This window comes from Triticum urartu, chromosome 3A (assembly GCF_056163025.1).
Source record: "Triticum urartu cultivar PI428250 chromosome 3A, HENAU_Tu73, whole genome shotgun sequence".
NCBI lineage: Eukaryota > Viridiplantae > Streptophyta > Magnoliopsida > Poales > Poaceae > Triticum > Triticum urartu.
In genome coordinates, this window is record NC_141875.1 from 268,601,552 (window position 1) to 268,745,730 (window position 144,179).

The 144,179-nt window shown below is 45.9% G+C and overlaps 1 protein-coding gene and 2 pseudogenes across 1 annotated transcript; 1 reads left to right on the forward strand and 2 right to left on the reverse strand.

Moving 5' to 3' along the window:
- The first annotated feature begins 9,758 nt into the window (after window positions 1-9,758).
- On the forward strand, window positions 9,759-10,064 carry LOC147979421 (uncharacterized). Its single transcript, XM_087515202.1, has one exon. The coding sequence runs from the start codon at window positions 9,759-9,761 to the stop codon at window positions 10,062-10,064; it is 306 nt and encodes a 101-aa protein (XP_087371328.1).
- A 10,850-nt stretch (window positions 10,065-20,914) lies between these two features.
- LOC147979422 (uncharacterized) lies at window positions 20,915-87,189 on the reverse strand (annotated as a pseudogene).
- A 28,339-nt stretch (window positions 87,190-115,528) lies between these two features.
- On the reverse strand, window positions 115,529-119,953 carry LOC147979423 (uncharacterized; annotated as a pseudogene).
- Window positions 119,954-144,179: the final 24,226 nt, after the last annotated feature.

The following is a 144,179-nucleotide window of genomic DNA, read 5'->3' on the forward strand; positions in this document are numbered from 1 at the left end:
CCCTTGGCCCCCGTTGCTCTATGTCGGTAACCCCTTGAGTATAAAAGGAGGCCCGTGTGCAACGTAGAGGGGGTCGGCCACCTCGAGAGCCCTTGCGAAACTCAGCAACTCCACACACTCACGCTCACTCCCGAGCTAGAAATCAATACCAATCCACAAAGCAGGAGTAGGGTTTTACGCATCCTTGCGGCCCAAACCTGGGTAAATCGCTCGCGTGCTTCACCTCGATTTACCCCTCGCACGACCAACCGCCCGCTTGCTTCGCCTCGATCTGCTCTTTGCGCAACCTCCGCCCCCCGCCGAACCAAAAGGGACCCGGTCCGCCGGTCCCATAGGTGCCCGTGGATCAGAAACCCCGGCATATGGGTCTGAAAATACTTATCTGATATTCAGCCGGTTTGAAGATGTAAAACTTGTCGGTTTAATATTACCAAAATGGCCGGTTTATAAATATTGATGGCACCAGGTAATAATTGTTGTCAACACCGGGTTATGTAATTGATCTTCCTGATTTTCTCAAAACTGATAAAATGAAGATATTCCTCCTTTATATGCATAATACCTGTAGCCCCCAAGTCTTAAGAGGAGAACATAGTGATAACTTAAGACTTGCTCCAATAAGTGTTTCAACCTTGAAGAAATCCGGTTTGTTCATCTCAAAACTGAATACTCCATATATGTAGCCCCCAAGTGCCGGGTTGTCATGCTTGCAGCAACCTGGGACTTGTAATTACTTGATGCTCATAAAAACTTCAACCAGTGTAGCCCCCAAGGGCCGGGTCATTATGCAGTAATGAGCAGGGACTTTGTAAGTATAATCTTGTAAACTTTGAACAGCAACATGTGGCCCCCAAGGGCCGGCTTAGTAAGATAATACTAAACCGGGACTTGATATATATACTTTAATGAAAATAACATATTATAATGTAGCTTCCATCATAGGGCTTGAACCCACGTCCACAAGGTTAAGAGCTTTGTGCTTTACCAACTGAGCAATGCATTCTTCAATATTATGGACGAAAACTTGTGTACCTTGAATTGTTGACAGGAGCAATTGGTAGCCCCCAAGGGCCTGCTCATTATAATATGATGAGTCGGGTCTTCAATAAGACTAGTAAAAATGACTTTGCATTAGCCCCCAAGTGTCATGGTGCATGCTTGCAGCAACATGAGACTTGCATGTAATATCAATTTGAATAATGTAGCCCCCAAGTGCCGGGTTGTAAGCCTGCAGCGACTCGGGACTATTCCGTCCATTGTAGAATAAATCATATCCTTTGATAAAAGAGTAGACGTTGCGCTATAGCGACTTTTGAAAACCTTAATAATAAAAATCCAGCCATGTTAGCTATTCAAGATAATATAATCCGGTATGAAAACCTTATTCATTCAACATCATAATGAAATTTCAGCCAAGTTTGGCTATTTTAATAATATAACCCAATGATTTATAAGCGCATGATTCCAATGGCGCAATCCAAATATATACTGGCAACTTGTTGTCCAAAGCCAGGCCGGTTTAACAAACCTGTTTCTGCATACAACAAGTTTAAAGTGTCCTGGCGGTTTACCGCCGGACGGGTCATAATACCCAACATATAACCCGGGTTTATAACCAAGGCTGTACTTAAGAATAATCAAATATGAAATATATCATACCTGTGACATTGAATCACATCGTTGGTTTTACCAACTTTTTGTAGTAAGGGTGATAACCCAAATCTTTAGTACTGATAACTCCTTCCATATTGTGCCGGTTTATAATAAAACCGTGCCGGGTTGTGATAAACACCGTGTTACTCCATAAGGGGATGTTAATAACAAGGATCAAACCGGGCAAATAGTCTCCGGATTGACGTGAACTGTGTTCCGTCAACTGATTGGTTAAAAAACTTTGTCGGTTTAAAAAACGCAATAAAAAGCAAAAACCCCCCTTCAAAGAAAAGTGTAAATCAAGTGCAATGACAAAACGTTGCAAAAAAGGTTTATTTGAGCAGATCAGATGGTGTTACCATGGCCGAACACGACCAAGCTCCCGTTAGGTGTAACTATGGTTCTAGTCAGCCAGGTCCCCAAATGAAACCATGGCATTTATGCCGATCAAGTGTCATGGTCATGGTTCGGGTTCGACCAAGCCCCCAAGTGATTCTGTGGCCTTAGGCCAATCAAAAGGCATGAGTGGTTCAGACGTGACCAAGTCCCCAAGTGATCTGGTGGCTCTCGCCTCTCAAGAGGTATGGTATTGGTTCGGACACGACCAATCCTCCAAGTGATATAACACAATGCTTTTAAAAAGCAAACACAAGGGGTAAACCGGAGGCCGCTTTAGAACAACTCCGTGTAACCACACATGATGTAAAAGAACAGAGACCCCGCTTTATGAAGCAGAAGCCCCCAAGTGATCTATAATATGTCAGGCCAGTAAGGTGGGATACCCATGTTCGAACCGCGCATCATGGCAGCAGGTCCTCTTTGGCACTTTTTAACTTTTTTGCAAGAGATAAATTCTTGTTGAACCGGGATCTTGAACCGGATATTGAGGGCTTCAAAGCTTTGTGGGAGACATCTTTCCCTTGAACCGGATTTTAAACCGGAATCTTCATTTTCAGCCGGAAATTTTCTGACGGCCTTTAAACTCGAACTTGCGAGAAGTTAATTCCTTTTTGAACCGGAAATTCTTAAACCGGATTTGAGAGCTTCAGAGCTTTGTCGGAGAACAAATTTCCCTTGTACTGGATTGTAAACTGGAATCCTTTTCTGATGACCTGAAACTTCTTTATTGAGCCAGGATTTTGTAACTGTCATATACTTTCTAATCCGGAAATCTTCTGACAGCACGATGTGAATCCGGGATCGGGTTATCTTTCCGTCCAACGTATTGGGGTTCTTGACTTCACTGAAAACCGGCAACGTTTGCTAAGTCATATCATTGTAGCCCCCAAGTCTCAAGGTGACTCGAGGAGTTGGCTTGAGATTCTCCATATTTGACCGTGATATAAACCGGCATAATTTGTATATCATTGATGTTGATAGCGCGATGTGACCCGGCGCGATGTGAATCCACAGAAGGTTGAGGTGGCTGCGGGTTGTAAATGATCCCATATGAGTTGTGTCAGCAACTCGGCCAATGGTTCCTTCCAACCGGCGATTTGAAGTTAATCAAAACTGTAGTGGCGGCGACTTGTGCTCCCAATAAACAGCTCATATAGACAGGTGCGGCCTGGTATGTTGATGTAGACCAGGCCGCGAGAGACGGACGACAAAGACGGCCGCAGCTTCAGAGACGGCACAGCCAGATGAGTCGGCCGCGGCGTAGTAAGTCGGTGCAGACGGGAGAGTCGGCCGCGGGAGTTTGTAAACCGGCGCAGACAGAGAGTCGCCTGCGGGTATTGTGAACCGGCGCTGACGGGGAGTCGCCTGCGGGCATTGTAAGCCGGCGTAGATGGAGAACCGGCCGCGTGTTGACGTAAACCGGACCACAGGCGGTTTGCGTGCCTCCGTTGAGCAGTGCGGAATGGTCAAAAGCCAGTATATAACGACGCCAGTGCGCGCTCCATATGCATGGTGTAACACCAATGTTGTCGCGAATAATTGTCCTACATATAAAAATATGCAAAACCAACGTAATTGTTCTTTTTACGAAAACAATATATGTCAAAAATAGACTTAGATAGATGTCACCTGATTTGTTCGGACGACGGATGATCCGTTTATCGCGACCGAGGCGGCTGAACATGCCCCCGGCGGCTCAAGACCGCAGGGGCGGCTCTGATTTGTTGATATACATATCAGAGTCAACCATGACAAAGCGGACGCGTGAGTCGGCCGTGGCATTGTAAGCCGCGCGGACAGACGGGTCGGCCGTGGGCGCGGACGGTTGAACTGGCGCGGGTATGGTCGAATGAACCGGCTACAGGCGCGGCCTAGTGAGTTGATGTCGACTGGACCGTTGAGGCGGCGATTTGCGCACATCTGATAAGCCATTTGATATAGTGTGGATATAGCTGCGACCTCCAATGACAACGCGCGGGGACCGGATCATACTTTAATCATGAGGTAATTGACCTGTGTATACAATAGCATACCTCGAGAAAATCTTTTGACATTATGTAATTACATCAAAAAAGAGTTTTAGAAAAATAGCACCTGATTGTTACGGCTGCGGCGGCTCTTGTTGGAAGAAGTAAGGCCGGCGACTCAGAGACGGGACGGTGCGCTGAGCCGGTGAGACGAAACCGAGTCCATGTCTATTGCCCTCCCCCGGTCATCGCTTCCCTTTTCTATATTTTTTTCTTTAATCTGGACTCCACGCTTGTTTCAACAAGTAGTAGTAAACCAGATATTTTCCTTGTCCGGTAGCCGATCCAGTTAGTTAATGTTTTTTCCTTCCACACAGCCATGCATGTAGCCTTTCTTTTCATGCGGTGATTTCCTTTGGGACTTGATCTTCTCAGGAGAAGTGGTATCCTTGGATACGTATTATTCTAGCATCCGTTGGTTCCGCTAGCAATGGCGCTCTGGGTGCTATTGCTTGTACGCGAGCCTTCTGCACGTGCGGTTCCTTCTCAGATCCGACCCGATTTGGGTGTCCGGCTCGGGTGTCCTTCCTCCGAAAAAATCCGACAAACTTTATTGCTAGTTACCAGATCGGATTCGACGGATCACTTTTCGTCGGCGGCGCACAGCAAAACTTTGAACCCTAACTTGTCTTCAGACCAAAAACTCATATTGCCAGCTCTAACGTTAATAACAATTCTGATAACAAACGTGGGATTTGCCGGCTCTGCCAAAGACTATTTCCTGCCGAACTTTCTTCATCCAGCCAATTGTGAACTTCTCGAGACTCTGAAAAAGATCCCTCCAAGAACTCAACACCACTGTGCGCGAGCCCCACAGTGGGCGCCAACTATCATGGAATTGTCACGGTAGATGTCCTTAGTGTCAGGACTTAGTCGCGAGGCCAACGCATCTATGTGGTAGCTTGAGAGGGGTTGAGCGGGACGAGAGACGCGAGGTTTTACCCAGGTTCGGCCCGTCACTGTGGAGGTAAAAGCCTACGTCCTGCTTCATTGATATTGATGATGATGATCACGGTTACAAGAGTGCTCTATCTTGAGAGCTATTGTCTAAACCTAATTTGTCTAACTTGTGGAACTTGTGAATCTTGTCCCACTTTGGGGAGCCCTGCCCCTCCTTATATATGTTGGAGGGGCGGGTTATATGTAGAGTCCTATTAGGATTAGGACTAGTCTATCTCCAATACAAACCGGATACAAGTCCAGGTCTTAAATCCTTGTAAGTTAATATTCCTCCTGCCTTCCTCTTAAACCGGCCCACCATTAGACGTGAACCGGCCTTCTGGGTCTTGGGCCTTGTCATCTGTCTGTCCCGCACGCCAGATTACCAGTGAGTCATAATGACCAGGTGGGTTGCTTGTAAACCGCCAGGTCAGGGCGCGTCGCCGGTGACTCGCCAAGTGTCAGCGGGGTCTTTAGATAAAACGCCAAGTCTTGGCCGGGTTAACTTCCGGCCGGTTTACACCGCGGGGTATATCCCCGATAGATAGTGTGATCAAAGCATTTGGTTTTGTACAGACTTCTGGAGAAGCCTGTATTTACATGAAAGTGAGTGGGAGCTTTGTAGCATTTCTGATATTATATGTGGATGACATATTGTTGATTGGAAATGATATAGAATTTCTGGGTAGCATAAAGGGATACTTGAATAAGAGTTTTTCAATGAAAGACCTCGGTGAAGATGCTTATATATTTGGCATCAAGATCTATAGAGATAGATCAAGATGCTTAATTGGATTTTCACAAAGCACATACCTTGACAAAGTTTTGAAGAAGTTCAAAATGGATCAAGCAAAGAAAGGGTTCTTGCCTGTGTTACAAGGTGTGAAGTTGAGTAAGACTCAATGCCCGACCATTGCAGAAGATAGAGAGAAGATGAAAGATGTTCTCTATGCTTCAGCCATAGGCTCTATCATGTATGCAATGCTGTGTACCAGACCTGATGTGTGCCTTGCTATAAGTTTAGCACAGAGGTACCAAAGTAATCCAGGAGTGGATCACTGGACAGCGGTCAAGAACATCCTGAAAAACCTGAAAAGGACTAAGGATATGTTTCTCGTTTATGAAGGTGACAAAGAGCTAGTCGTAAATGGTTACGTCGATGCAAGCTTTGACACTGATCTGGATGATTCTAAATCGCAAACCAGATATGTATTTATATTGAACGATGGAGCTGTCAGTTGGTGCAGTTCTAAACAAAGCGTCATGGCGGGATCTACGTGTGAAGCGGAGTACATAACTGCTTCAGAAGCAGCAAACGATGGAGTCTGGATGAAGGAGTTCATATCCTATCTAGGTGTCAAACCTAGTGCATCAGGTCCAATGAAAATCTTTTATGACAATACTGGTGCAATTGCCTTGGCGAAGGAATCCAGATTTCACAAAAGAACCAAGCACATCAAGAGACGCTTCAATTCCATCCGGGATCTAGTCTAGGTGGGAGACATAGAAATTTGCATGATACATACGGATCTAAATGTAGAAGACCCGCTGACTAAGCCTCTTCCACGAGCAAAACATGATCAGCACCAAGACTCCATGGGTGTTAGAATCATTACTGTGTAGTCTAGATTATTGACTCTAGTGCAAGTGGGAGACTGAAGGAAATATGCCCTAGAGGCAATAATAAAGTTATTATTTATTTCCTTATATCATGATAAATGTTTATTATTCATGCTAGAATTGTATTAACCGGAAACATAATACTTGTGTGAATACATAGACAAACAAAGTGGCACTAGTATGCATCTACTTGACTAGCTCGTTGATCAAAGATGGTTATGTTTCCTAGCCATTGACATGAGTTGTCATTTGATTAACGGGATCACATCATTAGGAGAATGATGTGATTGACTTGACCCATTCCGTTAGCTTAGCACTTGATCCTTTAGTTTGTTGCTATTGCTTTCTTCATGACTTATACATGTTCCTATGACTATGAGATTATGCAACTCCTGTTTACCGTAGGAACACTTTGTGTGCCACCAAATGACACAACATAGCTGGGTGATTATAAAGGTGCTCTACAGGTGTCTCCGAAGGTACTTGTTGGGTTGACGTATTTCAAGATTAGGATTTGTCACTCCGATTGTCGGAGAGGTATCTCTGGGCCCACTCGGTAATGCACATCACTATAAGCCTTGCAAGCATTGCAACTAATGAGTTAGTTACGGGATGGTGTATTAAGGAACAAGTAAAGAGACTTGCCGGTAACGAGATTGAACTAGGTATTGAGATACCGACGATCGAATCTCAGGAAAGTAACATACCGATAACAAAGGGAACAACGTATGTTGTTATGCAGTCTGGCTGATAAAGATCTTCGTAGAATATGTAGGAGCCAATATGGGCATCCAGGTCCCGCTATTGGTTATTGGCCGGAGAGGTGTCTCGGTCATGTCTACATAGTTCTCGAACCCATAGGGTCCGCACGCTTAACGTTCATTGACGATATAGTACTATGAGTTATGTTGTTGGTGACCGAATGTTGTTCGGAGTCTGGGATGAGATCACGGACATGATGAGGAACTCCGAAATGGTCCAGAGATAATGTTTGATATATGGGATAATAGTGTTTGGTCACTGGAAGGGTTCCGGAATTCACCGCAAGGGGTTCCAGATGTTTCCTGAAATGTTTGGGTACGAGAACACTTTATTTGGGACAAAGGAGAAAGCCCACAAGGTTTTTGGAAAGCGCCAAAGGAAGTTTTGCGGTGTCCAGGGGCCAGACACCGGGAACCCTGGCGTCTGGCCCTGGAGTCCGAGAAGGACTCTTGCCTTTCGGGTGAAACCGACTTTGTGGAGGCTTTTACTCCAAGTTTCGACCCGAAGGCTCAACATATAAATAGAGGGGTAGGGCTAGCACCCAAGACACATCAAAAAACACCAAGCCATGTGCCAGCAACCCCGTCCCCTCTAGTTTATCCTCCGTCATAGTTTTCGTAGTGCTTAGGCGAAGCCATGCGAAGACTGTTCTTCACCAACACCATCACCATGCCGTCGTGCTGCCGGAACTCATCTACTACTTCGCCCCTCTTGTTGGATCGAGAAGGCGAGGACGTCACCGAGCCGAACGTGTGCAGAACTCGGAGGTGTCGTGCTTTCGGTACTTGGATCGGTCGGATCGTGAAGACGTACGACTACATCAACCGTGTTGATATAACGCTTCCGTGAACGGTCTACGAGGGTACATAGACAACACTCTCCCCTCTCGTTGCTATGCATCACCATGATCCTGTGTGTGCGTAGGAAAATTTTGAAATTACTACGTTCCCCAACAATGTCGTGCTAGGTAATACGTCGCACGTCTCTCATTGGTTGATTCTTATTCATGTCTACAAAAAAGAAACGTGGTTGGGTTTATTTTGGTATTATTCGATTTTCATAAGATGACTATAACTAGAAATCGCCACAATAATCATAAGATCTGCATCCGATGGTGGCACCTACTAGACGCAAACAGCAATAGAAAAGAATTGCCACAAAACTGTCGCACCATGCCCCACCCCTGAACAAAAGACTACCACACAAGTGTTCACAACTGCGACGTTCGGGTTACGCTTGGCTCTTTGCATCTTCGAGAAGTCGAACAATGATGTTACTACTTGTACAGTATCAAATCAACTGCTGCATATCCAACCACCGCGTGCGGGAGGGATAGCTTGTTGTAGTAAGCAAAATCCTCTCCTGTCTACGAGCCACCGCACGCATGGGCGAGGGAGAGGGCATACTATTAGTAATCAAGCTTTTCCTTGTTGTATGAGTTGGCACGACACATCATAGCACTGGCCCCACATGCTTGCCTCTAAACTTGGCTAAAAACCCGCAGTGTACAATATTTATTGCATCCTCTAACATTTACCCCACCAAAAATTAAAATATATATTCCTCTCTTGACCAGATCAGCATGCAAACTACAATCACCAAGATGACAGGTAGGGCCATAAGATTATTTTAATCAAAAAATTTCTTCGAGAAGGCCTCATAGCATGGAGCCGACTCCAAAGATTTTAAGCTTAGAGCCACAGTACATGCTATCCTAGATTGTATTATACTACCTCCCCTACACATCAAACTATCACACGAGTGTTCGGGTTGAGCTTGGCTCTTTGCCTCTTCGAGAAGTCGAACAATGATGGCACTACTAAAGTGGAGTACTACTAGTATGCTTCTGGCCATCTGACACCGAATAAACTATGGCTTCTCCACCGCATGCGGGAGGGAGAGCGTGTAGCGAAAGGTTCTCCTGGTCCTGCGAGCCACGCTCATGGGAATGGGAGAGGGCGTTATCAAGCTTATCCTTGTTGTATGAGTTGACACGACACATCAAAGTAGTGCACTCGATATATTTCGATAATTTGCATTTCCCGATGCATTAATTACAATGCATGCGTGCATGCCTCACTTTCCTTTTAATACTTGCATGTGTTGATTTAGTGCACCTTGAAGTAGTATGAATATGTGATGGTAAAACTTTCTAATGCCAGGGCCCTAAAGGGAGAGATGGTGGTGCACGAGGAGGGCGATATGATGCCGATGGAACAGGACCCGACAATTTGTGAAGTGCAAGGGAGGGCACATGGCCTGTGCGGACAGGTGCGGTGAGCACCCCGGGTACCAGTGACAGTGCCAGAAGTGCGAGCGCGGAGGACCCGGCGATTTGTGAAGTGCAAGGGAGGGCACATGGCTTGTGCGGACTGTTGCGGTGAGCACCCCGAGAACCATTGGCAATGCCAGAAGTGCGAGCGCGACGGCGGCTTTGACGTGCGGAACACGACCATGGACGTCGTCCTCTCCTCGGTGAGGGTGGAGTGCCCGCACAAAGGCTGTGGGCTCTATGTCACTTACCACAAGCTCACCGATAACCAGAACGCGTGTCCGCTTGCACCCTGCAAATGCCCCGTGCCCGTCTGCGACTACGAAGGCCCGCCGCCGGCGCTCCCCCACCACATCAGCACCGTGCATCCCATGCCCACGCATAGGATCTAGTACGGCAAAGTGCTCCAGCTGTAAGTGCCGGTATCGGAGCCGCAGCGCTTGCTGTTCGCGGAGGAGGACGGGCACACAATGTAATTAAAAGAAGCATGCGCGATGGTAATAATGAGCGCGCATGGTTGATGGCTGACATCGCCTATTTGCCGTGCACCCTATGGTGCAAATGACACGTACGTGGCCGAGAATGCGTGCCCACGTTACGCCATCCGGGAATAGTGTCGCACTTCAAAACTAGAACCGTCAATCAATTTTGAGCTTGCGTCCCGTCGCATTCCAAATTACTGTACCACGCTATATTTTATTGCAAACCTGTTCACACCAATCAAAACCTAAATGGTTTCCCACTTAGGAGTGTATTAGTACTCAATTATAAATACTACCTACTCAAAGATGACTGCACATTCCTCCTCGACTCCTCATCCACAAAAATAAACAAGTCTTTCATCATCGTTCCCTTGCGTCTGACATGGCCCGCATGAGTTCTGGGTCAAGAGATACTACTAGGGAGAGGTGAGCATTGAAGCGGAAGCACGAGAGATGTCCTGCCTCGCTGCAAAAGTAGCCGACATCTCCCGTCACGCTGCCATAGAAGCACAGAGGTCCCGCCGCGTGTAGATGCAGCAGACTGGGCCAGCCACGTCGCGCAAGCAGTAGAGTTGTCCTACGGTACCGTGAGTGCAGCAAAGAGGTCCTCCTATGCTGCGGCGGCCTTGGATAATGTTGCGTGGGCAGGCGATGCCTCTCACAGGCGCACACGCTCTATGCTTGATGGCCTGATGGGTGGGATCTCCATCTGGATGAAGTTGCAGGACGAGATGAATGCCTCGTTTGAAAATGCTAGCAGTGTCATTCGGGGACTAGGGGAGGACAAGGCGAAGCTCCGCACCGAGCGCGACCTGCTAAGGGCGAAGCACGTGTAGGAGACTACTGCCTTATTGAAGAGGATGGGCGTCATAATCAAGAAACTTATGGACAAGAATGCCATGCTCCGCATCGAGGATGAAAGGCTCGTGGAGGAATCCGTGGATGCTTCCAAGTAGCGTATTGAGGACATGAAACTGATGAAAGAGCTCTTCGCCACTCGCCGCGAGAACTAGTCTCTGCGACCTGCAACACATCAAGAAAGTAGAGTTCAGCGAGCCAGATCTTTGTATGCGTCTGCCTTTTTCTTTTGCCCTTCTGTATTCTGGGCGTAGCCGCATGTGTCTTTTTTAATTATCTTCCTAAATATCTAAGACAATTATTATCCACTATTGTCATTCTAATATATTCACCAGTCTTGCTATAAGTCCCAATAGATGATATATCGGTCTCTCGGATATTACATCAAGATCCGTGCAAAATTTTCTTTTCAAATTTTCTTTTTTCTCTCTTAAATCTTAGTCGAGTGATACATAGCCATGCCATTAAACGGGGGCTCGGATGCCATTAATGGAGATCTTGGGAGAGAGGTGGGCGGCAGATGGAGGTCAAAGGGTTGTCCTCCCGATAAGCATGCGCAGGGGTCTAATCGCGTGTCCCCGTACTCAAATAGCTACCCCCATGGTGCGTGCTAGCCAATAAAAAAAGAGGACGCATGGCAACACGTAAATGGTAAGTAGAACGCCCATGGTTTCTTTTTTTGAAAGGAGAGCGCCCATAGTTTCAATAATACTTGTGTTTCCGATTGTAACATGACAACACTTGTTCTAAAATGACTTTGTTATTCGTTAATGTGTGCGCCTTTGCAAATCGGGCAGCAAATTTACCACAACATGTTGATGCCATGTCATGACACCAAGCCAAGTTTCATGATTTTCATGTGTGTTTTTGATTGACAGAATTTAAAAAACCAAGTTTCTCAATGTTTCCGGCCGAGCCACGATGCTCAGATGTTTAAATTTCCTTCCCATTTCTTGGATGAGACCTAGAAATTCACCCTAGGACACACATGTGATTTTTCAACCAACTTGGGTGCACTAGAGGATATGCTTGTAGTTCAAATTTGAATTATGCACATTAAATGACCAGAAACTCAATTAATGTATAAAAAGGCCAAACAAACCCAGAATAATTCCAAAATTTAACACGGTACTCATATAGTTCTATGTTGCCTCTGTAAATAAAATCAAGGGGGAAGGCAGCGTACATCTTTCGCACACAGAGGTGACACGTTCCCTCTCGGAACCACAAATCTTCTTGAGAGAAGATCCGGTTTGCAAGAAGCTTACGCCAAAACTTGTTCCATTTCGCCCAAAAAATTTACCACAGCATGTGAATGCCATGAAAGCATACCAAGTTTCATGATTTTCAGGCGAGGATTGGATTTACAGGAATTTAAAAACCAAGTTTCTCAATGTGCTCGGCCCAGCCACAACGCCCAGATGTTTGAATTTCATTCCCATTTCTTGCATGGGACCTAGAAATTCACCCAAGGACACGCATATGATTTTTCAACCAACTTTGGTGCACTGGAGCATGTGCTTGTAGTTCAAATTGGAATTATGCACATTAAATAACCAGAAACTCAAATAATGTATAAAAAGGGCCAAACGGACCCCGATTAATTCCAAAATTTAACATGACACTCATATAGTTCTATGTTGCCTTTATAAAGAAAATCAGGGGGAGGCGGCGTATATCGTTTCGCACACAAAGGTGACATGTTCCCTCTTGGAAGGACGAGCCTTCTTGAGAGAAGCTCCGGTTTGCAAGAAGCTTATACCAAAACTTGTTCCAATTCGGCCAATTTTTTTACCACATCATGTTAGCACCATGACATGACACCATGCCAAGTTTCATGATTTTCAGGTGAGTTTTGGATTTACAGGAATTTAAAAACCAAGTTTCTCAATGTTCTCGGCGAACCCATGACGCCCAGATGTTTTAATTTCATTCCAATTCTTGCATGGGGCATAGAAATTCACCGAAGGACACACATGTGATTTTTCAACCAACTTTGGTGCACTCGAGCATGTGCTTGTAGTTCAAATATGAATTATGCACATTAAATGACCACGAAATCAATTAATGTATAAAAAGGATGAATGAACCTGGAATAATTCCATAATTTAACACGACACTCATATAGTTCTATGTTGCCTTTGTAAACAAATAAAGGGGGAGGCCGCGTATATCGTTTCGCAAATAAAGGTGACAGGTTCCCTCTCTGAACCAAGAGGCTTCTTGAGAGAAGCTCCAGTTTGCAAGAAGCTTATACCAAAACTTGTCCCAATTCAGCCAAATTTTATACATATGAAAATAGGGTTTATATTATCCCGAACATGTCGCTACCTAGACCAATGTACTGTGATTTGAATTTAACATAAAATGGATACAAATATTTGAATTGCAGATCATATGATACATGTAGTTTATTTTAAAATATGATTACTACTATATGCATGTTTTCTGTTATTAAGATAATATTTAGATGATGGTATAACTTGACAACAATCATATTCAAATAAGGAAAATTGATTCAAATTTAGTCCATATGGTAGATGGCAAAATGTTCATATAAGGCGGAAGATCAAAATGGAGGACTACATCCATTATAAACCGCAAGATCACCTAACAATATATTCAAATTCAACATAATCTGGATTCAAAAATTGAAATTCGAGATCCTGGCATTTGTAATCATATAAAAAGGGACATGACTATTTCTTGTGGTGGGAGTCGATTTGTTTTTTGTTGTTGTTGAGGGAAGTGTGAATTGATTTGGTATTGTACAGGCCGTAGCAGCAGAGAGGTCTCATCGCGCCGCTGAAGTAGCACGGAGGACCCGCCGCGCCATCGATGTAGCAGACTGGTCCGGCCGCGCCGCGGAAGCAGAAGAGATGTCCTGTCGCGCCATGAATGCTGCAGAGATGTCCTCCAGCGCCGCGGTGGCTTGGGAAAGTGTCTCGCGGGCAGGCGACGACTCTTACAGGCGCATGCGTGCCCTCATCCTTAGGCAGATCGATCAGATCTCCAGGTGGGCGAGGTTGCAGGATGACCTGAAAGCCTCGTTTGAACAGTCTACTGACATCATCCGGAAACTAAATGAGAGCAATGCGAAGCTTTGGGCCGAGTGCGACCTGCTAAGGGCGAAGATCGTCGGAAGTGCGGAGCAGCAGGAGCAGACCACTACCTTGTTGAAGAGGATCGGCGTCATCATCGAGAAACTTATGGACGAGAATGCCATGTTGCGCATTGAGCGCAGAAGGCTGGTGGAGGAATCCATGGATTCTCTCAACCAGCATCTTGAGGACAAGAAAGAGCTCGTCGCCCCTGCTGCGCAGACTAGTTCCCGCGGCCTGCAGCAATGCATCAAGGAAGTAGAGATCAGCGAGCCAGATCGTTGTCTTCCTTCTTCTTTTGCCCTTGTGTATATCGGGCATTGCCGCATGTGGCTTTTTTTAATTATGTTTATAAATATGCAAGACAATTATTATCCAATGTCATTGTCCTTATATTCATCATGCTTGCTATAAGTCACAGTCGATGCTATATAGGTCCGTTGAGTCTTACATCAAGATTTGTGCAAATCTTTCTTTTTAGATTTTCATTTTTCTCTCTTAAATCTCAGTCCAGTGAGACATATAGCCATGCCGTAGAACTGGTGCTCGAGTGCCATTAATGGAGATGTTGGGAGGGAGGTGTGCGGCGAGTAGCAGACAAAGGGCTCTCCCCCCGATGAGCATGCGCAGGGGTCTGATCGCACGCCTCCCATACTCAAATAGCTACCCCAGACGGCACCTCATAGCCAATAAAAAAGGGGGGTGTGTGGCCACACGTAATTGGTAAGTCAAACGCCCACGGTTTCAATAATACTTGTGTTTCCGATTTGTAACATGACAACACTTGTTAAAAAATGACTTTGTTGATTGTTAATGTGTGCGCCTTCGCAAATCGGATAGAAAAATTACCACAGCATGTTGGTGCCATGTCATGAGACCATGCCAGGTTTCATGATTTTCAGGCATATTTTGGAATTATAGGAATTAAAAAACCAAGTTTCTCAATCTTTCCGGCTGAGCCACGACGCCCAGATGTTTGAATTTCACTCCCATCTCTTGCATGGGACCTAGAAATTCACCCAAGGACACACATGTGATTTTTCAAACAACTTTGGTGCACTGGAGCATGTGCTTGTAGTTCAAATGTGAATTATGCACATTAACTGCCCAGAAACTCAATTAATGTATAAAAAGGCCAAACGAACCTGGAATAATTCCAAAACATAGCACGCTACATCTATTTGGTCTAATCTGGTTGTGTAAAAAAATTAAGGCGGGAGAAGGCAGTGTACGTCGGTCATTTCGCAAACGGGGGTGACACGTTCCCTCTCGGAACCACGAGCCTTCTTGAGGGATGCTCCGGTTTGCAAGAAACTTACACCAAAGCTTGTATTCGGCTAAAAAAATTATAGCAACATGTTGGTGCCATGTCATGACAACATGCCAAGTTTCATGATTTCCAGGCGTGTTTTGGAATTACAGGTATTAAAAACCAAGTTTCTCAATCTTTCCGGCCGAGCCACGACGCCCAGATGTGTGAATTTCACTCCAATCTCTTGCATGGGACCTAGAAATTCACCCAAGGACACAACATGTGATTTTTCAAACAACTTTCGTGCATTGGAGCCTGTGCTTTAGTTCAAATTTGAATTATGCACATTAAATGCCCAGAAACACAATTAATGTATAAAAAAGGCGAAACGAACCCGAAATAATTCCAAAATTTAGCACGGTACGTCTAATTGGTCTAATTTGGCTGTGTAGAAAATTAAGGCTGTAGAAGGCAGTGTACGTATGTGGTTTCACACATGGAGGTGACACGTCCCCTCTTGGATCCACAAGCCTTCTTGAGAGAAGCTCCAGTTTGCAAGAAGCTTACATCAAAGTGTGTCCCAGTTCGGCCAAAAAAAATACCGTAACATATTGGTGCCATGTCATGAGACCATGCCAAGTTTCATTATTTTCAGGCATGTTTTGGAATTACAGGAATTATAAAAAACCAAGTGTCTCAATCATTCTGGCCGAGCCACGATGCCCAGATGTTTGAATTTCACTCCCATCTCTTGCATGGGACCTAGAAATTCACCCAAGGACACACATGTGATTTTTCAAACAACTTTGTTCCACTTGAGCCTGTGCTTGTAGTTTAAATTTGAATTATGCACATTAAATGCGCAGAAAATCAATTAATTTATAAAAAATCCAAACGAACATGGAATAATTCCAAAATTTAGCACGATACTTCTATTCGGTCTAATCTGCCTGTGTAAAAAAATTTAGGCGGCAGAAGGCAGTGTACGTATGTTGCTTCGCACACGGAGGTGACACATTCCCTCTCGGAACCAGGAGCCTTCTTGAGGGAAGCTCCGGTTTGCAATAAGCCTACACCAAAGCTTGTCCCAATTCGGCCAAAGAAGTTACTACAGCATGTTGGTGCTATGTCATGACACCATCCAAGTTTCATGATTTTCCGGCGTGTTTTGGATTTACAAGAATTAAAAAACCAAGTTTCTCAATCTTTCCGGCAGAGCCACGACGCCTAGATATTTGAATTTCACTCCCATCTCTTGCTTGGGACCTAGAAATTCACCCAAGGACACACATGTGATTTTTCAAACAACTTTGGTGCACTGGAGCATGTGCTTGTAGTTCATATTTGAATTATGCATGTTAAATGCCCAAAAACTCAATTAATGTATAAAAAGGCCAAACAAGCATGGAACAATTCCCAGAAATTTGAATTGTGCTTGTAGTTCAAAATTTAGCACGATACTTCTATTTGGTCTAATCTGCGAGTGTACAAAAATTAAAGCAGGAGAAGGCAGTACACGTATGTAGTTTCGCACACGGAGGTGACACGTTCCCTCTCGGAACCAGGAGCCTTCTTGAGGGAAGCTCTGGATTGCAAGAAGCTTAGACCAAATCTTGTCCCAATTCGACCAAAAAAATTACAACAGCATGTTGGTGCCATGTCATGACACCATGCCAAGTTTTATGAATTTCAGTTGTGTTTTGGATTTACAGGAATTAAAAACCAAGTCTCTCAATCATTCCGGCCGAGCCACAACACCCAGATGTTTGAATGTTATTCCAATTTCTTGCATGGGACCTATAAATTCACCCAAAGACACGTGTGATTTACGCACATTAAATGCCCAAAAACTCAATTAATGCATAAAAATGCCAAACGAACCCGGAATAATTCCAAATTTAAACACAACACTCATGTACTAGTTGCATGTTCACTGTACGTAAATGTTCTAGCAATTCAAACTCCATACTTTCCCTCCGTAACACCATTTTGCCTTTCAAACCATAATGAAAAAGTGAGGTATACCACAAATAGTTTACTAGAAAGAATCGTGTGGGTTGCCATATAAAATATCTGGGCGCACCGTCTTGTCTTGCTTACGTAGGAAGCTTCGTTGTCTACATTCCACCGCCCCCGCTTTAACCACACTTGCGCGCCAGTTTCTCGCGGCACCGAGCGAAAAAAAATTTCCACTGCGGAAAGATCTATCTCCCCGCCCTCTCCCTCCTACCAAAAGCCACATTTCCACTGATCCTCCTTGATTTCCAAGTTCAAACCTTCACTGCTGCTTACTGGTAGCTTAGCCTCCTCGCCGGCAACCCTTCTTCTTGAAGTGCCTCCTCCTTGTCGGCTACCCTTCTTCTTCCAGCGCCGCCTCCTCACCGGTGACCCTTCTTCTTGCAGTGTCACCTCCTCGCCGGCGACCCTTCTTCTTGCTGCGTGGCCTCCTCGCCACCGACCCTTCTTCTTGCTGTGCAGCCTCGTCGATATGGTCAGGTAATCCACGCCCCACCCACACCATCCTCCTCCTTTCCCGTCCCACATGCCCCGACTGACGGAGAAACACCTTCCACCGAAATCACTGCCCCCCTCCACCAATTAACCGCTGCCCATAGCCATTTTACATGCAGTATAACACGGAGCTGAGTAGCATGCGGCCGCACGCACGAACGAGGTCGCTATGGCTGCCATGCGTGTCAACCATCAGATCTTGGAGGAGCACCTCGTTTTCGAGGCCACCGTCGACACCGCCACGCGGTTGTCTACTTTAAAATATTGTTTGTGATGTTTTCTTGAGGCCACCGCCAGTGCCTTCTAGTGATTTGTCCTCTGTAATGTTAATATGCAAACTGATGTTCAGTTAACAGTTTGGTCCTCTAAAATGTAATGTTCATTTAACACTTTGGTCCAACAATTGCTTCATTTCGTAGTACTGTTCTCAAGCATTCTTTGTTTTGTTAACTATCTTATCTTCTAGTACATGTTTCTTTTCTACAATGTCGTGGTCAGTTAACTATTTTGGTTCATTTGGTCTGCTATCCATTTAACTGTTTGGTTCAGTTCTGCAATTTGATTTTCATTTGATGTGGGCACAATTTTGTATTGTTATGCTTGTGACACCAATCGAATTTGGCTGTACTCAACACATATTCTACTAATAGTAAGGCAACTCTCAGTTAACCTGATCAAGATCTTCCTTATGTTTGTTGCAGGGAAATGATGGGAGACACTGCGGCTTACCATCAAGGATTGTTCAAGTAGCGTCCTTTGGCTAATAGCACATTATTGTGCAGTTACAGGAATCATTCTAATATTTAGGTTTCTTAGAATTTGGTCTTGCACATGTAGGTCCTGTTGTCAGAGGCTTAGACCCACTATTCGACCCGTTTTGCATATGGGGAAATGAGATGTCCATGAATACGAGTCAAGTCAAGAAACTCAGTAAGATTGTTAGGATGAAGAAACTTGCGATGAATAACAACAAGATATTTGTTTGCACAATGAAGAATACATCAGTCAACTATAGGATGGTACCAACTCTTTTACCTTGTTTTTACCCCTTGCGCCATTTCAAAATTTACAACAGCTATTTATGCATAGCTTTGTTTTTCAGTACTTTTCAAAGCAGTTCACCGATGATTACCTCTCAAACCACCTGCATGGTCAAGAGGCGAGGAAGGTATTCATTCAACACCCACAGTACAATATTGAAGTCTTGCTGAAGAGAACGAAGGTTAGGCTGGCAATTATCCATAGCCACTGGCCTAAAGTTGCAAGGACATTCAACATCACTGATGGCTCAATATTTGCCTTCCGCTTCTGCAGTTTCCCAGATGAGACTCATCTGTCTATTTACCGTGTATGATGCTACTTTCCAAAGGTTTTTGATGCTGCATGTGAAACTTGGTGCAATTGTGTAATGGCGTAACTGAGTGCTGAAGCTATCTGATGTAGTTCGATTATGAAATCCTAGTTGCTTTTATACGGATATGAAATATCTGGCGTGTTTTATAAGAAATATCAGTTTGATTAGTACATGCAGTATCAATAATAGGCTAATTACCCTGCTTATTGGGGTTTTCTATTACAAACGGTTACCCAGACAACACCGTGGTTGGTGAACTCAAACAACCCGCAAGGTTTCTAGAAAGTAGGCGTGTTCGATCAACTAACAATCACACACGGCTTCCGACAGCGAACTGTTTGCGTTGGGCCACCTTGCACAAACGTTTCCACACAAAGAACTGTGTGGGATGTACATACCTGCGGAAATGATTTTCTGGGATTCACCGTGTGGGATGTACATACCTATGGAAATGATTTCTGGGATTCACCGTCTGGGATGTACATACCTATGGAAATGATTTCTGGGATTCACCATGTGGGATGTACATACCTACGAAAATGATTTCTGGGACTCACCGTGTGGGATGTACACACCTACGGAAATGATTGGGTTTCCATGCCTCGCCTGATCGCACACGGCCCCAGCTTGGGTCCTAGGAGGGCCTATCCCCAACGATTTCTGGGTCATGTGGGAAGGACCCCCACATCGCCCACACTCACTTGGTGACGGTTCCAAATGCCGTCGCGGAAAGGGGTTTTAAACCGTTTGTTTAGGACGTCATTGTACCAATGATAGTAAATGGGGACATGACTCTCTTGTGTCTTGTATGAATTGTCTTTTTTACACGTTAAGTTTGTTCAGCCAAACATGGAATCAGTGCCTTATTATCTCGAAATTTTAAAGCTAAAGTATCTTTTGTCTCTTCTGCTGCGAAACTCCCGCCTCTTCAACCCGCGATGTGCCTTATTATCCCGAAATTTCGACGCACACAAAAACTCCCTCCTCATCTGAAATTGGTCCCTCATCCCAGACATGCAAAATCCCCCTTGTACCCCTCAGACGGAAATGCCGCCTCAATATCGCGTGGTCAAAACCGATGGGGGTACGTTCGTAGCTTACCCCACATTTCAAACAAACGGGTCTCTAAGCCATGGATCCCCCTACCATCCCCTTCATCCCCCATTCGTACACCGAGGCCGCCAAAACCCGCGAAACCCCATGCTCCTCCATCGGCCTCCCGACCGCCGCCCAGCCGGAGCCTCTTCCCTGATGATGTCGTCCATAGCAACAGCTCGACATCCTTCATCCAGCGCAATGGGTGACGATCTGTCATCCCGCCGGATCAACCACACTGTCCTCCACCTCTAAGGAGCTGCTCCGACGTTTGCCTCATTTATCACGCCACCTCCATTCCCACAACGTCATCTTCACTTGCTCCACCGGAACCGCAACACCCTCACCAATTACTCCGATGAAGTTGAGGCCTACTCGGCGCCACCAAGGAGGGTTTGCACTCATCGCTACATTTTATCTTTTATTCGATCTCACGGGGTTGCCGGTGCTCGATAACGAGCAGACATGGCGGGTTTCCATCGACGGCGCCGTCGCCGGCCACTTCCTCTATGGTGTCTCTCCCCCATGACATTGCTTCCTCACAGGCGAATTCCACACCAGCAGTAGTTGCAACTACTCTAGCTCTCGCTCACGCTGCAGCTCTGCCCTTGCTGTCAGACGCGATGCTGCTCTTCTCTTGCTTTCGTTGTTGCTGCTCCTCTTCTCTACTCTTGCTGTTGGTCATGCTGCTGCTCCTCTCTTGCTCTCGTTCATGCTGCTGCTCCGCTCTTGCTCTTGCTCGCGCTGTTGCTACTGGTGCTACACGACCTGCGGCAGCTACAGGAGTTGCTGCTTTAGCACTCACTCATGGTGCTGCTGCACGAGCTGCTCTCTGCTAGTGTGTTCCCTACTCGAGAGGCTGCTGATTTAGATCACTATTTCTCTGCTACCAGTGCTCAAATGCCCTAAACTTCTATTGCAGTGCTCTGCTACTAGTTCAATCAATTTCATCAGTAAAATTCAGTTTCGACAGTAAAATTCAGTTTTGACTTTAAAGTTCAGTTTCTTCAGTTAAGTTCGAAGTCAATAGTATTTATAGCATCTGTCGGAGCGGCCGCGGCGCGGCTGATGCATTTTACATCTAGCACTTTTTGGTGATGTATTTTACATCATCTATTGCAGATGCTATTAGACTCCCAGTTTCTTCACTTAAGTTCGAAGTCAATAGTATTTATAGCATCTGTCGGAGCGGCCGCGGCGCGGCTGATGCATTTTACATCTAGCACTTTCTGGTGATGTATTTTACATCATCTATTGCAGATGCTATTAGACTCCCACTCCAGATTAACGTTGTATGTCTTGTCCTGCTTCAGCCTCGCCATCATACACCTCACCGGAGCTACTCCAACAACGGTATCATCCATCACAGCGGAGCAGTACCCTCAGTTCCGTATCTAGAGGCCTTAGATCTTTTTCCCCGCCTCCGACAATCACACCAGCATCACCATCCTCCACGTCCAATGCAATGATGTTGAGATTGAAAAAGCTATGCCAAAGAAGTTGTACACTCGTCGCATCACTTTGTTACTCTGCATTCATGTCGATCCCCCAGGGATCCTTTGGTTCAAAGCAGTTGCAAATCTAGAAAGAAATGAATCATGGTCACAAAGTTAACAGGGAGAAAACTAAATGCTCTTTTGAACCACAATTTGAATCGGTTTAGCAAGATAGCCATTATATGATATTCTTGCGGACCAAATAAGCTCACAAAATATTTTGAGGGCAGGCTTAAGCCTATTGAAGACTGCCTACTAGAATCGCCACTGGTTCAAAAAAAAGTGCAGGGAAACATAGGAATTGGAAGCTTTACTACGGCACTCCCATTCGTGCATTTGGTTAGAAGGAATGGAGCAAAGCAAAGCTGAAGGGTTTTTTTTTCCTTTGGTGTCTCTTTGAAAGAAAAAACGAAGGAATTTTGATATCCACTTGGACGCCCTTTTCAAATTAATATGCATGAAGAACATGTCTAAGTGCATTACTGGCATAATAAGATTCTTATTTTACATCTTCATGTGGTTTGACTTTAATTTGACCATGTTTCTACATTCCTGTGTTCTTCCAATTCATGTAAACCAAACACCCAGGTTGACAGAAATCATGTGTTTGCAAATGCTCTGTTTTACACGTCCATTCCTGTCATATTCCTATGTTTTTCCTGTCCCTGCGTTTTTAGAATCCTCCAATTCTAAGGAGCCCTTACACATTTACTTCATTTTCAGATAGGTGTGAAAGAAAACTCTGTGTGTTTTGTCCCGCTCCTGCCGTGTCATCATCCACCCCACCTAAGGTACACCATCGGCGGAAGCCTTCACTGCAGCAGAGATCCCCCATGCAGACCTTCTTTTGCCGCCTCAGATCATCTTCCCCGTTGTCAGCAACCATGCCAACTGCATTACCATAATAGACTAAGCAGATGAACCTGAGGACTACACAGTTCCGGAAGAGAGGTCGCACTCTTTCGTGTCTACTTACGTTGTACATCGATTATTATTACCTGCTACTTTATCGTCTTGTTCACCTCTTAGACTCTGAGTCAGGTCCAAACTAATGTTCAAACTTGAATTTTAATATGCTTATGGGGCACATATCAAGGCAGCAATGAATAGTATCTGTCTACTATCATGGTTCATCTCGGGTCTTCTATGTGGTTCTTGTTGGGTGGCCAAGAAACAACAGATGATCCATCGTCTATCTTTGTAAACTTAAGCTATTATCTTCCTACTATCAGTAGTTTTGGATCTATCCACTCGTTTTCTACCATCAGTCTTGATTTCTGCGTGCATCCCTAAGGCCTTACATTATCTAACTATGTTTTTTTATTATGCATGTAAGTTATTATACACAATCATAATAAACATGTAGAGAAAAAGAGAAGACCATTGAGTGGGAATATAATGTCACGCGGACACCACTCCATGGTGGGCGAAGTGGGGGGGCCCTCCCCCCATTCCAGATTGTATTCCAGAGGAAGATAACTATTCAGAGGGGGATTCATAGGGAGCCAACCACTCCTATTTACCCCCCGAGGTGTTTGCTCTAACGTGCCATGCTGATGTTGGTCATATCATGCATATGGCTCTTCGTATTGCTTACTTTATACATATTATATGTCATCAGCTTAGTTTAGATTTGCTTTGTGTGAATGCCACTTGTTTGGTTTCTATATCATATATGTGAATTATGCAATGCCATCTTCTTTAGCCAGGCATCATATACGTAAATCATGCAATGCCATCCTGTTTAGCCTATCATCGCATATGTGACTTGTATCATGCCACACTATTTTTCTCATAATGTATTCCATTTGTCGACAATGTTTTCACATTCATCTACTCTTCCTTTGCATCAGCCATTTGAGTCGGTCATGAGAAAATCTAGAGTGAAAACAAGGTCTTTTAAGTAGTCGGTGCTACCTGTCGAAGCAGATTTCTTGCTGGTACAGATAGCTCCTCAGAGGAGGATTCGGAGAAAGATGACCAGTCATACCCCCCCCAAGGTACATGCTCTAACTTGGCAGGGTTATATTGCTCATATCATGCATATGGTGTCTTGCATTGCCATGCCATCTGCTTAGATTAGACATGCTTTGTGCGAATGCCTCATGTTAGCTTTCTATATCTGATATGTGAATTGTGAAATGCCATGTTTTTAGCCCCTTATCATATATGTGAATTATGCACCGCCATCCTATGTAGCCAAGCATCACATATGTGAATTATCTCATGCCTTCCTTTTTTATTACGTATTCCATTTGTCGACAATCTGTGTATATTGAACTACTCTTCATGTGTATCACCCATTTGAGACGGTTATGGAAAAATTTGGAATGAAAACAAGGTCTTCCGAGCAGGCAATGGTACCTGTTGAAGCATATATCTTGATGGTTACAGGTAGCTCCTTAGAGGAGGATTTAGAGACAGATAACCAGTCCTATATCCCACCTGAGGTGTATGATCTAACTTGCAATGTCTATATTTCTCATATCATGCATATGCTACCTTGCATTGGTTAATTTAGACATCATATACACAATATTCAATGCCATCTTCTTAGTTTAGAGATCATACATGCGAGTGCCAGCAGCTTAGTATATGAATCAATTATGTGAATTATATCATGTCATCATGTATACTTAGAGAACATGTATGTGAATTATTTCATCCCAACCAATTTTAGAAAGACATCATATAGTTATGTCATGTCATCTTGTTTAGATACTCATCATATGTTGAATTATGTCATTATATCCTATTTAGTTATCCATCATATATCTGAAATTGTGTCATGCTATCCTGTTTAGTTAGCCATCATATCACTACTAGGGAAAAGCTTATACACATGATCTTACCAGCAGAAAGTTTTAAAATAAGGTGCTACTGCAATGTAGCAGTAGCGCGCTCCGGCAGTACTCGCTGCTGAAATAGACGTAGCAGCAGCGCGCCTCCTCTAAGTCGCGCTAGTGCTATAATTCCCGCGACCCCGCCGCGAAGCTAGTTCTAGCAGCAGTGCTTTTATTCGGACCACGCTATTGCTAGGTAGTTTAGCAGTAGCGCCTTTGCCTTTAGAGCGCTACTGCTAAAACTAGTTATCTCCAACCCGGCCCCCGCACACTCACACTCACACTCCCTCCCCCTCAAGCCCCCCCCCCCCCCCCCCGTGCGCCGGTCCTCCCCCGCTGGCCGCCGGCGCCCCCGCCAGCCATCGTCGCCTTCCACTCTTCCCTCTATGCCGCCGTCAACTCCTGCTCCTCGCTGGACTCGGTACCGCCCTCCTCCTCCGTCCTCCCTCGACTCGCCTCTGGCCGGCCCCTCCTCGCTCCGCCTTCCTCCTCCGTCCTACTCTCTTCTCCCTCCTCGAGTCGCCCCTCCTTCTCCCTCCTCCCTGCTACATTTTGATTTAGTAGGCTAGTTCATATGCAACATTTTGAATTAGTTGCTATGATTTAGTTGATTTACTAGGCTAGTTGATTTAGAACATTTTGATTTAGTTGATTTAGAACATTTTGTTTTAGTTAATTTACTTGATTTAGAACATTTTGTTTTAGTTGATTTACTTGATTTAGAACATTTTGATTTAGTTGATTTACTAGGCTAGTTGATTTAGTAGATTTAGTAGACTAGTTGATTTAGAACATTTTGATTTAGTTGATTTAGTATGTTAGTGGATTTAGTTGGCTAGTTGATTTAGTATGCACCATTTTATTATTATTTTTTCTATACATGGATAGGTAGATGCTTTTTTGTAATAAGTTATTTTTTGGCAAAGTGTAGGTGCCAATTTAGTTAAATTTGCCACTTGTTTTTTTAATCAATTATCTTAGGTAATAGGGGCCAAAATAGATGAAATGTCTTAGTAGGTGGTACCCTTATTTGGTACCCTTATAATTGTCCATAAAATTGCTTCTCGCGGAAGAACCAAAAATATCACTTGCTAATGTTTTTCTTTCCTATGAAGTGGATCGTTAATCCTTTGCTCATATTGCTTTATGAAAATGGCGCCGCCACCACCACCACTATGTCGACTGTGCAAGTCAAGGTGCGCCAGCAGCCTTGCAACTGGCAAGTTGTTCGGTATCTACTTCCAGCCAAGTTTTCGTCATGCGGCAGTAAGAAATTAGATGAAATGTAACAACTATTTTATTTTTAGTGTTGGCATTACTGCATTGTGTCATTTTGCTTTTTTTACACAGATCGTCCCATGCAATGTGAGGTTGAAATTCAACAAGTTGACAGGAGACACTATGACAATTGAGGCTGCTGGGGGCGTACATGTAATGCCCTCGATGCGGCTATATCTCCCACGTGTCTAAGCACGACTTAGAGGCATAACCACATTGAAAGCAATGTCGCAAGTGAGGTAATCTTCACACAACCCATGTAATACATAAGGGAAAGAGATACATAGTTGGCTTACAATCGCCACTTCACACAATTACAGGAATAAAGCATTACATCATCAAAATACAATCAAGGTCCGACTACGGAACCAAAATAAAAGAAGACTACCCCAAATGCTACACAGATCCCCGATCGACCCCAATTGGGCTCCACTACTGATCAACTGGAAAACGGAACAACATAAAGAACACGATCTTCATCGAGCTCCTCCTTTGAGCTTGGTTGCGTCATCTGCACGGTTCAACGGCCCCTGCAAGCTGGTTTTGGAAGTATCTGTGAGTCACGGGGACTCAGCAATCTCACACCCTCGCGATCAAAACTATTTAAGCTTATGGGAAGGGTAAAAAGGTATGAGGTGGAGCTGCAGCAAGCGACTAGCATATATGGTGGCTAACATACGCAAATGAGAGCGAGAAGAGAAGGCAAAAGCACGGTCGAACAACTATGATCAAGAAGTGATCCGGGAACAACCTATGTCAAGCATTACTCCAACACCGTGTTCACTTCCCGGACTCCGCCGGAAAGAGACCATCATGGTAACACACGCGGTTGGGGCATTTTAATTAAGGTCAACTTCAGGTTTTCTACAACCGGACGTTAACAAATTCCCATCTGCCCATAACCCCGGGCACGGCTTTCGAAAGTTCAAATCCCTGCAGGGGTGTCCCAACTTAGCCCATCACAAGCTCTCACGGTCAACGAAGGATATTCCTTCTAGCGGGAAGACCCGATCAGGCTCGGAATCCCGGTTACAAGACATCCTCGACAATGGTAAAACAAGTCCAGCAAGACCGCCCGATGCGCCGACATCCTGATAGGAGTGCACATATCCCGTTCTCAGGGCAACGCCGGATGAACACTACGTACAGCTAAAACCAGCCCTCAAGTTTCCCCGAGGTGGCGCCGCAAGTGGCTCTAGTTTGGACCAACACTTAGACAAGCACTGGCCCGGGGGGTTAAAATAAAGATGACCCTCGGGATGCGCGACTCCCAAGGGAAAAAGGCTAGGTGGCGAATGGTAAAACCAAGGTTGGGCCTTGCTGGAGGAGTTTTATTCAAGGCGAAATGTCAAGGGGCTCCCATTATAACCCAACCGCGTAAGGAACGCAAAATCCGGGAACATAACACCAATATGACGGAAACTAGGGCGACAAGAGTGGAACAAAACACCAGGCATAAGGCCGAGCCTTCCACCCTTTACCAACTATATAGATGCATTAATTAAATAAGAGATATTGTGATATCCCAACAAAATATATCCATGTACCAACACGGAACAAGCTCCACTCTTCACCTACAACTAACAACGCTATAAGAGGGGCTGAGCAAAGCGGTAACATAGCCAAACAGTGGTTTGCTAGGACAAGGTGGGTTAGAGGCTTGGCTCAACAATATGGGAGGCATGATAAGCAAGTGGTAGGTATCGCGGCATAGGCATAGCAAAATAGCGAGCACCTAGCAAGCAAAGATAGAAGTGATTTCGAGGGTATGGTCATCTTGCCTAAGATCCCGCAAGGAAGAAGAACGAGTCCATGAAGAAGACAAACAGACGTAGTCGAACGAATCCTCACAACACGAAGTTATCGGAACCAACCCGAAGAACCAACACCAGAAATAAAGCAAACAACATGGTAAACAACCACCACATAAGCATGGCATGATGCACAACCAAGTTTGATGCATGTCTGGTTTAAATATGCATGGCATGGCAAAGTGCACAAACAAAACTACAAATTAAGTGGAGCTGAATATGCAACGAGTTGCATATTGATGGACATCACAATAATTATTTAGTTCTCTCTCATTTAGGTACCCAACAATATTAAATGTTGATTAACATGGCAAGAGGTGAGGCATAACAAAACTACACCATCTAAACAATTTAAATGGGGCCGGATATAACAAATAACGAATCCGGTAAATCCCCATATGCATTAGTAATTTAAAAGCAAACAACAATTTAAACATTTTAATTGTTGTTATTATGGTGCGAAAGACATGGACAAGTTTATGCAATTTTTATTAAAATTTGACAAGAGCATTATGAAGCATTTGTCACCATGATGGAAAGGAAAGGGGTGCCACGACAACGATAACGAAAACGGTGCCACGGCAGCGTTCCGGTTCTGGTAACTCGATTGAGATACTGATGCAAAGGAAAAATGTGCGGATGCGTGCAAAAGATGGTGGGGCGCTCCCGGATTCTGGGTGTCCCATGAGACGACGGTAACAAGGCAAAAGAGGGGCAACGTGCATCGACAATTCGAACACGGTTCGAACATGAGCATCTCAAACATCGCAAGCATTCGATTACGGTATACCTTCGAAGCATGCATTATCGGAACGGTTCGGGTCAAGCGGTGTAGTCGTTCATGATCAGCGTGGGAAGTAGTGGTACTCGGCGATGGTAGAGGAAGTAGTTATTCACGGTTCGTTGTGGGAAGTAGTCGTTCTCTTGGCGACGGTAGTCATTCACGTTCTTAGTCTCACAAGTTTCCGTAGATGTTCAGGGGTACAGCGAGAAACTTGACGTCCACGGAGTCTTCGAGGGTCGACGGTAGTGGTACTTGGCAAAATGCACGTCGATGGTAGTTGTTCTCGTATCGTCGTGGTACTTGGCGATTTCGAAGACGGCGGCGGAAGACGAACTTGGCAGTTCTCGTTGACCTAGTACTTGGCGTTATTTCTGGTTCGGTGATTGTTTTAGGCGTCGGGCGTCGAGGTCTCCGGCCGTAGTGGTACTTGGTGAATCCCGAAACGGTCTTGGCGTCTTCGCGCGTAGGGGTACTTGTTCGTTTACTCCACGGTCTTGGCGGATCCACGCGATGGTAGTGGTACTCGCGAAGAGGTACTCGGCGGTCGTCGTGTAGATGTTCACGTGTCTTCGGCGACACCAGGATGCATCTTGGCGGTCTCGTCTCGGTCTTCAATCCAAAATGAAGCAAGGCAAAAACTCGGGGTGGTGGTACTTGACTCGGGCAGGGCAGCGCTGGAGATGACGAGTTGCTGCTGAGCAAGGGAAGTCGACGCGGGGCTGCAGTAGAGGGACTCCGGTGAACTTGCCGGGTCAAGGCCAGGTCGCCGGCAGTAGGGGCTGCGACACGAGCGGCGGCCTCCTGCTGGTCGCGGACGGTGGCGTTGCAGAAGGGGCAGCGGCAGCAGGGCTCGGTTGCGGGCAGGAGGAGAGGAAGACGGCGCGACGATCTCTGGTGACGAGGAAGCATGGCGATGGAAGTGGGGGGCATCGGGAGGAGCGAAGCAGAGGAGACCGAGGCCAACGAGCTCGATGCGGCGCTGGATGAGAAGGCGGCTGGGCGGCGGGATGCAACGGTGCATGCAAATCAGGGGGAGGTTCGGAGGAGGCGCAAGGGAATCCATGGCGAGGAGCTCAGGGGCGGCGCTCGCCCGGGCGGTGGCGGCGGGGCCAGCTTCGAGGAGGACGAGGGGTCGAGGGAGAGAAGATGTTGCGAGGGAGCACTAGGTGATCGGCAAGAGAGCGATCGGGATCGAGGGGATAGATCGGGGGAGAGGGACGAAGGGAGAGGCGGCGGTGCGGGAAGGGGTCGAGGGAGAGATGGGATCGAGAGGGAGATGAATGCGAGGGATCGGGCTAAGGCAGAGCTAGGGTTAGGGGGAGGTGGCCTTGGGGCCGGCCCAGGTGTTGGAGGAGTTAGATGGGCCGGCTGAGCCTAGTAGGCCGGCCTAGGCTAGGCTTCTCTTTTCCCTCTCCAACTCTCTTTTAACAGCAGAAAAGCAAAGAAAGAAAGGGAGAGAAAATAAATGAGTGGACAACAATTTGGGCATGGGGATAATTTTACTGGACTCGCAATAAAGATCTTGATCCAAGAAAAATATAAATGGGCATGTGTACAAAGTTTGGATTGGAACTCGTTTGAATTAAATTCAAATGAGTTCGAAAAAGAAGTGGGCGTTAGAAAGGTCCCAAAATGTTGAGATTTTTGGTAGACCTCCGGAAAAAGATAAAAGAATTTATGGGCGAAGTTTGAGGAGCAAACTCGAAGCAGAAAAGACGTGTGATTATTTGCAAGTGTGTTCATGGGTGATTCCGAAAATGGAATATTCAATATAGCTCCGTAATATCGGGAGGATATGTTATAAAGAGAATCACCATGTGAATTCCCTCGGTTTAAATGGATCAATGATCCATGCCATTTATTTAGTTGAGTTAAGAAAAGAAATGACATGATGCAATGCACATGATGAAAAGATGAAAATGATGAACCAAACAAATCACAGACAAAACCCGGAAACCCTGGAAGGCATCTGCAGCTCCGGTCTTGGGGCGTCACAGTACACTATGGAGGTCGAGAAAGGACGCAATATGTCGCAGATTGGAGGAGATGGATGGGACCGTTTCCTCGCCCACATGCGTCTTACTGGTGGTGAGTTGATCAGCTTCTCCTTGAGAGCAGAAAGACCCAAGCTGGCTGTCATTTATCTCAACCTGGTGGAAGATGATGAAGATGACGAAGATGACGAAGATGATGATGATGACGAAGATGATGAAGATAATGAGGACCCACTCGATGAAGATGATGAGAACCCACTTCATGAAGCCATTGTAGCACAAAGAATGAGGCTGAGCGAAGAGGAGGTGTGCAACCTATGGGACATAATTCCACCACGTGATGACTTTGTTGGGGTGCCATTCATGACCCGCCTGACAAGTAACATGGTCGATCAACATGAAATGGTATGTTATACTGACTGTAGTAATTTGATCATATATATATATATGCTTTATTGTTATACTTACAAATGCAAATTATCCGATGATATGCTTAGTGTAGAGTCCAGTGATATGCTTTGTGGAATCTAGTCGATGATATGCTTTAGTGTAGAGTTGGATCACATGCTTATTAGTGTAGAATCCAAGGAACTATTAATAGTGTGGATAATCCATATATACTTATTAGTATAATTCATGATTAATTAGTACAAATGCGTAGTACTGTGTCTTTTGATAGTGTAGAAATCTAGACTTAATTGAAATATATTTGCAAGAGTATGTGCGAAGATATTTATTAATTGATATGTTTTTCTTATTCAGAAATTGCCAAAGAACCTATCTGTGAGTTGTGGTATCGCGCCTGATGAAGAAGGCTCAGTTGGAGTACGCCTTAGCGCAAGGGGCTCCGTCACCACCTGTACTTACCTCATGGACACAGACGGTCCCACACACTTAAACTCGGTTGGGTGGAAGAGATTCCTCGTTGGCCAGAATCTTCGTGTTGGACAGGCCATCCTAATTACTATCAGGAACACCCACCGCCCAGGCTTGAGGATGATGATCGTCGTTGATATCATCTAGAACTATATATGTGTGTGTGGCTATATCATCTAGAACTACATATGATGATTGTCGTCGATATCATGTAGAACTACATATGATGATCACCGTCGATATCATCTAGAACTACATATGATGATCGTCCTTGATATCACCTAGTACTGCTTGAGGATGCATGTTGAGTATATATGAAATTGTTATCTAGTACTCCCTCCGTTCCAAATTACTCATCGTGGTTTTAGTTCAAATTTGAACTAAAACCACGATGAGTAATTTGGAACCGAGGGAATACTACCTAGTACCCATAATGCTCTATGGCTTTATGAAATTGATATCTAGTAGTATCTAGTATCTCGAAATTGTAGATTATTGAAGCTGAAACAAGGTGGTAATGGTGAAAGATATAGCAGTAGCGCGGGGCTAGGAAATCGCTGCAGCTAACTAATAGTAGCGCATTCCGGAAAAGCGGTGCTGATATAGTCAATAGTAGTAGCACGGGTATAGAAAACGCTACTACTAAGATTTAGCTGTAGCGCCTTATTGGTAGCGTGGCGGCCCGCGCTACTGATAGCCTCAAAACCCGTGCTACTACTAGGGTTTTCCCTAGTAGTGTATATTTGAAATTGTGTCATGTTGTCCTGTTTGGTTAGACAACATATATGTGAATTACCACATCTGTCTATCTTACAATGTCTACTCATTCGAATTCTTTTCTTGTTTATCAGCCATTTGAATTGAAGGGGTTGATGGTAGTATCTAAGGGAGTAAAAACCCGTTCTTCAGAAAAGACGGTGCTACCCGTCGATACAGATAAAACCATGGTTGTACTGGCCCATGAACTAGCTCCACCACACATAACTGAGACTCTTCCAAATTATACACCTACACCGATGGACAGAGAACCAGCTACACCCCATCTAACCCCAACCCTAGCAGATACTAACCCACTTCTAGTTGACACAGCACCATGTCCACCACAGAGCACCCCCACACGAGCAGTTTGTAAAGCAACTGCAGTGCCGAAAGCACGAAGACAAACACATCGAACCCAAACTGCACGTTTAAAGCAGAAGAGCAATTGTTCTCATGTCAGATTCCGTAGCTATGGTCCATACTCCTTCGCTCTTGCATCACTGTATTTACTCATACCAACTAATTTCAAATTTGAAGGATCCAATTGAAACTCCAATGGCGCAACAGGTATGTTTTAAACCTATTTCTTTAAATGGGTTGTTGTTCTAATTTCTTGCTCTATGTTGATTTCAGTTTCAGTTGTATAAACAGTTATGTTCCCATGTCATGCACATTACAAGTGTTGCTAGTGTTGTGTAGTTTCCCACCCTTATATTCTGTCTATGTTTTTGTGTCTTAAAAAGATATGATTTAAATTGTGTCTCTATCTTGATTTGCCAACATAAACTAGAATGATGTAGACAAAATGAGTGTCATATATTACATGCTAAACCTGTGACGTGTCTGCTTGTTTCTCTTGTAGAATGCGAACAAAATATTGCAGAAGAGCACCCCATTATGCAATGGTAGAGAATGTAATGCAGATAACGTTCAACCATATTGGTCTCCAAGAAAGGTGATAAAAACTATCTCGTAGACAGTGAGACAACCCGAAAGTCCGGCATTGATGTAGTGTTCGAGTTACTGGCCACTACGGTTGGCACAAGCTCCTCGAACTTGTTGCCTGAATCACTTCATCTTCTTCAGTCTCAGCTACAGGATGAAAGGCATCAGTCAGCTGTGCTGCGGCAAGAAGGAGAATGACTGAGGAAGTCCCTGCAGAATTCAGATGCATACTTTCTAGTGCAACAGCAAGCGCTGGACGATTTTAGCGCCAAACAAGAGAAAACTAATAAGCTTGCTAAGCTTCTTGCAAGCATGGTGGGTATCTAGGATATCATTTCTTGATCTCTTTTGAAGTGGTTTTAGTTCCGGACTTGTTTTGTTGCCGCGTTTATTTTCACTGGTGGCCAATTTAGATGCCTAGTGTATGTAATATGTTGCTTTGTTCACAACATTTGCACTGGTGGCGAACTTTGATGCCCAGTGTATGTAATATTTGTAATAGCCGTAATAGCCAAGAGTAAGTTGCTTGCTTATTTATTTCCTTATTGTCTTGTTATTTTTTTGCTTGTAGTCGCTGCAGTTCTTTTTCCGTGGTAACCTTTTTGTTTAGAACTAGGCCACAATAACCATGGGCAACATACAGACCATTGTAACCATTGTCCTGCTGGCTGCTGTAGTGGGCTTCCTAAGGTCCATATGATCCATGGGACTTCTAGGGCCTGCAGATTCAATGGGCCTTCTACGGGTCGTTTGATAGATTGGCCAAACATGCGCTGTATATTCGTGGACCATTAACAGACCGCAATATGCGCTGTAAATGGGCTAGAATCGGAATCGCCTGTTTATGGGCCGGCCGTAACGGGCCGTTAATAGGGCGATGTGTACAGCGGGCTTAATTCTATCGGCAGGCATAATGGGTCATTAATGGGACATAATTGATGACGCTATGCAAACAGCCCAACGAATTAATGGGCTACATACCGGCCGACTTTAACCACGGGTTGAATTTCGCCCACAAGTGGAACATGCCAGTAATGGACCTTAAGTAATCGAATGCCGAAATTGAGGCCAATAATAAATGGGGCCTTAGATGACCAAAAGATAACATGGGCTGGAAACGGCCCAAGGGAATAATGGGTCGTTAATGGGTATAAAGTGATACATTGTTCATTCTGGGCTAGTTTTAGCATGGGCATTTTTTGGCCAAGAGTTACAAAGGGCCGCATTTGGGCCGAAAGACGTCATGGGCCATACATGGGCCAGAAGTTACAACAGGATGGAATCATATTGGACGGCCCATATGACGCTACTGGGTCTAATTCGGATAGGCCATAACAGGTTGTGAGTTACCGGGTTGTAAATGAGCTATATGCAAACGAGCCGTTAACAGGCTTTCCGTGGGCCGGCCTGCTTCTTTTTGACCAGGTCAAACGGGCCAGCCTTTTGACCTGAATGGGCCGCTGCTGGGCCGAGCCACGTGTCGATGTATCATAGGTGCATCCCGTTGATTCGTTGGATGGCATCTGTCCCAACGCGGAGCTGACACGTGGTTCCTCCGGCAAATGAGAATTTTACATGTGGAAAATCCCCATTGGTCCCGGCTGTTAACGGGTTATCGGATCCAAACCGAAACCCGATAGCTTAACGGGGACCCATTATGGTGGATGCCACATATCGGTTACCCTTGATGAAAACACTTCTACCACGCGCCATTTGTCGTCATAGAAGTGGACACTTCCGTGATGATAATTTTGGTATTGTCATGGAACACTTCTACGACAGCACATGTATGACTATCTTGATTCTGTCATAAAATCGTCATGGATGTACTGCATGACAGAAAATGTGACCTACTGTGACAAACATGTATCATCACATAAGTGTATTTTTTTGTAGTGCATGTACAACGACTCTCCACCAAGCTCAACATCAACAAGACACCGATGGTGTTCCAACCGGGAGATTTAGTCTGCCTCCATCTTTGGAAGGATCGCTTCCTGAACAAACGCAAGTCAAAGCTTCTACCATGAGCCGACGGTCCCTTCAAGGTGCTAGGATGGTACAATGGCAATGCCTACAAGTACAACGTAAGCGGCAAGTACAACATAAGCGACATCTTCAATGTCAAGGACTAGGAGAAGTACCATGGTGATGAAGATCACGATCCGTGGACGGATCTCTCCTAAGGGGGGGGGGAGATGATGCGGAGCATCCTTCCATCATCCCCATGGAATCTACACCAACACATTAAGCACCACGTGGACCCATGACAAGAGCTCGAGCATGCGCAATGGAAACCAAGGTGAACTCTTTCCTACTTGACATGCATATGGATACAAGTGGAACGTGGTTGCTACCTCCCCAAAATGCTCTATGTATCATTAGGTATGAAGAGGAACACTCCCAAGCAGCTAAGGAGCATCACCAACACTACAAAAAATACACTTCCATGATGATACGTGTTTGTCATAGTAGGTCACGTCTTCTGTCATGCATGTACAACCATGACAATTTTATGACAGAATCAAGATAGTCATACATGTGTTGTCGTAGAAGTGTTCCATGACATCCAAAATTATCATCATGGAAGTGTCTACTTCCATGATGATAAATCAGACGTCATAGAATTGCTTTCGTCAAGGGTAACCGACATGTGGCATCCACCATAACGGGTCGCCATTAAGCTATCAAGTTCCGGTTTGGATCCGATAACACATTAACAGCCATGACCAATGGGGATTTTCCATGTGTAAAATTCTCATTCGCCAGAGGGTCAATGTGTCGGCTCAGCGTTGGGATAGATGTCATCCAGTCATAGTACGGGAGGCGCCTATGATACGTCGGCACGTGGCAAGGCCCAATAGTGGCCCATTCTGCTGAAAAAGGCCGACCCAGTAAAAATTAGCAGGCGGACCCATATAAGGCCTACTTGTGTCAGGTCCATTTAAGCCCATGGCCCATACAAGATGTGTCAATTCGGCCCATCAACGGATCGTTAACGATTTGACACCATTGCAGCCCATCGGCAGTTCGAGCCCGTTAATAGCCCACTATATATTTTGGCTCAATATCGGCCCGATGTGGTTTCAGCCTGTTTACGACCCATTCAAGGGATGGGCCAATTTTCAGGATGTACGTATTTTGGTCTTTTAGCGACCCAGTTAAGTGTTGGGACAATTTTCGGCCCGATGTGTCTTTAAGCCTGTTGACGACCCATAAATGAGTTGGGCCATTTGCAGTCGGACCTGAGTTTTGGTCTTTTAACGGCCCATGCTCTTCATGGTCCAATACCATCTGGTTTCTCTTTCGGCCTACTAAATGCCCACAACACATTTGGGACATATATAGTACAACCTGACTTTCGGCCTCTTAGCGGCCCATGCTCTTCATGGTCCAGTACGAGCCCGCTATCTCTTTCGGCCTGCTAAAGGCCCACAATATAGTTGGGCCATATGTAGCCCGACCTTAGTATCGGCCTGTTAATGGCCCGTGAAATCAAATGGTCCCACCTATTGCCCGCTTTGATGTCGGCCTGTTAACGACCCGGGAGGTAACAGGGTCGAGCATTAACTTCTGGCCTGATAACGGCCCGTTAACTTAATGAGCCCAATTAGATAATTTGAGCCCATTACGACGAGCAATTATGCACAGGACCAAAACCGACCAATCAAAGGCCTATGAGAATTTTGGCCCCTCCGAGCCAATTAGGGAAGCCCATTAAGGGCAGTGGGCTGCTTCCTTCATATAGGGACCACCACTGTTCATGCTAACTAATAATTTCACTGGTTTTTTAGCTTCCTAGCGACCATTTAGCTGGAATGCGAGGTGCGCTCAGCAAAGGTATGGCATACAGGGAAAACATTGCACATCCAGCATATATTACACAAAATTACATCCACTTGGCAATCAAAGATTGGTGCCAGTGCAAATAAATGTATAGAACCGAATGATCTACAACGTCACAATCTGCAACCTCAGCGTAGATGACGCCCGCAAGCATGTAGGAAAGTTCTTCCTGCTTTGCTACACTGTCTCTAAAAACATTGATGAGCAACATTGACACAATGGATGAATGGGCAACCAGAGCAGCACTACAATTCAGTAATGTGCATGATATGAGATAGTACACTCATGCAGCTCAGTATGCGAAAGTACCAGGAAGTTTTCCTTACAAAAATTACAGTGTCGCCTTTAATTATACATTTTGCTACAAATAAATTTAGATCAGATAAAAGTTGGATTCACACTGATTAACAAAATACATGTTGATGTGAAAAATATAGTGATATACAATAGGTACTTACATCAGCATTGGAGCACAGAGAATTCCCGCGAAATACTTTCCTTGAATACGATCCCAATGTAGAAAATCTACTATCCTTTAAGCTTATTTTCTAAAAGAGAGATGGGTAAGAAACATGTAGAAAATATGATCAGAATGCTATACAATTTCATGATGCGAGGATATGCACACGGTTCTTTGAATGGAGTTGACATATTTTTGCTGGACTGGAGTGGACTTGTTCTTTGGCCACTGGAATCTGCTTATTATTAGTAGGAGTTGGGGTTCTCTATGCTAGAGCAGTATCTATGAAAACTGGAGTTTGTTTACTACCTCCAGGCATTTGGATATTTTGAAAAGACCTTGTTTGTAACCCTTCAGATTCTAACATAGTCGTCTTCCCCTTCCATGCCTTATATAGAAGAATGGTGCTTCAATTATAAAACATGCTACAACAGAGAGATGGAATAGGTACTGAAGAATAGAAAGGCATGACATATTGACATCTATTCCCTCCATCCGGAAATAAATGGATGGGTCTAGGTGTATTTCAGTTATAGATAGATCCATTTTTATCCATTTCTGCGACATGTAATCTGGACGGAGGGAATATGATGTAAGATCTAGGGATACGATAGGACAACAGTGTAGAAAACACTAGTTGAATGTAAAACTGTATGCTAGTGGAATACATACAGAAAAACACTAAGGCAACATATGCGTGTCTGATTGGGAAACTAAGATGGCATTGCAACAGAGCACTAGAACATCACTTCAATGTAAAAAAACATGGTATGGTAGACAGATGAAGTACATACTGATGAATAACAATGCATAAGATATTCAGGAGCATGATGTCCAAACTAAGCAGATGGCATTGTGATAGAGTAGGATGACAATACTTGAATTTGAAAACATGTTATCATGAATGGAATAGGTACTGAAAAATAGGAAGGCATGACATATTTACATGCATGGTCAGCAGGCTAAGCACATGGCATTGCAACAGAGTAGATGCACTCCAGGACATTATATGCATGTTGTACCCATATCACGGGCCAAGTTAGAGCAAGGACCTTGTGGGGTGAATAGGATTCATCATCTTTCTGCAAGTCTTCTGAAGACCTGCCTTTACATATTCCATCATATTGGGTATCATTGACGTCAAGTTTGTTGGCCGTTACATTGCTCCATGTGGTTCTTGTGGATAAATCAGTGTGTGCAATTATATTTGACATGCATGGAAGACAACTAGTAGTTAGATTTATGCAATGAGTACTTGTAGGAGATGACATAAATAGTACGACTGGGGTTAACTCATAGCAATAGGTCTCAAAAACTAAAGGGAGAACACAGGTGAAAGCTACATAATATGTATCGTTTGTACTCAAGATTAAGTAGATGGCACACAAAAGTATTAAAGAACAACATAGGTAATACTAGAAGTGGTATAATACTATAATCACCAGCTTGTGGGATAGCATTGGCTGATGGATGATAACTATGGAACAACGTAACCTAATAAAGAACAAGTCTCTTAGCTGAACTATGGAACAACGTTAACTCCTGAACAAGACCCATAAGAGATTAGCATGAATATACAATTAAATGTGATAATCTATTTTCCATGCTTAGATGAATAACAAAGCCATAAATTTTCCACACAAGTAAGATGAGGGTACAACCTATCTGGCCACCATCCATAGGAGTGAGCATCATGTGCTGACTTGTCGATGACCCTATAGTTGTTATGGCTGTCCATGTCGGGCACGCGCATTCCATGTAGGGAACTATTGAGTGGGGACTATAGCTCGCTTCTGGTGTATGCTTCCGTTGTTGGAGCAGTTGTGGTGAGTCAGAACACGGTTTGGCTGAAGTTCCAAAAAACATATAATGTTAAGAACGACACATATCTTTAATCTGAAGAAATACCCTAAGAGATCAAAAGTAAGGTACAAGAGTGGTCACACGTCTGTTGATTGAAGACTAAATTGGGGTCACGCGATTTTATTTTATTTTGGTATTGTCCGATCTACGCCGGATGGCTTGATGGCCGTCTTGTGCCTCTCGGCTGACACTGTTCAGAATATTCCCCGAAGAGCTAGTGACCACCGGCAGAGAAGCCTACCTCCACCATCCGTTGTCGCGAGAGCTCCAACCAAAACCCCGTTCCCCACCCTACTGCACTGTCATGGTTGCGCTGCGCCCGGCCAATCCACAAAGACTCATCGTCATCCAGATCCGGTGGCGCCAGTACCTTCAACCCATGCAACTCTAAGATAGCCATCTAAGTGCTGCTTACGCGGCGAACTTGTGCCCCCGCACCCTTACGTTAGACACCAGCCAACCGGCAGCCTAGGAGCTCCGCCGCCTCGAGGGTTGTTGCTTCCCATTGGGAATCGATTGGCCCAGAATAAAGTTCAGACAACTGATGCCTAAATAAAGTGATTTGAGATGAGGGTACGACCTATCTTGTGGCCTGATGAAGTAGGAAGCTCCAGCTGCCGAGTCGGTAAGGCCGGCGCGGTTGTGGTGGCTAACGGCGGCAGGAAAGCAGAGATGTCGCGATGGTCGACGGCTATAGGGAAGCAGCGTCGGGGCCCTCGACGCATCCGAAGTTGGAGCCACTCCAGCGCCGTGCACAATGGAAGGTGTGAATCGGCTCCGATACGGTTAACGCGGCCATCGTTGAGGCAGCTCCAGCAGCATGGAGTAAGAGGCACACTGCCTAGTGCACGACAGCAAACGGATGGCGTCTCCCGCATTGGGGAGGAGGGCGGCGGTGAATTTGGTCTGGTGGGGGTGCCATGGAGGAGGGTGTGAGGTTTCGCGGCTGGGGAGAAGGGCGCTTCTAGGGAGAAGGTGATTTGGCGCCCACGGGGTATGAATGGGGAATTGGGAGGGGGGACCATGTCTTACGGACACATTTGTCTAAAATGTGGGGAGGGGGTTACAGTTCTACCCCTTCCTTTAGGATTTTTGGCTTGGGACTGTGTACTGAGGGTCGGGGATAGTAGAGTAACCTTGCTTCTCCCAAATAGTGGGCACGAGCGATTTCGGGCGAGGAGGGCGTGTTTTGAAATAGTGGGCGCGAGCTATTTCGGGCGAGGAGGGCATGTTTTGAAATAGTCGGCGCGAGCGATTTCGGGCGAGGAGGGTGTGTTTTGAAATAGCCGGTGCGAGCAATTTCAGGCAAGGAGAGGGTGTTTTGCCACCCATGGTTTATGAATTATTCGGCACATGTCACTTCGGCCGAGGGGAAGGCGCACTTGGATGAAGTTACGAACCTACCCTCAATGTACAACGGGCCAATTGACGCGTGTCCCACATCGGCTGGTAATCTCGCATCTCTCATTTATTTGCTCGGGTGAATTCCACAGAGCAGAGGGTGTTCAGCGGTTTGTTCAAATTTTGGGTGAACGGGCATCCACGTCTACCTTACCAAGTCGATTCGAAAAAAAAATTGAAACATTAGCTTGCCACTTCTTTTTTAGATGGAGAGATGATGCTCGGGACTAATGTGTTTTTACATGCTCGGTGCTAATGATTTACTATATGACAAATAGTTTACCCACTCAAAACGGGAACCAAACCCAAAATGAAATATCCGGATTCAATGAAATAGCTCGTTCACCAGGTCCAAATAGTGAACTAAATCCAAAATTGAACACCTCAATTGAGTAGCATGTTGTACAATATTATAGTACTCCATGAACATGTTGAAAGTCAAATTAATGAACTTGTTTGATACGCATATCTTTGTTCATGTGTGGATTAAAGACAACATGTTCTCCAATTTAAATATTTGAATGCAAGTTTATATCGAAACATGGTTTCTACCAGTCTATGATGCATAAAAAGCGACCTCCCCCTCTCCCGGACTCCTTCTCTCTCTCACTCTCTCTCTCTCTCTCTCCCTCTCTCACCGACAATCTTCAATTCTATCACACGCACCCAAACACAAACCTTGTTGGTCCCTCCCCCTCTCTCTCATCTCTGTCTCTTTGTGTGTGTGTATGTGGGGGGGATCTTTCTAGTTTGCATGCACACTCCATGTATAGGTCTCTCTCGCACACTATGTATGATTCTCTAGTCCAAGCTAAATATGTTGGGTGCACTCATTGTATGCACACAAATTCCCTGGCTCATTGCCCGTAACTCTCTCACGCACCACTCTGTCGTGTCGGAGCTCTTCCCTCTCTCCCAAACTCTCCATCTCCCTGGGTCACACATACACATGCATATCTCACTCGCACTCGATAGACCCATATAAAACTCTATCTCTCTCCTGTGTTCCCTCTCCATATCACACGCACACACACAATCTCACACCTAGCCAAGTATGATGGTCTCTCACTCAATTGTAGGCACACGCAGTCCCCCCTATATGTATATGACTAGCTAATTCTTAGTCTCCATCACAAACATGTGCATGGTCTATCTCGATTTCTCTCGGGGCATCTTTCTATCGCACACGCACCTCTTCCCTCGATCTCCCACCCATATAGTCCCCTCACGATCTCGAGGGGATCTCTCTATCACAAACACACCCTCTCTCCCTCCCCATGCGTCCATCTTCTCCATGCGTCCCTCTCGACCTGTGTTCCTTGTTGGCCAGACCTCTATTGGACATGTGCTATAGGGGTGTGTCTCTCCGTTGCAAACAATCACGCACTAGCTATCTTCGTATATCACCTCACCTCACTTTTCTATCTCGAAGATGCACGCATGATATATTTGCATAAGAAACAAACACACACACTCTCTCTAATTTATTGTTTGTTGTCCCTTTTTCTTTCACACACATACTCTTTTTGCACACTCACTCATTCTCCTTCACAAGCACTTGATCTCTCTCGACTTAGGCACTCTCTTCGGTCGGTAGCATATAGATGTATTGAAAAGTCAAACATCACAAAGTTTGATGATGTAAGTGGAGAAAAACATTTACATCTAGAACGGCAAACATATATCATTAGATTCATCATAAGATGTAGTTCCGTCTGATGTATCTTTGGTATTGTAGATATAAATAATATTTGCGTAAACCTGGTTAAAGTTTCCAAAGTTCGACTTCTAAAAAATTTATATGCACTGCATTATCGAGCGGATGGAATATCTCTTTCCCCCTCTCAGCTATCTAACGCACCACTCAGTCGTATAGGGGCTCCTCTATCTCTCTCAAACTTTATATCTCCATGGTTCTCACATGCTAAAAGTGCAACTAATCCCTGGGTGGTTTTGGTAATTCTTAACAACATATAACTCATTGAACTAATGTTCTTTCAAGATAATCATATGAGAAATTTCAATGATTTGCATGGCATGGACTAGAGATGTGGACCCCTCAAAATGCTAAGGACACATATTGGCACAAGCTCAAGACTATACATTTTCATTTTAGTGATCCAAGATCACATTGAGTCCATAGGAAAAGCCAATACTATTAAAAAGGGGTGAGGTGTTGCTTAATGGCTTGCTTGCTCAAAGTTCTAAGTGATATGCTCCAAAGCCCTCAACCACTTTCTCATTTCCACATATGTCCTAAACCAAAAGTCAAACTCGGCCCCACCGATTTGATCTATCCGGCGCCACCGAGTTCATTTGACATAGCCATATCCAGAAACCCTAATCAATTCGGTCTCACAGAGATGGGATTGCAAACTCTCTGTTTCCCTTCGTAATGTTTCGGTCTAACGGAGATGAGCGATCGGTCCCACCAAGTTCACAATGCAAAATCTCTGTTTCCTTTTCGTAACGTTTTGGTCTAACCGAAATGAGCGATCGGTCCCACCAAGTTTGCCTGACTAACTCTCTGTTTACCTATTACTGAAATCGGTCTCACCAAGTTGAAGTGATCGGTCTCACCAAGATCAAGTTATGCCCTAAACCTAACGAAATCTGTCCCACCGAGTTGATCATGTCGGTCCCACCGAAAAGCCTAACATTCACATTTTGAACCATATCGGTCTAACCGAGTTTCAGTATTTAGTCACACCGAGTTTGGTAAAATGTGTGTCATGGTTAGATTTTGTGTCGAGGCTATATATACCCCTCCACCCATCCTCCATTCATGTAGAGAGCCATCAGAATGTGCCTACACTTCCAACATTCATTTTCTAAGAGAGAACCAGCTACTCATGTGTTGAGACCAAGACATTCCAATCCAACCACAAGAATCTTGATCTCTAGTTTTCCCCAAGTTGTTTTCCACTCAAATCATCTTTCCATCATATCCAAATCTGTGAGAGAGAGTTGAGTGTTGGGGACACTATCATTTGAAGCACAAGAGCAAGGAGTTCATCATCAACACACCATCTATTACCTTTTGGAGAGTGGTGTCTCCTAGATTGTTAAGTGTCACTTGGGAGCATCCATCAAGATTGTGGAGTTGAACCAAGGAGTTTGTAAGGGCAAGGAGATCGCCTACTTCGTGAAGATCTATCCAAGTGAGGCAAGTCCTTCGTGGGCGATGGCCATGGCGGGATAGACAAGGTTGCTTCTTCATGGACCCTTTGTGGGTGGAGCCCTCTGTGGACTCACGCAGCTGTTACCCTTCATGGGTTGATGTCTCCATCAACGTGGATGTACGATAGCACCACCTATCGGACCACGCCAAAAATCTCTATCTCAACATTGTGTTTGCTCCCTCCAAACTCCTCACTTTTACCTTCATATGCAATGATTTACATTCCGCTGCTATACTCTTAGAATTGCATGTCTAGGTTGATTTCTTGACTTGTGATAAGTTGCTAAAATCTGCCAAGAGTTAAAATTAGGAAAATGCCAGATTTTTATTTGTTCAAGTAGTCTAATCACCCCACTCTAGACATACTTTTGATCGTACAAGTGGTATCAGAGCTTTGGTCTCCATTTGCCTTGATTTCCATAACTTTGGTGATCATAGCCTTGGTCTCACAACCTAGGAGAGTATGGAGTCTAGCGAGGGAAATAACCACCATAGAGGTCCTTACTTCGATGGTACTAGTTTTGCTAGTTGGGATCTTAAGATGAAAATGCATATTCTTGGACATAACCCTACCATTTGGGCTATTGTGTGTATTGGCTTGCAAAGTGAATCTTTGATGGGAGAGAACCAAATCGTGAAGCTACCGCGGAAGAATTGAAGATGCCTCAATACAATGCTCAAGCTTGCGATATCCTCTTCAACGGATTGTGCCCCGAAGAATTCAACAAAATCAGCCGTCTTGAGAATGCAAAGGAAATTTGGGATACTTTCATTCATATGCACGAAGGTACCGACTCCGTCAAGGAATACAAATTGGATATGCTTCAAAGTTAACTTGACAAGTTCAAAATGAAGGATGGTGAAGGTGCCGCTCAAATGTACTCTAGGCTTGCTCTCATCACAAATGAGATTGCCGGCTTAGGAAGTGAACAGATGACCGACAGATTCATCATCAAGAAGATCCTAAGAGCCTTGGATGGAAAATATTATATCGTGTGCACATTGATACAAATGATGCCAAATTAGAAAGATCTCAAGCCAACGGAAGTCAATCGTAGAATTGTTGCTCGTGAGATGTCACTCAAGGATAAGGAAGAGCTTCACAACAAGTCTAGTGGTGCTTACAAAGCCTCATGTGATGCTCCTACGTCATCAAGTGAGAAACAAGTTTTCAATGAGGAATTGAGCTTAATGGTGAAGAACTTTAACAAGTTCTACAAGAGTAGAAGCAAAGAAAGAAGTTTCAAGTCAAGGTCCAACAATGACAAAAGATCTTCTAGTCGTGAGCATAACTGCTACAATTGTGGAACACCGAAATGATCGATCGGTCCCACCAAGTTCACAATGCAAAATCTCTGTTTCCTTTTCGTAACGTTTCGGTCTAACCGAAATGAGCGATCGGTCCCACCAAGTTTGCCTGACTAACTCTCTGTTTACCTATTACTGAAATCGGTCTCACCAAGTTGAAGTGATCGGTCTCACCAAGATCAAGTTATGCCCTAAACCTAACGAAATCTGTCCCACCGAGTTGATCATGTCGGTCCCACCGAAAAGCCTAACATTCACATTTTGAACCATATCGGTCTAACCGAGTTTCAGTATTTAGTCGCACCGAGTTTGGTAAAATGTGTGTCATGGTTAGATTTTGTGTCGAGGCTATATATACCCCTCCACCCATCCTCCATTCATGGAGAGAGCCATCAGAATGTGCCTACACTTCCAACATTCATTTTCTAAGAGAGAACCAGCTACTCATGTGTTGAGACCAAGACATTCCAATCCAACCACAAGAATCTTGATCTCTAGTTTTCCCCAAGTTGTTTTCCACTCAAATCATCTTTCCATCATATCCAAATCTGTGAGAGAGAGTTGAGTGTTGGGGACACTATCATTTGAAGCACAAGAGCAAGGAGTTCATCATCAACCCACCATCTATTACCTTTTGGAGAGTGGTGTCTCCTAGATTGTTAAGTGTCACTTGGGAGCATCCATCAAGATTGTGGAGTTGAACCAAGGAGTTTGTAAGGGCAAGGAGATCGCCTACTTCGTGAAGATCTATCCAAGTGAGGCAAGTCCTTCGTGGGCGATGGCCATGGCGGGATAGACAAGGTTGCTTCTTCATGGACCCTTTGTGGGTGGAGCCCTCTGTGGACTCACGCAGCTGTTACCCTTCATGGGTTGAAGTCTCCATCAACGTGGATGTACGATAGCACCACCTATCGGACCACGCCAAAAATCTCTATCTCAACATTGTGTTTGCTCCCTCCAAACTCCTCACTTTTACCTTCATATGCAATGATTTACATTCCGCTGCTATACTCTTAGAATTGCATGTCTAGGTTGATTTCTTGACTTGTGATAAGTTGCTAAAATCTGCCAAGAGTTAAAATTAGGAAAATGCCAGATTTTTATTTGTTCAAGTAGTCTAATCACCCCACTCTAGACATACTTTTGATCGTACAAGTGGTATCAGAGCTTTGGTCTCCATTTGCCTTGATTTCCATAACTTTGGTGATCATAGCCTTGGTCTCACAACCTAGGAGAGTATGGAGTCTAGCGAGGGAAATAACCACCATAGAGGTCCTTACTTCGATGGTACTAGTTTTGCTAGTTGGGATCTTAAGATGAAAATGCATATTCTTGGACATAACCCTACCATTTGGGCTATTGTGTGTATTGGCTTGCAAAGTGAATCTTTGATGGGAGAGAACCAAATCGTGAAGCTACCGCGGAAGAATTGAAGATGCCTCAATACAATGCTCAAGCTTGCGATATCCTCTTCAACGGATTGTGCCCCGAAGAATTCAACAAAATCAGCCGTCTTGAGAATGCAAAGGAAATTTGGGATACTTTCATTCATATGCACGAAGGTACCGACTCCGTCAAGGAATACAAATTGGATATGCTTCAAAGTTAACTTGACAAGTTCAAAATGAAGGATGGTGAAGGTGCCGCTCAAATGTACTCTAGGCTTGCTCTCATCACAAATGAGATTGCCGGCTTAGGAAGTGAACAGATGACCGACAGATTCATCATCAAGAAGATCCTAAGAGCCTTGGATGGAAAATATTATATCGTGTGCACATTGATACAAATGATGCCAAATTAGAAAGATCTCAAGCCAACGGAAGTCATTCGTAGAATTGTTGCTCGTGAGATGTCACTCAAGGATAAGGAAGAGCTTCACAACAAGTCTAGTGGTGCTTACAAAGCCTCATGTGATGCTCCTACGTCATCAAGTGAAAAACAAGTTTTCAATGAGGAATTGAGCTTAATGGTGAAGAACTTTAACAAGTTCTACAAGAGTAGAAGCAAAGAAAGAAGTTTCAAGTCAAGGTCCAACAATGACAAAAGATCTTCTAGTCGTGAGCATAACTGCTACAATTGTGGAACACCGAAATGAGCGATCGGTCCCACCAAGTTCACAATGCAAAATCTCTGTTTCCTTTTCGTAACGTTTTGGTCTAACCGAAATGAGCGATCGGTCCCACCAAGTTTGCCTGACTAACTCTCTGTTTACCTATTACTGAAATCGGTCTCACCAAGTTGAAGTGATCGGTCTCACCAAGATCAAGTTATGCCCTAAACCTAACGAAATCTGTCCCACCGAGTTGATCATGTCGGTCCCACCGAAAAGCCTAACATTCACATTTTGAACCATATCGGTCTAACCGAGTTTCAGTATTTAGTCGCACCGAGTTTGCTAAAATGTGTGTCATGGTTAGATTTTGTGTCGAGGCTATATATACCCCTCCACCCATCCTCCATTCATGGAGAGAGCCATCAGAATGTGCCTACACTTCCAACATTCATTTTCTAAGAGAGAACCAGCTACTCATGTGTTGAGACCAAGACATTCCAATCCAACCACAAGAATCTTGATCTCTAGTTTTCCCCAAGTTGTTTTCCACTCAAATCATCTTTCCATCATATCCAAATCTGTGAGAGAGAGTTGAGTGTTGGGGACACTATCATTTGAAGCACAAGAGCAAGGAGTTCATCATCAACACACCATCTATTACCTTTTGGAGAGTGGTGTCTCCTAGATTGTTAAGTGTCACTTGGGAGCATCCATCAAGATTGTGGAGTTGAACCAAGGAGTTTGTAAGGGCAAGGAGATCGCCTACTTCGTGAAGATCTATCCAAGTGAGGCAAGTCCTTCGTGGGCGATGGCCATGGCGGGATAGACAAGGTTGCTTCTTCATGGACCCTTTGTGGGTGGAGCCCTCTGTGGACTCACGCAGCTGTTACCCTTCATGGGTTGATGTCTCCATCAACGTGGATGTACGATAGCACCACCTATCGGACCACGCCAAAAATCTCTATCTCAACATTGTGTTTGCTCCCTCCAAACTCCTCACTTTTACCTTCATATGCAATGATTTACATTCCGCTGCTATACTCTTAGAATTGCATGTCTAGGTTGATTTCTTGACTTGTGATAAGTTGCTAAAATCTGCCAAGAGTTAAAATTAGGAAAATGCCAGATTTTTATTTGTTCAAGTAGTCTAATCACCCCACTCTAGACATACTTTTGATCGTACAAGTGGTATCAGAGCTTTGGTCTCCATTTGCCTTGATTTCCATAACTTTGGTGATCATAGCCTTGGTCTCACAACCTAGGAGAGTATGGAGTCTAGCGAGGGAAATAACCACCATAGAGGTCCTTACTTCGATGGTACTAGTTTTGCTAGTTGGGATCTTAAGATGAAAATGCATATTCTTGGACATAACCCTACCATTTGGGCTATTGTGTGTATTGGCTTGCAAAGTGAATCTTTGATGGGAGAGAACCAAATCGTGAAGCTACCGCGGAAGAATTGAAGATGCCTCAATACAATGCTCAAGCTTGCGATATCCTCTTCAACGGATTGTGCCCCGAAGAATTCAACAAAATCAGCCGTCTTGAGAATGCAAAGGAAATTTGGGATACTTTCATTCATATGCACGAAGGTACCGACTCCGTCAAGGAATACAAATTGGATATGCTTCAAAGTTAACTTGACAAGTTCAAAATGAAGGATGGTGAAGGTGCCGCTCAAATGTACTCTAGGCTTGCTCTCATCACAAATGAGATTGCCGGCTTAGGAAGTGAACAGATGACCGACAGATTCATCAGCAAGAAGATCCTAAGAGCCTTGGATGGAAAATATTATATCGTGTGCACATTGATACAAATGATGCCAAATTAGAAAGATCTCAAGCCAACGGAAGTCATTCGTAGAATTGTTGCTCGTGAGATGTCACTCAAGGATAAGGAAGAGCTTCACAACAAGTCTAGTGGTGCTTACAAAGCCTCATGTGATGCTCCTACGTCATCAAGTGAAAAACAAGTTTTCAATGAGGAATTGAGCTTAATGGTGAAGAACTTTAACAAGTTCTACAAGAGTAGAAGCAAAGAAAGAAGTTTCAAGTCAAGGTCCAACAATGACAAAAGATCTTCTAGTCGTGAGCATAACTGCTACAATTGTGGAACACCGAAATGATCGATCGGTCCCACCAAGTTCACAATGCAAAATCTCTGTTTCCTTTTCGTAACGTTTTGGTCTAACCGAAATGAGCGATCGGTCCCACCAAGTTTGCCTGACTAACTCTCTGTTTACCTATTACTGAAATCGGTCTCACCAAGTTGAAGTGATCGGTCTCACCAAGATCAAGTTATGCCCTAAACCTAACGAAATCTGTCCCACCGAGTTGATCATGTCGGTCCCACCGAAAAGCCTAACATTCACATTTTGAACCATATCGGTCTAACCGAGTTTCAGTATTTAGTCGCACCGAGTTTGGTAAAATGTGTGTCATGGTTAGATTTTGTGTCGAGGCTATATATACCCCTCCACCCATCCTCCATTCATGGAGAGAGCCATCAGAATGTGCCTACACTTCCAACATTCATTTTCTAAGAGAGAACCAGCTACTCATGTGTTGAGACCAAGACATTCCAATCCAACCACAAGAATCTTGATCTCTAGTTTTCCCCAAGTTGTTTTCCACTCAAATCATCTTTCCATCATATCCAAATCTGTGAGAGAGAGTTGAGTGTTGGGGACACTATCATTTGAAGCACAAGAGCAAGGAGTTCATCATCAACACACCATCTATTACCTTTTGGAGAGTGGTGTCTCCTAGATTGTTAAGTGTCACTTGGGAGCATCCATCAAGATTGTGGAGTTGAACCAAGGAGTTTGTAAGGGCAAGGAGATCGCCTACTTCGTGAAGATCTATCCAAGTGAGGCAAGTCCTTCGTGGGCGATGGCCATGGCGGGATAGACAAGGTTGCTTCTTCATGGACCCTTTGTGGGTGGAGCCCTCTGTGGACTCACGCAGCTGTTACCCTTCATGGGTTGATGTCTCCATCAACGTGGATGTACGATAGCACCACCTATCGGACCACGCCAAAAATCTCTATCTCAACATTGTGTTTGCTCCCTCCAAACTCCTCACTTTTACCTTCATATGCAATGATTTACATTCCGCTGCTATACTCTTAGAATTGCATGTCTAGGTTGATTTCTTGACTTGTGATAGGTTGCTAAAATCTGCCAAGAGTTAAAATTAGGAAAATGCCAGATTTTTATTTGTTCAAGTAGTCTAATCACCCCACTCTAGACATACTTTTGATCGTACAAGTGGTATCAGAGCTTTGGTCTCCATTTGCCTTGATTTCCATAACTTTGGTGATCATAGCCTTGGTCTCACAACCTAGGAGAGTATGGAGTCTAGCGAGGGAAATAACCACCATAGAGGTCCTTACTTCGATGGTACTAGTTTCGCTAGTTGGGATCTTAAGATGAAAATGCATATTCTTGGACATAACCCTACCATTTGGGCTATTGTGTGTATTGGCTTGCAAAGTGAATCTTTGATGGGAGAGAACCAAATCGTGAAGCTACCGCGGAAGAATTGAAGATGCCTCAATACAATGCTCAAGCTTGCGATATCCTCTTCAACGGATTGTGCCCCGAAGAATTCAACAAAATCAGCCGTCTTGAGAATGCAAAGGAAATTTGGGATACTTTCATTCATATGCACGAAGGTACCGACTCCGTCAAGGAATACAAATTGGATATGCTTCAAAGTTAACTTGACAAGTTCAAAATGAAGGATGGTGAAGGTGCCGCTCAAATGTACTCTAGGCTTGCTCTCATCACAAATGAGATTGCCGGCTTAGGAAGTGAACAGATGACCGACAGATTCATCATCAAGAAGATCCTAAGAGCCTTGGATGGAAAATATTATATCGTGTGCACATTGATACAAATGATGCCAAATTAGAAAGATCTCAAGCCAACGGAAGTCATTCGTAGAATTGTTGCTCGTGAGATGTCACTCAAGGATAAGGAAGAGCTTCACAACAAGTCTAGTGGTGCTTACAAAGCCTCATGTGATGCTCCTACGTCATCAAGTGAAAAACAAGTTTTCAATGAGGAATTGAGCTTAATGGTGAAGAACTTTAACAAGTTCTACAAGAGTAGAAGCAAAGAAAGAAGTTTCAAGTCAAGGTCCAACAATGACAAAAGATCTTCTAGTCGTGAGCATAACTGCTACAATTGTGGAACACCGAAATGAGCGATCGGTCCCACCAAGTTCACAATGCAAAATCTCTGTTTCCTTTTCGTAACGTTTTGGTCTAACCGAAATGAGCGATCGGTCCCACCAAGTTTGCCTGACTAACTCTCTGTTTACCTATTACTGAAATCGGTCTCACCAAGTTGAAGTGATCGGTCTCACCAAGATCAAGTTATGCCCTAAACCTAACGAAATCTGTCCCACCGAGTTGATCATGTCGGTCCCACCGAAAAGCCTAACATTCACATTTTGAACCATATCGGTCTAACCGAGTTTCAGTATTTAGTCGCACCGAGTTTGCTAAAATGTGTGTCATGGTTAGATTTTGTGTCGAGGCTATATATACCCCTCCACCCATCCTCCATTCATGGAGAGAGCCATCAGAATGTGCCTACACTTCCAACATTCATTTTCTAAGAGAGAACCAGCTACTCATGTGTTGAGACCAAGACATTCCAATCCAACCACAAGAATCTTGATCTCTAGTTTTCCCCAAGTTGTTTTCCACTCAAATCATCTTTCCATCATATCCAAATCTGTGAGAGAGAGTTGAGTGTTGGGGACACTATCATTTGAAGCACAAGAGCAAGGAGTTCATCATCAACACACCATCTATTACCTTTTGGAGAGTGGTGTCTCCTAGATTGTTAAGTGTCACTTGGGAGCATCCATCAAGATTGTGGAGTTGAACCAAGGAGTTTGTAAGGGCAAGGAGATCGCCTACTTCGTGAAGATCTATCCAAGTGAGGCAAGTCCTTCGTGGGCGATGGCCATGGCGGGATAGACAAGGTTGCTTCTTCATGGACCCTTTGTGGGTGGAGCCCTCTGTGGACTCACGCAGCTGTTACCCTTCATGGGTTGATGTCTCCATCAACGTGGATGTACGATAGCACCACCTATCGGACCACGCCAAAAATCTCTATCTCAACATTGTGTTTGCTCCCTCCAAACTCCTCACTTTTACCTTCATATGCAATGATTTACATTCCGCTGCTATACTCTTAGAATTGCATGTCTAGGTTGATTTCTTGACTTGTGATAGGTTGCTAAAATCTGCCAAGAGTTAAAATTAGGAAAATGCCAGATTTTTATTTGTTCAAGTAGTCTAATCACCCCACTCTAGACATACTTTTGATCGTACAAGTGGTATCAGAGCTTTGGTCTCCATTTGCCTTGATTTCCATAACTTTGGTGATCATAGCCTTGGTCTCACAACCTAGGAGAGTATGGAGTCTAGCGAGGGAAATAACCACCATAGAGGTCCTTACTTCGATGGTACTAGTTTCGCTAGTTGGAATCTTAAGATGAAAATGCATATTCTTGGACATAACCCTACCATTTGGGCTATTGTGTGTATTGGCTTGCAAAGTGAATCTTTGATGGGAGAGAACCAAATCGTGAAGCTACCGCGGAAGAATTGAAGATGCCTCAATACAATGCTCAAGCTTGCGATATCCTCTTCAACGGATTGTGCCCCGAAGAATTCAACAAAATCAGCCGTCTTGAGAATGCAAAGGAAATTTGGGATACTTTCATTCATATGCACGAAGGTACCGACTCCGTCAAGGAATACAAATTGGATATGCTTCAAAGTTACAAGTTCAAAATGAAGGATGGTGAAGGTGCCGCTCAAATGTACTCTAGGCTTGCTCTCATCACAAATGAGATTGCCGGCTTAGGAAGTGAACAGATGACCGACAGATTCATCATCAAGAAGATCCTAAGAGCCTTGGATGGAAAATATTATATCGTGTGCACATTGATACAAATGATGCCAAATTAGAAAGATCTCAAGCCAACGGAAGTCATTCGTAGAATTGTTGCTCGTGAGATGTCACTCAAGGATAAGGAAGAGCTTCACAACAAGTCTAGTGGTGCTTACAAAGCCTCATGTGATGCTCCTACGCCATCAAGTGAAAAACAAGTTTTCAATGAGGAATTGAGCTTAATGGTGAAGAACTTTAACAAGTTCTACAAGAGTAGAAGCAAAGAAAGAAGTTTCAAGTCAAGGTCCAACAATGACAAAAGATCTTCTAGTCGTGAGCATAACTGCTACAATTGTGGAACACCGAAATGAGCGATCGGTCCCACCAAGTTCACAATGCAAAATCTCTGTTTCCTTTTCGTAACGTTTTGGTCTAACCGAAATGAGCGATCGGTCCCACCAAGTTTGCCTGACTAACTCTCTGTTTACCTATTACTGAAATCGGTCTCACCAAGTTGAAGTGATCGGTCTCACCAAGATCAAGTTATGCCCTAAACCTAACGAAATCTGTCCCACCGAGTTGATCATGTCGGTCCCACCGAAAAGCCTAACATTCACATTTTGAACCATATCGGTCTAACCGAGTTTCAGTATTTAGTCGCACCGAGTTTGCTAAAATGTGTGTCATGGTTAGATTTTGTGTCGAGGCTATATATACCCCTCCACCCATCCTCCATTCATGGAGAGAGCCATCAGAATGTGCCTACACTTCCAACATTCATTTTCTAAGAGAGAACCAGCTACTCATGTGTTGAGACCAAGACATTCCAATCCAACCACAAGAATCTTGATCTCTAGTTTTCCCCAAGTTGTTTTCCACTCAAATCATCTTTCCATCATATCCAAATCTGTGAGAGAGAGTTGAGTGTTGGGGACACTATCATTTGAAGCACAAGAGCAAGGAGTTCATCATCAACACACCATCTATTACCTTTTGGAGAGTGGTGTCTCCTAGATTGTTAAGTGTCACTTGGGAGCATCCATCAAGATTGTGGAGTTGAACCAAGGAGTTTGTAAGGGCAAGGAGATCGCCTACTTCGTGAAGATCTATCCAAGTGAGGCAAGTCCTTCGTGGGCGATGGCCATGGCGGGATAGACAAGGTTGCTTCTTCATGGACCCTTTGTGGGTGGAGCCCTCTGTGGACTCACGCAGCTGTTACCCTTCATGGGTTGATGTCTCCATCAACGTGGATGTACGATAGCACCACCTATCGGACCACGCCAAAAATCTCTATCTCAACATTGTGTTTGCTCCCTCCAAACTCCTCACTTTTACCTTCATATGCAATGATTTACATTCCGCTGCTATACTCTTAGAATTGCATGTCTAGGTTGATTTCTTGACTTGTGATAGGTTGCTAAAATCTGCCAAGAGTTAAAATTAGGAAAATGCCAGATTTTTATTTGTTCAAGTAGTCTAATCACCCCACTCTAGACATACTTTTGATCGTACAAGTGGTATCAGAGCTTTGGTCTCCATTTGCCTTGATTTCCATAACTTTGGTGATCATAGCCTTGGTCTCACAACCTAGGAGAGTATGGAGTCTAGCGAGGGAAATAACCACCATAGAGGTCCTTACTTCGATGGTACTAGTTTCGCTAGTTGGAATCTTAAGATGAAAATGCATATTCTTGGACATAACCCTACCATTTGGGCTATTGTGTGTATTGGCTTGCAAAGTGAATCTTTGATGGGAGAGAACCAAATCGTGAAGCTACCGCGGAAGAATTGAAGATGCCTCAATACAATGCTCAAGCTTGCGATATCCTCTTCAACGGATTGTGCCCCGAAGAATTCAACAAAATCAGCCGTCTTGAGAATGCAAAGGAAATTTGGGATACTTTCATTCATATGCACGAAGGTACCGACTCCGTCAAGGAATACAAATTGGATATGCTTCAAAGTTAACTTGACAAGTTCAAAATGAAGGATGGTGAAGGTGCCGCTCAAATGTACTCTAGGCTTGCTCTCATCACAAATGAGATTGCCGGCTTAGGAAGTGAACAGATGACCGACAGATTCATCATCAAGAAGATCCTAAGAGCCTTGGATGGAAAATATTATATCGTGTGCACATTGATACAAATGATGCCAAATTAGAGAGATCTCAAGCCAACAGAAGTCATTCGTAGAATTGTTGCTCGTGAGATGTCACTCAAGGATAAGGAAGAGCTTCACAACAAGTCTAGTGGTGCTTACAAAGCCTCATGTGATGCTCCTACGTCATCAAGTGAAAAACAAGTTTTCAATGAGGAATTGAGCTTAATGGTGAAGAACTTTAACAAGTTCTACAAGAGTAGAAGCAAAGAAAGAAGTTTCAAGTCAAGGTCCAACAATGACAAAAGATCTTCTAGTCGTGAGCATAACTGCTAGAATTGTGGAACACCGAAATGATCGATCGGTCCCACCAAGTTCACAATGCAAAATCTCTGTTTCCTTTTCGTAACGTTTCGGTCTAACCGAAATGAGCGATCGGTCCCACCAAGTTTGCCTGACTAACTCTCTGTTTACCTATTACTGAAATCGGTCTCACCAAGTTGAAGTGATCGGTCCCACCAAGATCAAGTTATGCCCTAAACCTAACGAAATCTGTCCCACCGAGTTGATCATGTCGGTCCCACCAAAAAGCCTAACATTCACATTTTGAACCATATCGGTCTAACCGAGTTTCAGTATTTAGTCGCACCGAGTTTGGTAAAATGTGTGTCATGGTTAGATTTTGTGTCGAGGCTATATATACCCCTCCACCCATCCTCCATTCATGGAGAGAGCCATCAGAATGTGCTACACTTCCAACATTCATTTTCTAAGAGAGAACCAGCTACTCATGTGTTGAGACCAAGACATTCCAATCCAACCACAAGAATCTTGATCTCTAGTTTTCCCCAAGTTGTTTTCCACTCAAATCATCTTTCCATCATATCCAAATCTGTGAGAGAGAGTTGAGTGTTGGGGACACTATCATTTGAAGCACAAGAGCAAGGAGTTCATCATCAACACACCATCTATTACCTTTTGGAGAGTGGTGTCTCCTAGATTGTTAAGTGTCACTTGGGAGCATCCATCAAGATTGTGGAGTTGAACCAAGGAGTTTGTAAGGGCAAGGAGATCGCCTACTTCGTGAAGATCTATCCAAGTGAGGCAAGTCCTTCGTGGGCGATGGCCATGGCGGGATAGACAAGGTTGCTTCTTCATGGACCCTTTGTGGGTGGAGCCCTCTATGGACTCACGCAGCTGTTACCCTTCGTGGGTTGAAGTTTCCATCAACGTGGATGTACGATAGCACCACCTATCGGACCACGCCAAAAATCTCTATCTCAACATTGTGTTTGCTCCCTCCAAACTCCTCACTTTTACCTTCATATGCAATGATTTACATTTCGCTGCTATACTCTTAGAATTGCATGTCTAGGTTGATTTCTTGAGTTGTGATAAGTTGCTAAAATCTGCCAAGAGTTAAAATTAGGAAAATGCCAGATTTTTATTTGTTCAAGTAGTCTAATCACCCCACTCTAGACATACTTTTGATCGTACAAGTGGTATCAGAGCTTTGGTCTCCATTTGCCTTGATTTCCATAACTTTGGTGATCATAGCCTTGGTCTCACAACCTAGGAGAGTATGGAGTCTAGCGAGGGAAATAACCACCATAGAGGTCCTTACTTCGATGGTACTAGTTTTGCTAGTTGGGATCTTTAAGATGAAAATGCATATTCTTGGACATAACCCTACCATTTGGGCTATTGTGTGTATTGGCTTGCAAATTGAATCTTTGATGGGAGAGAACCAAATCGTGAAGCTACCGCGGAAGAATTGAAGATGCCTCAATACAATGCTCAAGCTTGCGATATCCTCTTCAACGGATTGTGCCCCGAAGAATTCAACAAAATCAGCTGTCTTGAGAATGCAAAGGAAATTTGGGATACTTTCATTCATATGCACGAAGGTACCGACTCCGTCAAGGAATACAAATTGGATATGCTTCAAAGTTAACTTGACAAGTTCAAAATGAAGGATGGTGAAGGTGCCGCTCAAATGTACTCTAGGCTTGCTCTCATCACAAATGAGATTGCCGGCTTAGGAAGTGAACAGATGACCGACAGATTCATCATCAAGAAGATCCTAAGAGCCTTGGATGGAAAATATTATATCGTGTGCACATTGATACAAATGATGCCAAATTAGAAAGATCTCAAGCCAACGGAAGTCATTCGTAGAATTGTTGCTCGTGAGATGTCACTCAAGGATAAGGAAGAGCTTCACAACAAGTCTAGTGGTGCTTACAAAGCCTCATGTGATGCTCCTACGTCATCAAGTGAAAAACAAGTTTTCAATGAGGAATTGAGCTTAATGGTGAAGAACTTTAACAAGTTCTACAAGAGTAGAAGCAAAGAAAGAAGTTTCAAGTCAAGGTCCAACAATGACAAAAGATCTTCTAGTCGTGAGCATAACTGCTACAATTGTGGAACACCGAAATGAGCGATCGGTCCCACCAAGTTCACAATGCAAAATCTCTGTTTCCTTTTCGTAACGTTTTGGTCTAACCGAAATGAGCGATCGGTCCCACCAAGTTTGCCTGACTAACTCTCTGTTTACCTATTACTGAAATCGGTCTCACCAAGTTGAAGTGATCGGTCTCACCAAGATCAAGTTATGCCCTAAACCTAACGAAATCTGTCCCACCGAGTTGATCATGTCGGTCCCACCGAAAAGCCTAACATTCACATTTTGAACCATATCGGTCTAACCGAGTTTCAGTATTTAGTCGCACCGAGTTTGCTAAAATGTGTGTCATGGTTAGATTTTGTGTCGAGGCTATATATACCCCTCCACCCATCCTCCATTCATGGAGAGAGCCATCAGAATGTGCCTACACTTCCAACATTCATTTTCTAAGAGAGAACCAGCTACTCATGTGTTGAGACCAAGACATTCCAATCCAACCACAAGAATCTTGATCTCTAGTTTTCCCCAAGTTGTTTTCCACTCAAATCATCTTTCCATCATATCCAAATCTGTGAGAGAGAGTTGAGTGTTGGGGACACTATCATTTGAAGCACAAGAGCAAGGAGTTCATCATCAACACACCATCTATTACCTTTTGGAGAGTGGTGTCTCCTAGATTGTTAAGTGTCACTTGGGAGCATCCATCAAGATTGTGGAGTTGAACCAAGGAGTTTGTAAGGGCAAGGAGATCGCCTACTTCGTGAAGATCTATCCAAGTGAGGCAAGTCCTTCGTGGGCGATGGCCATGGCGGGATAGACAAGGTTGCTTCTTCATGGACCCTTTGTGGGTGGAGCCCTCTGTGGACTCACGCAGCTGTTACCCTTCATGGGTTGATGTCTCCATCAACGTGGATGTACGATAGCACCACCTATCGGACCACGCCAAAAATCTCTATCTCAACATTGTGTTTGCTCCCTCCAAACTCCTCACTTTTACCTTCATATGCAATGATTTACATTCCGCTGCTATACTCTTAGAATTGCATGTCTAGGTTGATTTCTTGACTTGTGATAAGTTGCTAAAATCTGCCAAGAGTTAAAATTAGGAAAATGCCAGATTTTTATTTGTTCAAGTAGTCTAATCACCCCACTCTAGACATACTTTTGATCGTACAAGTGGTATCAGAGCTTTGGTCTCCATTTGCCTTGATTTCCATAACTTTGGTGATCATAGCCTTGGTCTCACAACCTAGGAGAGTATGGAGTCTAGCGAGGGAAATAACCACCATAGAGGTCCTTACTTCGATGGTACTAGTTTTGCTAGTTGGGATCTTAAGATGAAAATGCATATTCTTGGACATAACCCTACCATTTGGGCTATTGTGTGTATTGGCTTGCAAAGTGAATCTTTGATGGGAGAGAACCAAATCGTGAAGCTACCGCGGAAGAATTGAAGATGCCTCAATACAATGCTCAAGCTTGCGATATCCTCTTCAACGGATTGTGCCCCGAAGAATTCAACAAAATCAGCCGTCTTGAGAATGCAAAGGAAATTTGGGATACTTTCATTCATATGCACGAAGGTACCGACTCCGTCAAGGAATACAAATTGGATATGCTTCAAAGTTAACTTGACAAGTTCAAAATGAAGGATGGTGAAGGTGCCGCTCAAATGTACTCTAGGCTTGCTCTCATCACAAATGAGATTGCCGGCTTAGGAAGTGAACAGATGACCGACAGATTCATCATCAAGAAGATCCTAAGAGCCTTGGATGGAAAATATTATATCGTGTGCACATTGATACAAATGATGCCAAATTAGAAAGATCTCAAGCCAACGGAAGTCATTCGTAGAATTGTTGCTCGTGAGATGTCACTCAAGGATAAGGAAGAGCTTCACAACAAGTCTAGTGGTGCTTACAAAGCCTCATGTGATGCTCCTACGTCATCAAGTGAAAAACAAGTTTTCAATGAGGAATTGAGCTTAATGGTGAAGAACTTTAACAAGTTCTACAAGAGTAGAAGCAAAGAAAGAAGTTTCAAGTCAAGGTCCAACAATGACAAAAGATCTTCTAGTCGTGAGCATAACTGCTACAATTGTGGAACACCGAAATGAGCGATCGGTCCCACCAAGTTCACAATGCAAAATCTCTGTTTCCTTTTCGTAACGTTTTGGTCTAACCGAAATGAGCGATCGGTCCCACCAAGTTTGCCTGACTAACTCTCTGTTTACCTATTACTGAAATCGGTCTCACCAAGTTGAAGTGATCGGTCTCACCAAGATCAAGTTATGCCCTAAACCTAACGAAATCTGTCCCACCGAGTTGATCATGTCGGTCCCACCGAAAAGCCTAACATTCACATTTTGAACCATATCGGTCTAACCGAGTTTCAGTATTTAGTCGCACCGAGTTTGCTAAAATGTGTGTCATGGTTAGATTTTGTGTCGAGGCTATATATACCCCTCCACCCATCCTCCATTCATGGAGAGAGCCATCAGAATGTGCCTACACTTCCAACATTCATTTTCTAAGAGAGAACTAGCTACTCATGTGTTGAGACCAAGACATTCCAATCCAACCACAAGAATCTTGATCTCTAGTTTTCCCCAAGTTGTTTTCCACTCAAATCATCTTTCCATCATATCCAAATCTGTGAGAGAGAGTTGAGTGTTGGGGACACTATCATTTGAAGCACAAGAGCAAGGAGTTCATCATCAACACACCATCTATTACCTTTTGGAGAGTGGTGTCTCCTAGATTGTTAAGTGTCACTTGGGAGCATCCATCAAGATTGTGGAGTTGAACCAAGGAGTTTGTAAGGGCAAGGAGATCGCCTACTTCGTGAAGATCTATCCAAGTGAGGCAAGTCCTTCGTGGGCGATGGCCATGGCGGGATAGACAAGGTTGCTTCTTCATGGACCCTTTGTGGGTGGAGCCCTCTGTGGACTCACGCAGCTGTTACCCTTCATGGGTTGATGTCTCCATCAACGTGGATGTACGATAGCACCACCTATCGGACCACGCCAAAAATCTCTATCTCAACATTGTGTTTGCTCCCTCCAAACTCCTCACTTTTACCTTCATATGCAATGATTTACATTCCGCTGCTATACTCTTAGAATTGCATGTCTAGGTTGATTTCTTGACTTGTGATAAGTTGCTAAAATCTGCCAAGAGTTAAAATTAGGAAAATGCCAGATTTTTATTTGTTCAAGTAGTCTAATCACCCCACTCTAGACATACTTTTGATCGTACAAGTGGTATCAGAGCTTTGGTCTCCATTTTCCTTGATTTCCATAACTTTGGTGATCATAGCCTTGGTCTCACAACCTAGGAGAGTATGGAGTCTAGCGAGGGAAATAACCACCATAGAGGTCCTTACTTCGATGGTACTAGTTTTGCTAGTTGGGATCTTAAGATGAAAATGCATATTCTTGGACATAACCCTACCATTTGGGCTATTGTGTGTATTGGCTTGCAAAGTGAATCTTTGATGGGAGAGAACCAAATCGTGAAGCTACCGCGGAAGAATTGAAGATGCCTCAATACAATGCTCAAGCTTGCGATATCCTCTTCAACGGATTGTGCCCCGAAGAATTCAACAAAATCAGCCGTCTTGAGAATGCAAAGGAAATTTGGGATACTTTCATTCATATGCACGAAGGTACCGACTCCGTCAAGGAATACAAATTGGATATGCTTCAAAGTTAACTTGACAAGTTCAAAATGAAGGATGGTGAAGGTGCCGCTCAAATGTACTCTAGGCTTGCTCTCATCACAAATGAGATTGCCGGCTTAGGAAGTGAACAGATGACCGACAGATTCATCATCAAGAAGATCCTAAGAGCCTTGGATGGAAAATATTATATCGTGTGCACATTGATACAAATGATGCCAAATTAGAAAGATCTCAAGCCAACGGAAGTCATTCGTAGAATTGTTGCTCGTGAGATGTCACTCAAGGATAAGGAAGAGCTTCACAACAAGTCTAGTGGTGCTTACAAAGCCTCATGTGATGCTCCTACGTCATCAAGTGAAAAACAAGTTTTCAATGAGGAATTGAGCTTAATGGTGAAGAACTTTAACAAGTTCTACAAGAGTAGAAGCAAAGAAAGAAGTTTCAAGTCAAGGTCCAACAATGACAAAAGATCTTCTAGTCGTGAGCGTAACTGCTACAATTGTGGAACACCCGGACACTACTCCAATGAGTGTATGACTCCCTACAAAAGAAGAGAAGACTCGCCTAAAAGGAGAAGCAAAAGGGAAGAATCACCTCCAAGAGAAAGAAGGAGTAGAGATGATCGTTATGAACGAAGAACCTCTCACAGAAGCAAGGATTCAGAAAGGAAGGACAAGTCATCAAGAAGCTAGACAAAATGAATACATCAAGCTCATGTTGGTGAATGGGTATCCGGTTTTGACTCCGACAACCACTCCGAGAGAAGTTATCACTCCGACTCCGAATATACTCGAGATGAAGGTGTTGCCGGTATAGCACTTGTGTCAACCAACTCCTATGCCATATTTGACTCGCAAAATGAAGGAATTGGAAGGTGCTTCATGGCTGAAGACGCAAAGGTATCACACCCTGAGTATGTTGATTTCAATAGTGATGAAGATGATTTGCTAGGTGATGATGACACTACTAGGAAAAGGCATGCTAGTGGCGCACCGAATTTGCCTTCTAATGGTGCACTACCGGTGCGCCACTGGCACCACGCCATTAGAATTAAATTCTAATGGTGCACCACCGGTGCGCCATTAGTATCTGGTGTTCTAATGGCGCACCACGTAGTGCGCCATTAGTATAGCCTGCAGTGCGCCATTAGAATGCCTCCCAGGGGGCCATATGTACCCATGTGCTTTGGCATTCTAATGGCGCACCAGCAGTTAATGCGCCATTAGTGTGATGATCACAGTGCGCCATTAGTGTCTTGTGTGGTGCGCCATTAGTATGAATATTAGGTTTTAATTTGTTTGCTTTTCAGATTTTTGCACAGGTTACAAAATATATTATTGGACAGAATATAGACAGTAGCACACAGCAACATCAGATTCATCGAATACAATAGAAGATCAGTCTCCGAATACAATTCATCATATTAGTCTCCGAATTCAAAAGACCGAACAAACATAAAACATTACAAGTCTCAAGACCGCGAGTATCGAGTTTGCCTTCACATTACAAGTCGATATCGATCATCTAAACTACCATCACATAGAAGAGAGTTGTGGTCATCACGATGAGCATCATCGCGATCAAACTGGTCTTCATCCGGTTCCTCCAACGCTCCCTCCTCTCTCCCTCTAGATAGCGGGCGTATCTACATTCGGCCTCCGCCCTAGTGGTGTACCCTTTGTAACTGTTACCGCTGAAACGGTGAACCTGTCTCCGACACTCCTCCCAGTCGTCGTAGACTCCGGGAACCTTACCCTTGTACACGACATACGACGGCATCTCTATGCACAAGCCAAACAACAGAAAATACATAAGCAATATGTAAGTATGCAACAAAAGGATCAGAAGAGAAAAGCAAGACATTAATAGCACGATTCATGGTCCTACTAATAAATAGCATCGATTACATCTAAGTTGAACGACTGTCCAAACCAAAGAGACATACGAATTCATTAAAGTATAATTACAACATGAGCCAATCAATGTTTTAGAACTACACATCACTACTTTCGACTCGACTCATCAGACAGGAACGTGGATGAAGCCGCCGTCTGTCGTGATGGTCATGAAATCGCGGTCGTTGTCACCCTGGATTTGTAGCATTTCATCTATCTCACTGTTGGACGGTTGATATCTGAGGAAGAACTGCCCCGAGGTATGAAGGACATCTTGATGGATGATGTCCGCAAACTCCGACTGGATGCGGAAGAATTCTTGTCTGAGGTCCGCGTCCTGGACTGCCGACAAGCTCGCGGCCCAATCTTTGAGATTATCTGGTAGCAGAAGTTGATGATGGTCCCTTACGATTGCCAGCATGTGATGGAGGGCGTAGTAGGCATCCTTATGACCGCCAGGCGGCTGCTTGACGCAGCAGAACTTCGTATTGTGTGCGAACATGTGCTTGCCGTACTTACGAACTGCCCTGGTGAAGGTGCCTCCAGATTTGGCGTAGGCGGGGAGAACATCATCAAGAACTTTCTTGACATTTGTGTAGTCTATCTTGGAGTTATGGTTCGGGTCTAAATACGTGGCCATGGAATATTTCGGGCTTAAGAGGATGAGTGTGCAATGTGTATCACTGCACAGAACATGGAATGTTAGAAAAAAGAACGATCGAAATCTAAGAAATCATATGTTACGGGGCGGTTAAGGGATGACTTACTCGGGAAAGTAAGCCACAAGGAAGTTATCCTTATCTGGGTTTGCCAGAATGACGCCTTCGAGGTGTGAACTCGCAACTTGGCGGTCCCCAGCGCTGCTCAAGTGCTTGGCACATATGTAGAAGGGGTCGACTATCACGATGTCCGGGGTCTTGTCTCTAATGATCTGCATCTCCATACTCAGCGAAAACAGCCGAACGAAGGTGTAGTGTAGCGGATGAAGGTTAAACATAGCAAAGATGTCATCAAACCGCAGGACGATCGTACCCCCGATGTCGCCATCCACAAAGCCCTTGCCCTCTGGCACCTTGGCCACGAAAACCGGGTATGCCACATCCTTCTCTCTGAGACGCCGCTTCTCCAAAGAAAGAACATTGTCGTGCAGACTCCGCATAGCACCGGTTGCAGCATTCAGCATATTTGGCGGTAGCATCGCCCTACCCGCCACATGCACCCTCCTCGAGATATCCTTAGGTGAAGGTGGCCCGTCCTGAGCACGGATCGAACTCGGTGCCGGCTGGCTCGCACCGGCGCCCTTGTTAGTCTTTCGTTTCCGTCCCTTCTTCTTGATCTCCTGTAATGGGACCGAGTTCTGCTCACAGACCGCCTTCTTGAGCGTGTTGGGGCTGATAATATTTCGCACCTCAGCTATCTGAGGCTCGGTGAAGGCGGGAGCTGGAGGCGTGTCCTGAGAACTGAACGCCAGACGAAGCCTGTTGCAATTGGATTTCTCCGCCGTACTAGCTAGATCGCGGTCGTCTTGGTTGGGTTCTTGAGAAAGAGGCCCGCAGAACTCGTCAGCGTACCCATGTTCGGCAAAGTACTTACCAACTTTGGTAAATGTACCATCGTCGTTGTCGTCGCCGTCCGGATCCTGTGCCATAGGGCTGTCCGGATCTTGTGCCATAGGGATGTTCGGCAGGTCCGGTAGCGTTGCGGCGTTCTTGCCATGGCTTGGCACCGGCACGACTGGCGGTCTTGTCTGTGGGGTGGTGTCCCCCTCCCCCAAACGAATCTGGCTCTTCGGCCAAAGCAGGGGCCAGTTTACGCAGGTGCTGAGGGTCATCTCATCTTCTTCGTCGGCCCGAGCGGGTCGAATCAGAGGTAACAGCTCTTCGCAGCCTGGCAGCACCCGAACCACTTCAACCCTATACATTGTGGGTGGCATCGGATTACCGTGGAACATGGGGTTGCCCGGTTGAACGATTCTTCCCTTCGCGACATCGACCAACTCGGCGCCCACGAAGTGCAGAAGAGTGCAAGGAACGTCGGCGGTGCCCTGCGAAAACATGTACAGGGTGTCAGGGATGCCCAGTCAAAGGCAAGGAGATGAAGTCATCGGCCGAGAGGCTTAGTTACCGTGATGCCGTCGAGCTCGGCTAATGTCGAGGCACCGCCAACGGCAGGCGTGCAACTGACGGAGGGGGCGCTTGCTGGCGAGGTGCTGGCCGGTGTACACCCGGGTGCATTAGGCTCCAATGCCCGTGCCGGCGCCGGAGACACGAATACCGCCTCCGCTGGAGACACCAATGGCGCCGCTGCCGGAGACACCAATGGCGCCGCTGGAGACACCAATGGAGCCGCCTGCGCGCTGTCCGAGTTACTGGCCGTGAAGCTGGGAACCGGGGGAGGCCCCTGTTGGCCGCTCGCAATCCACGTCGTCAGCCCATGAATCAACGTAGGCACCATGGCGTTGAGCATCGTTCCAAGTTGTTGTTGCACTTGCTCTTGGACAAGCTCCGAAATCTGTGCCACTTGTGCCTTGAGTTCTTCAACCTCGCGCGTCTGGCTTTCCGAGCTGGTCTTTTTCTCCTTCCGCACACCAGCGGTATAGTATGACCCCCATTTGTGGACAAGCCTTTGCCGGCCACACGACCAGCTGACGTCGTCTTAGTGAGCTTATACTTGTTTTTCATTACGTTCAACGCCCTATTTAAAGGGTGTCGAAAGGGGAGTTCTTAGACGACCCGGCACTATTGCTTTCAGTGTCCTGCGAAAGGAACATGAACCATTTAGAAATATTGGGGATTAATTAGAGTGCAACCATATGGAGCTAATTACGTGGGGGTGTATTCCTTACCAGAAGAAGCTCAAGCGCCCTGGTCTTCGGATCTGTGGTAAGCTCCTTTGTTATCGGGTCCTCCTTGTACGGGGCCCTGACATAGTTCCTGGTCTGCTTGTCGCCGCTGTATTTCTCGAAGTGGGGCGGTAGGCCTTGCTCGGCACGCTCCGCGTCCTCCTTGTCCCATATAGGCTCCGCCACTCTGTAACCGCTGGGACCGAGTTTGTGTTCCCCTAAGTTCAACTCCCGCATTTCTTTCCCCCACTGACTTGATTCGGAGGTTGCACAGCTCTCGCACTTGATCTTGAACTCCTTGTACTCATCTTCGCTCATCAAAGGATATTTCGCCTTGATCTTCTCATAACTATCACCTTTATCAATCATTCTCTTCACCGCGCTTTTCCAAGTAGACAGGGCCGTGCTCATCTTCGTGAGGGCAGCACTGTTCACTTTATTCCCTGAGAGGTGTGTGTTTTCAAATTCGGCGGGGAACTTGTATTGTTCGTGCAGCTTCGTGAAGAGGAGGTTGCGCAAATTCCCTCGGTCCTTATGCCTAAGGTTCTCGGTGTTGATCGAGACGGTGCTCTGGAGAATGCACCCGAGCTGAACCGAGTACCCCTTGACTATATGTTTGGGCTCCGTTGGATTCCCGTCGGAGACCACTTGAGTGAATTCCTCCTTGACGGTGCGGAGCGCATTCGGGCGCCGGTCCTTCCTTTCCTTCTTCGGTTGGCTGCCATCTGTGTGTGCGCCGCCATCATCATTGGTGGCATCCTCGGCGGCACCATCAGTGGTGTCATCCCCGACGCCACTAGGGGCTGTGTAATCTGGATCGGTGTCTTCCGCGGCGTCCTCATAGCGGTGAGGTTGTTCCTCCATCTCCTGGGACAGCTCCCAGAATTGCTTGCTGCCCGAACCACCGGCCTCATCGTTGTGGGCCATGTTTCGCTCTAAATAGGAAAAAAGTTTGGTCAAAAAGTTGGTTATTGTCAAGGAACAATATCATGGTCACATCATTTAGGGTTTGTCGACACCGAGGCACCCTAAAAGCCTAAGCTTTCATCATTTAGGGTTTGTCGACGCCGAGGCACCCTAAAAGCCTGAGCGTACATCATTTAGGTTCTCATCGACACCGAGGCATCCGCGGCAGCCAAGTTAAGTTTTCATCATTTAGGGTTTATCGATGCCGAGGCACCCTAGGTTCGGCCTAATCACTTGGCACTAATCACTCGGCCCATGCATGGTTTAATACAGCAAGAATAAAGGGGCAGTTGATCCTACTTAATTAAGTATTAGATATCCCGGCCCATGCATTAGTAGCAAGTACCTCATATGTCCGATTTTTAGCAAAGTCATGCTAAAATTCACGGAAAATTTCAGCATGACCTTTGCTGAAAATAGGACATATGGAGTACCCGAATTTGCCAGAACGGAAGTTAATCGACATTCCGGCAAACTCAAGGGCCTCTCGGGGTACCTGCAAAATCATCACGACACGAAGGGCCTCTCAAGGGCCTCAAGCAGCAGCGGTGTTTCCCAGGACCCCATTTTTTTGCTAAATTTCTTTGAGCAACAATCAGAGCAGAAAATTTTCTGAAACAATTCAAATCTGAACTGTATCTTTGGTCATACAAATCTCTAAAACTATACAAATCTGAAATATATATTTGGTTATACAAATTTATGGAACTAATCAAATCTGAACTGTATCTTTGGTCATACAAATATCTGAAAATTTTCTACTGTGGTCATACAAATTTATGGAACTAATCAAATTCTGGATTCAGAAGTTGGACTTCAAAAATCTTTCATGCAAATTACTTGAAGTACTGAAGTTAAATTGTTTTCAATCTGTCCAGATATTGTCAGTGACAATTAGGGTCATTCAGAAATATGCTGAAGAGAAGAAATTAACTATGTATAGTTTATTCTTTTTGTACCAGGAACTATTTTAGTTTATTATTTATTGTACCAGGGAGGAATATACCAATCTTTTTTGGTATATATCAGGTTTTGGCTGCATTTGCAAATGCATTCCATGTACTGCAACCCTCGAGTCATCTGATGTTCCTGAATCATTGTAGTTTAGGCACCATACAAGATTGTTAGTTCAGTGTTCTTTATATCCTAGTTATGCTACTGCAGGAAAGGAGGATCATCATACACATATATATGTATAGCAATTGACAGGAGCTTCATCATTTTTAGTAACAACAATACATATATAGCAATTGGAAGCAAACAGATGTACACATAAGATAGAAATGTAGTGCTGAAAGTTTAATGCTTACAAAAGACTTGCTGAAATAGTGAAAAATATGGAGTCACCAAGCTGGCTAAGAAACTCCCAAAGTCCACTAGCAAATCCAAGATCTAATCCTGTTACACACATCATAACAATTTAAGATAATTAGGATAAGGATAGTAGGAAATGAAAAAGAAAGAGCTCAAAAAACAATCACAACAGAAAATAATAAAAACCTAGTCCTAGAAGAAAATAAATCCTAAAAGAAAAGAAATCCTAAAATCTGGAGCAAGTCCTAGCAGTAGTAGTCCAAATAAAAGGTAACAATGATATTGCAGGAATAGACCTTCCTAAAATAGGAATGATAATCTACTGTCAATAACCATTGAATAAAACAGATTTACCAACAAAATCTAAAAGGACACCTGCCTATCAGATTCAAACAGTTTATCATTTTCTAAAGCCATAAACACAACAATCATGACCAGAACTAACACTACTTCAGACAAATAACCAATTAAGCACCAAAAAAAGCAAATAAACACTAATCAGCAGGCACTCTCCTACTACAGCTAATCAAATAATCAGTACAAATACAGCTAACAATTGCATAGCATGGTTAATAAGGCCACCGATTTACCTACCAGCATCCTTTGAAGCAAGGATAAGGACCCAAATAATCAGTACTAATACATAGGACAGTAGTTTGACAATTCTATCAAGAAATCATAATAGAGCACTAATTCCTTAGTCATCCTCCAGGAACACTACTGAACAATTTATAAGGACCAAAAACAATATGCAGGAGCACCAATTTGTATGACCAAATGGTAGCTGCATGTATGGAAATCTTAACAACATGTGATTTGCACGCATCTATCTATAATGGTGTCGGGTGGTAGGTGCGACATATGCCAACGGGTGGCTTATCATTGTGGGAGCCAGTAAGACGTCGCCGGTGCCTGGAAACGGGATGAGGCGAAGACATGCACGCCGGCGAATCTTCCCCAGCTTCGGGGCTCTCCGTGGAGATAACACCCCTACTGCTGCTCTGCGGGGTCTCCGCATGGTCACTAGATGAACAAGTAGCTACACGATGCTCCTTGAACTGTTTGGCGAGAGGAGGAAGAAGGGCACGGCTTGCTCTCTTCTCCTCCCTATGTGGTGTCTAAGACTAGCAGGGATTGATCTCTCTTTGCATGGATGCCCCGGGGGGTTTATATAGGCCTACCCCCCGGGGGTACAATGGTAATCCGGCTGGGCGTGGGGCCCAGCCGTCTGTGTCTATGCTCTCCGGCTTCTGCGCCGGCTGCTGGGGCCCGCTGGCTAGTGGGTCCCGCCGGCTTCCGGCTCCTTGGTTGACAGGCAGGCCCCACTGTCAGGGCCTTGTCGGCGGCTGGTTACTGTTGCTCAATCTTGGTGGCGAGGGCTTCGCCGAAGTGGGCGTGGCTATAGTGCCGCCGCCCGGTGGGAGATCACTGTAGACCCACCGCGTCTTGTCTCCTTAATGGGGCGTCTTCTTCGAGGGAGGTGGCAAGCCGGCTGTGGGGAGCCGGCTCTATCTTGGGCCGACTAGAGGAGGTCTGGCCGCCTTCGGGTGTCTCTCTGCCCGAAGGGGCCCACCGGCCGTGGGTCGTACTGGTAGCCCGTCGTGGATGACATCAGGGTCAACGTGGCAACAGTGCTGCGCCAGATGGGTCATGGCCACCCGTACGGCGCACTGGGCCAGGCGTGCTCCGGGATTCGGGGGCGGCAGGCTTCACTGTAGCCACGCCCCGTCACATCGCCGTTATGTGGATGCAGACTTCCAGGGTACGATCTTGACCGCTTTATGGGAGCCAACTTCTTGGAGTCGGCCTTCTCGCGGCCGGCTTCTCGGAGCCAGCCCTCCCGCGGCTTTTCTTCATGAGGGCTGAAGTCAGGCCGCCTTCCGATAGCCGGCCTGGAGACAGCCGGCAAGGGGAAGGCGGCCCTGTGTCTTGGATTCTTGAGGGCCGAATCGGCTCGTAATTTTTTCAGAGGGGCCAGGGGGAGTCGGCTAGGCTACCCATGGTTATTTACTCCGACAGTAGTCCCCGAAGCTGATCGAGCTTCGTGGCTGACAAAGGGACGAGAAGCTAGGTCACCTTCCTATCCCGAGGGGCCGGCTTTGCTCGTGCACGCCGTCTTCGGAAAAGCTCCGTTTCTCGTAGGCGGGAACGCGGGCCACGTGGCGAGGAAATCCTACCAACGCACGCGCGTGACGGGACGTCGCCGCAGGCCCGGGCCCGCCACTCGCAGGCCCCGGTCCGAGCGCGGATCTTCTGCGGCCCACATGGACCGCTCGCCTTCTCGCGGCGGTTTTATTCTGCCATCAAGGCACAATAATCGCGGGACGTGGGGGAGTGGGCGCAGTTGATCCCCACGTTCCCCCACGCCGCGCCTCCTCGGCTCCGCCGCGCGGTCTATAAGTAGGAGGAGGAGGGGGAGCGGCAGAGGCTCGCGCGCTCTGCCTCACTCCGCCCCTTCTCGCCCTCCTTCTTCTTCTCTTCGCCGGAGCAACTCTTTGCCGCGCCGTTCCGCCGTCGCTTCGTCTTGCTCCCCGCCGCAGCAATCCTTTGCCGCGCCGTTTCGCCGTCGCTTCATCTTGCTCCCCGCTGCATCGCTCCCATGGCACTGTCGAGCTTGTGGGATGGCTCCAACGTTCACGAGGACCACGTCGAGTTCCTCCACCGGACGCGGTGTCTGCCCGGCGAGAACCTTGTGCGGGTTCGTCAAGCGCCGGCTAGGGAGATTTCGCCGGCATCGGAGGAGGGCGAGCGGGTGATCTTCCGCTCGCACTGCCTGCGCGGCTTCGGCCTCCCAACGAGCGGATTCCTTCGAGCCTTCCTCGAGTTCTACCACCTCCAGCCGCATCACCTCACGCCCAACGCGGTTATGCTGCTGTCGGCCTTCGTCACCCTGTGTCAGGGTTTTCTTGGAGTTCTCCCCACGCTCGAGCTCTGGGGGGAGTTCTTCCAAAGCATGCTCAGCACCGTCGTCGCAGGTGTGCCCGCCCCCTGCGGAGCCTTCATTGCCATGAGGCGGGCGAGCGAGAACAATCCGTTTCCGTCCATTCTGCTGATCCAGTCGGTGAAGCTTTGGCAGAAGTCTTATTTCTACGTGAAGAACGTCGCCCAGCAAGGCGACTACGTCAACCTGCCGGCTTACGTAGCCGGCCCGCCGGCTGGGAGGCAGCCTTCGTGGAGCTACCGGGCCAGATTGCTGTCTCAGGCCGGGAACGCAGCCGTCTCCTGGCTTCGGGTGATGATCCAGTCGGAGGGCCTGACCAGAGCCGACTGGTGGCCGCCTTCGTGGAGCGCCGGGTTCTTCCGCTCCAAGGCCGGCCTCACATGATCTGCCAAATGAGCGGCCGCTTCGACCCGTGCCGGCTGAGCACCAGGGAGATGCCTCACGCAGAGGTGTCTTACATGGTAAATTATATCTCCAACTGCAAGCTCACCGAGGATTGGCGATATGGCAAGGAGCCTTATTCCCGCGCCAACCCTCCGCCTGCCGTAAGTTCTTTCTTCTTTTCTTCCTTTTTTGTAGCCGGCCTCATGATAGCTGACTCTTGATCAATTGGTTTGCCTTTTGCAGAACCCTCTTCTCCCGCCGACAGCCGGGGCCGCGGGGGTAGAGCGCCAGCTCCTCCCCGACCGCACGGTGGACGACGCCGATGATCCGGACCTGGGAGCGGCCGCCATGGAAGACGCCATCGTGGGGGAAGGCGACGAGGCCAGAGGCGCGGGACTCGGGGCCAGCTTCGAGGATTGGCCGGATGACGACGAGGTCGAAGTCGCCCCGCACTGCCAGCCGGCGACCGATCATCAAGGCGCGGGCTCGTCTACCGTGTCGGCTGCCCGTGGCGGCACGCAGAAGCGCCGGGCCGTGTCGACCTTCTTTGGCAGCCAGCCGAAAAAATCCAAGGCCTCCACGGCGGTGAACAAGCGGGATGAGGCGGCCGCGAAGGCGGCCCGCTTCCGCAAGGCGGTGAAGCAGCCGCAGGCGATCTCTGCGTAAGTCGTTGAATGTCTTGCGTATATATTTTTTGTCTTCTTCGTCCAAAACTCTTCTAAACCTTTCTTTTCTTGCCGGACAGGGCGCCGCTTTCTCTCGAGCGAGGTCCTGGCGGCTCCGTAGTCGGGCCAACTGGAGGGTCCTCAAGCTCCCACCGCGTGGATCCCCGCGCCGACCTTAAGGAGGCCACGGAGCGGAACGCGCGGGAGGAGCGGGAGGCGGCGGAGCGAAGGACCGCCCAGGCGATGAAGGAGCAGGCCGACGCGGCGGCCAAGGCCCGGGCGAAGGCGGCAGCCGCGGAGACGGAGGCGGAGGCCTCGCACAACCGGCCTCCGCTGCTCGTCGTTCCCCTCGGCGCCATGGCCCCCGACGTTCCCGTGCCCCCGTCGGAGGAGGTCGACCAAGGCCCGCGGGTGATGGAGAGGCGGGAGGACCCCGTGATCTTCGTGGAGGGGGCGTCGCAGACGGCGCCGACTGGAGCGGGCCAAAGCGGCCAATCAGCTGCGGCGTCAGAGCAGCCGTCTAGGGGCGAGCCGGCGGCAGGGGCCGGCCTCGAGGTGCAGCCGGCATTGCGCCGGCGCGCAGGGGGTGGCGCCTCTGCACCGGAACCGCACCGAGCAGCAGGTGCCAGCCAGACGGCGGAGGCCCTGGAGGCGGCCAACGTCAGCACGTCCGAGTGGACTCCCAGCAGGGGGACGGGCGAGCTGAACGCGGCGGCCCAAGAGCTCCGGAACCGGCTTCAAGCTCAGGCCGCCTCGCTGCAGCGATACACTCAAGAGTTTCTCTCGACGCGGGCCGTCATCCGGGTGAGTCTTCTGTCCTTGGTTATTTTGCTCTTTGGATTTCATCCGTGGGGGCGCGTCAGCGCACCCACTGGGTGTAGTCCCCTAGTTCCAAGCCGGCTGTTGCGCAGGCGGCTTGGAACTTACTAGGTTCTGACAACTTAACTTATCCTTGCCTCCTGTATAATCTTCCAGGAGTATCATAACCTGCACGCAGCCGCCTTCAACTCCCAGGCTCAGGAGCTGGGCCAGAGAACTGAGGACCTGACCAGCAGCCGGAGTGCGTGTTTGTCTCATTCATCTCCTGTGGGGGCACGTCAGCGCACCCACTAGGTGTAGTCCCTGAGATTCGGGCCGACTGCTGAGCAGCCGGGTCGGATCTTCCTTGACGACTTCCCCTTATTAATTTTTCCTTTGTCTTGATGCTTGCAGGAGCCAATGCCGACTTGAGGGAGCAGCTCAGCGGGGCCCAGGCCGCCCTTCGCGCCAAGGAAGCCGAGTACAGCGCCTTGGTCCTGGAGCGTGACCGCCTGGTCAAGAAGTTGGCCGACCAGGAGGAGAGCCACAAGGCGGCCCTGAAGAAGGCGCAGAACAAAAAGGACGCCCTGAAGGCCGAGTTCGAGACTAAAGCGGCGGGCTGGGATGAAGCGAAGCAGGTGCTGAGCGAGGGATTCAGCCGTATCGAGGATCTGATCGACGGTAAGCCGGCTTCTTCACTCCCTGTGTTCTGACTTGTGCTGCTTTTTGTTCTTTATGCAAACTACTTTCTCGGCTACTCCTTCTTTGCCACCCAATCCATCGAGGCCCATCGCGAGGTACGCCGGCAGGCGGGGGCTGAAATCGCGTCGGACGCGAGCCGGACGCTTGAGGAGCAGCTCTTGGCAGTCCAAGCCCGGCTGCAGCGGGCTCAAAGTATGCTCCGCCGCCTCCAGCGTGCCGGGGCGCAGGTGTTGGCCGCCCTCTGGCCAAGCGAGACGATTCCCCGCACCCCGAGTCGTACTGCCGACTGGCTGGAGGTGGCGGTTGGCCGCTTCGAGGCCTGGAAGGCGTCCGCAGCCCGGCTTGGAGCTGGGCGGGCGCTGGAGTTCGTCCGAGCCTGGTATCCGGGGCTGAACCTGGACCAGCTGCGCACCTGGCGGCTGGAGGCCGACGAAGAGTTGGAGGTGGTGCGGCCGGCTATCGCTCAGCGCGCTTCGACGATCGCCGAGTGTACTGACATCAGCGTCTTCGCTCCTGAGATCAATGACGACGGTGTTGCCCAGCCGGAGGAGTGGTTCGGGCTGGACCCGGCAGCGGGTGAAGACTCGGCAGAGGAGATCGCCTCCAGTGATGAAGGCGAGGACGACGAAGGAGAGGATGGCGAAGACGTTGAGCCGACTGGTGAAGCGGGCAGCCAACCTCAGCCTGATCGTGCCTCCGGCAACAAGGCGCGTGCTAGCGCGCCCTCTGCGGGAGGCGGTGATCATGCCGAGGTTCGCCAGCCGGCCACTCCGCCAGCCGGCACTGTCGCCTCCACCGACCTGCCCGACTCACCAGTCGCTCCCTTGGCTTAGTCTGCCGTCCTTGTTTTTTCCTGCTTGTTGCCTTTTGAACAACTTTATTAAACTTGCGCGGTTCCACCCACTGGGGGTGTATTCGAACTATGTTGAATGCTGGCCTTTTGAAGGTCTTTTATGTAAATATTATTGTGTGTTTGGTTTCCATTCATGTATGCTTTTTATCCTTAGGCTGTTTCCTTTGCCGCCTTCCCCTTCTGGGAAGGCAAGTACTCGAGCTTTCTTAGATTGGAGCGAGGTGAATGGAAGCCGGCCGGCCGGCTACTCTGGTAGCCGGTCGGCAGTGGGAGAAAAACTGGCTTTTGTTATATTAGTCCGTTAGTCCCTAGCCGTTTTTTGTGTGGGCACCCGTTCCTGCCCTTAACTCTTGCCAGCCGGATAGCTGGTTCTTCGAACTGCGACTTTTGGCAAGAGAAGGCTTGGGAGCCTGCACACTACTTGTCTGACTGCGGGTAGGACTTCTAATATAACTCCAGGCGGCCAGTCCCCGGGCCGACTAGTCGACCCCTTTGCCGGACGGAAAAAGTGAATGCAATGACAAGGCCATAAGCATGATACTTTTCATTCATAGACAAAAGATGGCAGTCCCCGAGCTCTCCTCGGGGGGCCTATTGTCTCGTACTTAGTACAAAAGTTAGCATGATACATACTGCATTTCAACTGTAAAACCTTCGGAGGAGGTTGGCGTTCCATGGTCGTTCCGACTCCTTGCCGGAGTCGTCTCTCTTTCGTGCCTTCGGCTTCTGCGTGTCGATCAGGTAGTAGGATTCGTTGCCTAAGGCTCTGCTGATGACGAAGGGGCCCTCCCAAGGGGTCGAGAGCTTGTGCTGGCCGGCTGTTCGCTGGATCAGCCGGAGCACAAGATCGCCCTCTTGGAAGGATCTTGGCTTGACCTTCCGGCTGTGGTAGCGACGCAGGCCCTGCTGATAGATGGCGGACCGGTTGAGGGCTAACAGCCGGCCTTCTTCCAGCAGGTCGACGCCATCTTCTCGTGCTTCCTTGGCCTCGGCTTCCATGTACATGGTTACCCGAGGCGAGTCGAACTCAATGTCAGTTGGGATGACCGCCTCGGCACCATATATGAGGAAGAAAGGAGTGAAGCCGGTTGACTTGTTTGGTGTAGTGCGCAGACTCCAGAGGACAGTCGGTAGCTCAGCGAGCCAACAGCCGACTGAACGCTCCAGTGGTACGATCAGTCGGGGCTTGATGCCGGAAAGGATGAGGCCGTTGGCTCGCTCGACCTGGACGTTTGACTGCGGGTGGGCCATGGACGCTAGTTCCAACCGGATGCCTTGCGTCGCGCAGAAACGTGCCAAGGCTCCCTTGGCGAAATTCGTGCCATTGTCGGTGATGATGCTGTGTGGCACGCCGTACCGAGTTGTTATATCTGCGATAAATGTCACGGCAGTCTGCCCATTCAGCTTCTTGATCGGCTTTGCCTCAATCCATTTGGTGAATTTGTCCACGGTGACAAGCAGATGTGTCATGCCGCCGCGCGCCGTCTTGAATGGGCCCACCTTGTCCAGTCCCCAAACGGCGAAGGGCCAAGTGATGGGAATGGTCTTGAGTGCTGAAGCCGGCATGTGTTGCTTGGAGCTGAAGAGTTGGCACCCTTTGCAATGTTTAACTAACTCCTTGGCGTCATCCAAAGCAGTCGGCCAAAAGAAACCATGGCGGACGGCTTTGGCGACGAGTGATCTTGAGGCCGCATGGTGGCCGCATTCTCCTTGGTGGATGTCTCTGAGGATTGCAATGCCCTTCTCTTGCTCGACGCATCGCTGGAGGACTCCAGTGACATTGCGCTTGACGAGTTCTCTGTTGACGATTGTGTATGCTCCGGCTCGGCGTTGGATTTGTCTTGCCTCTACTTCGTCAGCCGGCAGATCTTGGTTTATTAGGAAGTTCAGGATGGATTGAGCCCATGACAGAGCTGCGACTTCTTCTATTGCCAAAACGGCTACTGCGACCAGGGCGGGCGGGCTGGGCGGTGAAATGTTGGAGTCGGCCGCCACCTGTTGTGTTGGTGTAGTCTCCGGGCCGACTACCGCAATCCCCGAGCCGGGTGAGGCATTCCCCGGGTCGGGCGTAACTACGGAAGTCCCCGAGCCGCCTGCTGATACCCCCTGGCCGACTATCGAAGTCCCAGGTGACCTGCTTGGTTCTTCGAGCCAGCTGCGTCAGGGTCAGGCGGCACGAAGATGGAATCGGACTCTGGAGACGGCTTGATAGACGGCTTGAGGAGGCGTTGTAGAGAGACACCGGTTGGTATTGCTTGCCGAGTGGAGCCTATTCGAGCCAGGGTATCAGCTGGCTCGTTGTCGGCTCGTGGTACGTTGAGGAACTCGCATCCTTCAAAATACCCACTGATCTGCTGAACAAGGAGCGGTAGCTTGCCATATTTGCGTCCTGGGCATCCCAGTCGCCGGATGATTGCTGGACCACCAAGTCCGAGTCGCCATAACATAGGATCCAGCGAATGCCGAGTTCTTTGGCAAGCCGGAGCCCGTGTATGAGCGCCTCGTACTCGGCCACGTTGTTGGAGGCGGCAAAGTGAATTTGCAGCATGTATCTGAGCTTGTCGCCTTTGGGAGAGGTGAGGATGATGCCGGCTCCCAAGTCGGTGCGCATCTTGGACCCATCGAAGTGCATGCGCCAATGAGTGGAGTCGGGAGCCGGCAGTAGGTACTGGGTCTCGGCCCAGTCGACGAGGAAGTCGGCCAATGCTTTGGACTTGATGGCGGTGCGAGGCTGGTAGAAGATCGTATAGGGGGCCAGCTCTATGGCCCATTTCGCCACCCGGCCGGATGCATCCCGGCTGCCTATGATCTTGGCCAGCAGGGCGGTGCATACAACCATGATGGGATGCTCTTGGAATTAGGGCTTTAGCTTCTTGGCGGCGAAGTACACGCCGTAGCACATCTTCTGGTAGTGCGGGTAGTTCTGCTTCGAGGTAGACAGCACCTCGCTCAAATAGTACACCGGCCTCTGGACCGGCTGGGCTCGGCCTTCTTCTCGGCATTGGACTACGATAACGGTGCTGACCACCCGGCTGGTTGCGGCAATGTAGAGGAGCATGGGCTCTTTCTCAGTCAGCGCCGCCAGGACAGGCGGCGTGGCCAACATCTTCTTCAGCTCGTGAAAAGCTTGATCGGCTTGGTCATTCCACTCGAAGTGGTTGGTCTTCTTCATGAGGCGGTAGATGGGAAGAGCTTTCTCTTCGAGCCGGCTGATGAAGCGGTTGAGGGAGGCCAAGCACCCGTAAACTTCTGGACGTCTCGAAGTTTGGTGGGAATCTCCATTCTCTCAATGGCCTTGATCTTTACTGGGTTGCATTCGATGCCGCGTTCGGAGACCAGGAAGCCTAGGAGCTGGCCGGCTGGCACTCCGAACACACATTTCTCGGGGTTAAGCTTGATTTGGAACTGGGGTAGGTTCTCAAATGTTTCCTTGAGGTCTTCTAGCAAGGTGCCGCGCTTCTCCGTCTTCACCATAATGTCGTCTACGTAGACGTGGGCATTTCTGCCGAGTTGCTTGAGGAGGCACTTCTGCATGCAACGCTGAAAAGTGGCACCGGCATTTCTCAATCCGAATGTCATAGTCAGGTAGCAGAAGGCTCCGAATGGCGTGATGAAGGCGGTCTTCAGGCGGTCTGCCGGATCTAACTTTATCTGGTGATACCCTGAGTAAGCATCCAAGAAACTCAACAGCTCGCATCCGGCCGTGGAGTCTATCACTTGGTCAATCCTTGGCAGGGCAAAGGGATCTTTGGGGCAGGCCGTGTTGAGGCTCGTGTAGTCTATACACATGCCCCACTTGTTGTTCTTCTTTAGCATGAGGACCGGGTTGGCGAGCCACTCTGGAAAGAGAACTTTCATAATGAAGCCGGCTGCCAGAAGCCGGGCTATCTCCTCTCCCACAATCCTGCGTTTCTCCTCCGACAGTCGGTGGAGGGGTTGTTTGACTGGCCTTGCGTCTTCTCGGACGTGTAGTTTGTGCTCGGCGAATTCCTTCGGAACGCCCGGCATGTCCTTGGGGGACCATACAAAGATGTCCTGATTCTCACGGAGGAAATCGGCGAGCTTACCTTCCTATTTGCTGTTTAGGTTTGCCCCGATGACGGCAAACCTCTCTGGGTGCTCGGGGTCAAGAGGTATCTTCTTCGTCTCCTTGGTCGGCTGGAAAGATCCTTGAGCATCATGCTCCTTGGGATCGGGGGAGAAAGCCGACTGCTTGCCGGCCATGGCCACGACTCGGTCCAACATCTTCTTTTCTTCGGCAATCACAAGGGACTCGGCCAGCCGGCTGCTGGCTACTGCGCACTCATAGGACTTCTTGTAATCGCCGGCTACGGTGATGACGCCTTTGGTGCTCGGTATCTTCATCTTGAGGTATGCATAGTGGGGAACTGCCATGAACTTGGCCAAGGCAGGTCGGCCAAGCAATGCATGGTAAGGGCTCTCCAGGTGCACCACTTCAAACCAGATCGCTTCCCGGCGGAAATGCTCCTTGTCCCCAAAAAGTACATCAATCTTGATCTTGCCAATGGGGGCGCAGGACAGGCCGGGTATGATGCCATGGAACACAGTCCGAGTAGGCATGGGTTGCTTCGTCTTGACATTCAGCTTCTCCATGGTGTCACGGTACAGGATGTTGATGCTGCTCCCGCCGTCTATTAGCACGCAGGAGAATCGGGCAGCGCATCTATCCGTTGCAAGGGTGGCATCCAAAACCAACGCATAAGAGCCGGGAGACGGCATCACCTCTGGGTGGTCGGTCCGGCTCCAGCTGATAGGTTTTTCTGACCAGTGCATGTGCTCGGCGGGGTTGGCAGCAACCATGCTGACTTCTTGGTGCTCTCGGCGTTTGCTGCGCTGGTCTTCGGGCTGACTTGTAAAGATGATATAGGCGGCATGCTCGTCGGGGAACTCATCGTGCACGGCTCCGACTGCGGGCCTAGCGGCCGGAGGCTGCAGAGCCGGAGGCGGCGGACCAGCAGGCGGAGGCGGTGCGAGCCCTTTGCCTTTAGAGATTCGGGTGAGCCAGTGGCACTTCCGGGTCGTGTGGTTGGACGGCTTCGCGCCGCTGTGGAACTTGCACGGGGCGTCGAGAGTCTGCTCGTAGGAGAAGGCCGGCTGCCAAGCCGGCTTGCCGCCTCTCTGCTTCTTGGGTGCGGGCCGCGCTTCGGGCTGCTCGTCTTCGACTGTGGCCACCTGCCGACTGGTGGAGGGCGGCACCGGGCCCTTGCGCTTGTGGTCGTTCTGGTGTGGGCGTCGGCCGGAGTCCCCAGCCGGCGTCTTTGGCGCCGGGTTGAGTACCTTTCCGGACGCGTCTACCCGGAGTTCGGTCTTCATCGAGGAGTCGGCGGTGGCGTACTTGTCCGCTATGATCAGAAGCTCGTCGAGGGTAGTCGGCTCGTCATAGAGGAGCTTGTGCTTGAGGAGGGTGCCTTCTCGGCACCCGGCAGTGAAGTATTCTATGGCTTGCACCTCGTGCACCCCTTCGCAAGAGTTGCGGAGCTCGTCCCAACGCATGAGGTAGTCGTGAGTGGACTCGGCGGGGCCTTGTACGCACAAGGAGAGCTGTCTGGGCTTGGGAGCCCGCTTGTAGGTGCTGGTGAAGTTGCGGACGAAGGCTTCTGTGAAGTCTAGCCAGCTATTGATGCTGTATGGCTTGAGGCTATTGAGCCAGGTCCGCGCCGTGCCCTGCAGCATGAGGGGCACGTACTTCACAGCAACGCGCCTGTTGCCGTTGGCTATGCTAACCGCCGTGGAGTAGTCGATCAACCAATCTTCCGGCTTCACGGAGCCGTTGTACTTGGGCGTGTCTCTTGGGAGCGAGAACCCTTTGGGGAAAGGCTCGTCGCGGATGCGGGGGCCGAAGCAAGGCGGGCCGACATCGTCTTCTTCTTCTAGCGCCAGGGATCGCGCCAGGCGGTCGATCCGATGGCGGGCGTCGTTCTCGCCGACTCCTTCACGGCGACCTAGCCGGCCGCTGAGAGTTGGATGCGCAACAGGCGGCGGGGTGGGATATCTCTCTCCACGGGGCCGGGGTGGAGGCGGGTTGCCCCGCCACTCCACGGCCCGGGGGTGGCCTTCTGCGTCTCGCTCGATGGAGATTCGGGTTCGGCTTCAACTGGCAGCCGGTTCTTTCTCGCGCCGCGCGCGGGTTTTACCCGTAGTTGGCGTCCGGGACGTCGCGCCGTGATCTCGGCGCGGGGGAGGGCTTTCCGCGCGGGCGTCTGCTTCGTGCCGCTGCGTGGCTGCATCGATCAGCTGCCGGATGCGTCGGGTCATGTGGGGGAGTTCTTTGCCCCCAGTCCATCTAGCTCGTCTACGGCCGCTTGGGCGGCGCGTAGGTTCTCGAGTGGAGTAGCGTAGACTGGCGGTCGACTCCTAGCGTATTGGCGACGACAGCGCCGCGCTGTCTGACAATGCCGGCCCGGCTAGGCCTGCCTGGGGGCGGCGTGCCAAAGGCGGCGCGGTTGGCCTCGCGTCGGTGGGCCTCAGCGAGGCATCTCATGGAAACCAACTTCCAGCCCTCCGCGAGGAGGGCAAGGCGGCGAGCTTCCAGTGCTTCAGCGTCGGCATCGGCCGGGAGGGGGATGGACAAGTCGTGGACCGCCGCGTGCGGGGCGTCATGGGCGCTCTCGTCACAAGCGCCGCCGTGGCCGATGACCATCACCTCGGTGGTGACAGCGTCGCAGCCATCGGCCTGGGGAAGCGGGTCATTGTAGATCGCGACGTTGGTGGGGAACGTGTCGAGTGAGGCCGTGTCGGAGTCGACAGGCATCGGATCGGTGGGGCCAACTGACTCCAAGTCCATGGTAGGCTCGCCGGAGACATGGAGCTGGCCGAGGAGGTTGACGAGGTGGTCGGTGCCCGCGTCGGAGGCGATCTCGTCAGAGATGAGTCTTGTCAAGGAGATCGGCGAGGCTGCTCGCCGCACAGATGTTGGTGACGCCTTGTAGCGCGTCGTGCCAAGCGCCATCGGGCGTGCCGGGTTGCCTACGCTCGCGGGGGAGGAAGAGGGTTCCCGTCCAGAATAGGTCTCCGGACGACGGTGCACCTGGCCCCACGGTGGGCCCCAAATGTCGGGTGGTAGGTGCGACATATGCCAACGGGTGGCTTATCATTGTGGGAGCCAGTAAGACGTCGCCGGTGCCTGGAAACGAGATGAGGCGAAGACATGCACGCCGGCGAATCTTACCCAGCTTCGGGGCTCTCCGTGGAGATAACACCCCTACTGCTGCTCTGCGGGGTCTCCGCATGGTCACTAGATGAACAAGTAGCTACACGGTGCTCCTTGAGCTGTTTGGCGAGAGGAGGAAGAAGGGCACGGCTTGCTCTCTTCTCCTCCCTATCTGGTGTCTAAGACTAGCAGGGATTGATCTCTCTTCGCATGGATGCCCTAGGGGGTTTATATAGGCCTACCCCCCGGGGGTACAATGGTAATTCGCCTGGGCGCGGGGCCCAGCCGTCTGTGTCTACGCTCTCCGGCTTCTGCGCCGGCTGCTGGGGCCCGCCGGCTAGTGGGTCCCGCCGGCTGCCGGCTCCTTGGTCGACAGGCAGGCCCCACTGTCAGGGCCTTGTCGGTGGCTGGTTACTGTTGCTCAATCTTGGTGGCGAGGGCTTCGCCGAAGTGGGCGTGGCTACAGTGCCGCCGCCCCACCGCGTCTTGTCTCCTTAATGGGGCGTCTTCTTCGAGGGAGGTGGCAAGCCGGCTGTGGGGAGCCGGTTCTATCTTGGGCCAACTGGGGGAGGTCTGGCCGCCTTCGGGTGTCTCTCTGCCCGAAGGGGCCCACCGCCCGTGGGCCGTACTGGTAGCCCGTCGTGGATGACATCAGGGTCAACGTGGCAACAGTGCTCCGCCGGACGGGTCATGGCCACCCGTACGGCGCACTGTGCCAGCCGTGCTCCGGGATTCGGGGGTGGCAGGCTTCACTGTAGCCACGCCCCGTCACATCGCCGTTATGTGGATGCAGACTTCCAGGGTACGATCTTGACCGCTTTATGGGAGCCGACTTGTTGGAGTCGGCCTTCTCGCGGCCGGCTTCTCGGAGCCAGCCCTCCCGCGGCTTTTCTTCATGAGGGCCGAAGTCAGGCCGCCTTCCGATAGCCGGCCTGGAGACAGCCGGCAAGGGGAAGGCGGCCCTGTGTCTTGGATTCTTGAGGGCCGAATCGGCTCGTAATTTTTTCAGAGGGGCCAGGGGGAGCCGGCTAGGCTACCCATGGTTATTTACTCCGACAAATGGCCATTACTTATATCTCTATCTGAGAAACCTTAGGAACCCTATGGTTAATTGAAGATAAGCATGGCAGGAATTGAAGGTATGGCAGCAAACTGACAACAAGAAGCAGCAGTCGCGTGACGGCGGCGGCGGCAACGCACGAGCACGTGGGGCCCGGCGTCCGCGCACGAGCGCGCGGGAAATGCGGCTGCAAGAAGCAGCAGCAGCGGCACAATGGGGCGGCGGCGGCGAGCTCCTGCTCCTAACCCTAGGTCGCCGCCCCGTGGGGGCATGGGGATGAGCGGGGGAGAGAGGGAGGGAGGGACAGAGACTAACCGTCGTCGATGAGCAGCAGCCGCGCGGGGAGGCTCGCGCCGCCATCGAGGAGCGCGTCCATCGAGCAGATACCTCCACAGACGGTGAGGCCGCGGTGGCCGGAGGTGGAAGAAGGCGCAGACGGCGAGGAGGAGTCCGGTGAGGGTCGGGGCAGCGGGGGTGGGGGCGCGGGGGCAGCGGGGGTGGAGTCTGGTGAGGGTCGGGGCGGCGGCGTTGTGGGTCGGGGCAGCACGCGGGTGGATCTGGTGGCGAGGGAGAGAGGGTCGAAGGGGATCTGGCGAGGGAGAGGGAGGATAGCTAGGGGGGTTCTAATGGCGCACCACCCAGCCGTGCGCCATAAGTATGACTATTCTAATGGCGCACCTCCCCTCGGTGCGCCATTAGAATTTTGTTTTAATCTAGCCCACTAACCATATCTACAGCCTAACCCTATCTACAATAGAACCCACCCACTAGCCCGACTGGTCAGCACGCAGCACACACACCAGGAGGTCTTGGGTTCGATTCCCAGGCTCCCCAATATTTTTTATGCATTTTAAATGCTGTTTTTGATACTTATTTGTGTTTAAATATGTTCAAATTTGTTTAAATCATAACAGTAATATTTTTTTATAAAAACAGTAATAATTTTTTAAAAATATGTTCAAATTTGTTACTTCAAAATATCATCGGCGGCGGCGGGGGAGGGTGCGGGGGGTGCCCGTTGGCGGTGGTGGAGGCAGGGAGGGTGCGGGGGGCCGGGTGCTCGTCGGCGGCGGTGGAGCGGGGAAGGGTTGCGGTGGGTCGTCGGCGGCGGTGGAGATAGCGGGGGAGGGTGCAGGTGGGATCGAGATGGAGGGGGATCGAGATCGAGATGGAGGGGGAATCGAGATCGAGATGGAGGGGGATCGAGATCAAGTGTCCTCATGAATTCAAAAAGTTCCCATGAAATTTAAAAATATTCATGATATCAAAAAGTTCCCATGAAATACAATCGAGAAATGAAGACTACGATTTAAATACAAACGATCTTAGCTAGCTATCTGTTCACAATCTTCTTGCCCTTCTTTTTCGCAAATGGAGTTCTTCTGTGGAACGGACGTCATTTAGGTAGGGTGGTCCTGCTTCTTCTTGTGGTGTGTGCTGCTACTTCATCATCGTCGTCATGTTCGATCTTCGGGTCGCCGTACTTGTCGAAGTCATGCTCATTGGCTACTCCATCCATTCTGATGATCTTCCTTTTGCCTCTCCTCACGACAACTCGACTGGGCTTTGACGGGTCGGTAATGAAGAAGCATTGGTCCACTTGGGAAGCCAGTACCCATGGCTCATTTTTCGCGGTGACGTTTGCACCCGCGGTCTTGGATTTGGCTTCGGGTATAACCATGGTGGTGAAATACCGGTCTTCTTTTAGGACGCTCTTGGCCCATCTGACACGGAACATCGGGACCTTCTCTCCAGCGTAGCTTAGCTCCCAGATCTCCTCGATCCTTCCATAGTATCTGTCCTTGTCGTTACCGGTGTAGGATTCCATCGTTACCCCGGAGTTCTGATAACCATCGCTCTTCATGTCCTTGTCCTCGGTGTAGAATGTGTAGCCGTTGATATCGTACGCCTCATAGGTCATCAGGTTGTGCTCGGTGCCCTGTGACAAGGCGAATATGAGTTGTTCTTCCGCGGAAGAATCTTCATGTAAAGGGTACGACAGAAGCTTCTGCTTGAACCAACGCGTGAAACATGAGTTGTGCTCTTTGAGTATATCTCCGTCCGTCCTCTGTTGGCCTTGGTCATTGTACGTCTTCTCAATAAAGGTTTTGTGCTCTACCACCCAAGGATCGACCACTTCTATGTGTTGTAGCGCGACTAGGTTTGCTCTTTCAAAGTCGGCGAGTCGACCCTCGAAGTCGACATGCATTTCGCAGCGACCCTCATGGTGACCCCATCCAGCGAGCCTGCCGAGGTGCCTGTTGACGGGCAGACCAACGGGGTTCTCGATGCCTAGATAATTCGTGCAGTAGGAGATGCACTCTTCGGTCAGAAAGCCCCTGGCTATACTTCCCTCTGGACGTGACATGTTGCGAACGTATCCTTTGATGACACCATTCATCCTTTCGAACGGCATCATGCTGTGCAGGAACGTCGGCCCGAGTTGGATGATATCCTCCACGATATGGACCAGCAGATGCACCATAACGTCGAAGAATGCGGGCGGGAAGTACATCTCAAGCTCGCATAGTATCACCATGATCTCTTCCTGTAGCCTTCTGAGTTGCCTCACGCCAATCGACTTTCGAGAGATGACGTCGAAAAAGTTGCATAGGCCAAATAGCGTTTCATGGACGTGCGCGTCCATGATCCCACGGATTGCAACTGGAAGTATCTGCGTCATCAGCACGTGACAGTCGTGAGACTTCATCCCGCTGAACTTCTGCTTCGCTGGGTCTAGGTATCTGCTTATCTTCCCCGCGTAACCGTAAGGAAGTTTTACTCCTAGGAGGCAGGTGAAAAACTGCTCGATCTCCTCCTGACTTAGAGTGAAGCACACGGGAGGGTAGTCATTTCCGGTCTTCTTGGCCTTTTTGCCTTTGCGACGACTTTCTATGTCCTGCTTCGCCTCATCATCATCATCATCATTAGCGTGAAGCTCCTGCCAGATGCCCATTGATTTCAAGTCTGCCCTTGCTTTCGGCCCATCTTTGGTCCTCTCTGGCATGTTGAGCAAGGTACCAAGCAGACTCTCGCACACGTTCTTCGTGATATGCATGACATCAAGGTTGTGAGGCACACGGTGGATCTTCCAGTACGGCAAGTCCCAGAAAATAGACCTCGTTTTCCATACCTTCAGCAGCGGCTCTGGCGCCTTTCGCTTCTTTCCCGGCTCTGGCGCCTTTTGCTTCTTTCCCGGCAGTGGGCAGTCTTTCCAATTTTTCAACAGCTCGTCTATTTCCTCGCCGCTCCTCGTACACGGGCGTTTTCGGGGTTCGGTTTCACCATCGAACAAATCCTTGCGTTTCCTCCACGGGTCATCGTCGCGAAGCCACCTTTGATGTACCATGAACACGGTTTTCGAAGACCCGGGAGCTCTATCTAGCTGGCGATATGTTGTGTCATCCATGCACCTTACGCATCCAAAAAATCCGTGGAATACCTACCCCGTGAGATATCCGTAACTGAGATAGTCGTGCATCGTCGTGAGCAGTGCGGCTCTCATAGGGAAATATTCTTTCTCTGCGGCGTCCCACGTATTGGCTGGCGTTTTCCACAGCGTGTCTAGCTCCTCCTTCAGCAGCCCCAGATACAGATTGATGTCGTTCCCTGGTTGTTTCGGCCCTTCAATTAGCATACTCATGTGAATGTACTTCCTCTTCATGCACAACCAGGGGGGAAGGTTGTACATCCACACAAACAGAGGCCAGGTGCTATGTGTGCTTCTCTGGCTGCCAAACGGATTGACTCCATCGGTGCTCGCGCCCAGCACGATGTTCCTTGGATCGTTCCCAAATTCTGGGTATTTGAAGTTCAACGCTTGCCACTGGCTGGCATCCTTAGGGTGACTCAGCATCTTGTCTTTTTTATTTATCTCCGGATCATTTCCCTCATCTTCCCGCTTCTTCTCCTCCCTATCCGCGTGCCAACGCAGGAGCTTTGCTACCTTAGGGTCCGCGAAATACCGCTGCAGACGAGGAGTGATCGGAAAGTACCACACCGATTTTCGAGGAGCTTTCTTCCTCTTCTTGTATCGAGTGACGCCGCACACCGGACATATGGTAGACTCCGCGTGCTCGACCCGATAAATGATACAATTGTTCATGCACACATGGTATTTCACGTGCGGTAAATCCAGAGGACACATGATTTTCTTTGCCTCCTCGAAACTGGTCGGGCACTTGTTCCCCTTGGGAAGACGTTCGTGCCAGAACGACATGTTCTCGTCGAAGCATGCGTCGGTCATTTTGTGTTTTACCTTCATCTCCAGAGCCATGAGCGTTACTTTCAGGCGGGTATCCTCGGGCCTGCATCCTTCATACAATGGAGTAACCGCGTCTATCTCCAGTTGATCCAGCTTGGCTTTCTCTCGGGCGGCAGCTCTTGCGTTATCCGTCTGCTTGAGAAGAAGCTCTTGAATATGAGGGTCCTGCACCCAGCCTCCATCGTCATCTGCTCCGGCATCTTCATCTTCATGATCATGCCCTTCGTCTTGATCTTCCTGATCATCATGTACGACATCTTCTACATGATGACTGTTTACAGCATCACCGTCGTGATCATGTCCTGGAGATTCTTCGTCTTCTCGCCCGCCCTCGTAGCGGTGGTACTTGTCTTGTTGCCCTTCCTCATTTCTTGCCCGGCCCCCATGGACGACTTCATAGTCATCTTCATCACCTTGCCACCAATAGCCATCCATGAAACCACGCAAGAGCACGTCGTCCCGCACCTGCCCGGAATTCGGGTCCGCAATAAGGCTCTTCAGTTTGCATCTTCGACACGGACATCTTATCTCCGTCTCGTTCTTTTGAAGCATCTCAGCCATCCCGGAGCTCAAAAACATATTCACGATGCCTTCAGTCATCGTGCGGACCATGGTCGCCTGCGGGGTAGAGCAAAACGATATTTTAGAACCAAGAAAATTTTTGGCATGACCTTCCCTAAAAATAGGACCAAAAAGAATGCATAGTGCCAAAATTCTCGCCGAAACAGAAATGAATCAAAACATTCCGGCAAAATATTGGCAACTATCGCATTTCAAATACCGGTACCTTCAAACACAAACATATATGCAACACCACAAACACATGCAACACCACAAACATACATAGATCTAGCTAGGCCACAAAAAGTGCATATGCACGTTGTTGGAGCGAGCTAGGGAGAAAAGAAGTAGATCTACATCATGAAGATAGCTTTCCCCTTACTTACCTATCAAAAAAAGGTAATTTCACCACTTAATTTTGATGAATCTATGGTGGAAATGAGGTGAGGAGGAGGAGATGGCCGAAAGCTTGGAGAAGGAGGTGGAGGGAATGAAGTGGGGAAAGTGAGTGGGTAGGTGTGGGGCTGTCCAAAATATCTTGTTGGGGTCCCAGGTTACTAATGGCGCACCACCAGCAAATGCGCCATTAGTAACCCTGCTTACTAATGGCGCACCTGCAGGTGGTGCGCCATTAGTAGTTTTGCAAAAAAGTAAAAATAAATAAATATATATACTAATGGCGCACCGGGTAATAGTTCGCCATTACTAGTTTAAACTAGTAATGGCGCACTGTGAAACGATGCACCATTAGTAGTTTTGCAAAAAAAAGAATAAATTTTTTTTACAGTAATGGCGCACTGTCTGCTTGGTGCGCCATTACTACTTAGAACTAGTAATGGCGCACTTCGACCTGATGCGCCATTAGTATGTATGGAAAAATGGAAAAAATAATAATTTAATACTAGTGGCGCACCCTGTTTCTGGTAATGGCGCATCACCAACCGGTGCGCCATTAGTAAATAGTAGTGGCGCACTGCTTCCATGGTGCGCCATTAGTATCAATCCTATCTATAGACCTTTTTCCTAGTAGTGTGATTTACTTGTTCACAACTCTAGTGATGAAAACTATGATGAACTTGCTATTAATCATGCTAATCAAGATAAAACGAATCATGATGATAAGAAGGTGATTGAGCGTCTAACTAAAGAACTAAACACTCTTAAGTTAGCTCATAAAACTACCTTAGAAGACCATCGAGAGCTTTTAAAGATTCATGAGAAGCTACGCTTTGAAAAGTTCAACCTAGAGCAAGAGCATGGGTTCTTAAAAGAAATCAATGATGATCTTCATAAGAAAATTTCTTCTTGCATTGCCAAGCGTTTACTCTTGTCTACTTACATGCCAGAAGTAAAATCTAGCAACAATAGTAAGGAAGATTCTTCATCTAGTAGTAACAATAACCATGCTAAATCGAATGTTGTTGCTTCTAGTAGTTCTCTTGATTCCACTAATGATTCTCTTAGACAAGTTACACTTGAGCAAGAAAATAGCTTACTGAAGGGAATTATAGAGAAAGGTGTTTACAAGAGCCTTGTCGGAAGTAAGCAATTTGAGGAAATTGTACACAAGCAAGGAAGGCACCGGAAGAATCAAGGTGTTAGTTTTGAACGGAAGTTCAATGCCAATGGAGTTGAGTGGGAAGAAGATCAATAGCCCAAGACGAAGTTTGTTCCTCAACAAGAGAAGTATGATCCTACTTCCTTCAAGGGGACACAAACTCAAGATGATCTTCCACTACAAGACCACAAGCAAAAAGGCAAGGACAAGCTTCAAGAGGAGATTGATGCATTTGAAGAAGCTCTTAAGGCCTTGGTCAAGTGTGTTACCAAGAATACATCAAGTTATACTTCATCAAGTACGACTACAACTCCAAGGATTCCCATCAAGATGATGTGGATCCCGAAGAAGAAGAACTAGAAAGTTCTTGAGGGTGACTCCACCAACACACTTCACTCATATTTATTTTGGCAAGGACAAGTGCAATCAACTTCCACATCTTGCACTACTTCAAGGAGCCACAAACCCTCTTGATTGGTAAGTTAAGGGAAAAGGTAACCTAATGTTTTCATGGACATCATCTTGTGTGTACTTCACTCTATGTCTATGGATATCATTGCTTCTTCCTTGTGGGACTAACCCATGTAGGTATTGAAAGTGCAACTCAATACAATGGATTGCTCTAAATGATCTAGATCAACTTTGAGCATCTACATCTTCAACATCCACATGAAGTCATCATCGATAAAACCCAAGGTTAGTTCATGCCTCTTAGGGGGGATATCACATCTAGGGGGAGCTTTACTCTAGAATTGAGCTAAAGCAACTCTAATGGTGTGAACACAACAATGCTTTATGTAAAAGTGGTAACCCCACTTGTGCTTAAACGATGAGTATGACCTATGATCAAATGTTCTCATTTGACTCCTAAGTCAATATACTCATATACAGATGACCTAGTCATCGCCAATTGCTTGACAAATGCTAGAGTGGTTGTGCATACTTTGCCTCATAATTCATTTGCCATCTTATTGTGTGAGCATGTTGAGTGCATATTTTTCTCATTCGAGGACATCCATTTGTTGCTTTGATTGTTTGGTCTTTTCTTTTGCCAAATGGATGGACAAGAATGCCTAAGAACTCCCCCTAGCTATCTATGTTTTTCTCGTCTCAAACTCTATTCATGCTACATCACAAAGTTTGATCAAGTCAGATACGAACCCTCTGGGTGAGGAGCACTAATGAGGACATGACTACCTTGGATACGACCAAAAATATTGCATACATGTATATTTGTCAGGAGATTTCTAATGTAAACTATGCAATAATTTATTTATGTCATCCAGGACAAAAATACTTCACAAACTTTTGTGCCATATCTAATTGCAGGTGTATGGGACATTTGTATAATCCACATATGAAAATAAGGGAGAAAGAGATGTTTACTTGCTGTTCAAAAAAGATCTCTCACGTTACTTTTTCGCCCAGGAGACGATAGAGTCCAAGTCTCTCACGTACAAGTGGTATCAGTTTTCAGGTTGCTCGGTGATATTTTCCAGTTTTTTCTAGATTAGATTTATTTTCTTACCTATTGTCCAAGAAAAACCCACAAAAGAAGTTAGATCTATTCATCCTTTATCCAAGCTAGTCTGATCCTTTGCAATTTTCATTTCATTCCTTGCATAGTTGAATTATCGGTTGCATCATTGTGTCGAGTTGCTGGACTTAGTGTCAAGTTCGTTTAGAGTTTCGAGTTCTATTCACATTAGTCACGCCGCCGCTTCATCGTTACCCCTTCCGCTGTCCACCACCCATCCATCAATTTCCACCACATGCTACCCACCGTTCATTCACATAATCATAGTTGAGATCGTTCACATCTGCGCTTGATCCAATCCGCATCTTATCTAGTTTTTTTTGGAAAGACGGAGATAGGAAACAAATAAAGAAAAAAAGAGAAAAAAGTAAAAAATAAGTTGGAGAAAAAAAGAGAGAAAAAAAATAAAAAAGTGTGAGGAAAAAAAGAGAAGAAAAAAAACAAAATTCGGATCTATCTAGAATCAATCTCGTAGTTGAATTCGGATTGGAATCTGTTTTGTGTATTGTTCAGTAAAACATGCATAACTTCCTCATACGAAGTCTATTTTGGCTCCGCGAGTACTCAAATGAAATCTTGCGACGAGACGCAACTACATAGTTGCAGAAGCTAGTTCAATATTTGGCACCTCAAAATAGGCTTCTAAAATGTCTTTTTGCCCTTCGAAGTTCGCGAACACAACTTATTCTAGTTTTTAGGCCAGTTTTAGAATTTTTTCACTCCTCATATCAAGTCAGAATCGAGTGATTCTTGTTGCGTTTGAAAGCTTGAGTCAGTGCCATTCTTGAGAAATATTATTATAAAATTGGCACAAATTTTTCCAGAGAAAAGTTGGAGTGGAAGTAGTTGATATATCCTGTTTGGCTGTTGTTTCACATCATTATCTTTACTGCTATTGTGATCTCACTTATATCTTGCTGTCCAGAGCTACTTCATATCCTTTATTGATACTAGTTGTGCTACGCTGTGACCTCATTAGTGTTCTAGGCTCGCGTCTCTAGTCCGGTCTAGCTTAGGACCAGTACAGTACCGTTGTTGAGCGTTTATTCAACATTGCATCTCCGAATAGATTATTGATAATCTTTTGCTACCATATACTTAAGCCTTCCAAGCTCCACATATTTCTACACCGTGTATACGCGCTTTCCCCTGGCAATCACTTTACGCAATCTTCGGAATTATTCGACACCGATGGTTGCCTGTCACCACCTGCTGCATGGTAAGAACTTGTAAGATATTGATATTTGCTATATTGTGAGAGTTTTAACACCACATCCTAGTAGTTCATAGGAACATTATTCTCAGATTTTGTTTCTTGTTTTATACTAACTATGGCAGGTTTTGGAGTTGTTAGTTCTTGGGGTTCATCGATCATGGGAGATTTGCCATCACCTAAAAAAATACAACAACAGTCACAAGAGGAGCAACAACATCAAAATGCACATAATTAGGTTAATGTTTCCATGCCACCATTTACTGGTCGTTTTAGGCCTGATTTATATATTGAATGGGAGTACCAAATAAATGCTATATTTGCTTCCCATAATTTTGATGAGCATGAAAAATTTCAAGCCGCAGTTAGTACATTCAGTAGCTTTGCTTTAGTGTAGTGGAGTGAATATTATCGGTTAAACCCTAATTTTATACCTACTACTTGGGATGATTTAAAAATTGTCAGGAGACATAGATTCATTGATGTTTATTATACTCGTGGCATGGTTAAAAAATTACAACATTGAAAACAAGGTAGTGACACCATAACAAAATATTATGATGATTTACAAACTACCTTGTTGCACTCATTTTTAGAATTAAGTGAAGAATCTTTATGGATAGATTTTGGGGAGGATTAAACCATGATATTCAGGAGATACTAATTCATGAGGAGTGTTATCCTATGGACCATTTGTTTCGTCTTGCTTGCAAAGCTGAACAGGAGATAAAATGATGTGTTGCGCACAAGGAGAACAAGCGCACGGTGCACATTCCAACTGTTGATACAAATGTTTCTTCAACTACTAGGCGTACTATGACAACCACATCCGTTGTTGCGAGTACTACATCATCTCCACCATGTGACACATCACCATCGAGAGTGCCTACATCATCTGAGTTGATCATAAGAGATAATGACAAAGGTACAGATTTTGCACTTTCACATGAGAATGATGCGTGCCTAGTTAACTTGAATACATCATGTGTTGAGTTACCTATTGATTTGAGCACACCACCTATTTTAGAGACTTGTGTTATTGTCATGAATGCGTCATGTGATCAAACAACTGAAATACCAACAATTTTGAGTGCACCCATTGAATTATCTGTTGATGCAAAAGAACCAATATTTAATCATTTTGATATGACCTCTAATCTTTGTGATGATTCTGTGTCAAATGACTTATTGCATGTTTGCTTATTTAAGCATGTTATTGCATGTAAATTTGATGCAAGTAAGGTTTATTCACCAATGCTGGGATGGTTTAATGATGAACACTATCAATCCTTTGATATGAATAAGAGCTTCACTTATATGTGCAAATTGAGTTGCAATATTTTCATTCCATCTAATAGTTGTGATAATATTTTGGCTTTACGTTTTATGAACTATGAAAGTTACTCATGTATACATGTGTCATATGTGCAAAAATTAAGGGAAGTAAAAAATGGATGACATATACATATACAACATGTACACCTTGTCTCTTTTGTTAGCCACATTTCAGATTAAGCAACACCGAGGATGGCTTTGTTTTGAAGAAGGCAAGGATGATGAGGACATAACTACCTTGGATACGACCAAAAATATTGCATACATGTATATCTGTGAGATGATTTCTAATGCAAACTATGCAATAATTTACTTATGTCATCCAGGACAAAAATACTTCACAAACTTTTGTGTCATGTCTAATTGCATGTGTATGGGATATTTGTATAATCCACATATGAAGATAAGGGAGAAAGAGATGTTTATTTGTTGTTCAAAAAAGTTCTCTCACGTCACTTTTGGCCCAAGAGAAGATAGAGTCTAAGTCTCTCACGTTCTAGACTCAGATTTGGACTGCACAGACATACCTGACTCAAAACGTCAATAACTTTTCCATACGGACTCCGAATGGGTGATTCTTTTTTTGTTGGAAAAAAACTTTCATGCACTTTCCAACCCAATTGGATTTATCTTCAAATTCGTCCGGAGCGTTGAGTTATGAACGAAACAATCTGATGTTATAGCAGAATACGAGTCAAACTACAAGTCCAAAGGTGTTACGTCACCTCCACTTGGGCCCCCTGTTCAAGAATTCATCCGATTAACTAGTTAACTTGCCGATTAATCCCTACTCATAGGGTCACCGAGTAGCCTATAAACTAATAAATCGTCCGATCAATTGATTAAATGGCTGATTAACTTGCCGATTATCCTATTAATCCCCTACTCGCCAGCCAACCGAGCAGTTACCAGTTAACAATTTCCTCAACAATGGGCCCATTGGCCTTGTACAACCTAGGGTTAGTTTTAGGCTGCCTTGGGACGTCCTCCCACCTCCTTGGTCACCACGCCTTGCTCCTATATAAGTAGATCCATTTAGTAGCTTTTTCCGGGGGATTTTTTAGTTAAAAGTTAGCCATTGCAACTTCGTGTACTTCGTTTGTGTCCAACGACCAGACCAAGACCGCTTTCGGATCCCCCCCTTTATCAATACTTCATCTGTATTCACAATATTCAGATTGCATTATCATACTCTTGCTTGTTCTTCGATTGCGTGCAGGAATAGACCTCTGTGGTCGGGCTGATCGTGCTTCTAGCATCGTCAGTAACCCTGGGAGATTGGTTTAGCGATTGCTAAGGCGCAGCGTCGTGCACGTTTGTAGTCGGATCATTGAAGTTGACTCCACCAAATCGATAGTTATGATCTCATTGAAAGATCGGAACCCTTGCTTCTATCAAGCACTCGGAGTCAACCGATTCGTCGTAGACTTAAACTTCCAAAACCTCTCTATGTATTTCACTCTGACTGATTCATTCCTTTCGGTCATACCGAGTTCATTGAGCTAATCTAGGTTTCAATCTCGGTGCAACCGATTTGAACAGTTCAATCACACCGAGTTGTAGTAACCGCTTACGATTTTGCATCTCGGTGCCACCGAGTTGTTCCACTCAGTCACACCGACAGGGTCCGGATATATATACTCACGGGTCAAATTTTGGAAATTCCTTCGAAAACTTTCGCCCACGCGTATCCAGCTCTGCTGACTCAACTATCTGGATCGTCTCCTCATTGCCAGCGATCTCTCGCTGTTGGTCTCCGCCACTGTTAACAGAAATCTTCACCGTCGTTGTCGCCATAGCGAATTCACTGCCGAGTTAGGGTATGAACTCGACCCTATGTGCAATCTTAACCTCTGATTCATGCACTTAGGTCAATGCCATGATTCTTACCACGTATGAGATTACTCTATCTAGAAAAAACTTGCTTTAGATTAGTCTTGATTCGAAAATTTAGGGTTAGGTTTCCACCGAACTCATCTCGGACCGACTGACTTGTAAAATCGGTCTCACCAATTGGTCTTAGGCCATTGCACTTGTGAACTTCGGTCTGACTGAAACTTACAAATCGGTGTGACCGAGTTCGATTCTTTGTGAAACCCTAGCAATCTCGGAGTCACCGAGTTGTGTCTTGGTCTGACCGATTCCAATAGTTTAGACTCTAATATTGCTTTGGTGTCACCGAGTTTAAAAAATCGGTAGCTCCAAAATGCTTTTTGTAGAAAAATAAAACTAAGTTTTTGACTCGATTGTTTTGCAAAATCTCTGCACTTTGTGATGCTCATCCACTCTATCTCCACTATATCTATTCGTAGGGTCAGCTTTCAGTTTGCAGTGTTAGAAATGTTAGATCAAAGTCATAGCCAGGACAAGTCTGAGGAATTGGTCAACTTGAGTGAGGGCACTAGTCCATCTGGCAGCTATGATGAGGACAGCAGAAGCACTCCAAGCAACTTGCCCAAGGCAGCAACCAAAACAAGGAAGAAGAGGAACTCAGATTCTGAGGATGAGGACTATGTTGCTGTTGAGGAATAAGTTACTTCCATTAAGAAAGTTGTCAAAAAGGAATTTGGCACTGCAGCTTCAATAAAGCCAGGTTTGCACAAGAAAGCTCCTACCAAGAGAGTGCCCATGTCTAAGGCCAGTGCCTCAACCCTTGAAGCCTCCAAGTCAGCTGAAGAAGAAGCTGCTGGTGAGGGAAAGAAAAGGAAAGGAAGTGTCAAAAAGACCATGGCTAGAGTTATTGGAAAGTCATCAATGATGATCCAATCAGATTAGGAAGAGGAAGAAGAGGATGCTGCACTAGCATCCAAAGCACAGAAGCTGATGGGGGATGCCATCAAGTCTGGGGCTGCTCCATCAAAGCCCAAGACTGCCCCCAAGGTTGCTCAAGCTTCTAAGTCTTCTGCACCAAAGAGAAGCACTAGAAATATAATAGATGCTGAGAAGAACAAGGCCCTAGTGCCTGAAATGGAAGGAGAGGAAGATGAAGCCCAAGTGCTCAGAAAACTTAAGCCAAAAAGTCCTGATCATGATGACAATCACCCAGTGGCTGAAAACATGGAGCAAAGAAAGGATGAAGGTCTCAGATTGTGGAGACAATTGGACCCTTATGCTGTGAGGAGGAGAACTGTTGTAGACTATAGATTTCACACCAAGGAACAGCGGGACTTCTATGAGACAGTCCTTTTGGATAAGAAGCCCATCGTGTGTGACATGACGTGGGTTGACTGGAAATACATTTACAATAATGGATTTGGCACCTTTGTGGGTCAAAAATTAACCAAGTGGAATGATGAGCTTATCATGCAGTTTTACTCCATTGCTCATTTTTAGCCAGATGGTAAAATTGTACGGATGACTGAAGGTACAAGGTACCAGTCTACTGTTGCTGAGTGGACCAAGCTTATCAATGCCCCTAAAGAAGCTGAGTATGACATTGATGTCTATGCTAAGCCTAGGAAGGGTCACAACTCCATGGCCAACACGTACAAGGAAATACCTGACAAGCCCTTGGAGACACACAATCTAGGCTCATTGTACTATCTGTTGTCTGGATTGGCCACCATGAACACCATTTTGAGGCACAGCTTGATGCCCAAATCAAGAGATCATAGGATGATCAGAGGCCACTCCATCAACTTGCTTGAGATGTTTTATGTGCCCCAGAAATTTAAAGTGATGAGTTTGATTGTTGATACAATCAAGAGAACTGCAGCAGACCAAAATAGATCATGTGGGTATGCTCCACACATCCAGATGCTCATCAACTCCAAGATGGGCAAAGGCATGTATCTGCTGGACAAAGAGCACCTTCCCCTGAGGCTTGGTCATGAGGACAACACAGTTGTCATGGATGCTTCAGATCCTACTTCAGTAGAGGCTCGGGAGAAGAGGGAACAAGCAAAAGCAGAGAAGGCCGCCAAGATGCCAAGTGCCGAAGAGGCTTCACAAGTTTTTCTCAAGTCCAAAAAAGACCAACTTGGATATCTCATTAAGGCTACTTTGAGGATTGAGAAAGGATTGGCCACCCTGACTCAGAATCAAGAGAGTCTTGAGATAATTTTTGAGACAAAACTTCACGACTTGGATGTCAAGGTGATAGAAATTCAGACTTCTGTGGAGAAGATCCAAGAAGAGCTTGAGGAAAGCGCCAGTGACACACACTAGAGCCACAACTTCAGATCCTGCACCCACATCTTCATTTGCCCCTCCAGTTGCAACTGCACTAGCGCCTACAACCTCTTCAGATGCATTTGTTGCAGGACTCCTCTCCATGCCACCTTCAAACTCCGGAGCTCCCGGAGATCAAGCTTAGAGAGCCGCATAGCACTATGAATTTTCAAGTTTTTTGGACTTGTTGCTAAAGGGGGAGAAAGTGTATATATAATAGGCTTCGAGAGAGAGTGCTTTGCTTCCTTTTGTCTCTCTTGCTACATGTTTGATTGTTTGCTTGGTTGATACTCTACTTTATGTGTGTGTGAGATACTTGTATGGTCATGTGCTTTATCATATCATACTTTAATGTTTGTGCTTGTATGATGATATTCTATATATTTTATGTATGGTCATTCACATTTTGTCTTGGTGATGAGTGCATATTCCACATTTTATCATTTTGAGCGCTCCACCAAGATGTATGTGACATGGAAGAGTAACCCATGATCCTAATCGACTGTGCATTTGCATTCAAAAGCAAATTTTAAATAATGCACAAATTTAGGGGGAGCTCTTGCTTATCACATACTTCTCAAAGCGACAATGTATTTCATTCTTATTATCTTTTGTTGAAGCTTTGATCTATATGTTGTCATCAATTACCAAAAAGGGGGAGATTGAAAGTGCAACTAATCCCTAGGTGGTTTTGGTAATTCTTAACAACATATAGCTCATTAAACAAATGTTCTTTCAAGATAAGCATTTCAGAAAGTTCAATGATTGGCATGGCATGGACTAGAGATGTGGACCCCTAAAAATGCTAAGGACACATAATGACACAAGCTCAAGACTCTGCGTTTTCATTTTAGTGATCCAAGATCACATTGAGTCCATAGGAAAAGCCAATACTATTAAAATGGGATGAGGTGTTGCTTAATGGCTTGCTTCCTCAAAGTGCTTAGTGATATGCTCCAAAGCCCTCAACCACTTTCTCATTTCCACATATGTCCTAAACCAAAACTCAAACTCGGCCCCACCGATTTGATATATCCGGTGCCATCGAGTTCACTTGACATAGCCATATGCAGAAACCCTAAGCAATTCGGTCTCACGATAGGGGTCTCGGTCTCACCGGGATGGGATTGCAAACTCTCTGTTTCCCATCGTATCATTTCAGTCTAACCGAGATGAGCGATCGGTCCCACCAAGTTCACAATGCAAACTCTCTGTTTCCTTTTCAGAACATTTTGGTCCAACCAAAATGAGCGATCGGTCCCACCGAGTTTGTCTGACCTACTCTCTATTTGCCTATTACTGAAATCGGTCTCACCGAGTTGAAGTGATCGGTCTCACCGAGATCAAGTTATGCCCTAACCCTAACAAAATCGGTCCCACCGAGTTAATCATGTCAGTCCCACTGAAAATCCTAATTTTCAAATTTTGAACCATATCGGTCTGACCGAGTTTCAGTATTTTGTCCCACCGAGTTTGGTAAAATGTGTGTAACGGTTAGATTTTGTGTGGAGGCTATATATACCCCTCCACCCATCCTCCATTCATGGAGAGAGCCATCAGAATGTGCCCACACTTCCAGCATTCATTTTCTAAGAGAGAACCACCTACTCATGTGTCGAGACCAAGACATTTCAATCCATCCACAAGAATCTTGATCTCTAGTTTTCCCAAGTTGCTTTCCACTCAAATCATCTTTCCATCATATCCAAATCTATGAGAGAGAGTTGAGTGTTGGGAAGACTATCATTTGAAGCACAAGAGCAAGGAGTTCATCATCAACACACCATCTTTTACCTTTTGGAGAGTGGTGTATCCTATATTGGTTAGGTGTCACTTGGCAGCCTCCGTCAAGATTGTGGAGTTGAACTAAGGAGTTTGTAAGGGCAAGGAGATCGCCTACTTCGTGAAGATCTACCCAAGTGAGGCAAGTCCTTCATGGGCGATGGCCATGGTGGGATAGACAACGTTGCTTCTTCGTGCACCCTTCATGGGTGGAGCCCTCCGTGGACTCGCGCATCCATTACCCTTCATGGGTTGAAGTCTCCATCAACGTGGATGTACGATGGCACCACCTATCAGAACCATGCCAAAAATCTCTGTGTAAACATTGCGTTTTCTCCCTCCAAACTCCTCACTTTTACCTTCATATGCAATGATTTACATTTTGCTACTATACTCTTAGAATTGCATGTGTAGGTTGATTACTTTACATGTGATAAGTTGCTAAAATCTGCCAAGACGTCAAATTGGGAAAAGGCTAGATTTTTATTTTGTCAAGTAGTCTAACCACTGCCCCCCTGTAGACATACTTTCGATCCTACACATGCACATATCTCACTCGTGCTACATAGACCCATCTCACACTTTCCGCCCTTGTTCTCTCTCTATGTGACACGCACCCCCCTAAGTACCATAAACCCTCACTCCATCATAGGCGCTGCTACGTCTTGAGCTTGCGTTGGTTTTCCCGAAGAGGAAGGGGTGATGCAGCAGAGTAGCGTAAGTATTTCCCTCGGTTTTTGAGAACCAAGGTATCAATCCAGTAGGAGGCCACACTCAAGTCCCTCGTACCTACACAAAACGATAGCTACTCGCAACCAACGCGATTAGGGGTTGTCAATCCCTTCACGGTCACTTACGAGAGTGAGATCTGATAGATATAATATTTTTGGTATTTTTGATATAAAGATGCAAAGTAAAAAGTAAAAGCAAAGTAAAAAGCAAAGCAAGATTAAAGTGATGGAGATTGATATGATGAGAATAGACCCGGGGGCCATAGGTTTTACTAGTGGCTTCTCTCAAGAGCATAAGTATTCTACGGTGGGTGAACAAATTACTGTTGAGCAATTGACAGAATTGAGCATAATTATGAGAATATATAGGCATGATCATGTATATAGGCATCACGTCCGTGACAAGTAGACCGAAACGATTCTGCATCTACTACTATTACTCCACTCATCGACCGCTATCCAGCATGCATCTAGAGTATTATGTTAAAAACAGAGTAACGCCTTAAGCAAGATGACATGATGTGGAGAGATAAATTCATGCAATATGAAATAAACCCCATCTTGTTATCCTCGATGGCAACGATGCAATACGTGCCTTGCTTCCCCTTCTGTCACTGGGAAAGGACACCGCAAGATCGAACCCAAAGCTAAGCACTTCTCCCATGGCAAGAACTATCAATCTAGTTGGACAAACCAAACGGATAATTCAAAGAGACTTGCAAAGATAACCAATCACGCATAAAAGAATTCAGAGAAGATTCAAATATTATTCATAGATAGACTTGATCATAAACCCACAATTCATCGATCTCAACAAACATACCGCAAAAAGAAGATTACATCGAATAGATCTCCACAAGAGAGGGGGAGAACTTTGTATTGAGATTCAAAGAGAGAGAAGAAGCCATCTAGCTACTAACTATGGACCCGAAGGTCTGAGGTAAACTACTCACACTTCATCGGAGGGGCTAGGATGATGTAGAAGCCCTCCGTCATGACGGCCCTCTTCCGGCGGAGCTCTGGAACAGGCCCCAAGATGGGATCTCGTGGATACAGAAAGTTGCGGCGGTGTAATTAGGTTTTGGCTCTTGTTCTAATCATTTGGGGGTACGTAGGTATATATAGGAGGAAGGAGTACGTCGGTGGAGCACCGAGGGGCCCACGAGGCAGGGGGGCACGCCCTAGGCGGGGCGCCCCCCACCCTCGTGACCTTCTCTTTGATCCCTTGCAGTAGGGTCCAAGTCTCCTGGATCACGTTCGGTGAGAAAATCACGTTCCCGAAGATTTTATTCCGTTTGGACTCCGTTTGATATTCTGTTTCTCCAAAACACTGAAATAGGCAAAAAAACAGCAATTCTGGGCTGGGCCTCCGGTTAATAGGTTAGTCCCAAAAAATAATATAAAAGTAGAAAATAAAGCCCAATATAGTCCAAAACAATAGATAATATAGCATGGAGCAATCGAAAATTATAGATACGTTGGAGACGTATTAGGCATCCCCAAGCTTAATTCCTGCTCGTCCTTGAGTAGGTAAATGATAAAAAGAGAATTTTTGATGCGGAGTGCTACTTGGCATAATTTCAATGCAAATCTTCTTAATTGTGGTATGAATATTCAGATTAGAAAGATTCAAGACAAAAGTTTATATTGACATAAAAATAATAATACTTCAAGCATACTAACAAAGCAATTATGTCTTCTCAAAATAACATGGCCAAAGAAAGTTATCCCTACAAAATCATATAGTCTGGCTATGCTCCATCTTCCCCACACAAAGTATTTAAATCATGCACACCCCCGATGACAAGCCAAGCAATTGTTTCATACTCTATCTTTTTTGAAACTTTTTCAATCTTCACGCAATACATGAGCGTGAGCCATGGATATAGCACTATAGGTGGAATAGAATGGTGGTTGTGGAGAACACAAAAAGGAGAAGATAGTCTCACATCAACTAAGCATATCAACGGGCTATGGAGATGCCCATCAATTGATATCAATGTGAGTGAGTAGGGATTGCCATGCAACGGATGCACAAGAGCTATAAATGTATGAAAGCTCAACAAAAGAAACTAGTGGGTGTGCATCCAACTTGCTTGCTCACGAAGACCTAGGGCAATTTGAGGAAGCCCATCATTGGAATATACAAGCCAAGTTCTATAATGTAAAATTCCCACTAGTATATGAAAGTGACAACATGTGAGACTCTCTATATGAAGAACATGGTGCTACTTTGAAGCACAATATATGAGACTCGCTATATCATGGTGCTACTTTGAAGCACAAGTGTGGAAAAAGGATAGTAGCATTGCCCCTTTTTATTTTTTTTATTTTTTTGGGCCTTCTTCTTTTTTCCTTTGGCCTTTCTCTTTTTTGGGGGACAATGCTTTATTGAATGATGATCATCACACTTGTATTTATTTACAACTCAATGATTACAGCTCGATACTAAAACAAAGTATGACTCTATATGGATGCCTCCGGCGGTGTACCGGGATATGCAATGAATCAAGAGTGACAAGTATGAAAAATTATGAATGGTGGCTTTGCCACGAATACTATGTCAACTACATGATCATGCTAAGCAATATGACAATGATGAATGTGTCATGATGAACTAGATGGTGGAAAGTTGCATGGCAATATATCTCGGAATGGCTATGGAAATGCCATAATAGGTAGGTACGGTGGCTGTTTTGAGGAATGTATATGGTAGGTGTATGATACCGGCGAAAGTTGTGCGGTATTAGAGAGGCTAGCAAGGGTGGAAGGGTGAGAGTGCGTATGATCCATGGACTCAACATTAGTCATAAAGAACTCATATACTTATTTTAAAAATCTAGAAGTTATCAAAGAAAAGTACTATGCGCATGCTCCTAGGGGGGATAGATTGGTAGGAAAAGACCATCGCTCGACCCCGACCGCCACTCATACGGAAGACAATAAATAAATAAATCATGCTCCGACTTCATCACATAACGGTTCACCATACGTGCATGATACGGGAATCACAAACTTCAACACAAGTATTCTTTAAATTCACAACTACTCAACTAGCATGACTTTAATATTATCACCTCCATATCTCAAAACAATTATCATGCTTCAATCTTTTCTTAGTATTCAACACACTCAAAAGAAAGTTTCACAAATCTTGAATACCAAGCATATTATTATTAGGAAAATTACCATGCTATTAAGAGACTCTCAAAATAATTTAAGTGAAGCATGAGAGATCAATAGTTTCTTTAAAACAAATCCACCATTGTGCTCTAAAAGATCTATGTGAAGCACATAGAGCAAAACTACTTAGCTCAAAAGATATAAGTGAAGCACATAGAGTATTCTATCAAATTTTAATTCATGTATGCTCTATCAAAAGGTGTGTAAAGCAAGGATGATTGTGGCACACTAACAAACAAAGACACAAATAATACAAGACGCTCCAAGCAAAACACATATCATGTTGGTGAATAAAAGTATAGCTCCAAGTAACTTACCGATGGAAGTGGATGAAAGAGGGGATGCCTTCTGGGGCATCCCCAAGCTTTGACTTTTTGGTGTCCTTGGATTATCTTGGGGTTTCCATGGGCATACCCAAGCTTAGGCTCTTGCCACTCCTTGTTCCATAATCCATCACAAGAATTCACCAAAAACTTGAAAATTTCACAACACAAAACTTAAAGAAGAAAACTCGTGAGCTCCGTTAGCGAAAGAAAACAAAAGACAACTTCAAGGTACTGTAATGAACTCATTCTTTATTTATATTGGTGTTAAACCTACTGTATTCCAACTTCTCTATGGATTATAAACTATTTTACTAACCATAGATTCATCAAAATAAGCAAACAACACACGAAAAACAGAATCTGTCAAAAACAGAACAGTCTGTAGTGATCTGTAGCTAGCGCAAGATCTGGAACCCCAAAAAATTCTAAAATAAATTGCTGGACGTGAGGAATTTATCTATTAATCATCTGAAAAAATAATTAACTAAATATCACTCTTAAAATAAAATTACAGCAGTTATCGTGAGCGCTAAAGTTTCTGTTTTTTACAGCAAGTTCAATAAGACTTTCCCCAAGTCTTCCCAACGGTTCTACTTGGCACAAACACTAATTAAACTCAAAAAACACAACCAAAACAGAGGCTAGATAATTTATTTATTACTAAACAGGAGAAAAAATCAAGGAATAAAAATAAAATTGGGTTGCCTCCCAACAAGCGCTATCGTTTAACGCCCCTAGCTAGGGATAACAAGCAAGGATAGATCTAGGTATTGCCATCTTTGGTAGGCAATCCATAAGTGGCTCTCATGATAGTTTCATATGGTAATTTTCTTTTCTTTCTTGTAAAGTGTTCCATGCCATTTTTAATGGAAATTGAAATCTAATATTCCCTTCCTTCATATCAATAATCGCACCAACCGTTCTAAGGAAAGGTCTACCAAGAATAATAGGGCAAGAAGGATTGCAATCTATATCAAGAACAATGAAATCTACTGGCACATAATTCCTATTTGCAACAATAAGAACATCATTAATCCTTCCCATAGGTTTCTTAATAGTGGAATCTGCAAGATGCAAGTTTAGAGAGCAATCATCAAAATTACGAAAATCTAGTAAATCACACAAAGTCTTGGGAATAGTAGAGACACTAGCACCCAAATCACACAAAGCATAAAACTCATGATCTTTAATTTTAATTTTAATAGTTGGTTCCAACTCATCATAGAGTTTTCTAGGGATAGAAACTTTCAACTCAAATTTTTCTTCATAAGATTGCATCAAGGCATCAACAATATGTTCGGTGAAGGCTTTATTTCGACTATAAGCATGTGGAGAATTCAGCACGGATTGCAACAAGGAATACAATCAATCAAAGAGAAACTTTCATAATTAAATTCCTTGAAATCCAATATAGTGGATTTAGAAACATCTAGGTTTTTATTTCTTTCAATCCCACTTTCATCAATTTCATCATTAAGATCTAAATACTCCGAATTTTTAGAACGCCTTCTAGGTAAAGGAAATTCATATTCAGTTTCATCAAGATTCATATTGCAAAACACAGATTTAATAGGAGACACATCAATAAGTTTTAGATCTTCATCTTGATTTTCATAGGAATTGGAACAACATGCTTTAATAAAGGCATCTTTGGAAGCACGCATCCTAGCGGTTCTTTATTTACACTCATCAATTGAAATTCTCATGGATTTAAGAGACTCATTAATATCATGCTTAGGTGGAATAGATCTAAGTTTGAAAGCATCAACATCAAGAGCAATTCTATCAACGTTCCTAGCCAAATCATCAATCTTAAGCAATTTTTTTCAATCACAGCATTAAAATTCTTTTGCGAAGAAATAAATTCTTTAATATTAGATTCAAAATCAGAGGGCATCTTATTATAATTTCCATAAGAGTTGTTGTAGGAATTCCCATAATTATTAGAAGGATTACTAGGATACGGCCTAGGATTAAAATTCCCTGTATAAGCGTTGTTACCAAAATTATTCCTACCAACAAAATTCACATCCATAGATTCATTGTTATTCTAAATCAAAGTGGACAAAGGCATATCATTAGGATCAAAAGAAGCACTCTTAGTAGCAAATAATTTCATAAGTTCATCCATCTTTCCACTCAACACATTAATTTCTTCTATCGCATGCACTTTTTTATTAGATGATCTTTCAGTGTGCCATTGAGAATAATTAACCATAATATTATCTAGGAGTTTAGTAGCATCTCCTAAAGTGATTTCCATAAAAGTGCCTCCCACGGCCGAATCTAAAAGATTTCTAGAAGCAAAATTCAATCCGGCATAAAAATTCTGTATAATCATCCATAAATTCAATCCATGAGTAGGGCAATTACGTATCATTAATTTCATTCTCTCCCAAGCTTGTGCAACATGTTCATGATCAAGTTGTTTAAAGTTCATAGTATCGTTTCTAAGAGAGATGATCTTAGCGGGAGGAAAATACTTAGAGATAAAAGCATCTTTGCACTTGTTCCATGAATCAATACTATTTTTAGGCAAAGACGAAAACCAAGCTTTAGCACGATCTCTAAGCGAAACAGGAAATAGCTTCAATTTAACAACATCATTATCAACATCTTTTTTCTTTTGCATATCACATAAATCAACGAAGCTATTCAGATGAGTAGCGGCATCTTCACTAGGAAGGCCAGTGAATTGATCTTTCATAACAAGATTCAACAAAGCACTAATAATTTCACAAGATTCAGCATCGGTAAGAGGAGCAATCGGAGTGCTAAGGAAATCATTGTTATTGGTATTGGTGAAGTCACACAATTTAGTATTATCTTGAGCCATCGCGACAAACAAGCAATCTCACACATGAGCAAACAAGAGCAAACGGGCAAAAGATGCAAAAAGAGAGGGAGGATAGAGAGAGAGGGCGAATAAAATGGCAAGGGTGAAGTGGGGGAGAGGAAAACGAGAGGCAAATCGCAAATAATGTAATGCGAGAGATACAGATTGTGATGGGTACTTGGTATGTTGACTTTTGCGTAGACTCCCCGGCAACGGCGCCAGAAATCCTTCTTGCTTCGTCTTGAGCTTGCATTAGTTTTCCCCGAAGAGGAAGGGGTGATGCAGCAGAGTAGCGTAAGTATTTCCCTCAGTTTTTGATAACCAAGGTATCAATCTAGTAGGAGGCCACACTCAAGTCCCTCATACCTGCACAAAACGATAGCTACTCGCAACCAATGCGACTAGGGGTTGTCAATCCCTTCACGGTCACTTACGAGAGTGAGATCTTATAGATATAATATTTTTGGTATTTTTGATATAAAGATGCAAAGTAAAGATTAAAAGCAAAGTAAAAAAGCAAAGCAAGATTAAAGTTATGGAGATTGATATGATGAGAATAGACCCGGGGGCCATAGGTTTCACTAGTGGCTTCTCTCAAGAGCATAAGTATTCTACGGTCGGTGAACAAATTACTGTTAAGCAATTGATAGAATTGAGCATAATTATGAGAATATCTAGGCATGATCATGTATATAGGCATCACGTCATTGACAAGTAGACCGAAACGATTCTGCATCTACTACTATTACTCCACTCATCGACCGCTATCCAGCATGCATCTAGAGTATTAAGTTCAAAACAGAGTAACGCCTTAAGCAAGATGACATGATGTAGAGAGCTAAATTCATGCAATATGAAATAAACCCCATCTTGTTATCCTCGATGGCAACGATGCATTACGTGCCTTGCTGCCCTTTTGTCACTGGGAAAGGACACCGCAAGATCGAACCCAAAGCTAAGCACTTCTCCCATGGCAAGAACTATCAATCTAGTTGGCCAAACCAAACGGATAATTCAAAGGGACTTGCAAAGATAACCAATCATGCATAAAAGAATTCAGAGAAGATTCAAATATTATTCATAGATAGACTTGATCATAAACCCACAATTCATCGATCTCAACAAACACACCGCAAAAAGAAGATTACATCGAATAGATCTCCACAAGAGAGGGGGAGAACTTTGTATTGAGATTCAAAGAGAGAGAAGAAGCCATCTAGCTACTAACTATGGACCCGAAGGTCTGAGGTAAACTACTCACACTTCATCAGAGGGGCTAGGATGACGTAGAAGCCCTCCTTCATGACGTCCCTCTTCCAGCGGAGCTCCGGAACAGGCCCCAAGATGGGATCTCGTGGCTACAGAAAGTTGTAGCGGTGGAATTAGGTTTTTGGTTCCTGTTCTGATCGTTTAGGGGTACGTAGGTATATATAGGAGGAAGGAGTACGTCGGTGGAGCACCGAGGGGCCCACGAGGCAGGGGGCGTGCCCTAGGGGGGCGCCCCCACCCTCGTGACCTCCTCTTTGATCCCTTGCAGTAGGGTCCAATTCTCCTGGATCATGTTCGGTGAGAAAATCACGTTCCCGAAGATTTTATTCCGTTTGGACTCCGTTTGATATTCTATTTCTCCGAAACACTGAAATAGGCAAAAAACTTCAATTCTGGGTTGGGCCTCCGGTTAATAGGTTAGTCCCAAAAATAATATAAAAGTAGAAAATAAAGCCCAATATAGTCCAAAACAATAGATAATATAGCATGGAGCAATCAAAAATTATAGATACGTTGGAGACGTATCAGGCGCATGCACTCCCCCCTAAGTATGACTATCTCTTAGTAGCCACAAGAACACACGTATTGTCTCCTTCCATCCATACGTCCATCTCGATATCTCTTGGGGTATCTTCTATCGCGCATACACCTTGTCACTCGATCTCCCACCCATGTAGTCCATACCGATATCCGGGGGATCTCTCTATCACCAACACACACTCTCTCCTCCCCATGTCTGCATTTTTTCATACGTCTCTCTCGACCTCTCTCCCTTGTTTGTCAGACCTCTCTTGGCCACGTGCTAGGGGTCTTTCTCTCTTGGCTGCAAACAACCACACACTATCTCCTCACCTCGCTTCCATTGTCGAAGATGCATGTGTGATATGTTTGCATAAGACACACATGCTTTTTTCTACTTTTATCGTGTGTTGTCCATGTCTATTTCACACACGCACACACACTTTTTCAGTCACTCTTTCTATTTCACACACACACACACACTCTCTCTCTCTAGTTAGGTACTCTCTCACGTCCATAAGCATATGGATGTTTTGAAAAGTCAATGCATTCTCAATTTTGGCGCGTCAATGACCCTGATTTTTGTTGGACCTTCTAGATCAGATACAAGCAATCTCTCAAGGAAAGACGCATTCTCAATGACCATAACATGGAACAGCTAGAGTGATCTCTTCCCAATTGATGTCTTGTTGCGGGGCCAGCAAGACACATAAATCCATCGGAGATTCGTCGAGGCAATGTGGAGGCTAATGAACCCATGGATCTGCTGAAGACGAAGGTACTCGAGTGCAATATAGTTGTGGAGCAGGTGCTCCATAGCCTTCTTCGAGATTCCAACATCGAAGAGGTCGATCTGCTTGAGTTGAGGGAGAAGAAGGGCGGGCGTGGCATTAATCTGGCGAAAATAGCAGGAGCTGAAGCTGGCGCGGCGCAATGTTGGCATGAGGCAGAGCGCGGACGGTGGCATAGAGCGACATCATCTAGCTTCAAACCTGAGCTCCTCGAGCTGATCTAGGGCGGGCGATAAGGACCACTCGTCAAACTTGGCTTCGACCTTGCAGTTGGTATTGAACATGCGGAGGTCAAGGCGTCTGGCGGGCCCAGGGTGCGATGAAAGGATCTTGGAGATTGCGGCCATGCATTTGCAATCCCAGTCGCAGAGGCACCTGTTGATGGTGAGGTTGAGGGGGACGCGATGCCAGAGGGGGCGCCACCGCCGAGAGAGCAGGTTGTTCCGCACGACGGATTTGGTGGGGAGGAGGCCGATGATGACGAGCAGCATGTTGTCGTGGAGGCTGCTGATGAAGTCCAGGATCACCGGATGTAGTTTTGGCTCGAGCCGCCTCTGCTTGTTGGCTGCCTCGCCGTCCATCTCAGCCGACGGCGATGCCCATGTACACGTGTGCTGGTGTGTATTGTGTGCTGGGTGTGCGCGAATGCATCCTTCTGTGCATGCCGCGGCGTAGTGGTGAAGTGTGCGGGAGTGCGTCCTTCACGCGGAAGAAGTGTGCCCTCAATGTATTTACGACTATCATCCAAATTCTCCGAACTCTTTATTGGATCGGTAATCATTAAGGTACAACACTCATCTTCTTCTCTGTCTTCTTGAAATTCACATTTTTAAACTTGTTCTTAATGTATTTACGACTGTCATCCAGAAAATGATTCCCACAACCTTGACCCAGTCTATGCACATAGTGAATATCTTGGCAATAAAATATATCGGCCCCAATCGAGAACAGGTTGTTGGATTTCTCAAAAGCTTTCCGTGCATGGAGAAGCTACTCATCGAGGTGAAACTTATTTCCTATTAGTAAACGGTAATCACAACGTAGCTCAATTTTTCATAATTTTTCCAAATTACGATTACAAGTGTAGTGTTCAAAACTACATCTACGCACTGGACCGAAAGAAATGTTTTTAGTATTTTTACTCATGTGATCACCTGCATTGTTTTTTTGTTGTACTACTAGTAGCCTAGGCTAGTCATAGTGGCAAGTAACTTAGACTAGTAATTCTATGGTTACCCTAAGAGCAAGTGCTACCTCCATCCTGGTTTACTCCTATTTTGTAGTATCAAAATTTGACCATACATTTAACATATAAAATGTTAATGCATGTCACTAAAAATTACATCATTGGATTCGTATTTGAACATTAGGTAAATCTATGGTCAAAATTTTACACTAAATACGAGGTAGTACAAAAGTGGGCTATAATGGCCCTCCACTATGTAGGCCAAAACACGTGCCAAATTCACTTGTGATGCATTTGGCATCAATGCCCCTCCACTGCTCACCTGGTGCCCCAATCTGGATCACCTACTTTGCTCCGGTGCCAAATTAACTCATGCAATGAAAAAACACTTGCGTGGGAGAGGGAGAGGACTGAGGCAATAAAAACACTTGTTTGGGAGAGTGAGAGGCTGGCATAGTTGGTTTGATTGATTTGTTTATACATGTGGGTCTGTGTGCACAGCGGTGCCAACTCTCTCACATCGCTAGAGCGGTGCCAAAATCTTTTGATTTGACATCGATGCATATTATGTGGCATACTTTTGAGAAATATGGCATCGCACACATAGTGAAAGGCAACAAATGCCCAACCTCTTCATGTGCTCCTAGGTAAATGAGAGGATAGAGAGAGAGAGAGAAATATCACTAGCCAACCAACCCTATCGTATGAGCGAATGATATTGGTACCTCTTGATGACACGGCAATCTTATAAAACCAGCCGCTCTAATATGGTCCCTTCTTTTGCAGATAAGAAAGACCCGAAAGTGAAAAATGTGCTGCACTATAACAATCTCATGGAATGCCTTGATATCCATCTTATAGAAATTGATTTGATGGACTACTGAGGCAGCACATCTGAGATTAAATTGGCCAGGTTCTTTGTTCTAGAGGCAAGTGTGCTCAAGGTAATGAGGTTTGGCATTCTCTGGCGCAACAATGAATGGCGTGCTGATCACCGCAAATATCTAAGCCTAAATGATAAAGTCTCCGCAGAAGCTGAATTTGTTTTTGAAACATCAAGTTGCTAGAGACACAAAAATTTATTTTCCCATTAGTGACTTGTCAGGGCAGTGGATTTTAGTTTGTACGATAATGCTGCATCCACCTAAAGTAACAAAAGTTCTTACATAAACTTCCTAGCAATTCCATCTTTGTAGGTGCAACATTACTCCTAACATTTGTAATATCAGTTTGAAACTGGTAATATTGCCATGTCCTATTCCTGCATTTTCAAAATCCTGTGAATCAAAGAGGTCCAGAGTTGGTGATGATGGTGTGCCCGCCATCTTTCACCAATAGCCGTCGGATCTAGATCTGACGCATACAAAGCAAACTTCTGCAGTTTTGCAAAAAGATGCCTGCACTTGTTCCGTATTTACGAACAACTCCTTGTCTCTCACAATCAGGCTTATCTCCTCCCCACCACATCTAGAAGGCCATGGAAAAATATGGCGTGATGGCCGCTACCGGCGCCGTCCACCCCAATATTGGTGTTCCATGCAATGCGCGGGCATCTTACTCGTACACCGTATGAGAAAAGGGTAGAGATACTCGTGGCAACGCATGGGAAATTATGTCAAACCTGGGTAGTTGTAAGTAGGCTAGCTCTACAGCCATGATGATAGTGACTGCAGATGGTGAGTCTGACTTTGGTATGCCGAACACGGCGCCTACACTCAGGTGTCATCTCCGGCGCAGGGTCTTGTCACTTCACTGTGAGGAGCAGCACGTAATAATTTGACAAACGGGTAGCACAATACTACTACATTGGTAGTGCTACTACTAGTACTAGCACCACCATCTGGATTTAGTAGTACTACCACGTCCGTCTGGATTTAGTATTTGACTAGCAATATCTAGTAATGCATGTCGCAAAAATATACTACTCCCTCTATGAATAAATACATGGAGTATTGTTTTATTCATTTTTGAACATAGTTCCCGATGATATTATACACTCTCCCTTCCAGTAGATGGCTCAAATCCGAGTCTCATCAATCAGACTACTGTTGTACTCACCGAGCACTCAGCTTGGTAAGCTACCAACAAAAAATTGCAATCAAAGACTACTATTGTAATAGTATTCGTTTTGTAGTGATTGTAACAGTAGAAATGGAAAAGTAAATAAGAAAAGATCAATATGTGAAAATCTCGTAGGCAATGGATCAGTGATGGATAATTATGTCGAATGCAATTCCTCATGCAATAGTTATAACATAGGGTGACACAGAACTAGCTCCAGTTTATCAATGTAGTGTAGGCATGTATTCCGAATATAGTCAAAGGTGCTTATGGAAAAGAACTTGCATGACATCTTTTGTCCTACCCTCCCATGGCAGGGGGGTCCTATCAGAAACTAAGGGATATTAATGCCTCCTTTTAATAGAGTACCAGACCAAAGCATTAACACTTAGTGAATACATGAACTCCTCAAACTCCGGTCATCACTGGTAAGTATCCCGATTATTGTCACTTCGGGGTTAACGGATCATAACACATAATAGCTGACTATAGACTTGCAAGATAGGATCAAGAACTCACATATATTCTTGAAAACATAATAGGTTCATATCTGAAATCATGGCACTCGGGCCGTACTAACAAGCATTAAGCATAGCAAAGTCATAGCAACATCAATCTAAGAACATAATGGATACTAGGGATCAAACCCTAACAAAACTAACTCGATTACATGATAAATCTCATCCAACCCATCATCATCTAGCGAGCCTACGATGGAATTACTCACGCACGGCAGTGAGCATCATGAAATTGGTGATGGAGGAAGGTTGATGATGACGATGGCGACGGATTCCCCTCTCCGGAGCCCCGAACGGACTCCAGATCAGCCCTTCCGAGAGAGATTAGGGCTTGGCAGTGGCTTTGTATCGTAAAATGCAACGAATCCTTCTCTCTGATTTTTTTTCTCACCGAATGTGAATATATAGAGTTGGAGTTGAGGTCGGTGGAGCACCGGGGGCCTACGAGGCAGGGGCGCGCCCCCCGCCCTCGTGGACAGGGTGTGGGCCCCCTGGCCTTGATTCTTTCGCCAGTATTTTTTATATATTCCAAAAATATTCTCCGTTGATTTTCAGGTCATTTCGAGAACTTTTATTTCTGCACAAAAATAACACCATGGCAACTCTGCTGAAAACAGCGTCAGTCCGGGTTAGTTCCATTCAAATCATGAAAGTTAGAGTCCAAACAAGGGAAAAGTGTTTGAAAAAGTAGATACGTTGGAGACGTATCATCTCCCCCAAGCAATTCAGTTGACAAACTGAAAGTGATACAAAAAAACTTCTACAAACTCTGTGTGCTCATGTTGTTGCAAATATGTAAAGCCAACATTCGTGTTTTCAGCAAAGATTATGAACTAACCATATTCACAATAACATTTAGGTCTCATTTTTACTCATATCAATGGCATAATCAACTAGCTACCAATAATAATAAATCTCGGATGACAACACTTCCTCAAAACAATCATAATATGATATAACAAGATGGTATCTCGCTAGCCCCTTTCTGAGACACCAAAACATAAATGCAGAGCACCTCTAAAGATCAAGGGATGACTAGAAATTGTAATTCATGGTAAAAGAGATCCAGTCACAGTCATACTCAATGTAAACTAATAGCAATGCATGCAAATGACAGCGGTGCTCCCCAACTGGTGCTTTTTAATAAGAGGATGATGACTCAACATAAAAGTAAAGAGATAGGCCCTTCTCAGAGGGAAGTAGGGATTTGTAGAGGTGCCAGAGCTCAGTTTTGAAATAGAGATGAATAATATTTTGAGCGGTATACTTTCATTGTCAACATAACAACCAAGAGATCTCGATATCTTCCATGCTACACACATTATAGGTGGTTCCCAAGCAGAATGGTAAAGTTTATACTCCCCCACCACCAACAAGCATCAATCCATGGATTGCCCGAAACAACGGGTGCCTCCAAATAACAACAATCATGTGGGAGTTTTGTTTGCAATTATTTCGATTTGATTTGAGCATGGGACTGGGCATCCCGGTGACCAACCATTTTCTCATGAGTGAGGAGCGGAGTCCACTCCTCTTGAGAATAACCCGCCTAGCATGGAAGATACAGACAACCCTAGTTGATACATGAGCTATTCGAGCATACAAAACAGAATTTCATTTGAAGGTTTAGAATTTGGCACATACAAATTTACTTGGAACAGCAGGTACATACGCATATAGGAAGGTATGGTGGACTCATACGGAATAACTTTGGGGTTTATGGAAGTGGATGCACAAGCAGTATTCCCGCTTAGTACAAGTGAAGGCTAGAAAGAGACTGGGAAGCGACCAGGTAGAGAGCGACAACAGTCATGAACATGCATTAAAATTAATCAACACTGAGTGCAAGCATGAGTAGGATATAATTCACCATGAACATAAATATCGTGGAGGCTATGTTGATTTTGTTTCAACAACATGCGTGAACATGTGCCAAGTCAAGCCACTCGAATCGTTCAAAGGAGGATACCACCCTATCATACCACATCACAACCATTTTAATAGCATGTTGGCACGCAAGGTAAACCATTATAAACTCCTAGCTACTTAAGCATGGCATGATCAACTATAATCTCTAATTGTCATTGCAAATATGTTTCATTCATAATAGGCTGAATCAGGAACGATGAGCTAATCATATTTATAAAAACAAGAGAGGTCGAGTTCATACCAGCTTTTCTCATCTCAACCAATTCATCATATATCATCATTATTGCCTTTCACTTGCACAACCGAATAGTGTGGATAATAAAAATAGTGCACGTGCATTGGACTAGGCTGGAATCTACAAGCATTCAACTCAAGGGAGAAGACAAGGTAATATGGGCTCTTTGTTAGATCAACAATAATGCATATAAGAGCCACTCAACATTTTCATTATGGTCTTCTCCTCTCGACCCCCAAAGAACAAGAAAAGAAATAAAATTATTTACACGGGAAAGATCTCAACAAGAAAAAGAAGAATGAGAAATCTTTTGGGTTTTCTTTTAATTATTACTACTACAAGCATGGAAAGTAAACTAGCTAAAAGTTACAACTAATTTTTTTGGTTTTTCTTAAGGTTTTTCAAACACACAAGAAGAAGGCTTAAAAAGAAATTAAACTAGCATGGATGATACAATGAAAAGTATGAGCACTGACAACTGGCATGAGTGTGTGAACATGAATGTAATGTCGGTGAGAAATGCGTACTCCCCCAAGCTTAGGCTTTTGGCCTAAGTTGGTTTATGGCCACGGCTGGCCTGGTGGAAATCCAAAGTTGTAGCTGGGGTCGTACTAAGATGCAGCGACTACTGATTGACGAGCTGCAGCTTGGAGGCGAGCTGCCTCTGTCCTCCTTTCGTACTCGTTCATCTCCTCACTAGTTATAACATATCTCCCTTTTGCCTGAAAGTCAAGGAAAGCAGGAGCAAGCAGAGCAACATGGATGGTGCGCCGTCTGTCAAAGATTAGTCGGTACTGGAGGAACTAATCGTTCCTCTCACCAAACTAATGACGAACCATAGCATTATAATCTTGATAAGCAGGAGGCAATTCAATATCATTCTCATGTATGGGTATCTCAAGAAAATTAGCTACACGAGTTGCATAAATTCCACCAAACAATTCTCCACTTAAACTATTAAGATGCAACCTACGTGAAACAATAGCCCCCAAGTTGTATTGTTTATCACCCAATACCTCACTCTAGAGGACACTAAGATCTGGAACGCACATGTGGCAAGCCTCATCTTGACCGTTAATGCATCTACCCATGAAGAGAGCAAAATAATGTATGGCAGGAAAATGAATGCTCCCTATGGTAGCTTGTGTTATTTCTCTAGATTCCCCCACAGTGATACTAGCAAGAAATTCTTTAAATTCGGATTTGCGAGGTTCACTAACACTACCCCACTGCAGGAGTTTACAAGCAGTATTAAAATATTCTAAGTCCATGGTATAAGATTTATCATAGAGATCAAATAGGACAGTGTGAGAATTACGTGATGAGGTAAATTTAAACCTTCTCACAAAGGAATCAGTTAAGTGATAATATTGGGGGCACTTATCTGACACGAAGCCCTCAAGCTCAGCATTATGCACATACGCGTCAAATTCCTCCTTAATTCCTGCTTGGACCATAAAATCTTCTAACGGCCATTCACAAGGCCGCACTTGAGCATCTCTTGGTAGTTCATAGTCCAGCTCACGTATCGTGGGCCTGGGGTCCTTGCTTCCTTGAGAAACCACCTTGGTACATTTTCCTAAACATATTTTTTCCTCTAAAAAATTTCTGACCACATAATTGATAGCAACTACTCCTACAAGTGCCTAGAGGCCATATCATGCATTAAAACTACTTTTGACCACATAAATTTGACATGCAAGCTCAAGAACACGGTCACCTAAGCAGCCAAAATTTGCAATAAATAAAGCACTAGAACAAAAACTAATTGGACCATTGGAGGAGTCACATACCGAAGAACAATCCCCCAAAGAAGTTTTGTGAATGGAGCTTTGAGCAAGGAGATCGAAAATGGCAGCAAGATGACCTAGAACACAGGTTTGAGCTTGGTGGGGATTTTTTCAGGAGGAATACGAAGTGTGTGGGTGCAAGAATAAGTGGAGGGGGCCCACGTGGGGTCCACGAGGCAGGGGGTGCTACTAGGGGGTGGGTAAGCCCTCCACCCTCGTGGGCACATGGTGAGGCCCCCTGGTATGTTCTTAGTGCCAATAATTCTTAAATATTCTAGAAAAATCATATTTCATTTTCGGGGCGTTTGGAGAACTTTTATTTTCGAGGTATTTTTTATTACATGGATAATTCAGAAAACAGACAGAAATACTATTTTTACTTTATTTAATCTAAATAACAGAAAGTAAAAGGAGGGTACAGAGAGTTGTGCTTTCTAACTTCATCCATCTCATGCTCATCAAAAGGAATCCACTAACAAGGTTGATCAAGTCTTGTTAACAAACTCATTCCGAATCGCATGAAACCGAAGAAATTATGAATTACACTAGGTTACATCAACGGGGATATGCATGTCCCCCAAAATAAGTATATCATATTTCTTCTTGACAGTAGGAAGTGGAAATTCAAAACCTCCAATAGTAATTGTTGGAATTTGTCCAAAAGAATTGATACTATGGACTTGAGGTTGTTTCCTCGGAAAGTGTACCGTATGCTCATTACCATTAACATGAAAAGTGACATTGCCTTTGTTGCAATCAATAACAGTCCCTGCAGTATTCAAAAAGGGTCTACCAAGGATAATCGACATACTATCGTCCTCGGGAATATGAAGAATAACAAAGTCCGTTAAAATAGTAACGTTTGCAACCACAACAGGCACATCCTCACAAATACTGACAGGTATAGCAGTTGATTTATCAGCCATTTGCAAAGATATTTTAGTAGGTGCCAACTTATTCAAATCAAGTCTACGATACAAAGAGAGAGGCATAACACTAACAACCGCTCCAAGATCACATAAAGCAGTTTTAACATAGTATCATTTAATGGAGCATGGTATAGTTGGTACTCTTGGATCTCCTAGTTTCTTTGGTATTCCATCCTTAAAAGTATAATTAGCAAGCATGGTGGAAATTTCAGCTTCCGATATCTTTCTTTTATTAGTAATAATATCCTTCATGTACTTAGCATAAGGGTTCATTTTAAGCATTACAGTCAAATGCATATGCAAAAGGATAGGTCTAATCATTTTAGCAAAGCACTCAAAATCCTCATCAAACTATTTCTTGGATGGTTTAGGAGGAAAGGGCATGGGTTTCTGAACCCATGGTTCTCTTTATTTACCGTGCTTCCTAGCAACAAAGTCTCTCTTATCATAATGTTGATTCTTTGATTGTGGGTTATCAAGATCAACAGCAGGTTCAATCTCTACATCATTGTTATTACTAGGTTGAGCATCAACATGAACATCATCATTAACATTATAACTAGGTTCATGTTCATTACCAGATTGTGTTTCAGCATCAGAAATAGAAATGCCATTGGGATTCTCAGGTGTGTCAACAATAGGTTCACTAGAAGCATGCAAAGTCCTATAATTTTTCTTTTTCTTCTTCTTAGAAGAGCTAGGTGCATCAACATTAGTTCTTTGAGAATCTTGCTCAATTCTCTTAGGATGGCCCTTAGGATACAAAGGTAACATCATTGTCATTTTTCTTACTATTTAATTCATTGAGCAAATCATTCTGAGCTTTAAGTACTTTTTCTACTTGAGTGGTAACCATAGAAGCATGTTTGCTAATAAGTTTAAGTTCACCTTCAACTCTAGACATATAATCACTCAAGTGTTCAATCATATAAAAATTACATTTCAATTTTCTACCAACATAAGCATTGAAGTTTTCTTGTTTAACAATAAAATTATCAAACTCATCCAAGCATTGGCTAGCAGACTTATAACGAGGAATATCACCTTCATCCAATCTATAGGGAGAATTTACCTGCACTACCTGTGTCGAGTTATCAAGACCATGTATTTCTTCAATAGGTGGTAAATTCTTAACATCTTCAGCTTTAATACTTTTTTCTTTCATAGATTTCTTTGTCTCTTGCATATCTTCAGGACTGAGAAATAGAATACCGCTTTTCTTCGGAGTTGGCTTAGGAGTTGGTTCAGGAAGTATCCAATCATTTTCAGTACTCAACATATTATTCAATAGCAATTCAGCTTGATTAACTGTTCTTTCCCTGAAAACATAACCAGCACAACTATCCAGGTGGTCTCTGGAAGCATCGGTTAGTCCATTATAAAAGATATCAAGTATTTATTTTTTCTTGAGAGCATGATCGGGAAAGGCGTTAAGTAATCGGAGAAGCCTCCCCCAAGCTTGTCGGAGACTCTCTTCTTCAATTTGCACAAAGTTATATATTTCCCTTAGAGTAGATTGTTTCTTATGAGCGGGGAAATATTTAGCAAAGAAGTAATAAATCATATCCTAGGGACTACGCACACAACCAGGATCAAAAGAATTAAACCATGTTTTAGCATCACCCTTTAATGTGAATGGAAACAACTTCAGGATAAAGTAATAGCGAGTTTTCTCATCATTAGTGAACAGGGTGGCTATATCATTTAATTTAGTAAGATGTGCCACAACAGTTTCAGATTCATAGCCATAAAAAGGATCAGATTCAACCAAAGTAATTAACTCAGGGTCGACAGAGAAATCATAATCCATATCGGAAATAAAGATAGGTGAAGTAGCAAAAGCAGGGTCATATTTCATTCTAGCATTTAGAGACTTTTCTTTGAGCTTAGCTAATAATTTCTTAAGATCATATCTATCATTGCAAGCTAAGAAGTCTCTAGCAGTTTCCTCATCCATAACATAACCCTCAGGAACAACAGGCAATTCATATCCAGGGGGAGAATCTTCATCATCACTTTCATCAATATTATCAGTTTCAATAATTTCATTCTCTCTAACCCTAGCAAGCTGTTCATAAAGAAATTCACCTAATGGCACAATATTATCAAGCATAGAAGGAGTATCATCATAAGCATCATGCAAAGCAAAAGTGGCATCATCAATAACATGCGACATATCAGAATGAATAGCAGGAGTAGGTGTCGCAAGTTTACTCAAAATAGAAGGTGAATCAAGTGCAGAGCTAGATGGCAGTTCCTTACCTCCCCTCGTAGTTGATGGAAAAATCTTGGTTCTTTTATCTTTCAAGTTCTTCATAGTGATCATCAGATATAAATCCCAAGTGACTCAAAGAATAGAGCTATGCTCCCCGGCAACGGCGCCAGAAAATAGTCTTGATAACCCACAAGTATAAGGGATCGCAACAGTTTTCGAGGGTAGAGTATTCAACCCAAATGTATTGATTCAACACAAGGGGAGCCAAAGAATATTCTCAAGTATTAGCAACTGAGTTCTCAATTCAACCACACCTGGAAACTTAATATCTGTAGCAAAGTATTTAGTAGGAAAGTAATATGGAAGTAACGGTGACAGTGGCAATGGTAATAGTATTGGTTTTGTAGTGATTGTAACAGTAGCAACGAAAAAGTAAATAAGCAAAGATCAATATGTGAAAAGCTCGTAGGCAGTGGATCAGTGATGGATAATTATGTCGGATGCAATTCCTCATGCAATAGTTATGACATAGGGTGACACAGAACTAGCTCTAGTTCATCAATGTAATGTAGGCATGTATTCCGAATATAGTCATAGGTGCTTATGGAAAAGAACTTGCATGACATCTTTTGTCCTACCCTCACTACTAGGAAAAGGGCTATAGATGGAAATGACACTAATGGCGCACCAGACATGTGGTGCGCCATTAGTATATATATATACTAATGGCGCACCATGTGTTGGTGCGCCATTAGTGTCCAAATACTAATGGCGCACCACATCCACGGTGCGCCATTAGTAACAAAAAAAATTTTCATTTTTTTTCAAAACTAGTAATGGCGCACCGTGGGAGTGGTGCGCCATTACTAGTTTAACTAGTAATGGCGCACCACTCCCACGGTGCGCCATTACTAAAAAAATTTCAAATTTTTTCCAAAAATTTTTTATTTATTTTTTCGAAACTAGTAATGGTGCACCAGTGGACAGTGCGCCATTACTAGTTAAAACTAGTAATGGTGCACTGTCAACTGGTGCGCCATTACTAAGTTTTGTTAAAAAAATCAGAATTTGTTTTTCAAAACTAGTAATGGCGCACCGTGGGTGTGGTGCGCCATTACTAGTTTAACTAGTAATGGCGCACCACCCCCGCGATGCGCCATTACTAACTTGGCCCAAAACGTACCGAATGCACCCCCCCCCCCCCCCCCGTGGACCGCCTTTTCAGTCCAAAAAATAAAAGAAAATGATGGAAATGTCCAAAAAAATAAAAGAAAATAAGTTTCCTATGTGATATGTGGTCTAGTTGTTGGGAAAATTTACAACTATGAATTTCGACTTTCTTTGCAAAATCTCTCTAAAATTTGTAAAATGGGCATAACTTTTGCATACGAACTCGGATTAAAAAGTTTTTTATATGAACCCCGTTAAACATTTTCAAAATCCCCAAAAACCTAACAGAAAAAAGTTACGGGGCTTTTAAGATCCGGAGGGAAAAAATTCAAAAAAATTAAAACTTACTAGTGGCGCACCGTTTGCTAGGTGCGCCACTAGTAACAGAAAAAAATTAGTTTCAAAAAAAATTTGAATTATTTTTCAAAATATGATACGTAATATGACCGGGAAGTTTGAAATATTTTTTCAAAATTTCATCATACTCATGAACATGAACAAAGTCCTAGACATCAGCAATGTTTAATAGGATTGATATGATAGATATATCAACAAGTGCCTGTGAAGTGAGGTGGTGCTGGGTTGGATAGAACTATGAAGTTAAGCGTGCTTGGGCTGGAGTAGTGTGAGGATGGGTAACCTTCCAGGAAGTTTGACCACAGAGTGCGATTTTTTTATTTTTTTCTTAATCTCGGGTCACTATGGATTAATCTTTTTTAAAAAAATTGAAAAAAAATAAAAAAAATTTGAAAAAATTTGAAAAAAAATTGAAAAAAATTATTACTAATGGCGCACTTCTATGTGGTGCGCCATTACTAAGTCAGATAGTAATGGCGCACCTCTGGGCATACTAATGGCGCACCACTGGTGCGCCATTAGTATATGGTATACTAATGACGCACCAGTGGTGCGCCATTAGTATATGGTATACTAATGGTGTGATACTAATGGCGCACCAGTAGTGCGCCATTAGTACGCAACACTGGTGCGTCATTAGTAGGTCTTTTCCTAGTAGTGCCTCCCGTGGAAAGGGGTACTCTCGGAAACTAAGGGATATTAAGGCCTCCTTTTATTAGAGTACCGGACCAAAGCATTAACACTTCGTGAATACATGAACTCCTCAAACTACGGTCATCACTGGTAAGTATCCCGATTATTGTCACTTCGGGGTTAACGGATCATAACACATAATAGGTGACTATAGACTTGCAGGATAGGATCAAGAACTCACATATATTCATGAAAACATAATAGGTTCATATATGAAATCATGGCACTTGGGCCGTAGTGACAAGCATTAAGCATAGCAAAGTCATAGCAACATCAATCTCAGAACATAATGGATACTAGGGATCAAACCCTAACAAAACTAATTCGATTACATGATAAATCTCATGCAACCCATCACCGTCCAGCGAGCCTGTGATGAAATTACTCGCGCACGATGGTGAGCATCATGAAATTGGTGATGGAGGAAGGTTGAAGATGACGATGGCGACGGAATCCCCTCTCCGAAGCCCCGAACGGACTCCAGATCAGCCCTCCCGAGAGAGAATAGGCTTGGTGGCGGCTCCATATCATAAAACACGATGAATCCTTCTCTCTAATTTTTTCCTCCCCGAACATGAATATATAGAGTTGGAGTTGAGGTCGGTGGAGCACCAGGGGGCCCACGAGGCAAAGGGTGTGCCTAGGGTGGGTAGGCGCGCCCCCACCCTCGTGGACAGGGTGTGGGCCCCTGGCCTTGATTCTTTCGCCAGTATTTTTTATATATTCCAAAAATATTCTCCATTGATTTTCAGGTCATTCCGAGAAGTTTTATTTCTGCACAAAAATAATACCATGGCAATTCTGCTGAAAACAGCGTCAGTCCGGGTTAGTTCCATTCAAATCATGCAAGTTAGAGTCCAAAATAAGGGCAAAAGTGTTTGGAAAAGTAGATACGTTGGAGACGTATCAGTCGTGCTTGAGGCTGCCAGGGCAAGAGGCCGATTGGACAACAGCTTCATCTCCTTGTTCGATGCGGTCCTCGTTGGCTTCCTCAACAAGTTCACTATCGTAAAAAAGCTCGTGGACGACCTTGACGTATGCCTCCAGCCTATGCGCGCAGGCTCTGCGATGCCCGCCACCCTCAATGGCCTCTATGGTGACAACCTCTTCGAGGCACTGGTGGCTCTATGACTTGCCCGCCATCGCGCCGGAGAATGTCCACCTCGAGGTCGCGCTCGCCGCGTAGCGCCTAGCGTAGCAAGACACCATCGACATAATCACCCACGTCTACACGCAAATCGTCCACAAGTAATACTACGTGCAAGAGGAGGACGATAGGGCGCTGGCCTTCTTGGACCGCAGGGCAACCTTAGACGACATTGTTCAGAAGCACGTTGAGCTCGCCGCCAACGCCGCTGCTCCTCACACGTCGGTTGGTGACCCGGCGCACTAGGGCGTGAGGATGTCGTTGATGGATCCATATGTATCTTTATCTCTCCGTCAAATCCATGTGGTAGTATATGGTACTACTATTAATTATCTTATCTTTCGCACCAACTTCATAATTTCCGTACGTACTCCATGCATGAACCGCGCCAAAACCAAACTTCTCATTACTCTAGGGAAAATCATTATTTCTATCTATCGGTTGCGCCATTGAGCAGAACCAAATTTTACAAGTTACAAGTTCAAAAGGAAAAGCCTGTCATGTTCTCGTCGCACCCCCACACGGTTGGTCTGGCATGCCGCTAAAGGGGGAATGCGTGCTGTGTTGCATTTTCACTTACAAGTGGGACCGCAGTTGAGCAAACTGACTATCGGCAAACCCCCACCCCGCCCACTGCGGGATGGCTAAGAAAACATGAGGGAGAAGAGATGGCTGTAGCATGGACTCCAAGAAAATTGGTGTCAGATGGGACTCGTCTGGGTGGCATGTGCCCTACTGCTAGACGTGAATGCTAGTTATGTCCCATGCCACCCCACTATATCGAGGTGTTGGTTACGTAGAGCGAACACATTATCTCTCTAGGAGTACGGTACACCACTAGTACTACTCACATTGTCGCGAAATTTCCTGGAGTCCGTGCTCAGCCCTCCTCTCTCTCTCTCCTCAGTTAGCCAGCGGACGCGCGAAGCCCATCGTGTGTTTTCTCACATGTGGTCCCACATGTCAGTGAAAATGCAAGAGGACCCAGTGAACCTGCACATCTTTCACCTCGACGTGCTGGTGATGAAAAACAAATCCAATAGAGATCTTCGGTGGCTGCTTTTGGAGTTACTCAAGAGTAAGTTTCTATTTACAGTTTAACTCAAGATGCACATCATGTGGCTTCAACTAGAACTCCATTTTCTTGCATGACACGACCTGGATGCTGGATGTCCCACGTGTCAGTAAAACGAGGAAGAACTCAACCAAATCTTCTCCACATTTAGACCGGAGGAGTAGGAAACACGGCAAGCCCTGTGCCTACATCATACTATGTACAAGCCCACCTCACGCAGTCAAGCTATCACCATACTTCTTGGCCTTCATGCAACACCTAGCTCTAGTTGATCTAACTAGAACTAACTATTGTGCTAGCATACTCCAATGTTAGGTTGGCTCTATGTGATGTGGCAACTTCATATAACTGGATGCTGGCTATACTACTATGGTACTCACACTCCAAGAAGTGAGTCAAAAACCATTCATAAATTGAGTTTATGACATGAATATGCAAATGTACCATTCATTACATACAACAAGTCATCAACACACAACGACAACTAGGATACATGTTGGATTATAGATTAGTTCCAACAAAACATTCTATTAAATACTAAAGTTTTCATCACACAACAAATAAAAAGCAATGAAATGAACTTCGCCAACCAACCTCGGCATTGGGAGCGGTTGCTTTGAACCATAGGTAAGCCTCTGGGAAGGGCCAGCTATTGTCAATCTCGAGAGCAACGCAGGACTGATCATCCAAGCTGAAGCGGCCTATATCAGGACGCATATTGTGATGGCCACGGTGGGGAAGCATGCCAATGTCTGAGGTATAGATACAGTTGCTTCTCATAAATGGTAGTAATGTTGTGCCAACAGCAGCTGGATCGCCTTTCACCATCAGTGGATAGTTTAGTCCAAGGAAGAGCGAGTTTTCTCCAAGACTATCAATATTGAACCAGGGAGAAGGTGCTAGAGCTAGAACACTAGTATCCATCACGAATACCCTACAACGGATGTTGGAATAGATCCGGAGAGTGCGACCATGGGAGACAACACCTTCTTCCTTAGTAACATCAGCAGTGCCCTGTATACAAACAAGAAGAGGTGATCCATCGGAATAAGTTGCCAGGCGCCACTCAATATATAGGTCCTACTCATCCTCATGCTCGTGATCATCACCATCGTCATCTCCCCCTTGGTTATAAAATTTTTCAAGTATAGGTGGTGGAATGTTCACAGGACCATGGAAACACAAGAAGGTTAATTAGTAAAGGGAAACTAGCTAACCCGCATGCATGTGGATGAAACAATTATATTTACAGTGGAAGACAAACGTACCGAAAGCATCAGGATTCCATGCAAAAACAATGCCACGAGTGGTGGCAGCAAACACAAGACCCTCGTATTGAATTGCATCACAGTACACATCCGTGTATAGAAACTAATTTTTGAGCAATATCCACTGAGTCGAAGTATGAAGCATGGCAACAAGCTTGTCGAAGATAGCAACAACTTGATAGTTCGTGTAATCCCAAGAGCGGTTGGGAACTCAACAAATTGCTATCTTCTGTAGACGATAGTCACCACGATCGAACTTGAATGTACGTAGACCATCTGTTTGCTCAACGTCTGGGCGGTCTGAGATTTTTGGAAGTGGAACCCGGTGACGAGTGTACACATTCACAAGTTCCCACTCACAGTTGTGCCAATATAAACAACCCAATCTCCATTCGCGCCTGCCTAAGACTTATCCTTAAGCATTATCATCTTAACATCACACGTATCATTATCAAGCGGAATCAACTTGCACAAGGCGAGGCTTCCGTCATCTGCGCGCCAACGAGCAGGGTCATGGCGAAGAAGATAGGGGAGATCAAACCACTCCTGAACCCTTGGGTTCTTTGTAATGATGTTATTAGTTGAGTCGAGAATGGTCTTAAATGAGCCTGCCATGCTAGCCGAGGTGATGACGTCGAACCGATCGATGAGTTCCTCCACCACATCAGCTTTCAGATCGGGACAAGAATAGCGGGGTCATTTTCGGCCTGTTCTCTCCATGGAGAATACGATCGAACAATGGCAGAAGGAAGGGTGAAAGCAAATGGAGGAGGGAGGAAGAGCGTGCGACAGCAGTTCCAAATCGAGAGGGAAAGGGAAAGAGGTGGTGGACTGTTTCCACGGTACACGAAGAGGCTAGTGGGGAGCGGACGGTTGCCACAGAGGTCACACACTAACGACAAGGCGGTCCTGTCACACCTAGCGCCCACGCGGGATGGCCTCCATCCCCCACATGAGCGAAGCCACTTCGCACCCCCACATGGTTGGTCTGCCACGCCGCTAGGGAAACGCGTGCTATCTTGCATCTTCACTTAGGCTAACACCAGCGCGTGCAGCTCATATGCGCGCTCGCCTAGCCCCCTTTCCCTCGACGCCCCCGAGCTACCCAACCACGGCTACTAGTTTTGCACACTCGATGGCCGGATTTGGAGCAGATCTGATCGGGCTTGAGCTCACCCGGCTGTGGGAGGTCGCGCCGCGCCATGAACTGGCCGGGCACTGGGCTGGAAGGCCCTGTCAAGGCTGCAAGGCTGCATGGAGGTACTGACTCCTCCTCTAGCCGCTCGGATCTACACCATCTGTGGTCCACCGGCATATACATGAATGGCAGTCAGCCAGGCTCGATGTTGGCCCAAGAGCTCATCCGCGCACTATTGCCACTCATTGCGTGCGATGACTGCCCAAAGAAGGTCTTGCGCCACGTGTCTACATTGTCAGAGCATCCCAAATGGGTGTTCATCAAGTGCTCAACCGATGGGGTATGTGCTAGTTCAGCTTCGGTTGTGCTCTCGGATTTGACTAGTTGTGCTAACTTAAAATTTTATTGTGTGGAATGGATGCAACTTTTGGTATTGGGAAGAAGAGTACATCGATATATTGATAGAGCGCAATTTAGTAGATGTTCATGCACTTTTAGCTAGCATAGAGGCTAGAGATGAGACTAGTGCACTTGCTGATAGAATAGAGGCTAGACATGAGACTAGATACGAGGAAGCAACGTCTACTTCTTTACACTCGAAGAAGAAAGAAGCACGCAAGATCGAGCCTCCGCAGATCAACAATGAATCCAACTTACGGGAGAAGTTATGGAAGTTGGATATATTCTAAAATTTATTCTTGTGGTTCTTGTTTTCTTTGGTCTTGCTTTTCTAGTCAAAATTTGGTGATGTATTTCCATGTACCAAAAATCAATGATGACAAAAAGATATGTGTTTGCAAAGAAAAATGTACGCAGGTGGGATGCAGCCAGGATGCATCCGTGCATTGGGCGCACGGCCACCGTATCCGAGAAATGGCCCGGACACGACCCCATTGCCCAACCCAAACAGACAGAATTCAGGCAAAGCGGATGTCCGTTTGGGGTCGTGCTCTGGAGTTGGCCTTACAAGTGGGACTCCAGTTGAGGAAACTGACTGTTGGCAAACCCCCACCTTGCCCGCCGCGCGATGGCTGAGTTAGAGAAACGAGGAGGTTGAAGAGATAGTTGTAGCACAGACTCCAACAAATATGGTGTAAGATGGAAGTCGTGCCGGTGGCGTGTGTCATACTCCTAGACGTGAATGCTTGTTCTGTCCCGTGCCACCCTACTACATATCGAGGATTTGAGGTGCTGGTTATGTACATCAAACACATTAACATATGGCCCACCTCACACTGTGGCCAAATTTCCTGGAGTCTATGCTAGGTTAAAAAGTGTTCTTTGTGAGGGTAGATGAATGGTCTCAAGTTTAAAACTTGTTGTATTACGTATACGTAGACGTAGAGATAGTGCAACAGTTTTGGAAGTTTGAACCCAAACATCAGAATGCAATTTCTACAGTTGATTGGACTCAACCGAGGACCTAGGATGATGGGATTCACAGCTACAGTAAAAACACCCGCCTGACGCACGACGCATGTGAAGCTAGTACAAATAGTAGTACTATTGTTGATTGGACTCATCTGGTAACCTGTTACAATGCACGTATAATTATGTATTTGGAAAATATTTTTTTGCCTCGTCGTAGCACCCACTCTAAGAAGCGACTCAGAAGCCATTCATAAATTTAGTAGGTTCGGAGAATGCGACCATGCGAGACAACACTTGTTTCCTTAGTAACATCAGCAGTGCCCTATATACAGACAAGAAGAGGTGATCCATCGGAATAAGTTGCCAGGCGCAACTGAGTATATAGGTCCTGCTTGTCCTCATGCTCGTGATCAAGTATAGGTGGTGGAATGTTCACAGGACCTTGGAAACACAAGAAGGCTAAGTAGTAAAGGGAAACCAACTAACCCACATGCATGTGGATGAAACAATTATATTTACGGTGGAAGACAAACATACCGAAAGCATCATGATTCCATGCAAAAACAGAACCAAAAGTGGTGGCAGCAAACACAAGACCCTCATATTGAATTGCATCACAGTACACATCTGTGTATAGAAACTAATTTTTGAGCAATATCCATCGAGTCCAAGTATGAAGGACAGCAGCAAGCTTGTCGAAGATAGCGACAATACAAGCATTCCTATAACCCCAAGAGCGGTCGGGAACTCAACAAATTGCTATCTTCTGTAGATGATAGTCACCATGTTCATAGTTGAACATATGTAGAATACCAGTATGCTCAACCTCTAGGCAGTCTGAGATTTTTGGAACTGGAACCCGGTGATGAGTGTACACATTCACAAGTTCCCACTCACAGTTGTACCCAATATAAACAACCCAATCTCCATTTGTGCCTGCCCAAGCCTTACCCTCAACCGATGGCATCTTAACATCACACGTGTCATTATCAAGCGGCATCAACTTGCACAAGGCGAGGTTTCCATCATCCGCGCGCCAGTGATCAGGGTAACGGCAAAGAAGATAATGATATCAAACTGCTCCTGGACCCTTGGGTTCTTTGTAATGATGTTATACGTTGAATCAAAAATGGTCTTGAATGAACCTGCCATACTAGCCGAGGTGATGACGTCGCACCGATCAATGAGTTCCTCCACCATGTCATCTTTCAGATCTGGGCAAGAATAACGAGGTCGTTTCCGGCTTGTTCCCTTCAAAAAAGATATATAGGCTGGAGCTTCAGCGCTTGCTTGCTAAGGGCTGCCCACTTGGTTCTCACACTATCACACTCTCTCCAGATCTAAAAAAGATGGCCTCTCTCTCCCTCCTCACCGATGGCTACAGATCCGCTGGGGAAGAAAAGGACGTGCAGTGTTGGCTCACTCATCGGCGGCGAGCGAGGTCACTCACTGACGACAAGGCCATCCTCTCAGACCTAGCGCCCGCGCGGGATGGCCTCCGTCCCCAAGCTCACTGCTGTTGTGTGTGTGAAGGACGACGACCATGAGTGAATCCACTTCCCGCAAACCCTTGGGTATGCTACCTCTTTTCGAACCATACCCTTGTTCTATTGCCCCATCTGCCACGTCGCTGCATGTGGATCTTTTTCCACTCAACCTTCTTCCCAATTTGCTATCCTCTGCTCTGCTGGTCACACAGACTATTAAAGGATACCCTAGTTCATGCAGACTAATCAATGTCTGGGTTGAATAAGGAAAGGAAGGGAGAAAGTACTGTCCAAGAGACTAGGCATCGAACCCGCATCTAGGTTGAAAAGGGGAAAATCAGTAGCTAAGGAACGAGTCTTGTGTCTCTTGGTTCAAAAAGGGTAGAAAGGCATGACAACGCAATAGAGAATGACCAGGTCGATTGGCTTGTTGTTCTCACATAGGAAAAAGGTGGCTAAAGAGAACAAAAATGGGACGTAATACACATATGCTGCCTGTATATTTGTTGCTCTGGGCAACCATACCTCCCTCACCACTCTATGTGTCCGTGGAGGTACATCATACCGGTACGCCCACTGTCCGAATGGGCCTCCCATGCTCTTATTGCTACTTTTTTGCTGTTAGTATAACGCCAGCAGTAAAGTCAAGAAATTCTACTGCTAAAGTGATGCCACATTTAACTAATGCCGCACTCAGTCTAATGCCACCGATAAATTTAAGCAATGACATTTAATGTCACCGGTTATTTTAGGGTTAGTTGTTGATTATGGATATATTAAAGATTTTTCAGCGAAGGCATTCTGATGTTGTTGCACAGCCGGTATACCAACGATGAAACTTGTTACTACCTTTAGATTTTTGCACTGTTAATGCTTATAGATTACATACCTCACTTTCATGAGATAAGTCAATTTTTTTTGTACAGCGTCACCAAAATGCCAAGACGCTGATGTCATTTTATTTTGGTTAAACTGCACAAAAAATTATGAAGACAAGAGGAAAGGTCAAGAGTGGGCACCTCCTCCTCCGATTGTTTTTATGTTTGATTGATTATCAAGATTGGGGTAGAAATTTTGAGGTCCCCTCGAGTTCGAAATTATATTTACCTTGAAGGTACATGGTTTGCAATTTTTTATACTGTCATTAGTTAATAAAGCTAGTTACCTTCAGACTTTTGTATTTGGTTTAATGCTCTTCCATAGCTAGTATACCAATGCTAAAACTTGTTACCTTTACATTTTGTATTGTTAATGCTTATAAAAATCTTCCATTTCTAGCTTATGGAAATCTGTTCAGCAAAACTATTGTACTGTACCCTGCAATAAAAAATTACTCTACCGTTGCACTAGCCACTGGATTAGTGTATATTTGTATTGTTCGAATGGTGTTGCATTAGTGTATGGACATATATAAAGTGTGGCAAGCTTTCCCAGATATGTGCTCATGAAAACTACTACCTATTTTTCTAAATACTAGACGTTTGGGTACTTTAAACTGAACTGCGAAAATGTCACATATTAAGGAACAGAGGGTGTAGAGTTCACTCAAATTTTCCCCGTAAAGCTAGTCACACATTTGTTAAAATTAATGTTCATTATGTTATCGGAGGAGGACCGTATGTTTTTCTCTAATGCCTGTCAATTACATACCTGACATCATGATGTAATGTTAAGTCATTTCTTTTTGTGCAGTGTCATTGAATTGTCAAGGTGGCGATGGCATTTTATTTTAGTTGAACTGCAAAAAATATGCTTAAAAGAAGAGGAAAGGTCAGGAATGGTTCAATTTTAAGAAAATACTATGTATGTCTTCCTGACATCATCCACTGTTGCCTTATTTATTCCTTGAAAGAGGTGGTTAGAAATAGTCTTGCTACCTTTTCCCATTAAGAAATAGGAATGCTTATATTTGTGAGTCTATGCTTCAACTAGTGCCACTTTTATAGTAATCACACTTTCAATATCTATGCAAATAGGGATGCTTGCTTTTAGTGGAACTGCACAAAAAGTCCAAATGGTTCAACATTAGGAGCATGTTTTCTTCCAAACCTTTATATCCAATTGGTGGCACTATGAGTTGTTCATTACAAAGGTACATGGTTTGCTACTATCTTGCTACTCTTTTTGTACCGTCATTAGATATTAATATTAGTGGTTTGCATGTGAATTTATTGGTAGGGTGGATCTACATTGGAGGTGCAGGACATATTTCAATGATTGGATGCTCAATTTCGGTTGTATCGATTTCACCTATTCCATCACTGCGAACATGGATATCCTTGGATTTCTGCTCTGTACCGGCAAATCAATTCAGTACGAAATTGTCCAGGGCAAAACATGACATTATCAAATTGTCCAGTGCAAAACATGACAGATGCTAAACAGAAGAGCCGTGTTAAACCGAAAATACAAGGTGGGGTATATGTTTACTAGCTACTTGATATTTGTGCATACAGATGTCTTCCCATTGCTGTTTGGTAAACAAACAAAGTGACTGCAATTTTGGTGGAACTGCACAAGAGAATAGTATAGTCACTGCATGAAGTGCCATTTGAAGATAGACATAGAAAGATTGGATAGTCACTTCATGGACTGCACAAAAATAGTATTGTACTATTTATTGGCCAACACTAGGTGCTTCATTACTTTGGTCTGATTATCCAATGGGCATCATTTTGCCTAAGTTAAAGTTTGTATTCCGAAAATAGTCCCGTTGTGTGATCAAGAGAAGACCAAATCATATTGAAGTTGATGTTCCTCCATCATCTGTGGTTCATTCTCATGGTTCCAGCTATTGGTGATACCACTTACGTTTGCAAGAGGAATTGTAGACTTCACAAACAAATTTGTCTTTCACTTTGTACTGAATGTTGGCCAAGAGAAACATCCATGTTAGTAGCAACAACGGATGTTTCTCTAGATCATTGCTTTTGGAGCTACATATTTGTATATGATTTGTGAATCATTCAGAAGCATTAACATGTTGATCTTATGTATGGGAATCGTACTAGTTGGTTGTGAATTTGGGCTACTAATGTGAACATATTATAATGTCAGACCTGTGAGTCTTGTGTGAAAATTTCGAACGGATTGGCTCCTACTACTATGCACAGCATGATCCTTATTTCTATGTTCTCAGTGTTTACAAGTTACTAACAATTCCTTATTTCTATTCACTCAGTGTTTACAAGTTACTGGTCGATCACTAGCGAGCCTACTAATGCACTCATGGCAGTTTTAGTTGCGACGCAAGATCTGAAGTGGCAGTTTTTTGAATAAAAATGCCTACCTCCAAAGAAACTGACATGTTGTTCCAAAGAAAATACCATGCGAATCTGAAGAAACTGCCAGCAAAAACATTTGCAAATGCCTTATCTCCCAGCGAACGTTCATCTGCTATTGTGATCCTACACACACACTATCTGACCGACTCGATCCTACGTGAATAACCAGCGGATCACGCACGTACCTCATCTGGATGAATTGAGTGCACTCGTTTGACCATCATGCCGACATGCGACCCAGCACGGACGGGACGCACCACTAACGGGATGGGACAGGACGAGATAGGAAGGGACGGGACGGCACAGTCATGATTTCTGTTTTTCTAGTTTTCTACGACAAGATGGCACGCTAAGACATGCCTGCTTATGCATTGAATTTCGATGACCGCAATGATCGTCGTGTTTCCCGCGACACCCTAGTTCACCTACCTTTCGCCTATAATTACTAGTTCCCGGTGTTCTCCAGTGGCACCATCAGCCAACTCGCCCTATCCTCATAGGCGACGTCGGAGGCGGTCACCGCCGGAACTAGTGTTCGGTTTTTCACCGGAAGGCACACAGAGGGAGGAGGCACTCTATCGGTCTTTAGATGGCAACGCGGAGTATGAGGACTTGTTGGAGCGCGACCGCCTGGCAGAGGAGCATCGTATCGCCGATTTGTGCCGCCGGTGGGGCATGGAGCAGCAGCGTGCCGACGCTCTGAGTTGTGAGGAGAGCGCCCGCAACTGGGCCGACTACTTGGAGGCCAGCGCCCGGCAAATAGCCCTGGAGGCTGTCGGGCACACACGCGTTCGCGACGCCGAATTTTACTACCAGCTCGTCAAGTGGGTTTCTCACTTAGAAGCCGAAGCTTCGGTGGACCACGTCAGCATGGAAAGGTCCAACGCGCGTGAGCAAAGCGCCCTATCACACCTCTGGCAAGTCCGAGGCAAGGCGGAGGACGTCGGTACCAGCGTTTAGCGTGTACCGCAGATGGGGACTGGCATCGTCTAGTTAGCTAAGCGTAAGTTAGTACTTGTACACTACTAGAGTATTTGTGGGATTAGATAGTTAACTTGGCTATGATGGTTTTCAACATGGAAGTTCAGTACTCTATATCTGGATCAGACCTGTTACTTTGCTCTGAATGTTGAACTTTCCGTTTGAACATATGGAATGGGATGTTATTTTTTTAGACGGGTTGTATTTGTCCGCCATGGGTTTAGAGCCTGACTTGTGTGTCTACCAGGTTGACGCGTACACAATCAGGAGATGATTGTACATGGAGAGGATGACAGCAGGGACCCACCAAGGTCATGGCAGTATGCAAGCAAGTTCCTCCTTATTTCAAGCCAAAAAATGGTTACTCCTAATGGATTTCTAACATCTAGGTCTCATGCCATTGTCAATGTAGTCAATAAACGAGATAATTGCACAACGAGCGGCTGACACAAGGGACCCAGTAGCTCGCCCAGTTATTTTTGTTTTTGAGATGGAAGCAGGGTGTCAACTAGGCTGTGCGGGGCACTCTGGCCTGTCTAGACAGCCATTTCTTTTATGTTTACCACAAGACTAGCCCAATATTTTTTTTTCTTTCTGAAAATGGCTAGCCCAGTTTTTTTGTGCTTTGTCAAGTAGGTCGCTTAGTCAGCCCTGTTGGGCTGCAAATCTTTCAAGATGAGGAGAGCTTCATTCGGCTGGCCCAAAAAATGGGCTATCAGTAATGAGAAATGGGTTGTACATTTTTAAAACACATCAAACTGATAATTAGTTTCAAATTTATTTATTTTCATTTCGAGATTTTAAATTCCATTGATTTTTATGCATGGACAATTTGTTGGATTTTATATTTATATAAATTTATGTTTAAAATTAGTTTGAATGTGGCTCGAAATTTCGGGATTAAAAATAGTTCGAACCGCACCAAAATATGCAAAATTTCATATAATTGTTTAACCATGGACACAATATGGGCTGTAATGCTAACAATTAGAATATGGGCTCTAGAAAAACCTTAAGAATTAGCAAATGGGCTGTAATTTATTAGAAATAATGGCAGATGGGTTGTATGTTGTTTTCCACATATTTGAGGCTGACTTGTGTGCCTACTATAGGTTGACGCGTATGCTTTCCTAAAAAAAGGTTGATGCACACGCAACGTCATGTCAACTTAGTCAACACACGAGAGTAATGACTGTTGGATGTCCATCCAACGGCCGTCGTGCTTCTTCAATCTCTGCTCTTCCTACTCCAGCCGCTCAAACAAGCATCGGTGGGACTGCCTGCTCCCCCGTGGTCGGTTGTGCTACCGCGCGGGCCTCACCGCCCCACCCTACTCCCATCGCTGGTCTAGCCATCCCTCTACTCACCCACACCTGCTGTTATTCTCTAGTGACGGTAGACGAACCAGTAAACCCTCGTACTCCCCTCCGCATGGGAAACAACTGCCGAGTCTTCCCTGGCTCCGTGCCGTTCCCTTCCTTGGCCTCGCCATCGTCCAACGCCCTGGTGCTCTCGGTGCGGCACGGTCAACATGGTCAACGAATGACATCCATCAGAAGAGAACTGTACGTGGAGAGCCTCACTGCTGGGTCCATGGCCGCACACAAGGAAATGCCTCCTTATTAAGCGTAAAATAATGATTCCTCCACCTGACAGCTGGGACCCATCGGAAGGGCCTCTATATTTCGTGGAAAAAACGTTCCTCCCACTGACAGCTCAGACCCACCAGCTATATCTTCGCACGCAAGGAAGTGCCTCCTTATTACGCACAAAAAAATGAATACTCCCCCTGCTAGCTGGGACCCACCATAGTGGGAGGCTTACTTGTGGGCCTACTAAGTTGACGCGGATGGAGGGCTTTGTCAACTTAGTCAATATGAACGATTCCAGCCCCAATGACCGTACAATGTCCATCCAAGAGCCCTAGTGCTTCTTCAACCTCTGGTCCTCTTGCTCCAGCCGCCTGCTCCTGCCTCTCGTGGCCGGCTGTGCTGCTGCGGAGACATCACCTCCCCCCACTACTCCCACCACTGGCCAGCCATCCCTCTACTAACCCACACCCCCTGTTATTCTGCGGCGACGGCAGCCTCACACCACAGCCGAACCAGTGAACCCTCGTACTCCTCTCCACGTGGGCATCCACTACCGCGTCTTCCCTGGCTCCGCATCGTCCCCTTCCTAGGCCGAGCCGTCGTCCATCGCCTTGGTGCTCTCGGCGAGGCGTGATCAATGTGGTCAAGGAACGACGATCCATCGGAAGAGTACTATGTGTGGAGAGGCTGACAGCTGGGTCCACGGCCGCAGCAAGGAAGTGCCTCCTTATTACGCGCAAAATAATGATTCCTCCACCTAACAACAGGGACCCACCAGATGGGCCACAACATTTCATGAAAAAAACGTTTCCCCCCAAACTACTGGGACCCACCAACTACATCTTCGCATGCAAGGAAGTGCGTCCATATTATAGTATGATTCTCCCCCAGACAGCTTGGACCCACCAGCTATATCTTCGCATGCACGGAAGTAGTCTCCTTATCCTCCCTGACAGTCGGGACCCATCTGGTCGAAGCGTATGTACCGTTGTCAGTCTGGTCGCGAGCGTACATGTACATACGATCGGTCTGTCTATAGGCTGTAGCGATGAACCGTGGCCGAGTAAGGAAGGGCACGTGCCATAGTAGAGGCGCGCACGTAGCATGTCACGCAGTCCAGTCAACGTCGTGTATGCGTACGTACAGCTAGGATGCAAGAAAGTAAATACAGCCACATACGTACATACGGGCGGGGTCCCGAACGCCTATTCGCGCATACGTACGGCCAAGGCTCGTGTACATGGAGAGGAAGTGACAGCGTCCTGTTCATCGGCAACCAACTGGCTGGGTCGGAACGGAGAAACTATGTCATCGTGTTCATCGAGAGGCAACGGAATGCATCGTGTTCATCGGGAGCCAACCGGCTTGGAAGGAATAGCAAAAACGAGGCTTGGCGTACCACAGAACAGAGGAAACGGCCTTGTGTTCGACTGCCTACGGTCAAAACGGGATCATGTTCACCGGGAGGGGTGTGGCATACCGCAAAACAGAGGAAACAGACTTGTCTTTGACCTCCTATGGTCGAAATGGGGTCCTGTTAATCGGGAGGGGTGTGACATACCGCAAAACGGAGGAAATGGACTTCTCTTTGACCTCCTACGGTCGAAATGGGGGTCTTGTTCATCGGGAGGGGGTGTGGCGTACCGCAAAACGAGACTCCACGGGCTACTGTTCATCCACCGTCTATTGCCTCGCTCCAGCCTCCACGGGCTACTGTTCATAAACTGTCGATGTCCTCCAGCCTCGACCCGCAACTGTTCATCCAGCGTCTCCCTCCTGCCTCCACCAGCTACTGTTCATCCAGCCTCCACCGCTTCTCCACCAGCTACTGTAGAACCAGCCCTCTCCATGGGGTCCTGTTCAACCACCCCTCAACGAGCTAATATTCATCCAGCCCTCCACCGGCTACTGTTCAAGCTACCCTCCACCGGCTACTGTTCATCCAGCCCTCCACGGGGTCCTGTTCATCCACCCCCAACCGGCTCGATCGGGGTCCTGTTCATTCAGCGGCAACGACCTCTACTACCATGGGGTCCTATTCATCCAACCCCCGCCAGGAACTGTTCATCTAACCCCCAACAATGCTCACTGTTCATCAAGAAGCAGCAGGTTTGATCGGCTTCAGTTAGTAGCAGTAGCGAAGGAATAACTCGAGCGGGTTTAGTTAACAGCCAGATCGATTGATCGCTTGGGTTCAGTAATGCGTAGCCTGCAGTGCTCGGGTTCAATAGGCGAACGCCTCGCTCGGGATCAATTAGAGCCCAACGCCTCGCACACACGCGCGTACGTGTACGAGAGAAATAGGCATCGCTCGGCCCTGACCACCCACCATAACCGGGAACTCCCTGATATTTTCCTTGCCCTTGCTTCTACCATGGTTTTTTCTGTCACGGACGGCCCAAAGAATGTCATGCAGCTGCGTCTCCAGCCTGCCCAGGATGAAAAGCCCATTTTCTGTCATGATTTTTTGTCATAGAAGTAGAAGCTCACCACATCTATGATGATACCAGGTTTTGTCACAATTATCGTCATAGAAGTGTCATAAGCATGACAGGAAAAAAATTCGTTCAGCCCAAAAAGTCAGGGATGTGTCTTTTTTTAGTGCAAGGAGTAGGAGACCACCTCAAGTCCACATGAAGGAAGAAGGAACCCAACAGGAGCTGGACAGGAAGTCCCGGGCGACCCCGTGCGCACAGGGCCCCGAGACCCCGTGCCCACGGCTACACAAGGAGCTATGGTCCTAGCACGCCGGGCGCATGGCCCAACTTATCCCGTGCGCACGGGCCTTATAGGATGGTCGGCTGAGATCTTGTTTTAGGCCTCCTCTTCATCCACCTCGGCCCAAAACCTATATATTCCGTACCTAGGGTTACGTTTAGACTTAGCAAAGTATATGTGAGATATTTGAGAGCTTTGCTCCTTCTACCACTCCATTGGAGATCTAGACCTCTTAGGAGTGGATCCGCTTGTGGATTTTAAGACCTCCTCGTGGAGAAGACTACCATCAAGACCCCACCTCCTTAGGAGTGGGAAGAACTTTACCTAGTGCTTGTTCCATTTGATCGTGCTTGTAATCTTGTAGATCTATGGGTTTGCTATTCTGGTGGTGTGTGATTGGGTATTGTTGGAGTGAATTCATCTTTGTGTTCTTGGTGTTCATCCCTTTTCCCCCTCCAAGTGTGAAAAGATCCATCTTAGGGTTTCACCCTACAACAGGTTCTCCCTTTACACTGTTAGCCGAATAGGTCGGGAACATAAGAGGTAAGCACAGGAGGTGGGCAACCCAACTACTGACCAAAATCAAGGTTTGAAACTGGTTCATATAGTGCAACAATCCAAGACGCCGAATACACACTTCAGACTTGTGAAGTAGGCATGAGATTAAAACGTGAGCCCATGGTTAGTTATATAAATAGTGTTTGTATCGCGAAAGTGGTGTTTTGGATCAAAGGCAGGAAGTGAAAGGAACATGAGTATATGTGTGGTCACCTTGAAGGGTACATTCTCCTTTACTTGATATGGTCAACCCATACATGTCGAGCTTTATCAAAAGAGACTTATAAAAGATACAATGTGGTAGAAAAGGAGATAAAAGAGAGGGAGTAAAAATAGGGCAGACGTTGCCAAGTTTATTAGCCCGAATCCTTCCCTGCCTTACATCTGCGCCGCCTTGCTGTTTACCAGCTCAACATCGTCTATGCCATGGTTGGTGTGTGCAGCCTGCTACCTTGGTCGTGCTTTTGCTTGATCCTTTTGATGATCGGGCCCTTGAAAAGGTGCGCAGCTACTGCTTGATGGTTTAAACCATGTAGTAATACCGCTCCCATTGGGCCTTTTATAGTGCCTTGTCGGTTCACAAATCTTTGATTGGTCGTTGCTTGGTTGAGCCAAGAATGACACGCCCCGGGTTTCATGGTCCTCAGCTTCCCATGGGATTTTGAGTGTAAAATTATGCACCCTAGGGTGTAGTGCCCTTCCATAGGGAGGCGAACAAGGAGCACGTGCCCCTATTTAGGGTGGATAGATGGTAGTTCAGGGTCGGCCATTGTAGCCCGTGTGTGCTTCGATGAGCCTGGTGTGCTTTTCATAGCACGGGCCGCCTCCTCGGTTGTCTATACCTTGGCTGTGAAGGCCACGGTCTACTGCTCTATTCAAAGGGAGTGTTCGGTGTTACCATCGATTGTGATGACACTGTCTAGTCCCATCATCTTTAGCTTTAGATATGCGTAGTGTGGGACTATGTTAAAACAAGCAAATGCGGCGCGCCTGAGCAGTGTGTGGTAGCCGCTCGAAAGGGGACGATACCGAAGATTTACTCTTCTTTACGGCAGTTTTCGGGTGACCCGAAGACTACTTCTAGTGTGATTGTTTCGGTTCAGCGAGTTTAGACACCAGGTATGACACCTTTGAAGGTGGTGATGTTGGGCTTGATTCGATATGAGTGAATGCCCATCTTTCTAATCGTATCCACATAGATCAGATTGAGGTTGCTGCCTCCGTCCATGAGGACGCATGTTAAGTGGAATCGGTCAATCATGGGGTCTAGGACAAAAGCTGCTGATCCTCCATGTTGGATGCTGGTCAGGTGATCATGCTTGTCGAATGTGATCGGGTAGGCCGACCATGGATTTTACTTCGGGGCGATGGGTTCTAAGGCCTAAACGTCCTGCAGTGCTCGTTTCCGCCCCTGTTTGGGGATGTGATTCACATAGATCGTGTACACATCCTTTACCTCGGGAGGGAACTGTTTCTGGCCTCCATTGTTTGATCGCCGTGGTTCGTCATCGTCTTTGCTGCGTGGCTGGCCTTTATTTTGACCCTCTGTCACCATTTTCTGGCCTAATTGAAGACCCAGCAGTTCTAGTTGGTACGATTTGCGTGCATGGATCTGGCATGGTCTGTCGAGGATCTTGTCCAGCTGGCTGGGTCCGTCCTTATTCCCCTTAAAGGGCTTGTTTTTCTGCCCGGCTCTAGGGTCGTTGAACCCTACGTTAACTATGGCATCCTCGGTGTCGCTCCCACCATTCTTATGCCTATGCTTATACTTATTGTGCCTAGGCTACCACTGCCATTGCGGTCTTCTGAGGTGCCAGCCTGACCATTGTGAGAACTATGGGCTAGCCAACTATCCTCTCCCGCACAAAAGCGGGTCATAAGTGAGGTAAGGGCTGCCATGGTCCTCGGCTTGTCCTGCCCAAGCTAGCGTGCAAGCCATTCATCCCGGATACTAAGCCGGAAGGCGGCAATCGCCTCATCATTGTGGCAGTCCGCTATTTCTTTTTTGTTAAGAACCGATTCCAAAATTTCCTAGCTGACTCGCTAGGTTGTTGAATAACGTGGTTGAGGCCATCGGGGTCCGAAGCTCGGACATAAGTGCCATGGAAGTTTTCCCTAAAGATATCCTTGAGTGCTTCCCAACTCCCAATGGAATGAGGAGGAAAGGTATTCAACCAATGCCTTGCTAGCCCCTTGAGTTTGAGTAGCAAGTATTTGATGGCATGGAGATCGTCTGGATTGGCCACGTGGATGTGGACGTCGGGGGAAACGACACCTACGGGATCACGAGGAATCCCTTTTTGCTACGGTTGGCGGGCGTGGGGCTGTGGGAAGAGCGGGATTGAGATATCAACGCAGGGGGATTATCCAGGTTCGGGCCGCAAGTGATGTGTAATACCCTACTCCTGCAGGTTTCTATTTATCTGGTGTTCTTGGACTAGCTACAAGGTGTGTAGGGTCCAAAAAATCTGTATCCTCTATCAGTACACCGCGGGCCTCCTTTTATAGTCAAAGGGGCTGCCACGGTGGCACACGGGGAGGTGGAAAGCTACACAGTAGTCGAGTCTATCTCCTGGCACCGTAGGACAAAACGCATTTAATGCACTACCGACGTGCCCTTCTTGCTTTATCGGCGATGGCAAGGAAGCTCGTCCCTGCTGTCGCCGCCTCGCCTGGCTTGGACGCACGTCCGGACTAATGAGGCGCGTAGCGCCATGCTGGCTGGCTGCTGAGTTGGCGCGGTGGCAGAGTCTTCACGAAGATCTGCATGCACCACGCAGGTGCTTGCCGAGTCGGCCTAGAGGCCGCACGTCACCACGCAGGTGCCTGCCTAGCTGGTGGGCTGGAAGCTGCATGGGAATGGCGATGGAGTCTTGGCAGATGTGGGCCTGGCTGTGGCCCCGCAGATGTCTTCGGCAAGAGTCTTGCCGGGGCCCCGGCAAGGGTCTTGCTGTGGCATCATGATCTTCCCCGGCAAGGGACTTGCCAGGGGTTCGTGGGTATCCTTGGCAAGGATCTTGTCGAGGATCGTCGTCTTCTGGATATCATCTAGTCTTGTGTGCTTCTGGTCTCCAGAAAGATCTGCATGCCGCCATGGAGGTGCCTCCCGAGCCTCGGTTCCAAAGTGGTTGATGGTGATGGAACTCTTGGGATCAAGGGTGGCGGCTCTGCTGGTGTTCGGCAAGTTGCCCCGGAAAGATTCTTGCCGGGGCTATGGAGGCTGCCCCGGCAAGGGCCTTGCCGGCAGAGTTCACCTCGCCCCTTTGCTCTTCGTGTTTCTGGCTTGGCGTTGCTCTGGTTGTCTTGTGGCTTTGCTTACTTCCTCTGCCCCGCTAGGTGTGGCCGCAGGCGCGACTCCAGCTTCCCGTGCACAAGTAAAGGGGCACAAAATAGGACCCCTCATTTTGTGCACCGACAGGAGCCCCGGGCTTGGGCCATACATAAGCGCAACGCGTTGTTGGGCTAGGCCTAAAACGGTGCGCGGGCATGCGGGGCCGAGTTGTACCGCAGTAACTTCCTCGCCAGTTGCACTTCCCCACGACCTGCGTTGAATGCATGACGTGGGGGTCATGCGTGGGGCGATTGCTTCCCTCATGCGTCACATCGTGGTAAATAGTAAAGAGGCGGCCCACGCCTTCCCATAAAAGGGAGGAAAACGTAGGGGCGCGACTCATTTACTAGGTGGACTCGGGTCGCGGCCTTCAAGGTGCTCGCGCCCCACGGTCATGGGGTGGAATGCGGTCGCTTCAGTCGTCCTCTTGATTCCGGTTCGCTTGCCACATGTCCTCCATGCCCGGAGGAAGGTAGGTGGTGGACACGGAGGGCACATGCCATAATGTGGAGGCGGGAAACTGGGTCATCGCAGATTGGAGCAGCGGGTCGGTCCCGGTTCCCTGCGCCCCTTGGTGGCCGGATTGGTCGAGCGAGGCGGCCGAGCCTTGGCCCCGCCCATTTATAAGAAGAAAGGGAGGGGGGCGGCGTCCTTCGGTCCTTCAGCGCTCATTTCCTATGCCTCGACTGCTTTCTTCCCTTCGTCATGGTGAGAGGGCGTGTTGGTGCTCCGATGGCGGCGACGAGGGCATCCGCTCGACTGCGTGCCCTTCCTTCCCAAGAGCTTGTGGTCGCAGAGCCGGCCGTGAGAGGAAGAGGGAGGGGGCAAGGTCGAGGCCGCCGTGGCGCTCGGGGAAGAGGAGGACGTGGCGGCGCACCGGCTTCGTCTCCACCAGTGGCCCCTCCTCCAATGGAGGGCCATATCAGAGACCAGCCCCGCGAGTTCTACGTCAGGCTGCACGGGCAGGTGCGCGGTCGTCTTCATATCCCCACTCTGTTTGCTCGAGAGATGGAGCTTGACTTGCCTCAAGCCTTGATGCTGCATATGAGGGGCTATGGGAATGGCAGCATGCGAGTCAACGTCGGCTTCCCAGCCCCTCATGTTATGTAGCTCCGCCGTGGATGGAAGACCTTCGCTCGTGCCCAAATCCTGTCGGAGGGGCTCTTCCTCCAATTCAAATTGATGGAGGACGACCTGCTCTCCGTCAAGGTCTTCAGACTCCTGGGAACTCGCTTAAGGTGTTGTGCGGAGAGATCCTCTGACGGCGAAACCGCCTCCTCGAGCGGGAGTGACGAGGAGTACAGCGACAGTGACGATGTGGGCGTCAAGCGGGAGGATGCCGACTCCGACTCCGACTGACCGTGCCTCCCCCCTCCCTCGGCCCCGCGCCCTGGCGAGAGTCTTCCTTGTCAAGCTCTCCATCGGCGCGTTTCCCACCGCTTCCTTTTTGCCTTCACCTGCCGCACCTGGGAGGAAAAGGACAAGAACGGAGATCACGGGGAACCTATCTTTCTTTTTAAATTGTAGGCACTTGCCAAATCTTAATTTCTATATAATGTAATCTCTCGAGCCCATGCTTGTATCATGTAACCTTTGTACTCGCATCAGCATATTAATGAAAAAGTCTAGTCCTACCGGTAACTCATGCATGTGTATGTTCGTGTGGAGGCGAAATGCCTCTTTAGTGTAGATAAACGAGTCCTCCCGGCAAGTTACCTTGTCGGCGCCCCTTGCGCCTGCCGGAGAATCACATCTGTCGGGTTACAAACAAAGGGCCCATCCCCCCGTCCACCTCTTTTTGACAAGGGTCGCCATGACCATTCTAACCGAAGCAGCGTTCGAGTCGGAAATGGGAGCCCCCGAGTGCTTAAAGACGAGTGGCGAGGTTTTCTAATGCACAAGTCACAGGTTACGAATACGAATGGGCAAGAGGTAAACATTATCTGTTTGGTTTGCCGGGGATCACTGTGTCGGGCGGTCTTCTCAACTTCTCATCGGAGCCGGGTCATTGGCGGGATCGCGCGTCCTTGCCAGGGCTGGAAAGAAGTGAGGACAAAAGCACGGAACCTCGGTGGTCCACTAACATTTACTGGAATCAAAAAGTAGTACAGTACCCTGGACAAGCATGTGTATACGTATATACACAAACATGGAAATC

Coding starts and splice junctions, on each gene's coding strand:
- LOC147979421 (XM_087515202.1), top strand. CDS start 9,759: ATGGCTTGTGCGGACTGTTGCGGTGAGCACCCCGAGAACCATTGGCAA.